The sequence below is a fragment of the Vidua macroura genome, chromosome 4, assembly GCF_024509145.1.
Source record: "Vidua macroura isolate BioBank_ID:100142 chromosome 4, ASM2450914v1, whole genome shotgun sequence".
NCBI lineage: Eukaryota > Metazoa > Chordata > Aves > Passeriformes > Viduidae > Vidua > Vidua macroura.
The window spans coordinates 41,595,178-41,734,025 of NC_071574.1; the positions used below are offsets into that span (position 1 = coordinate 41,595,178).

General features: G+C 41.7%; 2 protein-coding genes across 13 annotated transcripts; one reads left to right on the top strand and one right to left on the bottom strand.

The window, feature by feature from the left end:
* Positions 1-38,279: 38,279 nt before the first annotated feature.
* Positions 38,280-78,918, top strand: STOX2 (storkhead box 2). Of its 12 annotated transcripts, XM_053975489.1 has the most exons (9): positions 38,280-38,334; positions 44,084-44,164; positions 48,082-48,153; positions 48,477-48,610; positions 54,981-55,133; positions 61,820-64,085; positions 68,639-68,799; positions 69,455-69,561; positions 70,006-74,314. In XM_053975489.1, exons 4-8 carry the CDS (start codon positions 48,538-48,540, stop codon positions 69,535-69,537), a joined length of 2,736 nt encoding a protein of 911 aa, XP_053831464.1. In that variant the 5' UTR covers positions 38,280-38,334; positions 44,084-44,164; positions 48,082-48,153; positions 48,477-48,537; the 3' UTR covers positions 69,538-69,561; positions 70,006-74,314. The 12 variants fall into 12 exon arrangements, 10 of the variants coding, with proteins under 10 accessions (XP_053831464.1, XP_053831470.1, XP_053831463.1 ...); XR_008436723.1 differs by lacking the exons at positions 44,084-44,164; positions 69,455-69,561; positions 70,006-74,314 and adding exons at positions 77,915-78,053; positions 78,311-78,918 and having other exon boundaries at positions 38,286-38,466; XM_053975488.1 differs by lacking the exon at positions 44,084-44,164 and having other exon boundaries at positions 38,286-38,466.
* A 7,080-nt stretch (positions 78,919-85,998) lies between these two features.
* On the bottom strand, positions 85,999-118,093 carry ENPP6 (ectonucleotide pyrophosphatase/phosphodiesterase 6). Its single transcript, XM_053975498.1, has 8 exons — positions 117,838-118,093; positions 107,611-107,790; positions 101,432-101,543; positions 97,092-97,233; positions 96,026-96,205; positions 93,616-93,753; positions 89,523-89,646; positions 85,999-88,732 (listed from the first exon to the last, which is right to left on the bottom strand). The coding sequence occupies exons 1-8, from the start codon at positions 118,091-118,093 to the stop codon at positions 88,509-88,511; spliced, it is 1,356 nt and encodes a 451-aa protein (XP_053831473.1). The 3' UTR covers positions 85,999-88,508.
* Positions 118,094-138,848: the final 20,755 nt, after the last annotated feature.

A 138,848-nucleotide genomic window follows, 5' to 3' on the forward strand; every position in this document is an offset into this window, starting at 1 on the left:
ATAAGTGGATGATACCGTGTGTTAATTATATGTACTGTATTACTCTCATGACAATTCATGGAAGTGTACAAATTAAGTCAATTAAAGCCACTTGCAAGACTTCTGTGCACTGTCACCAGTTCATTAGTGCACAGCAAATTGCTTGAAAAGAATTGGGATATGTGCAGTTGCAGAGCCATCCCATCTTTTTTTATTTGATACTTGTTAGAATATTTTAGTTGGGAATAATTATGCAGAAAGCCAGTGTAAAGATCACTGTGGCCTTGTTTGTTGTTGTGTTTGTGTGTTTGTCCTGCTTTGTTCTGTCTTTCTACTTCTTGACCTCATTTTTCCTCCTCATTGCTGATTCCTATTTGTCTCTTGTCGTCTTTTAATGTAACAGATTGATATCTAGGGCTGTGTCTAGACTAGGAGAAAAGTTGAGTTTAGTTCAGCAATAAGTTGAAGTTAGCTGGCCAGCTATATTCAACCACTTCTTGACTACTGGAAAGGCAAAGCCATCATTCATTCAATGTTCAGGTAGTGCAAGGTAAATTTATGCTCCTACATAGAATTTAATTTGCATCTATATCTGGTAAAATAGGTACATTTTTTAGGTTTGACTTAGCTAGGTAATGCGAACCAATCTACTCCAACCTCAGCCTTCAAGGAGAAAAATGGAATGGTTCTAAAAGTTCTTATGGTTTTTCTGGTCTGAGGGTGAAAACATGCTCTATTATAAGCTTTGCGTAGGTTGATGAGTAAATTGCTAGATGAGTAAGTTTCATGATGGAAAATCTTATGTTTTTATTAGAGGAGCTCTAGGCCATCTTTTTTCTCATCTTAACTTTTTCCTGTTGCTACCAGTATACAAAGCATCAGTGGAAACGTGTCTTTCCTGATAGCTTTTCACAGTTGGACAAAGATGAGGCTGAATGAAAAAGAACCCCATAGCATTTAGCTTTCAACTTTCTTGCTGAGTTTCGTTAACATATATTCTCCTCATATGAAAGGGAATGCCTGAATAATTATGTGGTGTGTGTGCTGCCCGCAGTAGCGCAGCCAGATGGGCTGAGGTGGCTGCTGAGGTGACTAACCCATAGCCATGCAGCAAGGCAGCTAAGGGATAATATCTCCTGGTCCACTGGCTTTGGTGTTCAGTCATTCACTGATGGTCATCCTTTTTCTGGTTCACGACTATGGAAAATTGCCAGGTAGAAAATTACAGTCCTGTATTTCCATGCTCTTAGAAATGTGACACAAACCACTGTAAGAAGGATTAATTATAAAAATGTAAATATATAAGTAATTTAACAAAGCTGCAAAAGCAACATTTTCTCATCCCTGCATTGCAGTTGTCCCCGTTGATAACGGTGGCAGCACCTGACTCCGAGCGTGCTCAGAGCTGTCTTGCAGAAGAGGAACCGAGTCCCTTTGCACAGTTCTGCTTAACTGGAGTTCATAAAATGCCCGGGTGGCCAGGCCCCACTCAAGAGGGTGCCCTGGGAGCAGATGTGTGAACCACTGTGAGAGGGTGGGCAACCCACTTCCCGCCAGTGAGGGGGGCAGCCCGGGTGTCCTGGATACCCTTGTGGACTGTGGTGGGTTTTAAATGTGGCGATGTGGCTGACTGGGCCCTCCTGGGGAGAGCCGCTTCTTCAGACGCCGATGGGGAAAGGCGGCGGAGGATGCGTGGGTGAACCCCGCAGGCTCTGCGCAGGGGTGCCCCGGGGATTCACATCTGTCCCGGCGCCCTTCCCTCGCTTGTGTCCATTCGCCCGCGGCTGGCCCGGGGCGGCAGCGGCGCCCGAAGGGGCCGATGGCCAGGCCCGGCCCGCAAGGCCGCCCTGCCCGTTTCTCTCCCTGCCCGCAGCCCGGCGGTGCGGGGTGCCCAGCGCTGCGCACCCGGCCCCGGCGCTCCGCCGTCACTGCCACCGCCAGGCAGGAAGGAAGGACGGACGGACGGACAGAAAGGAGGCGGAGCGGGAGGGGGCCGGGTCCCTGCCGTGCACGGGGTTTTGTACGCGGACGCCTGCGAGCCCGGTGCCGCGCGGGGGAGCGCGGAGCCCGGCGGGACTAGCACGGGTCCGGCGGGAGTGGCATGAGCCCGGGCGGCGGCGTGGCGCCCGGCGCTCCGGCAGCGGCTGCCCTTTGCGCGGCGGGGCGGAGGGCAGGAGGCGGGCGGGCCGGGCAGGCGGGCGGAGCGGCCGGCGGTCTCCCCGGTGGCCTCCCCCCCCGCGCCGGCTCTCCCTAGCGCGGAGCCGGCGGGGATCCAGCCCCGGGGACAGGCGGGCGGGAGTCGGCGCCAACCATGGCGAGGCGCGGCGCTGCCGGGGGCCGTGGGCCGCTGCCGGCCGCCCGGGCGCCGCGGGCCTGAGGAGAAGGGAGGCGGCGGTGGCGGCGGGTGGGGGAGTCGCGGCTGCATCCGCTCGTCCCGCGGCCCAGAGAGGCGTTTGTGGGCCCTCCCTCCTCTCCTCCTCCTCCTCCCGCCGCTCCTCCCGCCGCGCCAGGAGCTGCCGCCTCCTCCCCAGCACCGGGCGCGCCGCGGTCGGGGTCGCAGCCGGCGGCCGCGGGATTTTCGTCGTTTGTTTGGGCCTTTTGTGTCGGGGCTCACAGTTGGCTAAGCACGGCCGGGCTGAATTGGGCCATTGTTCGGGACCCCCGAGCTCCCACGCTGCACATCTCTCGTCCCCAGCCCCCCTCCAGCTCCCCCTCCCCCCCATTCCTTTTTTTGCCTGAGAAGCCACATAACGTGCCTTTCCTCCACGCAAATCTGGGAGCTGTAAGCCGGACCGATTGCAAATGAAGTGTAATGCATTGTGGGACGTGTGTAAAATTGGATCATTCGAGGGAGAAAAAAAAAAAAAAGGAAGGGACCTGCGGCTGGCGCCCTAGAAGAGGGAGCGGCGAGATGCGCGCAGGTTGCGCCCCGGCGGTGGCCGCACTAGGCTGATGCCCGGCAGCGCGCACCCCTGACCCATGCTGCGGCGGGAGGAGTAGGCTCGGGCATCCTCAGGATGAAGAAGACGCGGAGTACGACCTTGCGGCGGGCCTGGCCTAGCTCCGACTTCTCCGACCGGGCCTCGGATCGCATGAGGTCCCGCAGCGAGAAGGACTACCGACTGCACAAGCACTTCCCCCCAGCTTTTATTTCCCAGGCATCACGGGGCTACATGACATCAGGTTTGTAACATAATTTGTGTATGCGAGAGAGCTTTATTGCGAGGCTGCTTCGGGATGTGTGTCTGGCCGGGAAGGCTGTGTTGGTGGGTACGGAGGGGAGCCTGCGATCGGGAGGCTGAGTTGTTAGGAATAATGCAAAAAAAAAAAAAAAAAATAGCATACATCCACCATTTTGTACGTCTGCAAGATTCACAGCGGTGTCCTCGCAATATGGTGTTTAAAATCTATTAGTCTAGTGAAATAAAATGTACGAGAAAAACGGTTGCATCTCTGTTGTGGAAGAGCAGACAAAAAATGACTGGATGTGCAGAGCATGGAGCCCTTTGCGCCTTTTATGCGTAAAAGCATGTGCTGGATATTTACTGCTCTCCCACACATTCTTCTTTAAATGCAGTTAACTCTAGTTAACTCATCAGGTTTTCGTGTTTTTCCATTTTGGAAAGGAAAGGGGTTACTTGTGGTTGCAAACGCAGTTGTCTTGTTACAGACTCTCAGGCTTTCAGCTGCATGTTTCTGCAATGGCAAGGCATGTGTTGGTGAAAATGACTGTAAACACATTTGCATTTGTTTTTTGAGGTGTAGAAGGAGACCAGACCTGTGTATGTGATGGAACACACACGTGCATGTATATTCATTTGTCAGTGGCTTTCAAGGAAGGCCGTAGGGAAATAATGGACATGGCACCAACATGTTTGTGCATGGGAAAGAGAAAGCACAAACAAAACAAAAAACAGCACAGGGAAAGGCAGGCATCAGGGAGAGGCTTGGCCTCCGATGGAGTGCTGGTGAGATTTTGGAAAGCCTCAGTACTGTTAGTAGAACCTGCTCCATCCAGAAATACATCTTAATGGCCTTGGAATTAAGGCATTTCATAAACACCCAAAAGAAGACTTGGGAAAATGCTGATGGGGAGGGGGCCGGGGGCAGAAAATCCTGGAAACCTCCTTTGTTGTTCTGCTGCCTGTTTATTGTGATGATAGGACATAATGTTTCATTATTATGATGGCAATTTATCACAAAGGCACGCTTCTCCCTCTGAGGCACAATTTAGGTTGAGTTGGCAGATTCCTTTAAAGGAGAAAACTAAGGTATTTATAATGCATTACTGAAAACGTCTCCAGCCCTGTATACTGCTGTCCCCTCCCGCCCCATTTCTGCTGCAAAGGTTGAGCCAAACATTGTGGTTTTCAGTTATATATTCACTTTCCTGTCTCTGGCCCTAATAAACATATCTCTTTAGTCAGGATTGGTTTTCATGTTTAAAAAATGCCTCGTGACTGGTTTTTTTTTAATGACCAAGTACAAGAGAAATAATATGAATTTTCAATTTTATTGAAAAATCTTCTTGTATAAATTGAAAATTCATATTATTTCATATGAATATGTGCCATTTTGGCAATTGGTGCTCTGGTTCCTGGGAAGTCACATAGTGAGTGGAAACAACAAGGATAATTTATGCTTGAACAGCTGAAGAAGAAGAGAATGGTTGTGTTGGTGGAGTGGTTGACATGTTCCATTGGTGCTGCAGGACCTGAAAGTGTCTGGAAAGTTGAATCTGACAATGCTGCAAAGATTTTTCTTGTTCTGGGTGAATGTCCTGATATTCCCAGTGTAAGATACCCTGTGTCAGGTCTGTTGAAGTCAGTACTTTTTAGGCCTTTCTTTCACTGTGAAAGCCTATATTTAAAAGAGAAGGAGCTCATGTGAGCATTTTGTGCCAAGTGGTATGGTTCTTGCTTGTTTTTAATTCCTCAGCAAAGTGCTCTGGCTCTGTGAAAGCATTATGTTGGCAAGATTGGTACAAGCCAACCAGACAGTTGAACACCAGCAATCTGCAGAATCAGATATGTCACCCTGCATTTGTTGGCAGATACCTGTGTCCTTGAAAGGTAGGAGGGGGCACAGAATTTTAATCTGCTATAGATTTTTAAAAGTAATCTCCAGACCAAGAATACTTGTTTATGAATATAGAGGGTACTGATTTCAATTGCAACAACTGAAGATGAAGAACAAATGTCAAGTTTTACTAATTTGCTGAAGTTTTTGGAGGGAGAACACAATCAAAATTAAAATCAGCAAATATTTGTTGGTTTTGTTGGGTTTTTTGTTGTTGGTGGTGGTTTTTTTAACCCTAACAACAGCTTATTAGGGTTTTATCTGGAAATGTAATTGTTCTCTCCTAACGGATAGTTGCCACATTCATTTATTCCTAAAGGATCCTTGTCCACTGCCTTTCCAAATACTAGTTTTGGGAGGAATAGCTACTGTGTCTAAGCACTTCTCACTATTTGAAGGAAACTCTCTTCCTTGCAGGAAATTTGTAGGAAGTCCACTGGTGTAAAAATCGTGGGGATCAGGAATACAAATACTTTCTTTGTCACCCAGAGTGTTGTAGGGGAGAAAGTGTCCTGAAACACATGGGCTTTTCAGGGGGCTGCATTCTGTTTATCCAACCATTTAACCTCATCAGCATTTACATTGTTGTGGTTATCTTTTAATTAAATGCCTCACTGTTTGGAATGGGGGTGGAGGGTGGGAAAGAAACCTTGGGGTTTTGCCTCAATTACTATGCTTGGGGAAATACGGAAATGCATGCAATCAAACAACCTTCAGTAAGATGCTAAAAAGCTCAAAATGTTAATATTCAAGTATGCCTGAATTGAGCATGGAGAAGCTATATATATTTCTTTCAGCACAGAGAAATACTGAGTAATGGTGCTGCAGTCAATGCCGTGGTGTTTTGTATGAGGAAAATACAGTCTCTAAGCAGAAGCACATTTATAATGGAAGTGCAAACCTCATGCTACAATGGTGAAGCACATCTGATTTTAAGCAGCCTTTTCAGTAAAACTGAGTAAGGAGCAGTTTGATATTTGCTTGATTTGAAGCAGCATTGGTGGCTGGCCAGTCACATTTTCAATACTTGGGGAACAAACTGCCCATAATTATAGAAAATTGATGCAGATGCAATTCATATGAAATCTAAAGATTGTTTGACAGATGAATGGAGATGGAAGTAAGGAGGGAAAAAAGCAGACAATTTAGAAAATCACACATTTTTGCTTCTGAATAATCTCTTGATACGTGCTATTAAATAGGCTGTACTCCAGGGTTTCTTTAGGCCTCCTAGCAACCACTAGGTTCAAAGGCCATGCAAGGAGTTCATTGTTCATGCAGAATATTAATTTCCCAATGGAGGACTGTCTTGGAGAAAAAAAACACTGAAAAAGAAAATTATAACAATGTAGAGCTTTGACCTTGTGTGAGAAGAGAGGCTGAAAGTTTGAATCCAATACAATTCATCTACATGTATATAGTACCTCTTACTGAAAAGGGGGAAATATACTTGAAGTTTGCGATATATTTCTGCTTCATTCAAAAGAAAATAAAGAAATCATATGCAACTGCCAAGCAGGATAAAATGTAATGCAACTTAGGAGATCTCCAAGCAGTTAAATGAAATAGTATTTTATATATATATATTTATACTTTTCAAATATTGGAAGCTTCTTGCCTTTTTTCCCCCCCTTTTTCCTTCTAAATACGAAAGCAAGTCCTGGATTTTGTTTTAGCAGAGAGGAGCTGCACCCTGTGATTGACCCAGCCATTAAATATTACCAGAACTGAGTAACGCTCTTGAAAGAAATAACTTTTCCTGCAGCCTGCTTAATTTACTTTAATTGACAATTTTGGTGTTGGAGGTAACATGTCAGTTTGTGATGGAGGTGGTCTAGGGTGACAGTCACAGCATGAAGGAATGTCTGGAGAGCTTTCTGCAATGGTAAAAACTAATTCCAGAGCATGGTTGTTTGGAGGTTACCTTTGAAAAGTGTGCAGTTACTTTACTGCTCTTTGTTTTACATTTTCCTTGCAGGGGTTTCAGTCCTTCAAAGTTGAAGAGTAAAATTCAGTCTCAGTATTGCCTGCTGTTACTGGAGTTTGATTACCAAGTTCAAGTAGAAGGGAAAGGAGAGAAGTATGTAACCCTGCTACCCAACTGATGGTATCTGTATGCAAATTAAAATTTGTAGGAGGAAAAGGTAACCTCATTCTCTCTTTCAGGAATGTTTGATGAAAGGTCTATGACAAACTCTTCAAGCTCTTTGAACAGTAAGAAGGATCTTGGGAATCATCTGAGCAAATTTAAAAAGTCCTAAGTATTTTTTTTTTTTTAAGCTTGAACCTCTAAGTCTAAAGATTAGTATTTGGAGATAATTACACATGAACTGAAGAACTCAGTTTAACGTAATTGAGAAGTGCCAGATACACACAAAACTCATTCAGTTCTCCTGTCCCTTAATTCAGTTATCTAAAAGAAGATGTTGTAGCTTGAAAACAGCTGTATTGTAATTAATATTTAATGGAATAATCAGTATTGCATCACCTTTTTTTAAAATGTGGTATTAAGAAACACCTTCCCATATATCTTCTTAACAGTAATGTGATCTCTTTGCTTCCCGGACTTCTGAGTAGTTTTGTGTTGTTTTAGGCTCAGACCCATTGCTGGGACAATAAAAACTGAGAGTGTATGGGTGTCAATGGCTAGTAGAACCAGCTTTACCTCCTGGATCCTGCTCTGTCTCTTTTGCTTCAGTCTGTGGTGAATTCATGAACCCCAAGAGGGTCACTCTGTTCAGTTAGTTCAGGGGCTGTGCCTGCTTTATTGCTTGGGAGGTTACTACTGGGCTCACTGTGTCTTTCCAGTCCCTTTTGGTCTCTGTGGCATCCACTTACCTTGACAGAGAATTAGGAACTTTCACTGCATCCTGATATGGAGGAAGGATCTAAGTGTGCTATGTCTTCAGACCACAAACTTGGTTCAAGTTCATGGACCAGTCATTTTTGCACAGTTTCTACTTCATTTTGTTTTCTCCCTGGTTTCTTGCCTAAAAGAATACAAAAGACAAACTCTTCTCTCCTGTAGAGCCCTGGTTTTCATTCCTGCAATTGTATGTGTGGTATCAGCTCACATACAGTGCTGTGCCCATGCCTGTGTTTTATGTCACATGTATGCCTGGTCGTTGCCCACCAGGTACCAAGACATTTTCTGCATACCCATGAGTTCACTGTTAGAGCGAGCTGGGGGCAGTGTCCTGAGCACTGCTTGTGCGTTCAGCTGACCAAACTGCAGTTGAGTACTTGTTGCTCTTCCTGGCTGTTGTGACCTATGAATGTGGGGATCCAGAGTGTTTCTTTTCTTCATGGCTTTAGGAGTAAAATCAAAGAGGAGTGAATATAACAAAGAAAGAGAAGTCTGTGTGTGTGCCTATCTTACCTAGACTTGTTCATGTTTCCATCTCAGTTCAAAGCACTCATCTCTGCAAGGCTAAGTTCCAGGTTATTTTTCCTTTCTAGCCCCTTGTTCTGCTTGCATTCAAAGTCTCCTTGTTCTGTCTGCTGGTTTTCTTGGATCTTTGGCCAGGTTGAGGAGCACAGAGGTGCTCCAGGATCAAGTCACCAAAGGCTGTCATTGACATTTGTATTGGAGTGTCTGTCTGCATCTGAATAAATTTCTAGTTGTGTTTTCTGGTAGTGCAGTGACTGAAGTAATTTTTCTATATGCACACTAGGTATCATGATAGACTATTGAAGATACAGGAAGCTCCTCTTTCAAGGGTAGACAAGGGTTCAGAACACAGTACTGATTCATCATGAATAGCTTCCAGTCTTTCACAGGTGTAGAGGTTATACCCTGTTAGTAACACTTGATGAACCTGAAGGGTGTTGAATATCTTGCCATTTTGGAATTGAATAGCAGCCACATCTTTGCAAAATGCATTATTTGTTGGAGGGGGCTGAAATGTGAGGATTCTGCAGATCACCTTGGGTTAGCTCGATGACCTGCTCAGTTATGAGCAACAATAGGCCTTCATTTGTATGCTGGAGGGTTCATCCCAGAGTAAACTACTATCTTTGCAACATTCTTTGCACAGTTTAAAGACATTTAAGTACAATCAGAAGACCAGAAAGATTCTATTCTACCAAGTGTTGTAGAAATCCTCCAAAAATTGAGGGTTTCTTTTCAGTTTTCTGGAAGGTTCTATAGCATGACTCTGCTTTATATCCTGTAGCAGGTTGTTGAATATCTCTGTGAACAGCATAAAAACAGAATCTATCATGATTCATATATAATCATCATGATATCATATAACAGAATCTATCTATCATGGCCCAAATTCTGGGCCATGACTCAAGTAAAGCAGTGCTGAAAAAATCTCAGGTACAGTTACTCTTGGATCCCCCTAAGCATGCTTTTACATGCTTTTATGCATGCTTTTTTTTAGTTAGAAGTGGCCAGACAGCATCAGTCATGACCAAAAATTGTCAGCTAAGTTAGAGCTTGTGCAAGACTTGCTAAATAACACAGTATTAATAGTATTTTTTTTTCCTTGAAAAACATTATACTTTCCATTAGTTTAAATGACAAAACTACCATTAAATTACCTAAACTGGATATCTGATGGGTTTGGTGGTGTAGATGTAAATCTTAGCTTAGAAATATAGATTGCCTCTTTTAAGAAGTAACTAATTAATACTTCATGCAATTCTGTCCAACCATTGGGTATAATTTTTACAAGAAGAGGGAAAAAGGATAATGACCATTGAAACTGAGACCTGAGTCCCTGAACTTAAACTGAACACTTTCATTTATAGGTCTTTTTTTTCTAGATGAATTAGATAGATCAGGAAGCAGAAACAAGGGTTAAAAGCTTTTCTAAGAGTTTCAGAAAATTGTGCTTCTGTACTTGTTCTTGCAGAATTTTTGGTATCAAGGCTAGTAGCAACCAGAGTAGTCCTAGGGAAAATGCCTGAATATTGAACTTGCAAAAATTTCCCAAACCAGAATTTGTTTCTCATGAGTGACGCCTGTAGCTATGAAAGGGTATGAAAGTTGTTTATAGCTACTGGCTTCCTTTTTTCAGCATATTTTATTGGGTTGGCTGCTCTACTGATGCTGTTTTGTATCTCACTCTTGGATGACACATAGGTGCTGGAATTATCTTGCTCAAATTGCCTGTGGAGGGGGGTGGGGAAATAGAAGACCTGGCTTTACAGCGAGTATATTTGGGTGTGCAGCATGATGGAGTGGGTAGAACAGTCTAGTTTAGACAGAATCCTGATCTGTATTGGCAGCTTTTAAACAGGCTGCAAAAGGTAACCAGAAGAAGAAAACTTGATTTTCAACAGGCTTGAATTCATTATAAAGAAGATAGCAACTTTCCCTTTTCCTTCCCTCCAAGAGAGATTAAAATCACTGGGTTTGAAAGTTAATAGGCAAGAGAGGTATTCCCAGTTGTATCAGTCACTGACTTTGTTTTCCTGGGTACTTTTAACTGTTTCTGCAGTTCTCTGCACTTCTGTTTTAATCGGTTCAGTAGGAGAATCTTCTCCATTGTTTTATACTGTAATATTGCCCATTACAAAAAAAGGATCCTTTCTCAACCCAGGCTTTGATTTGGTAATGGTGGGTAAGAACAGACATCCAGTAATAGGTGTGTTTAGTGTGAGCATAGCAGTCCTCGTTCTGCAAGTGAAATCCTGTGTTCGGATCAACACTGTGTTCTTAGAATTTTCCATCTCACTTCCTGCAAGCCAGAAAAGAGAGCCTGTTTACCAGCAGTAAACGATGTGGCGTGTTATTCAGTACTGCTGTCACTACTATTACCTTGTCAGCCAACTCCTCACAACCCAAAAACAGTTCTGTTTTTCATCAAATTGTAGATTATGTGATTCCTATAATTTTTGAAGTATATGAGTGTTTCTTGTTGCTTCAGTGGGAAATACTATCTGCAGAAGATGGCTACAAATGTACAATTCACTAGAAGTTTCAAGCTGTGATATTGCAAAAACACATCTCAGTGTTTTAATTGAATTTCATAAGGTGTAAAAGCACCAGAGTAAGAATGAACTGGAACTGCTTTTATTTTGTGGACCTTATGTGGGTATTTGGGTATTGTAAAAAAGAATGAAGGAAGAGTTGATCACATTTATACTAGGTCTTTTTATTTAGGAGGAGTAAGAAGAGAGACAGCTTAGGTGTTTTGCCAGTCTTTCATTTTGTATTTGTCTTGCAAAGTTACTCCTAACTTTTGTTTCTATGTGATACATTAAAGGTATAGGCAGTACAGTGCATTTGGCTTTCAGCTCTAAACAATTAAGCAGTAACTGCTTCTGTTCAGCAGTTTTTCTTTTCAACAGTTGTCCAGATAACCTAGATGAACTGTAACACTCTCTGTTCCTAGGCCTTACTGACCAGGGGTTTTATTTTGAAAAGCATGTCTAATGTGAGAGTAGAACAGGTACACAGATACTACTTGTCATCTTCTCAAACATGATCAAGAGTGCAGGTGCAGTTTGGCTGGGATGCTGGAACTGAAGAAATATGAGAATGTCTTCTTGTGTTTGGGTGGTATCTGTCCTCACTGTCAATGAAGGATCTTAGACACCCATTGTTGAGGTGTCAGTAGTGATAAATCTGCATTTAATGATCTCAAAACACATTTTCTAGTTACTATTTCCTTTCCCAGCTATATTGTTTAAAGAAAAAAATCCAGAATGGCTCTTTTTAGTGAATCTGACCTCCACATTTTGAGGCTTAGAGAGTATAATAGACAGTTCAGAAATACTTACCTAATGTGGCCTGGAAAAGGCAAAGTTCGGTATGAAAGCTGAGTTCATCATAACACAGGAAGCTGTGCTGGGAGAACCTAGATTGTATAAATTAGTTTCTTTGCCCATTTGTGTTCTTTTAATTTCCTCCATAATTTCCTATGAATTTCCTGTTGGTGACCTATGCCCTAGTTTGTAGATGAACTTCTGACCATATGTGATAATGTTGCAAATGCTGTAAATTGGACTGTTTATCCTGTAAGCCAGTTAAGATGATGTGCAAAATTTCATTGTGATACTTAACTTTGCCTCTTAAATTTTCACAGCATTTTAGAGTGAAGTACCATTCTTCATTTTCATAGGACATTCTAAATTCTGCTCTTGTGAGAATTTGCATTCTTGGACCATACTGTGGCCTGTTTCACAACATGTGAGCCTTAAACTAAATATTTTTTTAAACAGAGTGAAGCGGAAATATTTTTTTTACAAGCTTTTCTTCAGATTTGTGTGCATTTAGGTGTAATTACTTATTGCTGGCTGGGTGAGTAGAGTGACGAGAAACTTGAGAGCAGAAGTTTATTGCCTATAACATGAAGTTTGGAACAGCTGCAACCTCCACTTGTAAATTGGGCGTGTCTGCAGTACATCTCTTTTGAGGGATGGAGGACAAATACCAGTGGCCATGGAAAGTTCACCCAAGGCCCGAGCAATCCCTCAGCCTCTGGTTTCAGGGCAGTTTCATGGATGAGGAGGTGGGAGCAGATTGGCTGGCTGTTTGTCTGTGCACTGACCTCCTCCCCTTGCACTAGTCCAGTCAAAGACTATCTTTCTCTTTAGATACAAATGTTCCATAAGCATTGAATTTCAAGAGTGAAATCTTAAAATTGTATTTGCATGGGATGTCTGCATAGGAATGGATTTGACTGAAATGTTTTCACAGAACAGAGAAGCAAGAAATGGTTTTCTGCGTTTTTCTCCTTCCAGCTTTAATGAAATCTCAGTTTCTGAACAACTTCTTCCAGTTTTGTTGGAAAAATACATAGCCATCTCTAAATGAAACATTTTGCAGTTTTTGTTTTTTGCTAGAATCATGAGGCATCTTTCTCTAAATCAATCTTTGGTTCAGTCTGTGTAATTATTTTAATTGCAGAAATATTCTTCAGCAACCATAGGTGTGAAATTCAGGCATGTTTTAGAAACCTTGCTTTAAAAATCAGGTTCTTAACTACCTCTTTTCACAAGAGGCTGGAGTAGTTATGTGAAGTATTGTTTATATTAGAGCTACATACAGTAAGTTTTCACCAGATGTGGCCAGCCATATTGCCTGTTGTGCAGCACAGTCAAATATGATTTATGTAAGTGTATTTAATTGGATATGTGGCAAACCTGTGCTCTGTGTGCGTGTGCTAATGGTTCTTCTACATGAGAATGTACCTTAAGGCCCAAGGATCCTTTAATGGGAAAAGTGCACAAAGTTTTGGTTGACTGTTTAGATAGGAAACCTTAACACACAGCAGTGCTCCTTCCATAAACAGTGCATGTACCCATCTCTCTTGCACGTATTCTTTACCTTCATAGGAGAATTGGAAAAGCTGACGAGGATGTAGCTGTAACTGCTGAGTAATGCTACCTTTTAATTGGGGTCTGCCTTTGAATTAGGGCCACAGATTGGACAGCTAGAGAAACTGGGGCAGGTTTACCAGTAACAAGGGTGAGTATGATGGCAGAGCACAAAAAGAGGAGTCATGGGCAGAGTTGCTGTTCTGCCAGAGAAGGCTGATGTTGTGTTCTGGTCACGAGAAGTATGCTTCACTTTTACCAGCTCACCCTTAGATTTCAATTTAAGTCATTAAATTGGCTGTATTTAAATCAGGACTATTAGTCCTTCATTTGCATGTCTCTGAGCTCATTTCAGAATTGATAAAACATTTTTTCTGCCTACCAGAAGATAATCTTATTCAGTTTTCAAGGCAGTGCTGATTGTTCCAAACAGACTAACAGGTTCTACAATACAGTACACTTGGCTTTTCATGGTTATTTTTTTTTTATCCTAACAGTGATCCGTTTTTCACACCCACAGCAGTGTACTTAGGTACAGTGAAGTGTTTTACTGTAGATTGCATTTAGAATTAAATAATGAAAAGGTCAGTTAAAAGAGTTGAGGTAAAAAGCTCAACATGCCTGTGTCATCATAATTCATTCACTAATTAATGTTGCAGTTGAGTAGTAGGACAGTGTGGATCAAGTGGTGAGAAAGCATATAAAAAGGTGGTGATACTGAATTTTACTAGTGTGTTGGTGTCAAACCAAGCTTTGTCAGTATTAGGCGTGTCAAAACAGCACAGTTACCCATGGGAAATGTCATTTTATCTCTAATAGCAAACTAGCTCCAAACCTGCTTTTCAGATCAGAGCATTTAACCTCTTATGTACTCCTGAATGGATGGATGCATGCATGTGATTGCTGTACATAACTTTGGGAGAGCTATTTTGCTGTGGGGGACCAGAAAGGAGAAAAAAAAAAAAATCTAAAACCTGCTCTGGTATATGTTGCCATGCAATAGCAGTTTTGGATTATGTTTTTCCAGCAACAAGTAAGAACCTGAGAGTGGCTGTGCCAGTTAAGACCCAGGTCTGTCTTGCCCACTCTGCTGTGTCCAACTATAACCACAAACAGGTATCTAAGGAAGTGGAAGGAGAAAGCAAGTGTGTGTGGTGCTCCCCCCAGTATGCTTCCCATCCTTTGCTGGTTGGTTCAGGCAGTACAGTTGGTTTAGCAGTCCTCATGATGTTTTGCTTGCAGGTACACTCTGTGATACCAGACAGTGTTAGGGGAGTGACAACTGCTTTGCTTGCATGAGGGGAGTTGCACTGGCATCCCTGAGTTGTGTGCATTGTCAATACTAAACTAGCATTAGGTTTCATCCTGTCCTCTTTTGCTGCTTTTCCTGATAATGAGGAATATATGCACATGTGAAGGAGGTTTTGAGGTTCTTGGTATTTTTGGTGGTAGAAAATGAGCAGATCAGCTGTTAGGTCAAGAGGCAACATTAATCCCACCACTCCAAACAACACAGACGTTGCAGATTCCTGTAACTGGGATATTAATAGGATTCATGTCATCGCACATTCTTTTCTGAAGTTATGAAATAAGCATTTGTTAATTATTTCTGTAATTCCATTTACTCCTTTCACGTAGTTTTCTTCTCTTAGTTCCTTCCTTTCCTTTCCCTGTGAATTCTGGGCCTTATGAACCATCTCATCTTGAAGGTGACATGCCTAGATGAAAGGCTTGCATTAAGCAGGAATTTCTTGTTGTATCAACTCTTGACATTCCAAAAATATCAGCTCCTGATTCAAATTGCAAGCAGGATCTAGTGCCAAGGCATGAGTTGTTTCCAAGTCTTCTGCTTATTGGTAAAGCAGAACTGCTGTTTCAAGACAGCTGTTGACCTGAGAAAAGGATGCAGAAGTGGGTCCTAATGTTTCATGTCTCCATGGTATCCCTTTTCCTTATTTTGGAGGCATTGGATGGCTCACAACATTAATCTTGGTTCAGCTAATAGCTAAAGGCCATAACTTTACAGCATGGCTTCCTGAGCTTATGACACATTGTGTGTCACCGTAAAAGTGGTGTTTTTTGCAGAAGGCAAATGTTCAACATCTCTGAAGGCTGATGTACTGCATGGATTTCAAAATTCACATACCTGGATCTTCATATGGGCCTGAACTAACTCTATCCGTGTGCTCAGTGGGTTGCCTTTGAAAACACTGGTGGAGTGTAGAGCTGAATACAGTCACCATTCTCTCTGCAGAGCTGCCTAAGTACCCATTAAAATTATGTCCCCAGCATAACAGAAATAATGCCTTCTGAAATAAATTTCAGGTGTGTTGTGTAGAAGTGGATGGAGACAACTGTGTGTGGTGATTCTTCCAGAGATTGTCTGTGTATGTAGTGCACGTGGTCCAGCCCTCCCCAGAGATCCACTATGCACAGTCAGTGATGCTCACTGGAATCATCTTTTTGCTGTGTATGTTCAAAATAACTTTGCTGCATGTGCTGAGTGCCATAATATATTCATACATGTTTATATCATTTTACTTTATGCATATATATTTATATGTATGTTCTTTTTAAGACTGCTCTTTTTATTGTCCACCCTTCCTCTGAGGGTTCTATATATTACTTCTTAATATAACATCAGAGCACATCCATTTAATACGTTTTACTTGAGGAGGCTGGATTTTATACTAATATGAGTGTATTTTGTTTATGCTTTGTGTACATCTGCAGGTGTTTATTTAGATATGCATGCTGTTAGTAATTGTAATTGATGTTGGAGATGTGTTTTCTAGCAAGAGTGAAATATAAACATTGAAAAAACAATGCAAATGGTACAAAATATAGGATATAAAACAGTAAATATGATAAAAAGTGATGAAATTTTCATAATAGACTTAATTTTTTAAAAAATTGAAGAATTTCCTCTCAGCAGTCTTTGAATTTGTCACTTATTGTTTTATTTGCATAAGTGTTCTTAAACACCATTGTCGCACTGAGATTCTCACAGGACGTTGACTTTTGTCTGCTCCAGTCCAGGATCCAATCTGTCTAGTGGGTGCTTAATCAGAATACCTCCAAAATCCATGATTTTAGAGTCTGAAGCTGCTATTCCACATTAAAAAAATAGAATTTTAAACTTTAGTGCACAATGAAAACATATCAAATGCCCTTTGCAGGATTTGAAATCTTCTTTTGTGAATTCTTGAAAAAAGTATGTGCTTTTAATTTCTATTAGCTAATTTAGAAGCAGCAGCAGCAAAGGTCAAATGTTAGATGTTTAATTTAGCTGCTCTAATTGTTGGATGATTAAAAATCACCTAATAGACCATGGGGTCAGATTCTTTTTTGTATACCAGTACAATTCTATTGATTTTTACTTGAGTTATTGCTAGTTTATTGTAGCATGAGAGCAAAAGCAAGGCTGTTGAGTCCATTGCTGGCAACTGTAGAATGGTTTCTGTAGGCAGAGTCAGGTGACAATACTGAACTTCACTTGATGATGCTCAGGGAAGACCAACGATCATTTGCAGTATGAAAACCATCAGGCTTTAGTCCTGCATTTATTAGTGGTGTTGTTTTATTCCTAATTGTCTGATTTAAAGGAAGATTGTCACGCTGCCATGGAGTAATACCATACCTATCTTTGCAGTAGCTATCATTGAAACGAGTGCTGTCACTACTGTAGCAGTGGTGCCCTCAGTGTGGTCTCCCATGTGCATGTAGGCTGGCAGTCCCCTGCTTGCACAATGGTGAAAGGAAGGATCTACAGCTCTTGGTGCTCAGGTAGAGGGGAGGACCCTGAGGCACTTATGTCAAAAGCATGTAGGTGACAGAAGGGGAAGACCTGGAGCCAGAAGTGGTCACTGCTGAGTATTACTTGTGGACTGGGCACGATACCTGGTTTTGTGGTGAGATGTCATGCCTTGCTGAAATGTGCGCTGGTGTGACGTCACAAAGTTTGCCTTTCCTTCCCATGATTCTGTGTTTCCTTCCCATGATCTGTGCCTTGCTGTCATTGCAATATAGCAGTCACTCCCCTTGATTTTACAGAAGAAAAGCAGGCAGAAAACGGAAGTATTCAAAGGGAGATTTCTTTGAGTGGAGGCTGCAGGACTTTTCCCTGGTAGTTACAAGCTATTAAAGTGGAAAACAGGAAGTCTTTGTGAGCTGAGTTTTCCATCCCTTTCTCTCATCTCTCCCTTCTAGGTACTTTAATGTCTCTTTGTATGTTGGCTTTAGCTTCAGTCTTACCTCAGTACACCTTGTGGTGGGTCACCAGGACTTGTGGGAACAGAAGACCTTTGAGGCTACTCCCATCTCTGTCAAGTTTGCTTGAGGCTGTCCAAGAGCTATTATGTGGAAGAACAGTGCTAAGAGAGGGAGCAGTGTCACACCACACATTCCATTATGAAACCAAACTGTCCAAGAAGTCTACAAACATGTCTCCTCTGTGGGGATCTTAATTTCAGATACTATAATTTACTTAATAGTTAGGTTATAGAAAAATTATGGTTAAACCCAAAGCATTTTACTAAATACAAAAGCTATCTTTAATCCCAATTTCATGTTCTCTTGACAAATTAACACATTGTTTTCCAATTTTCCCCTTTCCTCTTTCAGCAGTGGAGAGAAATAAGCTAGGTAACTGCTAGAAACCTGTAGGCTATGCCCTCTGTTGTAAAGTATAAGTGTTCCTTTCTACTTTGAAGCTAGGATAGTGTATTTAATTCGGCATCAGGGGGAACATTGGATGTGTAAATATTACAGGAGCAGACCATAAATAAAGTTGGAACATTCAGCAGCACTTCACAACACTGAAATTAAATATATGAAGCGCAGTGTTAGCAAATGTTTATATAAAACATGCTACAGTATTACACTGAACAATTAAACCTCTCTTATCTCAGGCATTTATCTCTAGCTAAAGCCAAGTGGCTTGCAGGTTTAAGTTGCTCAGTATTTTTGAAGTCAGTGTGGTAATGACATATGCTAAGCAGCTACATTTTATGTGTGAGCACTTTTGGGTATTTTTCTTGGCCTGACTACTTTTATCTTTGAAGACACAAATGTAGTCAGAAGGAAAAGGCCAAAGTCTAATGAGTTTAATTGCAAGAACTGATGTTGGTAGTTGCATTTAAATATTCTCCTTAGTACTTGCATCTCAGCTTTGCCATTCTTGGAAGTCTTTTGTATAGAAATACTAATATGAGTGTAAATCCTCTGCCAGCCCTCTTGTCACCTCTTTCACAGCCAAAAAGGATTTGGATGATATAGTCATGGTGGTGGGACTCTGAGATCCCTTGAACAAGTAGTGGATGGCCTGCCACCAAGTCTGTCTGACCAAGCATTTGTGAAAGGATGAGTTTGGTGCTAGTTAATTTGTTGAATATATCATGCTGTGTTGAAAAATTGCAAAACCTGCCTGAAACCAGTTCAGAGCAGCAGAGAGAGTATACAAAGAGTATATATATGGCTTGTTTAAAGTGATGTAGAAATCATAGTTATGCTCAGATATTTAAAGTGATCTAGAAATCATAGTTATGCTCAGCTATTTCTTGGTATGGGTGGCTTTGTTGTATTGGTTTTGTTCTTTGAAAATGAAAAGACAACCTGCTTTTGTAGATAAGAAATTCACGTTTGCTGCATAATTTTTTCTTTTAGTGTGTGAATCACAAAAGTTGGAATCCTATGTTGCTTGTAATGCATTCATGATTATAGAAGATGACCTCATTGTATTTGCAGCTATAATTTACATGAAAGAATAGCATTAAGGATCAAATGAATATTGAATTGAGAGCTTTTCTTAGGATAGTTCATCAAACAAGACCAGCCAGCTCTTCTTGTGACATTAACAAATTTCTGTGCCTTGCCAGTAGTGCAAAGCTAGAAATACTGTGATCTGGCTTTGGAGGTCAAGGGTGGGGTGTGCTTTCTGGTGATTCTCAGAGCATCAGCAGTAAGGAACAAGTGAAGCCAAAAGTACTGATGTGTGAAGGGATTTATAAGCTGTTTTTGGCAGGATTTATAGCCATTTTTTCTCAAAAGGTCACTGACAAATCTTTCTCACACCAAGGAAACAAGTTGTATTTCAAAGACTGTGTCACCAAGAGAAAGAGACCATTTTTATTTGTTTCCTTTGCTGTTATCTTGTGGTGTCTGCTTAAACACCTTCATACATCTTAGGACTTGGTGATCTGACAGTGTCTCTATTCTGAATTCTTTTCAAACTAAAATAAAACTTTTACCTCTTCATATGCACTTTACCAGCAACTTTCAGATAGTTTCCTGTTGCATTTGTAGACAGTACTTGACCTGTAAAATGTCAGCAAGTATGAGGAGAATTTCAGAAAACCGTATCAAACCACTAATTTTGAGCTACTGGTATGTCTGCTTTGCTTCTGGTTCTCGGAGATGAGAGTCCATCTGTGCAACAGCAATACATTTTTGCTCCTGGCCTTTACCTTGAACCCTCCTGCTTTTATCTCACCTTCCCCTCTTTTGGGTGCTTGGTCCCACCCAATGACCCTGCTTTCAGAAAAGCTTCCTTCCCACAACTTTGCTTTCTACTTTTGTGAAACACAGGCAGAGCTAGAAGTACAAAGCAAGACCTGGTTTACTTTTACAGGGGAATCAAAATAGAACTCTGACTAATTACCATAAGTAGGATATCAAGATCTATTGGATTTGGGAGTACAATCAATTTCTTTTCAAGTTGAAGAGAATAATACTGTGAATTATAAAATACTGTGTTTGGAGAGAGAATATTTATGATTTTTTTATTATTAGGTGGTGTACATTTATGTATTGTCTTTATATGGATTCATTTACTTATGCCCAAAAGCAGTAGTGCTTTCCTTACATGTAGTCCGGATGTTTTTTTACTGGGATGCAATGCAGTGCAAAACAGTGTCTTCTCAGTAGAGATCAACAAGAAGTCATAGCAAGTTCAATCTATTTTGAGGTTTTCTTGCTATCTTTTTATTAAAAACCAGCTTGATTTAAAAATCAAAAACAAATGTTGTGCACTGATCATCAGCATGACTTGTTTTGTGATTTGTGGGTAAGTTGTTTTATTGACTTTGCTGATTTGAATCTTTATGGTTTGGGGGAGAGATAAGGTGTATTTATTGTTTGCACAAGTAGTGTGATATTTTGTCTGGAGATGACAGAGGTCTGTTCAATTAACAGTTTGAAACTACTTAAGTAACAGTTTAAAATGACAAAATACCTGTTAGGTATTTTGTTAAGAAAAGTCACTAGCCAAAAGCTATAGCAAAATGATTTTGAATTTTTTAACCTAACTTTATGTAGCAGGATACAATGAAACTTAATCCCAGAAATACAAATTCAGATGTAGCATCTGGGATGCTATTGTTCCCCCATTTTTAGGCCATTCATTAGAAAGAAAGAAAATAAAAAAGAAACCAGGAGTGAAAGCCAAAATACTCTGACTTTCAATCTAGTCATTCTTCTGTGCAAAAATATTTTTTTTAGATCACGTGGCTCACTTAGGTTGCACTTAAGTTCTAGTGGCAAGAGTAATTGTTCAGGATTTAGTGCATTCAGGATTTTAAAGTAGTTGACCCAGACTTTTATATTTGGACTAAAATAAATAGGCATATGGCAAGTGGAAGAGCATATAACCACTCTGCTGCTTCAAAATTCTTTTGAGGTCAAGAATTTGAAAACAGGAACCTATAGTGTGGTTTGTGAATACAATAGGAACAGCTGGTGCTCAGCACTTTTGAAAATGAGGTCACTTTATTCTTGGTTGAAATGTGCAAAATGGGTCATCTGGGCATAGGCTTAAGACAAAGGCTGAGCACGTGGCCATTTATAACCAAGTTGTCCATGTTTCCAGAACTAGTTGGTTAAAAGGATTCAGTAAAACAAGGAAACACTGGGATAGGTCTGCACTTACCCAACTTTTGGAAACGTAACTCCTTATCGTCTACCAGGGCAATAAATCACTGCCATATATTTTCAAAGATCTGCTAATGCTGAGGATGACATCATCCATATTTTCCAGTCACCCCTCCCTCTGATGCCTTTCTGCTCGTCCTTCACATAACCTACTTTAGGAAACACTGCTCTATTGTACAGTCCTTGGGAACACTGCCTCTCCACCAGTCTCAGCCCTGGGACTTCCCTGGTCCTGCCAGCAAAACAAAGGAGAAAATCCCAAACATGCACAAACTCTGTAGCATCACTAGCAAAATCTAACAATGCATTAAGAAAGATAACAAGAACACTACTTAGATCTGACTTTTGATTTTTCATTATAAATATTCTATTCAAAATATACATAGGTTAATGGCATTAAGACCACATTTTACACTTTTGTTACTTGAATAGCTGTTGCTAACACATCCAAGATGATAGCATAATTCATAGGGTACGCGATATCTGAATTAGCAAATTTGAGACTGATACTGATTGCTGTTGAGTGTTGTATGACATGCATAAGAAGTTTGCCATGAGAACTTATATTATATTCAATAAGAATGTGCAGGCTTTTCCAGACCCTGCCTCCAGTCATCCCAATAGCCTGTACAGACTGGCATCTGACTTAACACCTTGAGTATCAAGATCATGGGAAAAATTCAGATTGGAAAGGATATCAGGTGATTGTAGTCCACCCGTGTGAGGCCACACCATTCCTCTCAAGAGGAGTTGAATCTTTGTGCTCAAACAATGCTTTTTAAATCAAAGCAAATTCTATTAATTTACTTGGGGAGTACTACATGCAAATCACACTGGCTTCAAGCGAAAGTTTGAAGCCCATGCTAAAGTAAATTGCATTCTTAATTCAAGGACTACTCATTTTGTCATTAATGACCTTACCTAGTAGAATCTTTTGTTAAACGTAGCCATTTATTGCTTTAGTTGCAAAGAATAATGATTTTATTAGTTGCATAACACTTCTGTGTCTTTGTTCTCATTTTTCATGCAATTTTGTGACTTGTTGATGTTCCTTGACCCGAGAAAGTATATAGTTACATTGGCAAGAAGAAACAAAGCAGGAGGGGAAAGCACCATCCTGTTCTTAAATCCTGTGTATTTTGTCTCTGAAGGTGAACTTGTGCTGGAATTATTCAGGACTGCATCTCATAGCTAGCACCACATTTCAGATGAGCCCATGGGAATGCTTCTCATTATTTTCTTATAACTGTAAGTTTAATTTACTGAGGCAAGCTTGAAGATTGCCTTTGTATGAGTGAGGTGATTTGCTTGTCTAAACCAGGCTTACATTTTGGCTAGTCTTTAACAAGAGCTGTCAAAACGAGCATGGAGGTACACAAAAAAGTGGTGATAGCAGCAGTACAAGGAGTTCTGGATTGGAAAAGCAGAATGCAATTAGACATTTCCATGGCTGGCAAAGTGCAGTGAGTACTAAGCTGGGATATCAGCACACATTGCTGCAGAACAGAACAGTGTTGCTTCTTCAGTGGAAGGAAAACACTTTTCAAATCCAAACCTGTAACACACATGTTGGATTTGGAAAGTGTTTCCCTTCCATCAAAGAAACTTTCATTGAACATTGATGTGATAAATGACAACTAACTACTTAATATGAAGATGCATAACAGGTTGGGGTTTTTTCTCTGTACCACAAGGCAGTCAAAAATACAGAAATACTACCTTCTGTTACCATGTAACTTTATTACTTTCAGTTTTACCACTGGAGGGAAGTGCTTAAAAAGCAAAGCAGAAGATTCCCACGGTATCTTTCTGTTTCAAAGGTCTGACTTGGATGAATTGCTGCACTGAAGTGTAATTAATCACTAGCGAGATGGAACAAGGGTGGCTGGCATAGCAGATAGAAGAAAAATTGTCTGCAGGATGCACAGAGTAATGGGCCATGTCCGGAGGAGCACTGGTGTTCTCTGTCTTGTTTTCATGACATGAATTGTGTCTCTCTTCTGACTTCATCCCAAGTTTGAGTAGTTTTCAGGTAATGAGGGAGGCTGTTCCAGCTTTTGCAATCACTGTAATTGATTCTGGCTTTGCAGAAGAGGTATTTAAAGAGTAATGGTAGTATTTAGTAGCCATTTGTATTTCATTTTGTCCTCAGTTGAAACTGTTATTGAATTAATAAATATAACGCTCTCTAAGTTAATTCTCTAGCATATCTGGTGTAGTCTTTTAATTCCTTGCAGAAGTTGCATGCTAAAGAAGTTGCATTTAATGTGGATTCCATTAAAAAAGTACAGTTTCTGGCATCACTGCAATACCTTTCTATGTGACCATATTTTCTTTATTAATCAGAGCTGAAAGGTTTGTGCATTTGTTACGTGGTTAAAACTCTGTGTCCACAAAAATAGAGCAGTGATTTAGAAACTTGGTATTTCCCTTGAAGTGGGACATTTTCTTTTAAACTTTCTGTGCAGCCAAGACTTGAAAGTAGCCCTTCAGAAAAGTGTAAATATCAATACAGGTAGGCTGCAAGCCAGTTCTAGTTCTGCTGTAAATATTGTCATTGAAAACCTTTGAACTGCATGTGTCCACTTAGTGTGGAACAAGAGGAATAGGGCTGCATCTCAAAGCCTGTGATCTGCTTGAAAATAAACTGTCCTCAGCGCAGAGGCCATAAAGCAGTTTTAGGCATGCCTTTAGAGGACAGTGCACAAGCTCTGAGTTAGGTGACTATTAGGGAAAAAAAAAAGGTGTTTTCTGGGACAAGACTTCTGCATGCATTTTCAGGGAGACAGTTGTAATCAAACCTTTCTGAGACCACAGAGCAGGGCAAGGGGAGAGGCCCAGAGGTGATCCAAAGTTGACTCCACCAATCTCAACATTCTCTGGTAAGCAGCAACAAAAGGAGACTAGAACATAACCTAGAGTGCTGGTGTCTGTGCTGCAACAAGAAAGACTGTAAAATCCATTGCCTTGGATTGTAAATTTAGGCATTTTAAACATAAACAACTCACTGCTTACCAACTGCTTAGGTCAAACTTAGGGCACTTTACTTCCTTAAGGTAATGACTGCATAACAGCACTGATGTATTTCCCTGTGAAATGCAGTGTTGCTGCTTGCCATACTCGGTGTTGATGATGTGTCAAACCCCTTGACTCAAACAATATTCAGGGTGTAATTAGCATTGTCTGCAATGTTCTAGTATTAACTGTCATAAGAAATATTACTGAACATCTTACCTGTGCTAAAATCTTATTCACATGCTTCAAACCTCCCTTCCAACACTTACGTTGACTGTAGAAGAAAAGTTTATTTAACAAGTAATGCATGTTTGCATGTATGTGTACATATCACAAGTACACAGACATGTTTGATGCTGCACTTTTTAACTTCTCTGTGCATTTTTTGTACATTCTCTACTGTTTAGTTTGTTTCAATGCAACTTGCTGGGAAACTGAACACTGGATCTCCTTTGTTGGGTTTTTATAGTATTTTCACATTTTTATTTGAAAGCTGTGGGGGCCTATGTAGATTCTTTGTCATGCATATGAGCACATTATGCAGGCTTACTTTATTCTATCTCCATGAGTCTTGTTTTAAGTGTTTTCTGTCTTCTGCTTTTTATGCTAAATGCATGATGCTTTTGTTTTGATTTTGTGGATAGATGACTCCCAAATTCTTGAGACCCTTCCTGATTCCCCTTGTCATTATGAATACTTATATCAATGTGCATTTTTAGAAGCATTTACTATGCTATCAGCATATCAGATATCAGATACATCACTATGTATCAGCACAAAATTTGCTCGAAATACTCTTGGAGAGCATGTACAATGTTTTGTTTATGTTGCTACAGTGGATTTTCATTATTATTTAATCAATCAATTTTATCCCAACAATAATACTGTGTTCTTCAAATGTTTGGTGTCAGATGCTTTTTGTCTTACTCTTTTTCAAGGGTATATTGTCCAACAAACTTAAATCTTTGCTGTTTTAAATTGATTTTCAGAGTAATTCTTAGGTATCTGTCATATTGTAAAAATACTTATTGTTTGATTCTGAGGGGAAACAGTGGGAATGACCTAAGAGACAATTTCTTAAGACCCATAATGACAGTGAAGTTTTGGTTTAGCCTGACCTCTGCTGGGTAAGTCTTGGACTTGGCTCTTCCTCACTATCCCAACACAACACTGCTCTCCTTTTGTATTGTCAGTGACCTGTCCATGACGAGCAATTCAAGTCTTGACTCTATAAGCACAGAGACTTCACCTAAATTCAGGTGCCTGATGTGTAGCTGAGGAGAAAATGCCCTTCTATTCTTATTGTAATTATTTATTTTTTATTGCACTTGTCAAACCACGACAGCACTTTGGTACCTGTTGTGTTGGGCACATAAAATAAGGGATTGTAAATGCTGCGAAGCCTTAAACTGTATGTACTGAAAGAGAAATAAGATGCAAAAAAGATGGAGGTGCAAAATATATGCAGAATAAAATATTCTCCTACATTTTATACTGCCAGTAAAATAGTAGTGCAGCAAAGAAGAATCCAGATTATTAACTATTATGTGCAAGAGAAACCTCACTTCGGAATTCGGGTAGTGTGGAATAAATCATCCTTTGGGAGCCTGGGAGCTTTTATTCACTCTTTTTGCAGCAGAGCCATTACCTTCCCAATCCCTGTGTGGAACAGCTGAATTTAAAACAATTTCTGTAAATGATACATACATTGAATTGATTTTTGTTTTAAAACTATTAACAAGGCAAAAAGAGGAGTAATTCTTAACCTTCGATCATTCAACCATTGTCTGATAATGAGAACCTGTGTGTGCATGTATGTGTGTTAGGGAGTATGTATGTATGTATGTATGTATGTATGTGTGTGTGTATATAAAAGGAAAAAAACGTTGGTAAAATAGAGCCTGCCCACTCTGAAATGAATGGTCCTGTCAGCAGCGAGGATGTAGGATGTTGTTTACTATCTAGGTCACCTCTTTCTAGTGATTTGGTGTTAATCCCTGTTTTCCCAAGACATTGGGAGAGCAATGGGCATTGCCTAATTGCCTCCCAGTCATTGTGGCTACCAGAATTGCCAGAATGGTCCTACCACAGTGGCAGGTGAAGTCCCTCATGACGTCTGCAAGGCAAGACTCAGTAATGTTTGCCTGAGGGTTGTTCAAGACAAAGCTGGTTTACAGACCTGATACCTGTCATCACTAAGGATGGGAAAAGGGAAAAAATGGAAATGTGGGGTACCATATTCTCACATGTCAGTTTGACTTGACTGAACAGTGCTGTAAGGGAAGTGGTGTGCATTTGCTGTTGTGGCACATGTTCAATATGGATCACTGTGCTGGGTGGTGGGGATGTAAGTGATACTTGTTTTATGAGGTATTATGGAACTTTGAGAACTTGTTAAAAGCTATGACTATAACTTGCTAATCTTTTTTTTCCTGAGAACTAACACCTCGAGACTGTGAAACAAACTTGATTTGTTAACAAGTTGAAACACTGGAAGGGGAAAAAAACCCCCAAAACATTTTGAGGTTAATTCTAGCTGCTTGTACTCAGTTGTATTTTTTTTTAAATATAAAGTAAAGTAAGGGATGTCTTAGTGCATGGGGAAATAGGGCTTCTCATTTCTAACTAAGCTTATATTCCTCATCTGGAAGTATAAGCTCTGCTATGAAGAGAATTGGGTTCATCGAAGTAAAGTAAAGTTGTGTATTCTCAGGAGACATTATGCCTGTGTAACTAAATGTATAACAAGCAATAGAGATTGGTAACCCATGGAGGCAACCACTGGAAAATTAATTTACCTCTCAGGTAGATTACATGCCTAGACTGGGAGAGATTATGGGTAGATATTAACAGGATGTTGAGCTGATTGGTGACACAGAGCTGGTTCCCTTTCTTTCTTGACTTTGAAACTTAATTGCCCCCTGATAGAGGACCAAGAAAGAAAAATAAAATATAAAAACACCATCAAAACAATCCTACAGCCCCCAAACCTCACCCACCCCCTCCAAACCAACAAACAAAAACCTGAAAATGACCAAACCTCCAACCCCCACAAAAGTTTTTGAGAATCAGCTTTGGATAGCGGGTTGTGGGAATGAAGTGAAGGTGCTGCTGCCTGGGAGGGATTGTGACTTCTGCCGTAAACTGAGCAGAAATTCTTCCTCTCCACACCACCAGGTTATCCCGTGATTAGAACTGCTGAGCAGCATTTGGAGTCTGTGGTTTCCACCCTGCTTCCAGTCCTGCCATTTTCCAGGCCAGCAGCAGAGGCCTGTATCCAAACAGATGCTTAGAAAATGTGTTCAGGATGCCTATTTAGCAGTGGTTTACATGTGCCATCCACAAAGGGCCATCCCTTCATTCCCATAGCCAGCTGAAGAGCTTGTTAATTCTGTCTCTTTGGGCTGGGTAGCCAAGGGTGCTGATGCTTGTTTGCTTGTAGGTCTGCCCTGGTCATAGACTGGGTTTGCTTTGAAGGAAAATAATTTTCCAGACACCTTCCCCTTAAAAATCCAGGGCTTCATAATGCACTGTGTCAGCATGTACTGGAAACCTGCTCAGGATAGGTCTCTCTCTCACCTTTTACTTTAAATATTTTGTTTATTTGTCTTTTAGCTTAAATTTTAAAAATTTCATCCATTTCCATAAAGCTGTAGATGTTTTTTCTCTCATGAGTTTAAAAACTGTCTCTATTTTTTTCTTCATAACTGTTTAGAGCCCTTCTTGCACCCTCTCCACTCCTGCTTCCTTCATTTTCCATCTCATTCTGGAAGAGCATTTCCCTTTATTATATCATGTGTGCTCTTGTGTGCTCTTTTGCTGTTCCCTATCACTATCAGCCCTCCCCCCATCCTTTCAGGCAGGATAGAGCACAGTTCTAGTTACCTGTACTTTTTATCTTCTTTCTGAATCTTAAGCACAGCTTTTCTGATCTCTCTGTGTGTTCTGGAGCAGAACATGCCAGGATCGGGATGGGGTGAGGCTAAAAGTAAAATCATGGAAGCAATGATTGAGAGTCATCTTGAAAGTAAAAAGTTAACTTTGTGATTCATTATCTTCTTTACAAGAGCTGGAAGGTTCTTTCCATGTTTGTACATTTAAAGTGCTTGCATTTTGAATGAGCTCAGGAGATGATTTGAAGATGCAAGGTGCTGGGATGAGAGTTTCAAATGCATTGTTCGAGCACATTTATGAACTTTGGAGTCTGGCATTTGTCACATCAAAACATTTAAATTGTTTTCTGTTTTTTTGATTTTGTTGGGTTTTGCTTTGTTTTTGTTTTTTTTTCTCTTTTGAAAGGGGTGCAGGGGGGTTAGTCAAAGAATAGGGATAATGGCTTTAACAAACGGAAATTGTTTGTGTGAATAATTCCAGAAGCAGGTCCTTATTCAAGCATTATTAGAAACACATTTTAAATCACTTTCACCCATATATTTTTGTGTACCTCCTTTGAGTTTATAATAGAAGGTGGCAAAAAATCAACTCTCAGTATAATTAATTCTCTTTCTGAAGAGGTTGCATGGCAGCATCCGGGGTATTCCTGAAAGATCATAATCTTATTTTTCTTTTTTTTTCCTCTTTTTTTTCTTTTCACATGCTCAGAATTTACTGGGATTGTTGCGGCAGCTTTCTACAAAAGTACAAAATCCAGTTAGATAAAACAAAGGTTCAGGATGAAGTTGCTAGCTAAAATCCTTTTCTGCTTCTGAAAGTTTACCTGTGTCTCAGTTTACTGCACTTTCAGAAAGTTGGTGCTACTTTTTAATGGACATTTTATGTTTTTCAGCTAATAGCTGGTTAATGAATAGCCCTGACTGTTGCAAAGTTACAAGAATGATGCATCCAATACAAGAGAGGCATTTGGAACATGGGGACATTTCCAGTGGTATGTCTGCCTTGTTTTGTGAGACACTATTTATCATTAAATTGACATTTAAAACAGCTGGTGTTAGGTGCTTCACTTTGTGAGAGGCAGGGATTATGTCACAGGACTTGTCTCTTTTACATCTTGCTAATAGATAATGCATATCAAATTATGCTATTAAGGATCTGGGCTCCAGTAAGAGGCAATAGAAAGACTTGCAGATAATCTACTCTTGACAGCAGACCTCAGGCATAAGATCACAGAAATGACAGAAAAATGTCTGAATGTTGTGTCCAAGTTTCAAGAACCTGTCCACCAGTTGGATCCTCTTTTCACAATGCTTGTTTATAATTGCTATTTGGTATGTTCACAAGCAGTGAGAAAATGACAGCTTTTCATGGGCTTTGAGCATTGATAAGCTTTAAGACAAAACCACAGCAGATCTTTAAAACCATTTGGGAACTTTGGCCATGCAGCAACCAAAACTTGTTTTTCCAGGATATTTTTGTATACTTTAGAAATGGGTGATACAGAATGCTTTGCTTACTATGATTTGTTCACTACCAGAAAGGTTACCCTCTCAGATCCTTTGAACATCAAAGTAGGAACAAACTGAGAGATGGCAGTCCCTTCTGACCTAAATGCTTGGTTAGGTGCTCCGAATCTTAATCCCAGGAACAAATTGTCTGCTCCTGAGACTCCCACCTCATTCACTGAAGTTGCTTAATCTGCAGCATTGTACTAGGTCCAGCCTGACCTGAAAAACCCTGCTAACTTCACATTCTTCCAGCAGCAAGCCTGTGCTGCTAAGCTTGTCAGTGTCCCTCTGAGCCGATAAGCAACTTGAAAGGTGGGGAGGATGAAATCATGCTCTACACAACATTGCCATTCTGGTTCCTTTGCTTGTGGCATGATGTTATCAGTTCAGAATCAAGATGGAAATTAAAAAAAAAAAACATTTTCAAAGCAGTCCTGCTGCCCTGCAGGGGTTTGTCTCAATGCTTGCTCCTTTGTAGCCTGTTTTCCAAGTGTTCAGATGCTTTTCCAGGTAACATCCTTCCCACAGCTGCCTTCTGGTAGGGGCCTCATTCTGAAGGTAGATGCACTTGGGGTCTTTGAGTCCCACCACTTGCAACTGCTGCAAGTGACCATTAAACCTTTCCATAAGTGGTCAATTTTTAAACCAGATTTTGTCCCCACTGTTCCTCTTAAAAGACTCTGCCATTACTCACTGCTGTCATGGCTAGCAGTCTTGGTCTCAGTTCCAGTCTGGATTTCCTGTTTGCTGAAACAGCTGTTTTCTGGGTGACGTACGGTGAGTGTCTCCACCAGTGCTGGCTGACTTGGATCCTTACCTTTTGTTCTGCCTAAATGCATATCTCAGCTTAAAGAGTAGTAAACTTCTGTGATGCAAAATTAGGTATTTTTTAAGGTTTACATTTTAGCTTAGAAGAAGGATTGTTGAGATGGTCACATTAGATGCTGAGTAAGTTTTTGGAGAGAATCTGTTCTATAGTATATCAGCTGTTTCCTTTTGGTTTCTTTTCAGTTTGTTTTCTCTGTGAGTGTGATGAACAAGATCTTTGTGTCAGACTTAAAATATTCCTGCTTTCTTCTTGTAACATTTCTTAAAGCTTTGTTTTCCTTACTGCATGCATGAAGTACTTAATGCCCTCCATCTGCATGAAAATGTTTTGTATATAATTCTAAAAGTTCCCTTAGGACTGTAGACTTTTTTAAATGAAGCAATTTAAACATTTTCCACACAAATGGGCACTTGGGGCAAATGTCATTATAAAAATCGTAAGAATATTTGTTAGATATTTTCACAGTTTATTATTATTGGGGTTTTGGTTGGGGTTTTTTTGGGTTTTTTTGTTCTTTTGGTGGTTTGTTTTTTTTTTGTTTTTTTTTTTTTTTTCTTTCAAGACCTGCCTCTCCAGTCACAGTGGAAATTGCAAGTCAGAGAGAGTCAGCATGATTTATGTTACTGGCAGAGCAGTAAGGCGTTTGTAAGGCTGGGAAGGCAGACATTAATAAGGAGGAGAAACAATAGACAGTCTTCTCTGCTTCAGTCAACATGGTGCAGGTGTTGAGGCTGATGTAATGCTGTTGCTGCTTTCCTACTCTGAGTTGTACATACATATTTATAAACACATGCAAGTCAATCAAGGCTTGTGTTCACAAGATAAATTAATAAAACACAGATTGAGATACAGAACAAGGCAAAAACGCTTCAATCCGGCTCAGACTAAATGAGAGTTTTCATTTTAAACTAATGTGTTAAGATTCTCAAGTTTCACATGAGGAAATAAATGATACTCGATATTCTTGTAAGGACCTATGTTGAAACTTGTTTTGTAAAATTTGAAGCTTGCATACAGTTGACTAGTAGACAGAGGCTCTATTTTGTGGAGGTTTTGGGATTCTAAGGAAATTATTTTCTGATTTGAAACAGACCTCAAAAGTAGATGGATTTCATGTGGAAGAAAATCCAAAACCCAGTATTTTTAGATCACATAGAACACTTAATTCCAGCAGGATCAGACTGGTTTGTTTTAAATTTGACTGTTTAAATGTTTTAAATATTGCTCTACCTAATGCAGTCTTTTAGAACAACCTAATTTGAAGGGAGAGAAACAGTTCTTGCAGGAATGCCGTAACAGGAAGTTCTGACATTTGTCAAAATATTTCTCTCTCTTTTTAAAATTAGTATGTAAAAAAGTATGGTTTTCTAATACATTTTAATATCAGTGGAATTGTATTCTACACAGTAGGACATCTGCCATTCTTTGAGACTATGTCATCTGTGTTTTGGGGAGCTATTGCAGCAGTGCATGGAGAAATGCAGGATCCTTCCTGTCTTCTGCATGTTATTTTCCACTAGAATGCTCACTATCTGATGTCTAATAGACCATATTCCTTGGGAAGCTCAGTTATTGCAAGTGATGGTTTTTACCAGATCTTTGGAACTACTGATGAAAATGGGTACATGTTGTCTCTGTAAGAACAGCACTATTTTTAAACATATTCTTGGAATGTGTGCTTGCTACTTATATCCTTGTTTATTCCAGCTGCATGTCTTTACTTCGTTTAAGTCTTGATGGTCTGTCAGATATGACAAACAAAGCTTGATTTTGCAAAACTTGCCCTTTGTAGTTGAAACCAGTGCTGATAGACCTGAATCTGGATACCATGAAAAATGAATGGAATTTAGTAAGCCTTTTTAAAGCTCTTTGAAAATTCAGCTGTCACATGGACCTGCTGTCAGGGTGGTGACTGTGTCAGTCATTTTAGTGGTGAGTGGCCATATTACTGTGCAGTTTTGTGATAACTGAGCAGTTCTTACCTAAAACTGCCACCTCCCAGAGCAGGAGGCCCTGCTTCTCCACTGCCTGTGGCAGACTGCCTCCTACTTTTTCATGAGACAGGATCTCCTCTGTCTTAACAGGGCACCAGCCTTTCCTTTTTTTTTTGGAAGGAGTAGCCTTCTGCTAGGTTAGCTCCCTAAACTAACTCATGAGAGCAGATCAAGCATAAATGTGGGCTGTCTTGCTGGCCTGGATGAGAACAGCAATGGATAGCCTTTAGGTTGGGTAGATGTGTTGTGCAATTAGGCATCTATGATGAATGCTTTGACAAATTATGACTTATCTGTGCAAGGACTTTCATTTTCCTGTGAACAAAGGAGAAGTACCACAGAATACCACCAGCATGGTGATGAATTCCTCAGGCCATCTGAAGTAGCAATTATGATATCCAACAGTATTTTCCAGATTTTCTTGTCAGGTTTTAGCACAGATGAGTACATAATTTCCATCATACATCTGATGCAAGTGTTTAAAGGATGAGTATGTTTGGTTTTTTTATTTCCTGTTTAACCCTATTACTCTCTTACAAATGAAAGATTTCTGGCATGGGAGATACCATTTTGCATAAACTATTCAATGAGGTTTTCTAGACACTTAAATTTCAAAATAAAGGAAGTCTGAACGGGCCAAACATATCTAGGATATGGCATATACTAGGAGCTGTATAGGCAGGCCAGAGCTCTCTGGCCTGGTCAGCTCTGTTAATGTGAGCCAAGTAACTGCTGAACCACAGTGTTCAACACAGACCACAAAAACTATGTGAATGGTCAGTGAGCTTTCCCACATGGGCAGCATGAATCTGATACAGATACATTTCTATTAGTTCCTGTCACAGCACTGAATGCAGCACAGATGTCTTGAGTAGCTTTCCAACATCTGGACCATCCCTTGCTTTTGAATCAAAGCTGTTTTCCTGGTGCTACTAACTCCTGCAGGAGTAGAGTGTGCTAGATCTGTCCTGGAGCTTTTTCTTGGTGGTTGGAAGAATCCAAGTCTGCTGTTTGAGAAGCTCCTGGAGTTCTTACTAGTAAGTGTGGGGTCTCAAATTTGGTTGTTGCTGTAACTAATTTGCTTGATGATCATTGGTTCAGTTCAGGTTGACATTTTTAAACCAGCATCTGAGAGTGGTAAGATGTTGGAACAAATGGAGTGCCTAGTCTAGTTAATCTTTGCCATAATCTTTCCTATTTAGCAGTGAAGGAGAAGAGAGCAAAACCACCTCTACGCTTACAGCTTCAGCATTTTAGTATCTGGGCAAATCCTATAAATGGAGGTAGTAATTAGATAATTCCAGGGTTTCAGTTAACAGAAACTATGTGGAGAAAGCTAAGGGATTCTTTGCTTTCAGATACTGCAGAAATAAGTGAGCATCAGATTATTTTTTATTTTCTTGAAATGCAAACAAGATATGCCAATAAAAATCATGGCTATTGATTATAGCTAATATTCATGGCACACCTTCTATGGATGGTACAATTTGGTTGAGCAGTTGCTAGTTCAGCTGTAACCTATTGTCAGGCAGCTTGTCTTCCCTAGTTGATTGCCTCCTGTACTTGAGGGATAAAGGAATCATAAATGTTTAATAACTGAAGGTAGGTGATTGGTCCCAAAGTCATACACCAAAACTAATAAAATAATCTTGAGCCTTTTTTTTTCTTTTTCCAAAGGAACTTTAAAAATAGCAGTAATTGATGAGTATGTTAAGCTGAAGCTTGCAAGGAGGAAGTGATCTTATTGCTTCCATGGCCTCACAGATAACCATTGTATCTGAAATATGTTGGCTCTGTCTGAGCTTGGCTGTGAAGTCCTTCAGGCAGTGCCAGTCTTCTAGATATTATAAAATGCCAGCCAGAGCTGTTGTCATCCACTAAAGAAGCATTTCCTCATGTTTGACTTGTAAAGAAAGCAATGGATGTCAGTGGCATTAGTGAAGGAAATACAATTGCCAGCATGTAAAGGTCTTGAAGCTTATTGGCAAACAGAGAAGCCAAAGCAATACTATGTGAAATTGATGTATAGGCAAGAAAAAGTTTCAGACACAATACGATCATATGGCTTTAGAAAACAACTTTGCACTGTCTTCGCTTGTAGTTTCTATGCTGAGTGTTGGCCTGGGATTTCCTTTATGCCAGAGGTTACATGATCATAGGAATCACCTGCTCTTGCTCTTTTATACTGCCTGGCATGGGGAAATTTGATTTTCAGAGGAGTTGGTTGGTTAGGTTTTTTTTCCCCACTCAGCTCTTCATTTATTATGAAAGGGCAGTGCCAGTCATCCTGTGGATATTGTTTGTGCATTTCCAGCGTGTATTTGCAGAGTGAGGGAGATCCTAGCACTTGTGCTGCCATCAAGTAGTTCTCAGTCTTGCTTGGAGGGGTTGGCCTTTCAAAATTGGTATTACTCTGCTGAGTTACCTTCTTGATCTTTTTAAACCATTGTTCAAGTGGAAAGTTTCTATTTAGTTCCCCTTATCTCCAGTAATGGTTTGTATGTCAAAGTTTAGAATTAAAGTATTTGTGCTTTAATGTGTGCATTAAAGCACAAATTGTGCATCTTCCTTAAGTAATTAAAACAACAGATGAGTTTATAAAGAGAGAAATATTGAAATTCAGGCTGAATGGGTGGTTAATTGGCTGCTAGTCCGATCCCAGGTCCCTCTGTGCGTGAGCGCTGGAGGAGGATGAGGTCATGGTGCTGATTCTTGACCACAGCACACTGCAAACGCCTCCTGTGTTTTAACAGTGTTTGCCCAGCTGTGTCCCAAACACCGAATTACTGTGACTGTAATACTGCTTTAGCTTTCTTCTAAATATCCACCAGCTAGGTGTGGTTAGGCTGTGCATGTTGCTGATGCCTGAGGACCATGAGATGGTAAATGAGATAAAAATCAAGATGCACATTTACACTTGTGAAGAAAGCCCTCAGCCCAGGTTCAGAGCAAAGTTCAAATTCATCCTCAGGATCCACAGCAGGCACCTATTATTACCCTGTGATTTGCCTTCATAAACTAATTCTCCTGCTTGCTTTTGGTGGAACCAAGGGAGATGGACAATGTGGTTTGATTTAGCTTTCAATTTGCTCTAGCTGTGGTTTTCAGCATGTATGCTGATCACTGTTTTGACAAAGCATATTTTGGTCATAGAACCTTCTGCATCCATTAAAAATAGAGGCAGTGGGTCTTTCTAGACTTCTTGTGCAAAAACATTTCCATTATGCTTGCCCTTTTTAGACAATAACTTCTTTCTAAATATAGGTGGCTAATCAGATGAAGTTTTTGCACAAGTTCAGATTCTACTCAATAGCAGCCAGAGAGGAGCATTTTAGTGTTGGTCCTTTGACTCCCTTAAACGTTAAAAACAGAACAGCAAAAACCTTGGATCAATCATGAAGTCATGTTGAACGAAAAAGTTGCATAAAATACTTGATGAGTGTTTTGAAGTACTTTTGAAGTGGGAGGTGGATTTAGTCTGTTCAGATTTATTTCTGGCATCAGCAGCACACATCCCATTGCACCACTGCCCTCAGGGAGGCAAAGGGGTTTTCGTGCCTGTACTGCTTTTTTGGAGTAACAGCCCTGGGGTTTCTTGTGACACAGAGCATTCCGACAGAGCATTCGTAGATTAATGGGATGGAAATCTGCTTTACCATCATGTAAAATCAAAAACCTCGAACAAAACCACAAAGCCCCCCGACCTCCAGGCCAAATAAACCAATCAACAAAACCCCCCTTCTTTTATTTTTGTTCCTGAGTTCTCCCTCTCTGGGATTTTGGGCATTCCTGAAGCAGCAGCAGCACACAGGGGTGCATGTCCTGTGGGAGTTGCTCAAGCATCCAAAATGGCTGGGGCGTGGGTGGCCTTTGCTAGAAGAGAACACTGTGCTGGGTTTTGGTTGAAAATGTCGTGCAAAGGTGGGAGTAACGTCCCATCTTCCGACTAGGCGCATATAGCTTTTTCTCCCTGATTCGGGGGCCCTAAAGCGTTGGCAGCTTTCCGTGATGGGTTCGGGATGGGAGGTGTAGGGACCGGGCCCCGCCTTGCCATGGCGGAGGGCGGGCTGTGGCGCCTCGGCGCTGCCGAAGGTGCCGCTCGGTAGGTGCCGCCGGGCCGGGCCGGGCTAGGTTGGGCGGTCCTTCCCCATTTGGCTCGGTTGCCCGCCTTGCTGCGCGATAAAAGCTTCGCCAGCAGCGCGGGGCGGCGGGAGGCTGCGCTGCACTCCAGCCTTGCCGGCGGGCGGGCTGTACCGGCGGGGCAGCGCTTCCCCCGGGAGGCGCGGATGGTGCCTTGCCCTGGGTACTCGGCATCAGCTTGGGCTGGCTGGGCTGCAGCGGGCCGCTAGAAAGTGACGGTGCTGGTAGAGGCCGAGCGTCTCTGCAGCGTTTCGGGTGCACGGAGGCGGCCGGGGCGCCCCTGGCGCTGGCGCGGCTGGGCGCGGTGGTTCGTGTCTCACGGCACGGCTCAGCCCGGCCGCTCCTGACAGCCCTAGAAAGCTGCAGAGCTTAGTGGCAAAGCGAGTAAGTCTAGTCTATCTAAGCACTTCCTTTGAGGTTCTTTATTGCTAGTGCTGAAGGGCAAAAGAAACAACGTTTTTAAATAGGTTGCAAAATTTCAAAGCCTATTTAAAACATTGTGAAACATCTCATCAGTCCATCTGTGTTCTTTCTTCTCAACGTTTTAAATAGTTGTCCTACTGCAAAATAGAAATAAAAATTTTCCAGACTGGTGGGTGAGACTCCAGGTGAAGCCTTGATCAGCTACTGCAAATCTGTCCAATATTTTCTTCCAGATCTAGAATGGAAACTGGTATTAGTGCCTACACTCACAGTGCTGGAAGTATCTCCTTCCACCTCCTGCAGGGCCTTAGTAAAGAATCTTCCTGAAGTTACAAGATACTCTCACACTGTACAATTACTTGTACTTGTTGCATCACAGGTCAGACTGAAAATTACAAACCACTCTGTTTTAGGCTTTTTAGATCTTAATTTTAAAATCTGGGACGGTCCCTGAGGGATAAATTATGCATACATAGTACACCTGATGTGTTGGACCTGCTGCATATGTGAGATAGGACTATATGCATAGAGTAGCTAGTTTCCAGACATCAGGCAGCCTGAGTTTCCAGGCATCTAGAAAAGTGGGTAATTACTTCAAAAATATGGGAAAAGTCTGCATCTGTAAGCATGCATTGGCCATAGGATTTCTGTGAATAATGTAGTAAGTCTGTTGTGATCTGGTATCATTCTTCCTTTTATCCCTCCTTCCCCCAGCAGATATTTCCAGACTTCCTTTTGTATTTTTTTTTCTAGTCACTTTCTGAAACTTATTACTAGCTTTGAACACTTGTGAATAAACTAACCAGCAGACCCTTGAGGAGAGTGGTCTGACTGATGTCTACACTTACAAAATCAAATGACTAAGGAGTCCAAAGGTATGAAAGTTGTTTCAGAATTCATCTCCCATGTAATAGCTCAGGAGGTAGCCTGCAGTTCATTCCGTTACTTAAGAGCTGTTAATGAAAGCAATACCTTATTTTACAGTATTATTGAAAAAAGGGTGCATGCCAGACAAAGACAATTTACAACCCATTTATTTTCAGCATTCTCTTAATGCCCATTATTTGGAGTAAAACCCACCTCCTGACAGACCAGCTTCTTAGTTCCCTTAATCCTGCAACAACGTGATAATCCTTTATTTGTGACCTCATAGGCTGTTGCTGCAGAGAATGCTGTGATAGCAGAAAGCCAACGCTGTGACTTCACTAATGGTGGAAGCCACAGTTGAAGATGACCCACTCTGGAGGCTTGGGGGGCAGTTAATATCCTTTTGGTATTCTACAAGTGCTTCCTAAGGAGCAGTATCTGGCAAGCAGAATTGCATAATGTCTGTCTAGCTAGGTGATGAATGAGACAATCAGAGGCTGTGTGTGAGGGGAAAATATGTGGTGATTATCTTTTCAAGGTAATTTTTGCCCTTGAAGGAAGTTATAATATAAGGAAGAAAACTGTCACTGGGAAGTTACACTAGGCTTTGGTGCCCTCAGTCTCCAAAGATGCGAAGAATACCAGAATGATACTCTCTAAAAGCAAGAACTCTGCATACCTCTTAAGAATATGATTTTGTAACCCCCAAACTTTTCTTGGAAACACTAACTACATCAAAACTTCTATCAAAAAATGTTTGTCAGGAGCAAGGCAAAAGATGTGTAAATCACATCCAAACCTCTATGCCCTAAAGTAGACTTTTAAGCTCTTGTTTGTAAACTGAAGTATGAAGGAGATGGGTCTAAGACTTCCAGGTATTTCCAGATATCTTACATGCCTGGATTCTTTTTACATTTGAGTGTGAGCTTCTGTGCCATGTTCCAGAAATGAGTGCCTAAAATTAGGCTTCTCAGTAAGTCTTGATTTTAAGAAGTACTGATAGTACAGCAGCACTCGATGGAGATAAAGGGAAATGAAAATACACATCAGGTTTGAAACTCAAGCTGCAACTATTAGAAACAACATATGACAATAGAAGCCACATTCGGCTCCTTTACTATCTCTGCCTTTTTCCATAGCAGGAAGATTTTACAGAAATAGTACTTGCAACTCTTAATGTCAAGGGTTATGTAGTCTTGACAACTGAAGCTATCAGAACCCAGGAAAAAAAATACTAGTAGAAAGTTAAATCCTTTGTTTAAACATTTGGTTTTTGAATGCATCATGATCATATGATTGAACAACAGGAAGACATATGCTTGCCTGTAACAAAATTAGTATTTTATTTTTACTATTGTTTATTCCATTTTTAACTTTCACCTTTTTATGCATGATACAAAAGGTCATGCAGATGAATTTAGCAGGATTGTGCATGTACTACCAACCCCATTGATAAAACTTCTGGAAGTTGTGCAAGCTAAATCAGGTTAAACAAAACACTCTTACTCCAGAATAAATGGCTACTTACATAGGTAAATGACAGTTTACCTATAATAAACCAAGATAGTTCTGACAGTAAATTAGTCTTTTAGAGTAAAGCCCTGAGGTGAGATTCCATCTTATCCCTGTTACACAGATGTTCTCCAGATTATGTTCCGAGCATGTATCAAACTGGATACTGCATAACAAATCCATGTTAGAATAACTCAGTTAAATGCAGTACCAGAAATGAAATACCACCGTTTAAAGCAAAAATTCACACGCATTATGCATAGGCTTTGCAGACCATGCATGGCACCCTTTGAGTAGCCTCACATTTTCAAGTTCTTGTGGATTACACCATCTTTGTACGAAACTACATGTGTGTGTGTGTTTTTAAGAGCTGCTCATAAAGCAGCAGAACACTTCTAAGGACAGTATTGGTGATGACATGCTGAACTGCTTTCACGTGTTTCTGTTCAAACTGCCCAAACCATTAACAGACTCCCTTAGTGGTTGTATGTGTGTCTTATTAGCATGCACACTACTAATTTACTCTCAACTTTCTTGACTGTCCTGTAAGCTCCCACCCTTCCCCTAGCTTTGATCTTTCATCATAAAAGCTTAGAAGCAGCCTTTTGGATATAAAGCTAAATGTTCCTCTTTAGCTATTCTGCCTGTTCCAGACACTGGGAAGGGAGGAGGGTTCTTTCCAAGGCAGTGTAGTAATAATATGTAGGTACTCTTGGCAGGAGCTTGGTGCTCTGCTGGGGATGCTGCTTTTGCTGGGTCGTTGGCACCTGAGCTCAGGCTTGGGTCTGCAGCACAAGATACATTTGTTCTTTCGGGCTTTTAATTGAGACTTTGAGTGGAGGCTTTCACTGAATCCTTTGTGTGGAGGGGGTGGAGGTCAGCCCAGAAAACAAAACAAAGGCAAGCACCAAGTAGATGCAAAGCACATGCAGATCAGCTGTCACAAAACAACTGTCCTTTGTTCACTTATTTCTTCACTGATACACGCGGCCATTCCCACTTATTCCCACTTTGCTTATTCCAGCAATTCTGTAGATCCTTATTTTTTCCCCAGCTGGAGGTACTAATTTTATTTCTTACCATTTGGTTATTATTCTTGCTTCCATTTAGCCCTGCTAAGCATTTAGATTGTTTTAACAAGTCTTCTTTCAGAAGTCACGTCTCAGATTCTGCATTGTTTCCTTTTAGAATCAAACAAAAATCAACTCTTTCCTCACATTTCCTTTTAAGCTTTCCTGTGTTCTCTCTTTCTTATATTGTTTTTCTCTCCTTTCTTCTTCTGCAATCTTTATAGCCTAGGGTTTTTTTTTAGGTAGCCTCTATATCAACTCTTTAAAGCTTGTAGCTAGTCAGATAGGAAGAGCAGCAGGGGTTTCAAAAAGTGCATTCAGAATTACTTGCATCCCCTGTAGAAGTTTCTGAGAGCTGGTCTGTGCCGCAGTTCCAGCCTCACAAAGCAGGTGGCCAGGTGAGAGAGGGGCATGTACCATCCCCTTCACCATGTGCAGTGCCATGTTTACTGATTATCAGAAATGCTTTTACAGCAGAGAGCCTTCTCAAGCTCTGGTTCTGACCAAGACATTTTTTACCTAAGTAGGAGGTGCCCTCAGGCCCGTAAGATCTGGGTGAGTTAAAGTACTGCCTGTGGAGATTGCTTGTTGAAAGAATATGATGGTAACTATAACGCCTTTTTTCTTCTGAGCAGGAGTAAGGAATTACTTTGTTGTTTTAATGTGTGTTAGAAAATTACTATCGTGCTACAGCATAAAATGTAGTAATTCAGAGTTTGAGTTAATATATCCTCTATGCTTTGATCTCAACATTCTTTGATACATTATTTTTTCCCACTGTGTCCTGTGGCTACTTGTGAAATCTATTGAAGAAGTTATCTTGATTCCCCTTGTGCTAGCCTTTTGGATTAGTTCAGTTGAAGGTGAGATCATCAGCTCCTGAGATCATCTCAGGAATCTAGCCTTGATATCCTAGTTTAGGTCTCTCTATACTGAATAAGAGGGCAAAGAGACAACTATTTTTATGTGTTCTCATCTTTCAGAAAAATGGGTCATAGCGACACTCAGGGAGCACAAGAACTCCACGCTCTAGTGCTTTATAAATGCTTGGTGAAAGTCCAAAAGAAAAGTCTTGTCAAGTATAGAGAGGAGAAAAAAGAAGGATGGCCACTTCTGGACCCTGTAAATGGTTAATGGTGCTTTGTGCAGCACGGATCAATACCAAATGTTTGGTGTTTAATAGCTATATAAAAAATCTGAAGGATGGAATGGATAATGAATGGTAACCCTGTCTGTCAGATCACAGTTGTTCAGGTTCATTAAGGCTGCTGAGGAGGATTTCAGAAGGGACTAGCGACAGCTGAGTGAAACAGCTGAGCAATTCTGCAGAGTAGTGACATCAGCACTGTAGTATAAAGCAGTGCAGTGGGCACTAACAAAATAGTGCTTAAATTTGTTAAGTTTTGTGCTTTTTTAGGAGCATGGTCTCTGCGTGTTGCTGGAGTCAGTGGTGAATGCGTTAGATGAGTCAGGAGTGGTAATTAAAAGTCTAAACTTACGACTATAAATGAGGAGGTACGTAAGAAGTCATGCAAGAGAGGTTGCTCTGTGAAATTGGTAATTTTATCCTTTTGGATACTGTGTTTGGTTTTATGGCTCATGTACAAGGCAATTTTCAGATTTCTGAAATTTCATTTAAAAATAGAGCAGCAGGTAGAGAGGTATTACTGTTTTGACAGTAGTAAAACATCTGTTGTAGGTTTTAGTTTACTGCTTCCTATAAATAAGTGCTCAGTAAGATTCAAAAGTAAAAGATTTGTGAAATGGACAGGAGGAAATATTTCATCCAGAGAGTTGTTTAATTGTGGGAACCCCTGGTTCCAGGTACTGTCATTTATTTGGGGAGGTAGGTTTTGGTTGCTGCATTTGCTGATAGTTATACTCATTGGGATAAAAAGTCAAAATATGCCAGTCCCTGAGGATCTCAAAAGAACTGTTTTTGTCTGGAATGAGGGCATTTCCCTTTAAGGTGCAGTATACACTGGTGGTAATGTGTGCAGTTGGATTTCTAATGCTTCCTCTGTGAGATGATTGATGAGCATGAGGGAGGCAGCAGATTTGGTGAGTTGCTGAACTGTTGTGCCATGGCATTTCCTTTGTTCCCATCCTCACAGCTAATCCCCACACAGGTGAGACCAAAGGACAGAATTTGAAAGAATTTTGAACCACTGTGGGAAGCAAGGGTCATTGCATCTACCTCATGCAGGTAGAGCATAGGGACAGAATATACTAATACAGCTTCTTCATGTATTGAGGGGTAAAATATTTCAATTTCACTTTGAAGTACATCTTCTTAAAGGTACTCCAGCCATATTGAAAACTCTGCTCTCGACCACAGGGAAAAAATTGACCCAGTAAACTCTCAACTGCTAAGTCTTTGGAGCATATAACCTTTTCTTTTTAAAAGCACTTTGGCACTAATTTAATTGATTCCATGCCTGGCCTTTTCATCAGTTCTCTCCTAGCCAGGAAAACCTGAACTGTTAAAGGCTGCTGCAGTACCATGGGACTTGTGTTCAGTGTTGCAGGTTCTTATTTTAACCTGATGTTATCTGCCAGTCATCACTATTGGTTTGAAAAGCTGTAACCACTGCAGTACTGTCTTTGGGCTGAAAATCTTTTAATGGTTACAGCAGTCAATATAAATGAGAGAGAGTGCACTATGTCTTCGAGCCGTGTTGCTAATTATCTCTTCACCTTTCAAGAATTTTTTCTGCTGACTAGATTCTTGCTGAATGTTTGCTGCAGCATCTCCAGCCACACTGCATGTGTACTGGCTAAACCGAAGAGGATAGTGAACAACATGTTGTTAAGACCTTCAACAGCCGTGTTTTGTGCTTTCAGCAATGTTTGGAAAGGAGTATTTTTATCTGTGTTTTTAAAATTTCTATAAGAAAACATCTAGGTTTATCTTTGTTTGTTGGGTTTTGTTTCTTTTGTTTCTCATTTGCTTACTCTCTCTTGCCAAACCTCCTCTAGTGTCAGATTTTTTAAATGCTTCTATCTTTCCTTGCATTTGCTGTTTGCTGCCAGAGAACAGGCAGGCTTTGTTTTTGAGGGGGTGGGGTGTTGGTGTGGTTGATTACAATATAGCATTAACATGAGTCAAATTAATTTGATAGTAGCAGATTTCTATGAAAAAGCCCCAAACCCTCCTCCCTTCTCATTTTGTCCTAGCGACAAAATATGTTACAGAATTCTTCTGTGTGGATTAAAATATCACATACTTTCCAGTGAGCTATAATTTAAAGAAGCCTCATTTAGTAGTTGAATTCTTAAAAGACACAATCATTTTACCTAGTGGGCTTTATGAGGGAGGGAGTTGTGTTAGTTGCCTTGGTTCTCCCTTTAAGACTTGATGTTTTCATTCAAATGCTGTTTCCTGGGTGGTTGTATTAGCAAATGTCACACTGGATAATGATTCTGTCCTGCATTAGGTAACACTTAAAGCATTGTTTGTTTTTGATCTTAGGTTTTGAGATTCTTTTTTAGAATGTGGTAAGCAGAGATGCTTAGAAATGGATAACAGCTGAAAAGAATTGGATGATCAAAGATCCTTAATCATATCCACAGAGTGAGCTGTTGAAGATCATGGTCTTGGGAGTCAAACCTAGGAATATTTGCTTCAAACTCACTTGCAGTCAGCATAAAAAGGTTAACTGGAACTGCTTGCTCAGTTGTAGGATGACAGCGAGCCACCAATAAAATACAGCTGTGGGGAAAAAAGCAGGGTATTTCTACTAAAAGTAAGGACATTCCAATTTCCGATGCAGGTGGGAGGTTAGCTGGAACACTAGAATATGGTGCAGAATTCTGGTTGTTGCCTTTAAAGGAAAGTTATGTAAGTTAGAGTAAATGTAGATGAGTCCTCTAACAGGATTAAAGGGACAGGAAGGGCAGACATACAAAAGAACACTAGAAGAGGGTGATTTTTAAAAGCCTGTGGACTGAGATCTGAAGGAGGGGAGATGTGTTCTCTACTAATAAACTGAGGTGTAAGCAGCAGGAGTAAGAAAAAAAAAAAAGAAGGATATTTAGCTCCTAGACAACATTAGCACAGAAACAGATGGGCATTACTTGTTGAGATTTTAGTGAACTTAATAACCTGATCGTGTTTCCTCTTGTGATTTCTTAAAGAACCAGGAGATTTGTTCAGGTAAGTCAAGCGGAACTTATTAGCATACTGCAAGTAAGTTGTTAGTGGAGCACTGATATGTCAACATTTCTAGTATTAAGAGATTTCCTAAAGAAATGGAAGTGTAAGTTGGTATCTTTCTGATGTTCCTTAATCTGGTTTCTTCTGAGGCCACAGGGTTCCTGGGCTGTGTTCCTAGTGTCATGTCTGGGTTGTTCCTGATTTGTGAAGTTCATTTTTGTAGAGGTGGTCATGATGACCAACACTGAAATTAGCTCAGTTGGTTGGAACTTGGTTCTAATAACACTAAGGTTGCAGGTTTGGTCTCTTTATGAGCTATTTACTGGTGTTGGACTTGATGATCCTTGTGGGTCCCTTCCAACTCTATGATCCTGTGGAATATTCTATGATCCTGTGGTAGATGACTATGGTCTCTGCAGCTGCAATTGCTGAGCACTGATGGCTGATTTTAGCGTCTGAAATTTGGGTAACTGGTACAGGCGAGACGGACTTGCACTCTTCATAACTTTCTTGGCTTATTTTGACCATGTTCTTTTTTAAGCTTTTTTGTTTTCTCTTATGTGTTATCACATGTGTGGGTCTGTGTGTGTGTCCCCATTTTAGCATATTCCTTTCCTTCTCTTGAGTTTCCCTCTAATGATCAGGAAAAGGCTGTGGCAAAGCAGGGGAATCCCAGGCCCTAACTTGGGAGGACTGAAGGATATATGCAAGCTAATGTAGAGTTTGACAAAGGAGTGTGTGCAAAAAAAGAAGTTTGGATTTTTACATCATCTGCTTCCTCAGTGTGTGATGAAGATTGATGTTAGGCTATACTGTATTTCGTACTGGTATATTTGGATGCACATGCATGCATGGAGTTATACAGAGAGAAGTACGTGGTGTGTTTGTACTGTGCACTCTCAATAAGGCAGCTTTTGTTTTAGTAGCAACCTCTGTCATGCTGCGGGGGAGATGTGGAATGGAGGAACAGAGTATCTGCCCTGGTTGGGGAGTGCCTGTGGTATTTTGGCTATGCCTTCCTCCTGTGAGGCCACACTGCTGAAACGTCACTGATGATGGCAGCACTGGTTTATCCATCAACTTCAGCTCTTCTAAACCTTCTAATTTATATTTTCCCTACTGCTGGTCTCTCACTTTTGCTCTCCACTATGCTTGAGGTATTGGATACTTTTTGCTGTTAATACTGCTTAAATGGCTATGTAATGGTGCTGTAAACCAATGAATTTGAGTAAAGGAATGCCCAGGTGCATGCACACAGGATGTCTGTGCATGCTTGATGCATTCCAGGTGTCCATAGGCATCACACATACAACACACACATACACACATACTGACAAAGTAGTCAGTTCAGAATACTTGAATTGCTCCTGAGCATATAATATGGGTTCAAGTGCTAGAGACATTTGCTAGAGAGAAAAGATATTTAGGCTGCAGTATTACCTTTAGCTTTCTTCTGCCAATGTTTTAACTTTGGTGTTAGTTGCAAGACTGCTGCAGCAAGAACTTGTACATGTCTTTGAAAACAGTGCTGCATGGATGAGCCCATTTAGCTTTGCATGACGGTTGCCGAGTACAAAAGGGGAAGAAGATTGGAACTGTTGTTTTTGCTTTCAATAAGTGCTTGTTCTAATTCACTTTTAAATTTTTCTTCGTGGAGGGGTTTTGTTGCTCTAAAGTGGGTGTGTACTTAGTAGACAACTAGAGTTTCTGAAGGACAATCCTAGGGGACCCAAAATGTTGTACATGTCAAGTTAGATTCATTAGAGGTGTTGTGGCTGATGCTGTAGTTCCAGGGAAGGCAAAAATTCTGAAAAGCTGAAGGAAGATTTCCTGGAAGGAAGCTTTTCAGGGAACACAAAAAATGTTGACTGTGTGTATAGCAAGCCCCCAGCTTTTAATGCTGAGACTATGGCTACTGGTGTAACTACCAGTGTGGCAAAGCATGCTGTTAACCTTACACTTGTAAATCAATCTGCTATATGGCTTTGCTGCATAACAGCAACCACAGACCTGTAACCAAAAGTGATGTTTATTAGTATAACAAACTGTAGCTGTATAACCAAGCTATTTAGTTGTCCTCTTCAAACATACAGACCTGTTTTAGGCTTGGTTGGACACTTTCATTGCCAGGGTTGTTGTAGGGCCAGGGAGGTAGTGACCTTTGTATTTCATTCAGTCCTAAGCACCTGGTGTGTTCATTTGGTGAAACACATAGGAGAACTGCCTGTTCCAGCATAGCACAGGTGAGTCCTGAAGTGCTGTGTTTCAAAATTTTATGGATTATGTGCCTTTTGTGCTTCAAACCATTTCAGAATGCATGGAATGTAGGAGCCTTTAATGAAGTGCTTTGTGGCAAAACTTCCTTTTTCCTTTTGCACCTCCATTTTGGCACAGTGGTCTGATTTTGATGATTAGGTCATGACTAGAAATAGTTCTTTTTCAGTAAAGGCAATTTTAAGTGTTTCCTTCTTTTAAAAGAAAATCTCACAACAACTAAAAATGTTCCTCTGAAACAACAGCATCTGTCTCTCATCTCATACACTATTCCTATTTCTTCTGTGTCTTCCTGATACTTTACCTTAGCATATCCTCACCAAGTAAAGGAAAACCTAGCACTGGTAATGAGATCCTGACACAGTGACCTCGTTCTGAGCATTACCTTCTTTGTCAGTGGTACCAGAAGCTGAAGCAGCTCTGCTGGCCCTCGGCACTTGGAACAGTTTGACATTTTCTGTCTGGCATGGTTTCAGGGATGACTTTTTTTTAAGCCCAAATGGTGAATGAGATAATGAAAAATAAGCTTACAAGAACTTGTCCACTGCTTCTAATTTTTTGATTAACAGTTCACAGCAGCACAACTTTGATCTAGTGTACAGCAAAGCTGCTTGTTACATTTAAATCTGCAGCATTCTTCAGGACTGACAAAAGAGAGTAAATCTTTCTTTTTAATGAATAGACCTGAAAGTGGTAAGTGTCATGAAAAATAGTGAATAGTTAAAGAAAATACTGCTCTGTGTAAGTATCTGAATGCCCACATATGCCTGTGCATTTATGTTTCTGTGTATAGGGGGAGTTGTGCATTACAAGAAGAAGATATGTTAGGGGTGATTTTTTTTTTATCTTGACTAGAGGGTTAAAGCTTTAACTTGTCTGTGCAAATGCATGTAAATAGCTTTCTTGTCCACTTAATGAGAAGGCTGGCTTGTTATCCTGTACAATGCAGCTGGGCACTGTTCCAGAAGCATAGGCACTTCATTTCAAAGACAAAGAAGCCAGCACAGACACAGGGAGAAACCTGGAACATTGCGCTGTGGATTTTTTTCAGAGCGATGACTCATTTCAGTTCACAAAGGATTCTGGGCAGGGTAGTGAGAAGTCAGGTTGGCTGATCCATTCCTATGACTTCACTTTGCAGAGAGCCAGGGAGAAGAGGAGTGACACTGCAGAATCCTGAGGCACTGCAGTGGAGAGGTGCTTTGCAAAGACTGTGAGTGCCTTCGGAACAGGGGGTGGTATCAGAACGTGATTTCAGCCATTCCATGGAAACAGGGCAAAGAGAGAGAGATGTTTTCAAAACACTGTGTGGGAGTTATATTTGTAGTCCCTTTTAGATTCTTCTCCACCTCCTTTGTAATTTCTTAACCATTTATTTCTCATGCTTATGTGAGAATTGTGTGAAATAGTGTTCCTTTCAGTGGACCTGCATAGATAACTGCATTTTTTTCTTCAGTATGCCCCTATTTCCTGCTTTAAGAGGTGGGTGTTCAGCATATTAATGCCTAAAAGCATGTTTTGTTTTTCTTTTTTCAGGTCCTGTGGCACTGAACTATGCTGCATTCAGCCAGCTTCCACAGTGATATAAAGCCCCAATATGCACATTGTTGTTACATCACAGCTTCTCTGGATACTGTACTGGAGCATGGAACCAGACCATAGGGGTTCAGGTAAGTCCCCCTTTTTTAACATATTGTGTGCCAGGAATACAGACATGGACATTTTTTAAAAAATGCATTTGAAAAATATTGTTTGGGGAAACACATTCTAAAGCACACAATATATTAAAAAAACACAGTCCCCCCCCATACCTCTTTCCCAGGATAAGCAACGCTACAGAAATCTCCTCAGCTGAATCCTCTGGGAAAGTTCCGTGCTCCAGCAGAAACTTTTTATGATCATAGTTGTAACATGTGCTGGGATATCACTTCGGATCAGGAGGCAGCTGGCCACAGGACATGAACAAAGAAAAGGAAAATTAAATCACAGGAAATACACAGGATGAATGCATGTAAGACGAGTCTGCTGACTCTGGGTAATTTAGCACCTGTTTCTGAAAGTTGGTGCCACTTGGTGAAACTGGAGATGATGATTTTAGCTGGGTCTGAATGATTAAAAAGATCAATTTACACAGTTGAAGTTAATAACTAGTGAGGAACTAGAACTCTGTTTAGGTCTGTTATATTGGTTATAGTAAGTTTGATGTGTTTTCTTCAGGCTGTGTAGTTTTGGAGTGGTCGCATTCTTGGAAGTGTTCATTATTTATTTTGGTGGGTGTGCATTTCGGAGATGCAAAAGGAACTTGCTGGTTAGTGAATGAATGTACTACTGCATTTGTTAAGCCTTTGTTTAAGCTGCTCTTAAACAGGAATAAATGGAAAAATCTTTAATGTATTTTTTGTTGTTATTATCAGTCCTCTTAATATGTGTGTCTGTCCAGTAAAAACAACCTGCAGCTTTTTTCATAAAATACTCCAGGAAATGTAGCTTAAAAGGAAGGTTTAGGCTATGTCTGGAAACAGCACAAGCAACATTTCTTCTAATTGTATTTGTTTCTGATTTTGTCAGTGAAAAGTCATCTTTTCTGAGTAAGCATGCTAGTGCAGATTCAAGGTACTTCACAGTAATCTGGTTAATACCAAAGAAATCTGTATATTCTTCCTTTTCCCTCCTTTTGTTCAGTCAAATGGGAATGTCTAACTTAAAATGGCAATTATATATCCTTGTTGTGAATTCACATCAGAATAGGTTTGCTACATCTACTTACAAAGTATTCTTTAATTAGCATAATTCAGTCAAGTTGGGATTTGGGGCAAAAAGGGGTAATTGTGGGGTAACCCAGGCCAGACATGTAACTTCTTCAGCATCTGTCCCTTCATTAAGTAAATCTGAAAGTGTACTTTTCCTAGAAGAGACTTTTTACTTTCAGTATTATTGGGAAAACATGATAATATTCTAGGCCCTCCGTTGCCCATTACAAGTAGTTCTGTTAGAAAATTACCTTTCTGTAGTTCTTCCCAGGGTAAAATCGTAAGCAAGTGTTGATGAGAACAGGCTGTTGGCAAGAAAATTTTTGTAGGGGGTTTCTGTTGCAACCACCACTATAATCATGAGATGTCATGAAGTTACTGTGCTCTAGCTTAATGTTTTCTGATTAATAATGTAGATCTGTAAGCAGCAAAAGCAGTGAAGTCAGATTTCCCTTGTCAAGTGTTTTTTGACTGGATTCTGTCCTATCTAGTGGGAGGTTGCTATGCCTGAAGCTCTGTGTAGATATAATGTGTAGCAAACACTTGTTTTAGAATCATTACTCTTGTCTAATGAGGCTCAATCTCCCTGACACATACAAGTGCACAGATTGTGGTTGTGCAAGCCTCATTTTCTGTGGAAACCAGGCTAAAAATTATGTTTAAAGGTTGTCTTGAGCCATAAGAAACAAAATATTAAAAAGGTGTTGAGAATCTGAAGAAGTGAAACTGGGCTTTGACTTCCTGTACTTTACAGGATGCAGAGTGTAAATCAGAGGGTCTCCTCCCTATTTCAGAGAAATAGGGTGTATAAATTCTAATATAGTATGCTTTTGCACTGTAATTTCTTTAATTCATTTACAATGGTTGTACTGAATTGGTTTCATTTGTAAATCAAGAGGTGATTTTTCAAGTAATCTTTATGCAAAGTTCATGAGACAAAGAGTTTGACTTCCAGGTCACTTCTTTCCAGCAGTAGAATCACTAATTAAAAGTCTGTGATGGGTATGTAGCTGATAGTTAATTGCTGATACATGGTACAGAATGTAGTCTGCCTCATTTTCTCTCAAAATGGAGTTACCCAGACTTGCAGAGATCAGACACACTAGATAAACTAGCACAGGAAAAGTTCTGGCTCATATGGGTTCAGGATGTGGGAATTTTTATTCCCAGCTCTGTTAGAGCATCAATTTCTCATCTGTATGTTAAGGATAGTTATTGTTCCCAGTTTTTCATAGTGTTTGAAAACCACTGAAGAAAAGTGCTATGTAAGAGCTAAGTGTTTATTTTATGTGCTACATTATCTTCTGTTCTAAGTAATAAAAATAATTTTTCCCCCAGGCTAGCAATACAAATCCCCAAGGCATAAATGAGTACAATTCCCATTCACTGTTTCTTATGTGCTTAGACATTCTTTAAAATTGAATGTCACTTAATACAAGAAGTCTAGAAAACTTTTTTTTTTAATTATTTTGAGAGAGGTTTGGAAAGACATTGCAGAAACAGAGCTGGAACTATATATGCACGTATATTTCTTATATTTAAACAAAACATGCAGTCAGCTGGTGAAAACTGCTCTCTGAGCTCCAGTTTTCATTTAATTGGGAACACAAACATATGTAAGTTGAGGCTAGTAATTTGATTTCAAAAGAAAGCTGCTTGAGACAAGCATCAGTCAGAGCTAACAGGAGCCATATGCTACATGTTTTATGTAAGTGATGTGGTCTTCAAAAAAATTAGGAAAAGCATATTTGCTTTTTTTTTTTTTGAGCAGATCTTTCCTAAAGAAGTCATAATAAACCTTATGTTCAACAGCCTAATAGTATTTATGTGTGTAATTGATGTTAATGTATTATATTGTCTCGTAGATCAAGATATTTGCTGTTACTGTGCATCAAAGAAGTTCGTTGACTTAACTATAACCACAAAGTTCGTGTGATTTCCCAGAGCCACAGGACAGACAAGATAAAATCTGGCAAATTAGAGCTTCCCTGAGTGAGGGGAGTTTGGCTTTCTATCACTAGGTCTGCTCAAAATATGTGCTAGCCTTTTTAAACAAGAGCTAGTAACTATCTCCAGCAGTCAGTTATGAACAACAAGCTATGGAGATCATTCTATCATGACAGGAGTGAAATAGTTTCCTTGTCATAATGAAGAGGGCTGAAGAGTATTCAGTGGAAAAGAATAAGGCTTAACTCAATATTCCCTTACAAACCAGAAAGGCCCTCACATAAACTGGTATTTTTTAAACATCTCTATTTCATTTAAAGCCACTTAAGTTATTATTTTATGGGCAATTATAGTAATCTTTGTAGTTAATTAAATGGTTGTCAAGCTCCCAAATATTTGCAAGCAGGATGTGTGCAACCCTGGTATGCTAACTATAACATGCTATCCTAGAAATTGTGTTAACATTAAGAAATCAATACTAAATGTTTCATAGTGAGGAGTTACGTGAAGTATAGTTAATATTTCAGTGGAAATTCCTGGCTTGTTCCTGGTGACGAGTCCTACTGGCAGAGGGTCAAATTCAGCACAGACTGAATGTTTTCTGCTCACTAACCTAGAAAGCAATTCCATGCTGAAGGCCTACTTTAAAAGGAAGAACTGTGCAAAGTTACTAAAATCAGGCAAATTTTATTATTTCTTAGCTTGTACTTAGCCAGTTTTAAGTTAACAAGTCCTGACTGGAAGTGATCTCAGAGGTGGATTTCTGCAGGCTCTTGGCAGTCATGGGAGAGGGATGGGCTGCTCCTGGGCATGAGCAGAGCAATTGGTTTCTGAGTTCTCGTCCAAGCATCCCTCTGGGGGCAGCTACAAGGCTGCAGAGCAAAGGTTCAGGTATAAAACTCCTTGAGTCCCTTTCCCACTTCAGGGAGCTGGTTATGGTATTATGGCCCCTTCTCTACATCCAGTATCATTCTGGTTACCTGTGAATGGATCATTCCCATGCAAGGGAAAGAAAGAGGCCTTCTTCCTGCTTTCCCATCCTGGCACCTGTGTAGGTGAGTGAGAGGCAGTGAGAGTGCATGGCTGGGAGCAGGCACAGGGATACTCCTGCCAGGCTGCTTAGGTTTGAGATATTGCCAGGTCTTTGATGATACAGATAGAACAATTAAGGAGTTGCTGCCTTTTACCTGGACTCCCTTAAAGCTGCTCTATCCCAGGTAAAACCAGGACACCAGAGAGCCCATTTCAGTGCCCTGTGAACTTGGTAAGATTAAACCTCAGCTGTGGCCAATATATGCCAATCTGTCTGACACTGCACTGAACTTAATTTAGTAGTTCTCACAAGGATATCCATGACACATAACCTTTGTGTTAAAGACAGTAGTTTCTTAAATGAGTTAGCTAAATCTGTATAATTCTTACCTTAATTCTGATGCTTCTTAGATGTGAAACTAATCATTAAAGAAACTGATCCTCTATACAAAGTGTATGGTGACTGGTGATCAAAGTTGGTGAACTTATGTGTCTGGCTGATTACAAAGATTTGTCTATGAACAAGTTTAAACTGACAGCAGAACATAATTATTAGTAAATAGCAATATAATAACTGTGAGGTTCTTTATCTGTTCTCAAATGATGAGGGAATAAATGGTGTTCCTCCCAAGTCATATGGAAGCATATCTCTCATGTTTTCCTGTAAGCTGTGTGTCATCTTCTTTGCCGTTGTCTGTAACACATGTGGCAGGAACTCTTAGGTGCATTTGAGTAAAAATGTCCAGAGAATGTTATATTTTAAGGTTATAATTCTATGATGAGCTAAGAATGAGTAGGATCTTGGGCTTCACTGTGTTGAAGGGGGAAGAATGCTGCTGTGCTGGGAAGGGAATGCAGCATTGATCTGGTCAGGCCTGATTAAGCAAAAGCAATCAGGAGATAGCATAGCACACATGTGTTGTTTTAAATCATGCTTGTGTCTTGGGTAACATGTATCATTGCTGTAGAGCAGATTGTAGAGCTTGTGATTGAAAAATACTGCTCATAAGTCTTGCTGAGACAGCTATGCAGTTGACTACTCTCACCAATTTTTTCCCACCATAATGCCTGAGTAAATGCATTTTGATAATCAATTTTAGAAGCTGCTGCTCTTGTTTAGTAGCCCTAATAGGAATATTGGGGGGATATAGGAATAGAATTAATGGGGCAAATATTAGATCTTCTGAATTGAGAATGAAAATTTGAATTAATTTCTAGTAATTTGATTCATTATTTATTCACAAGGTGTTGCTCTGTGACAGCAGAAATAGGATGATTTTTTGTGGCATTTCAAAGCCATTTAGGTAGAACTAAATCCCTGACTATTGACTGACCTGTAGCCAGAATAGGATTCATACTTAAGTGCCCTTTGTTCTGTCTGTTACTCTTTATGACTCCTTTTCCACTGGCAAGGAAAATATTTTAGCCTGTTGATTTCCTCTCTTTGAGATCACTGGGGAGCTGTTACCATTTCAAGAAGAGTTACAGAGCAGAATCAAAGATTTATGTACTTGGATAAAGTATGTTAAAATGGGCTTGTACATGTGTAGTCATGCTAGTATTGTCAAATTGTAATTCCTCCCATAACTTTAAGATCTTTTAATGATTTTTTTTTAACTGTAGGTTAATGAATAGTTTGTAAGGCAACATGAGAAAAGTAACAACAAACATAATATTCAGGCCATCGTGAAACCATTAAAACTTCTCTTCTAAAAATACATAGTTTGTACAAAGACATTTGACATGTAGATCCAGGAGAGGTTTATTCAGGGTATCGTTCTTAAGGTGTTTTGATGCTTTTGGGCCTCTAGAGAGTGTTCTGTGCTTTGTCAGCTGAGTTAAAGTGTTATTCATTAACTTAGCAACTTCTTTTTATCTTTGTTGCTATTAATAAAATATACTATATCAAATGGAAATGGTGGTTGATCTGTACTTTGAAAGGGGAGTGAAATTTCCCCTTTTATGTCCAGAGAAATATTTGCAACAATTTTGTTTGTGCAGTTACCTAGTAGAATGTTAAGAGGAGGTTTTGAACCATGAGTGCTAATTTATTGGTGTTTTTCTGAGTCTGTCAATTGTACCCTTTGAGAAACTATGTCTGCATAGTGTACGTCTCCCATTTTCCAAACTTCTCTGTGTCTTAAGTTTTGAAATAAGCTGATGGATGGTTCTCCATTGTAAGGGTTTTATCCCCAGCTCAGTACAAAAACCAGAGATCTCTGAATTTTCACCAGCTGTATCTCTACCTCTTTGTCCTATGAGCAGATTTTTAAACAAAATGCTTCATTGCACATCTTTTATCTTTTTACAGGTGATGTATCACCCATCAGCATGTCTCCCATCACTCAGTCACAGTTTATTCCACTTGGGGAAATCCTTTGCCTGGCCATCTCAGCAATGAACTCTGCCCGAAAACAAGTCACACAAGAAGCACTAATGGAGCACCTAACCACCTGCTTCCCAGGTAACCAGTCATTAATAAATCATCGGTCAGATGAGCACATGTCTGTAAAAAGGCAGTTAAAGAAGTCTCAGTACCTTCTGGATGGGAATATTGACTAATCCTGACATTCTAACCAAAAGTAAAAGGAGACATTAGGGTTTTAATCTTGGAACTTTTTCTTTACCCTTAAAGATATAGAGAAGTGAGTTGTCTTTGATAAGACCATTCAAGTGAAATGCATTTTGCAGAGCAAATTCCTGACTTTATATAAGTAATAAAAATTACCTGGAGTACTAAACAACAAAATATTGGCTTGTTTCTTTTTTTCAGACAGTATCAGAATAAGCTTGTTTGTGATTTTTCTCACAAAATAGCCTTTTTTATCATCATAGCCAAGGGAATGCAGGGCTTCTTTAGTAACTATGGAGAACAAGGCATGATGTGTCATAGCCAGAGCAAACTCATTTCACCTTGTGGCTTTCAAGCTAGTGTAGCTAACTCATAAGGGTTCTGTTGGTATCATTCAACCAGTTCAAGTGTCACTGTCCAACCTTCAAAGAGGTAACCTCATGGAGGTCTCTGTAGAGACCTCTATTCTAAAGACCAGGTTTCCCACACAGCTGCATGTCTTCCTTCACCTAGAGCAGGTTCTCAGTGTGTGGCCTGATGCAAGTAGTATAGTCCAGTAACAATGATGTGCCTGTTTCGGGGGGAGATTGTATTTAAAGTGAAAGGACTGTGTCAGCCTGCTTTCCAGGAGTTCTCAGATCCTTCTTGGACACAGTTCTGGCTTTTGCTTCTTGCTTGAAAAACAGCAAAAAAAGGACATCTCTCTCCATGACTAAACTAAAAGTTTTGGAGAGCTATAGGTACACTTGCTGTACTCACAAATGCTGGTGTACTGTTCAGAAGGTATTCTTGTCAGCATTTGATATTTATCAAATGGTACATGGAAATTGTCTTGGATTAAAGATACTGTAACAACACAAAAAGGGAATCCTGTAACAAGAATGTACTCTTGAACATGGTGCTTCTCTACTGGCTGTTTGTATCCGGAGTGGGTGAATCATGCAAAGTGCATCTTGTAGAGACATTTTTGCATTGAGGTGCTAAGGCGCTGGGCAGAGGTTTACTGAGCAAGACAGCAGAACTTTTCCATTTGTGCTTTGTATGATCCTGGGCAAGATATCTATCTATTCTGTGTCTGAGTTTACAGTTCTCTAAAGTGGTTGAGAAACTCCTACATTGTACCTATTTATACCTGCAAAAAGTAGCTAATTAAAAATGCCTCAGTAGGAAAACTACTGATGCATCAGTCTCATCTAGGCAGCCTAACCATAGCCATGTTTTGATGTCTGGAATTTTTTTGCTTACATTTTAGAGCAAGAGTTACTTGAAGCCTTGAAATTTACATGTGTTTAGCTGTAACTAATACTGAGTTCTGAGAATTTAAAATATAATTCTCAATTGAGTGCTATGTTTGGAATAAACAATTGTCTGACATTTAATAGTTGTACTTTGAAAAAATACTGCAAGCATATTTTGTAAATACTGGCTTTCTCTCCCTATTTGTAATTTTGTTTATCAGGCTGATTTTGAAAATAGTGTAAAAAATTGTAAGGGTTAGAATGCGAAGAAGGCAAAGTTCACAATTGTAATTCTCTTAATTCATTTTGATGATTTTTTCCCAAGTTATCCCAAGTTATCTTTTCTATGTATGCCATGTACTAGAAGAATTTCATAGATTGCAAGTATTTTTTCAATTATTCTATCAATATTTTTATATAAACATTGTTGCATTGTGGAAATGATAATTTATTGGTAACATCCCTTGAGTTTCCTGAGAGCATGATTATCAATTCACTTGGTGTGTTGTGCTATTCTTGTTAAACAGAGCCAAACATGAAAAAAAAAAAAATTCAGCTGGCTGGATTATTTTTTAGACGTTGCTCAGACGAAGCCTGAGGCAAGTTAGCACATAGTCTCTTGCTGCCTTTTTTTTTCCACTAGCCATTAACATGTGAATTTCTCAAGTCTGTGATTTAAAAAAAAGAAAAAAAAAGAGAGCCTTACTTCCCAAAATGTAGAGAAAATTATTTGCAGAAAAAAACATCCACCCTTTGTTGACCAGTTTTTCCCCTTCACTAGAGAAATGCCTTTCTCTCCCAGCCACGACATATTTAATATAGCAATCATACATGTTCTCTCAGTGTATGAGGATTATCCAAAAATTTTCTCCTTTCCAGTAAAAAGAACTTGTTGTGCTGACACTTTTCACTTTTCTGCCCAAACCCCTGTAATAAATCAGCTGTAGCTTTTTGAGTCTTTATATTCTTTGTGGCTATTGTAAAATATCTGATGTCCTCTCATATTCTGATAGTTTATTTTTCCTAACTAGGGGTTGATGCTCTGAGGGAGAGGAGAGCATTACCACTGTAGACATGTCTGTTATTATCACATACCCTCTCCGTATCTCTTCCTGTAGCAGCACTTGTCTGCCTGTGTTGTTTGTGCTTTAATGAACAGATGCTTCACTGCATTTCATGATGAATATAAATTTCCTAGGACCCCGGATGCTATTCTCAAAAGTGCCTAAGAATAATAAACCTTTTTCCTCAGTGCAGGGTCTTACAGTTGCTGTCTAGCCCTCTAGTTTGCTGAGCCATTGTGCAGGCATAAATCTGGGCCATGGCTCTATCTGAAATAAGGTATGCTAATTATTTATAACATCACATAGCAACCACTCCACATCTTTAACTAGTATTTCATGAGCCAATCAGAGTATTTCTTTTATCCCTTGTTAAGCCTTAGCATCAGCTCAGGAGAAAATCATTTTAGCAGATTTAACACCATTAAGTACTACTTCAGATGTATTTTTCATGAATTTATTTTATCCAAAAAGTTTGTATTGATAATGCACATCTTATTTGTAGTTTTTGGTATTTGTTGTGTTTTTAAAAAAGCAAGAGGGCTGCTCCTGCACATGCTTCCATTATTCTAACTTAGAATTAAACAATGAGATGTTTGTACAGCCCTGCTTTGTATTTTATTGACCATGGTTTAAATCCCATACATTAAATGTAAATCTTTGAAATCCAGTATAAGGAGCTAAGAATGTAACCCCTGTTCTGTGTTTCGCAACCAGACCCTCTTATCTGTATGAACGTGGATGAAGACAACACCAAACCTTAGTCTGTGCTGCCTTTAGTAAGGATATTTGTCTTTTTTTTTTCCTCACCAGTTCTGTCCACATATATGTTTAAATAATTTTAAGACTCTCAAAATTTCAGTGTAGAAAATACTTGTGTATTGGCCTAGGTTACTTTTGAAGCAAGCAGTTTTCTGAAAGCTGGCAAATTCCTCTGACAATCACCTTTATAACTTCACTCTCTTTAAATATATGAATTATATGTGTAGCACTTAAAAGAAGTGTCTTACATTAACTGAGTTCACTCTAGGTCAGTGTTCTTTGTGAGTAGCAAACAAGACATAATCTTCTGTCTGGAAGCTCTGTGGATGGCCTGGTAGACTCTCTTGAGATACAGAAAATGTACATGTCTGATGATTCAGTGTCCAGACAGTTTCTGCTTTTGAATTATTAAACCACTACATAATCTTAAATAACACCACTGCTGTCATGCAATATTTTATGGGCTAGAATCTGTAAGCCACTGGGGTTTTTTCCCTTATTCCTATTTAATGGAGGAAGGGAGATCATAAGGAGACCTTTGAATACAGGGGGGTAGGTTGTATACAGACAGTATGTGGGCTTTAAAGAGGAAACTCTTGAGAAAGCCAAGAAATCTGTATTCACTCTGTATCCCATTGCCTTTTTTTTTAATGTCATTGCTCCTGTCTGCCATGCAGGAAAGCCTAAGCTGAGTTTGGGTCTGTTTTTGCTTTTGTAAATACCTAAAAGAGCTTGGAATAAAACCCATAGCTACCCTTAGCTGACAGTGCTGAGCTTCCAAGATCTGCATCTGCTGTCATCCCTGCTGGCTTAGTGAACCACAGCATGGACTGTGTGCTGGGAGTCATAAAAGTGATAGGCTTCACCTCCAGAGAGAAGGCTGACACAATTAACTTTACAGCATCATTGACTGCCAGGCATGCTGATCTTTTTTCCTTGGTGTTTATCTGCACATTCTCCATTCACAGGAGTTACTCAGTGTAACTACTGTGCATCCAGTGTTTAGAGACTCACCCAACACATTGTAGCCCTTATGGTTTACTGGGTGAAAAATACATATTATTTTTACCATGTGTTTGCAGTGCATTTTTGCCTAAACTGCTGTAAAACATCAATACATCCTTTCCAATCTCTTTCCCTAACTTTTCTCTAAGCTCCCAGGAGAAATACTTTAATCTCTTTTATTTGTGTTGTGATGTTTTTGAAACAGTATGTTAAGAAAAGTCTTTTTAGTAAAAGGTAAGTACATGCTGAAGTCTTTACTTGTAAGCTTCTGAAAAGTGCAATGGATGGGGTAGGTTGTTCATGTAGGGGAAGGAAGAGAGGTTGGCTGCTGCAGAACAGGTGCACCTGAGGTGGACCATGGTTGGACCCTGCAGTGCATGTTCAGCATGGGATGGAGAAACAAATGAGCTTGAGTTTTGTGGTCATCCATGTCTTGTCATGATGCACATCATAATGTCAAAGGGGTGGCATTGCCCAAGCAGACACAGCAGCTCCACTGCAGGAATGAAGAGTTAGGTGACCATTGGTTGTTACAGGGATTGAAATCATTCTTCATGTTTCCTGTGTGCTATCAAAAGCCCATGCAGAGGACAGCCTGCTTTGCCTCATAATCCACAGGAAGCCCACAGATTGTTTACTTAGTCCAGAGAGATTCAGAATTCTGGGCTAGGGACAAGTAATCCTTTTTTTCCCCCAGCTCTCTGGATTTTAGCTTTTCCCACCTGTTGCTGTTTCTGTCATGTTAACTCATCTAAAGGTTCTGGGGATCTTTGTTACTCTCACTCAGATTATTACAGAAATTGTGGACACCTGCATGAAAAGGGAAGAAAACACAAGCTCCTGATTCTCCATATTTTTTTCCCCAATTTTCAATTTAATTTATGCTCTCAAATTATAACGTATCTTGGCCTCTCACTTCCTGTGTCCACAGTGACCCCAATATTTCAGCCCTACGGACTGTGGATGAACCATATTAACTCTACCCAGTCAAAACCAACACATGTCCCTGTATACTTCTCTCTGGTGCCTTTTGTGTTGTAACTACTTTTGCTCATGTCCATAGTGTTCCTAACCCTTTGCTGTTTCCATTTTAAGATTTTAGTTATGGATATGAGTAGTATGGTCATGTCTCTATCAAACAACACTCAAAGTCAGACATAAGAACGTGTTGCCTCCAACACAGTTACAAGAAACAGGATGAGTTAAGGAATTAGTCCAAATTCTCTTTTTCTTGTTGCTTTTAATGGGTGTTACTGTCACAAGGAGATCAGTGAGCTTACAGGCTCCAACCTTTGATGTGTTGGAGAAGAGTTGGTGACCAGACACTGTGTGCTCCTGGAGATACTGTGTTTGGGGCAGGTACCCCAGCTGAGATATCTCCTTTAAGTATTTTTGTAAAAAGCATATTCTTCACTGAAATGTTTTTGCATGCATTGAAATTCTATTCTTCAACCAGACTAGTACTCAGAATTAAAATGCATTTTAGTTAAACAAAATGTATTGATTGAAGATAGATTTTTCCACTTACAACATGGAAGCATTTTAATTTTTTATTCAGCATAAACAAATGTTTTAAAACTAGTTTGTGAAAAAGTTCTTTTTTCCTTAGCTCTAGATGAAACTTACTCCTCTACACAACATGCAGCTTAGTTTTTTAGCTAATGAAGTATTGAAGACTTGGTCAAGCACCACTGAATCCAGCAGGTGCACTGGTAATGGGAAGGATCTGGCTCACAGTGCCAAGTCTACCATGTGCCATTGATGTGGGGTAGTCATACTTGCCTCTTTCAGTATGCAATACATGCACTTAGTGTCCCTCACATCTCACCTGAAAGACAAGGAACTCTGAGAAGCAAATTTTTGGGAGCTAAATCTGTAACTTCCAGCCTAATGGAAAAGACATTCTGGGTAAGATAGACTGTGTCATTCAGGATGTCTCTGTTTTGAAGCAGCTGATGTAGTTAAAACATATTTTAATAGGGGAGCCTATCTGTTAAATCAAGTTTGTGCTAAAGGGACAGTTTGAGGAACTGCTTGTTTTTTTCTGTGTAGTATTCTGTGGGAAAAGCAGCTTAGGCATCCAAAATAACAAATAACTACTGCTTTATATGTGACAAGTCATAATAAGAATAGTTCTGGTAAATTTGGATATAAATGCTTTTTTGGAAGAAAAATAAAAGTAGAATATTTTTCTTGACACTGATTTTCAGTGATTCCATCTTGTAGCTTAAGGTCACCTGCACATTGGAAGTGACTAGAAGTTCTCTTGGGGGTTTTTTTAGCACTTTATTAATGGCCTACTATTTAATTAATAATTGATATGTCTGAAGTGTAGGAGATAAGTGGAGAAATAAACAGAGAAGAGAATGCTAACAAAATGCTTTACTGGAGTTGTTTGTTCAGCATATTCCAGCTTGCACATTGGGATAACTAGCTTTTTGCTGGGGAGGGGGAAATCAGAGTCCTACACAGTTTTATGCACTTCCTGATATGTGTTTACTGTTATTTCTAGGAGTTCCAACACCCAGTCCAGAAATCCTTCGACATACTTTGAATATGCTTGTACGGGAGAGGAAAATATACCCAACTCCGGATGGTTATTTCATTGTAACCCCACAGACTTACTTTATAACACCATCTCTCATAAGAACTAACAGTAAATGGTACCATTTGGATGAGAGGATACCTGACAGGTCTCAATGTACCTCTCCACAACAAGGAACTATAACTCCCTCCACCTCGGGATGTGTCAGGGACCGAACACTACCCAAAAACCACTGCGACTCCTGCCACTGTTGCAGAGAAGACATGCACAGCATGCATGCATCTACCCTACAGAGGAAATCAGCAAAAGACTGTAAAGACTCATACTGTCCTCCTTCATTATGTCAGGTCCCACCTACTGAGAAAAGTAAAAGTACTGTCAATTTTTCATATAAATCAGAGACGCTCACAAAGCCTAAGGATGTAGAAAAGCAGTCTAAGAAATTTGGACTCAAATTATTCCGATTAAGTTTTAAGAAGGATAAGACCAAACAGCTGGCAAATTTCTCTGCCCAGTTTCCTCCAGAAGAGTGGCCGCTAAGGGATGAGGACACCCCTACCACTATACCTAGAGAGGTAGAAATGGAGATTATTAGGCGCATTAATCCAGACTTGACTGTGGAAAATGTCATGAGACACACTGCACTAATGAAGAAACTTGAAGAAGAAAAAGCTCAACGAAGCAAAGCAGGGTCTTCAGCTCACCACAGTGGACGAAGTAAAAAGAGCAGGAATCACAGAAAGTCTCATGGGAAATCGAGGTCGCACAGCAAGACCCGTGTGTCCAAAGGAGACCCATCAGATGGCTCTCATTTGGATATACCTGCTGAAAGGGAGTATGAGTTCTACGATCCCTTGACTCGATCCCCACGGGAAGGCTGTTTTATAATAGAACACAAGGGAGACAATTATATAATGCACAGCAATCCTAACATGATTGAATCTCACTTTCCTATGACACCAGAGTGGGATGTATCTGGTGAACTGGCTAAAAGAAGAACTGAAATGCCTTTCCCTGAACCTTCCAGGGGAAGCTCCCATTCCAAGGTCCATCGGAGCCACAGCCATACACAGGATAGAAGATCAAGGAATGAGCGGTCCAGTAAGGCTAAAGAAAGGTCTAGATCCATGGATAACTCCAAGGGACCTCTGGGCTCAGCTACTTTAGGCACACCTGAAGATATAGGTGAAGGCTGTAGCCCAGATGACCAAACAACTAGCCAAACCTACATTGATGATAGTACCTTAAGACCATCTCAGTCGCTCAGTCATCAAAGGGCTCTGATTTCATCTGCAAGCTACAAAGAGACTTGCATCCCTGAAATAGCCGGTGGCAGTGTAGAAACCCCCAGTTCTTGTAGCCTATTGGAACAAGGGAAGCCTACAGAGAATTTGCCATCATATAGTGAACTCAACTCCTGCACAACAAAATCTGCAGTTGATGACTATTTTCAGTGCAACACATCCAGTGAAACTGTGCTTACTGCTCCATCACCCCTGGGAAAGAATAAAGAGGATCATGATACACTAACAGGGACAGATGGGCTAAAAAAAATTACTCCTACAGAAAGACAATCTCAACATATTGCTAGGGAGCCTGGGGTGCACAAGGAGGAGTCCCCAAAGGGCCCAAGCAGTGGTTCAGTGATTGCTGGCCAAACTCCAGAGGTGATTGCTAACGGGCGGCTGGTTCAACACCATAGCACTGAATCAAGCAGCCTTGATAAAAGGAAAGAAATATTTAGCAAGGATACACTCTTTAAGCCTCTGCACAACACTCTTTCTGTGAATAGTTATCATAAGTCTAACACACCTCTGCTAAAGCCCCATCAAAAGACCCCCTCTGACACATTGCCCGGCAGATGTGAGAAACTTGAACAAGCGATGGTAACCTCAGTCACACAAGTCATGCCTGTTTCTCAGAGACAGCAAGAGACAACTGGGAACCAGGAGGCCTCCTTTGACTACTACAACGTATCTGATGATGATGACTCAGAGGAAGGAACCAACAAAAATGCCGAGGAAGAAAAGAACAGGGATGACGTTGGTACGATGCAATGGCTCCTAGAGAGAGAAAAGGAAAGGGATCTGCAGCGAAAGTTTGAAAAGAATCTTACTCTTCTCACCCCAAAGGAAACAGAAAATAGCAACAACCAGAGAGCCACCCACTCAGCCCGCCTCGACAGCATGGACAGCAGCAGCATTACTGTGGACAGCGGGTTCAACTCTCCACGGTAGGATTGTCACATTCATTGCAGCTTTACAGACTAGGAAGTTGCATTTATGGTTTTATGGGTGTGTGATATTGGTGACAGAATGTAGGGCTGTATTTAAAAATTTCACACGTTTTCAGACAGTGTTTTTTCTACAGCTCTGGAATCCTCTATTCAGATGTGTGGGTTTCCCACCATACAGTAAGAAACCAATGACCATTTGCAGCACTGACTCTGTATTAGTTCATTTTCTGTTTGCTGAAAACCTCCCTGTATGCTTTTTTTTTCTGTATTAAACTTGTATTTGCTTTTAGAATAAAAGGGATGAGCTCCTGCATACTCTTCCCTTCCCTTTTCCTCTAAGATAACATCAACATGACTAATGGAAAGACTAGGCATGACCAGGTGGCATAATCTTTGGCTCAGACAAAAAGAAAAACAAATTATATTGGTTTGTGTTTGGGCTTCCTTGTTTGTTTCTTCAAAAATTTTGGAAGTGTATCTGGTCACCATTTCAAACTGGTGAGACTGGAATAGCCACTCCCACAAATTAAAAGTGCTCAGTGTATTTGAACTTCAGATGTGACTTAGCACTGCTGAGAGTGAGGTGCCTTGTCTAAGATACTTGGAAAGAGAGTGTAGACGTTTGCGTGTGGTGGTGCTGGTTAGTAATTACAGTTCCAGGGATTTCAGGCATCATGGGAGTCTCAGTGTGCATGAAGTCTTACAAATGTAGGGAGGAGAGAGTTGTTGGTGAATTCCCTGCCCTGGAGATTTCAAAAGTTCATTTCCAGGTTAAGAATCCTTTATGCTAGCCTTCTTCCTTGTCTGTCTGACCTTTGGCAGTCCTAGGTCCTTGATGGAATGGAGCATGACCTGTTTTGTTTGGCCTGCATAGCAACTCATCAGAGTTCAGAACAGTGACTCTAAGAACACAGAAATAATTTACAGTAGTAGTTCTCTTAGAGTGGCTTACTTAAGCTTAAATTATTTATTGCCTGTGTTTAAAAATAAAACCTTCAAGAGTGATTTTGTATTATGTGAAAAAATAGGGTGGGGTTTTTTTGTCACTTTTTTTATTTTCCCCTGTAAATGGTTTTCTTGTTCCTCAAAAGTATATATATTTTTTACATCAATAGCAAAGGCTCTCAGAAAGGCATTTGAAGGATTTCCTGTTTCTACACAGGACTAAATTTCATTTTCAATTGAAGTCCTGTCACTCTGAAAGAAATTCCTTTGGATTTGATGGTTGCTCCCACTTATGTTAATGACAAGACAGAAATTAGAGAGCCTGATGCAGCTTGCAGTGATGTCTCAAACTAGAGCAAGATTCTAGCTAAACTGAGCAAAAAACCTGAAAAATTGTTTTAGTAAATCATACCACTAACACTGAGTCCATTCTAAAAAAGAAGCTTCAGAAGGCTTTGAAATTTATGATATTGGTTGTTCTGCAGATGCCTGACATCTTTCTCACATAGAGCTGTTGTATGAAACTGTTTGCACTTTTCTTTTTTAAATGTGATGTCTTCCAGTAGTTGAAGTGCTATACTTGCAGTCAGTTTTTGTGGGGGAGTATGTTGTGGTGTTTGCTTCTTGCTCAGCCTGTCTCACTCCACAGAGTATGAGAGTCACCTCCAGGATAGGGTATCAAGTGGATTAAAAATCAGTTCTTGGGCTACTGTTTTGTGTGCTAGCTGAATATCAAACTTGTGTTTCTGATTAATGCAATGGTAGACATTTTCTTCCCTAATTATTTACACAAAAGCTAAAATATCTGTTTATGTTAAACTTAGCTAGCAAGAGAACAGGATGTGGTGAACATACTGTATTCAGTGCTGCTATACCACCTTGTTTAAATCATAAGGGAAACAGATGAGCACCTTTCAATTATGTTTGTGTTCCACACATCTTTTTTTTTTTATTTTATTGTTTATTTATTAACAAATACCATTTTTTGGCAAAGTCACATAAAGTAAGCTTAAAAAAAAGACAAACCAAAACATTCTGTAGCATGTTTTGTTTTGGGAGATTGGCATATAGTTAGGATAGAATAGGATAATATTTCAAAGCTTTTTCATAAGCTTTGCATCAAAATGATTAAATTTGGTGATTTTGCTGAGTTTGGGTCACTTCTTTGTATAAGTCTCCAAAAATAAATTTAGCTCAGGGTGAATTCAGCCCTTTGGCTAAAAGTACCACGTTGTTATTATTATCCTACCTTATATTAAAAAATGTACTCCACGGTCTTTTTCCCGGAAATACAAAGTAGCCATCCAGCATCCACCTGGTAAGATTCAGCTAGGTGTGACACTGTCCTTTAGCAGATGCCATGGGAAGAATATAAGAACAGGTTGTGCATATAGTGATGTTCCTCAGGTATGTTCTTCTAGCTTCCACTGGTGATGTAACTCTGCTTCCTGAGGTGGGGTGGTATCTTCTCATTCAAACTGAAGTATGCAACATTGTTTGGGGAATCAAAATTACCAATTTCACACTATAAAGGAAAAAAAAATATTTCTAAAGCCTGATAAATTGAAAAAAGGACAGTAACAAAAATTTAGAAAGAAATGGCTGCAGTTTAAGAGATTTGAAATGGTCAATTGACTTGCAAAGTATTTGTGTGCAAAATGTGTGAAGATGTTAATCACCACTGGGGGAAAAAAAAAGCCTCGCAATGTTTCGTGCATTGCTTTTATTCAAGTTATATATAGTAAATGTTAGCTGTCAAGATTAAATCTATTCCTTTATTTTTAGGGTTTATATAGTACTGTTGCTCCTTAGTCACCTAAAGAAAGCTAATTTTGGCATTACTCTTCATGCAAAATTTTCAATGCAGTTTTTGTGTATACATGTTGTAATGGTTGGTTTCTAATATCAGAGTTGAGCATGTCTGAAGATCTGGAATTGGTGATCCCAAAAAGAATTATACAATACTAAATCATCTCTGAAAAACTAAGATTTGCATCTATTTTCATTAAAAAGCAGAGGGAGAGGAATAAAAAAATGAGCAAGAGAAGTGCACCATACATCATTGCAGCTCACAGGAATCATTTACTCTTTGTGTCACCCATCATAGCTCTTTGGAACTATGGACAATAAAACAATCATTGGCAGAAGAATATCAGTACCATCCATTGTGACCAGTTTAAAAGATCTGTGAGAGTTTTCCTAAAAGCCTCATTGATTTTCCAGATTCAGTCAGTTTAAGATTATTTAAATCTGCCCTGTTAACTAGGAGAAGTTTTTTTTCCTTCCCTTATGCCATGCACTGACACATTTCTCCCCTGCCACATCTAAAGCTGTGCATTCCTACTTTTCCCTTGATGCTAGCACTAATGTTGGGTTTTTTTTCTTAGGGCTAGTATTTAACTGAGAGCGGTTCCTGATCTGTCTGGCTGCCTGCAAGGCTTAGTCAGGGAAGCAGCAGAAACATGTGGCAGGGTCAGGTCCACACAAGGCAGGCAAGAGCTACCCCTTTCAGTAGCAGGTAAATTTAGGTTGACTTGAAACTGACTATGAAATTTTTGTCATTAGTATCCTTGTTTCTAGTGCTTATTTAATAACTGCATTCAGTCCTCTAAATGTATTCTGCAAACATCTCCATAGCAAGTGGTGATGTAATTTTACAAAGAAGTAGGGGTAGAGGTGGACGACCAGGGGGCCACATGGATATTTGAAAGCAAATTTGCTTCTGAACAGGCACACATTATTTAGAGATCAAATATTATTCAATAGTGTAAAGACAACAGAAACAGTAGTACTGATAAAAGTACGCTTAGCATGTCATGGCTGAGATTTTTAAAACCTGTAGACTAAAATACAAGCTTCTCTGCATTCGTAAGTAGATGTATCATTAAAAGGCCTAATCTTTAAAAGTGTTAAGTGTCCGGTCACTCTTGTAGTTAAACGATACGTTAGAACTAAAAGAACATTGTCCATTTTCTGAATGAAATAGCAGCAGTAGTTGGGGTCCAGGGCAAGATCACAGACCAGGCAGTTAAGATTTCTCATTGTCTTGGGTTAGTTGCAATCATCTCAGCTGCAAAGCAAAATTGAAGTGGTGCATGTAGAAGCATTGTGGGTTTAATGTAAGGTAAAACTTTTATTTAATATTTTGTATACAAAAACATAGGTAGGAGACAACAGAGGATGCTGTGTTACATGATTGCTGTCCTAACTCTACATAGACACAGAGCTCATTTGATGAAGCTACTTTGTGCAAAACTGCACCAGTCAGGAAAGAAAACTAGCACATTCCAAGTGCAAGATGGAAGCTATTTCCTTGAGTGAAAAATCCAGATGCTTGATACTGGTTCAGCTTACAGTTTGTGTGACAGTTTCAGCTGTGCTTAGTGCTATACCTGTGTTATGGTATGATGACTGCTGAGCACCTCTGGGACCCATTTTGGGAGTAACATATGTGTACTGTCAAAATGAGATGTTTCATTGATGTGGCATTGCATACAAACACAGGAAACCTATTATAAAACACTCTGTTCTCCTTTCCTGTCTGGTCAATAGATATATAGACATGTCATATATGAGTGTGTATATATATTTCTTTTCCATTCCAGTACTCGTGAGAGCCTGGCATCCAACACTTCAAGTATTGTTGAAAGCAACAGACGTCAGAACCCCGCTCTGAGCCCTGCACACGGTGGCGCCGGCCCAACATTCAACTTCCGAGCCACTGCAGACCCACCCACGAGTGAAGCTGAGAAACTGCAGAAACCTGGTAACTGCCTGCAAGCTTCTGTCACTAGTGTCTGATAGTCAGCCTGCCTCAGATCCTCTGTCTCGTCCTATACAGCAAAGTTTACGACACTGGGACTGATGTTTACATCTTTGGGGAAAAATAACACAAGCATCTCAACCACAGTTTTAGTGTTCACTTAAACTGTGCTATGTAGACTAGGGGCAACAAAGAAGTCTTTATTTCAAGGTATTGCTTTTCACATTTGCGGCTCTGTAGCAAAGAATAGCAGTAGGGATAATATGTACACTTTTTGCTTCACTTAATTGTAACTGAGCACATATATGAAAGTCTAGACACTGTAAGTGTAATCTGCATTTTCAATGTCCATGCAGTTGCCAACTTCATTTAAAAAAATGCCACAGATGTGTGATGCCCCTGGTCAGAGGCTAAACTCTGCTACAGAGTTCATAATTTTATTCTTCAAAAACTGAGCCACTGCTGAAAGTAACCAGCCAGGATCACCATGAGGAAAAACGATGCCAAACATGAAAAGTCATGACTTCAGCTCTATATGTGAATTATTAATACTAATCAGTCATTTTCACTGTGCATTTTTGTGACACAATTTTACAAATACCTAGTTAAGCAAGTAAAAGGAGGTTTGGGGTTTGTTTCAATTTGCTTTTTTTTCTAGGTATGGAGGGTGGGAAGGGAGGCAGCTCCTCCTTTTATTTCAAAAATACAAGAGATGTTTACTTACTGAGACTTGCTACTTGACCTTCCATAGTCATCTGTGAGGAGGTGGGCCTTTGCAGAGAGGGGGGAGTGGGGAGGGAAGGGAAAGATGTAACTGTCATGGAGCCACAATGTGGAGTGACACAAAATATATGAAAGGACTTCAGTATAATTCACTTATTTTAAAAAGATTATCTAATTCTTGTGTCACTTCTGGTATTGCAACTTGCCATTAATATAGAAATCAGGATAACTAATTTCTTGGAACAAAAATATCCTTTATGATATAAATGACAAGTATGGCCTGAAGAATTGATTTCTTTCTAGTGGAAGGACATAAATCTATTTTATGTAGCTTATTAAATAGAGTGCCTAAATTAGGCTATTAAAAATAGCATACAGTGTAATGATTATCAGAGAACAAATTTTAGAGAATTATAAACTTCTGGCCTTTTTATTCAGTGGATGTTATTTGCAAATTACCATTTTATGGACATGTCTGGTTTCTAGAAATTCAATGTGTCCACTTGGTTTGCAGTAGAAATCTGAGTCCTGCAGGTACGGTACATCCTAATTGCTCTCCCTAAACTATTACTTCAATGTAATTAGTACTATGCTAATTACTGCAAAGTAAATTCTACAGATAGTTAAACTCCAAGAGTAATTTTAGGTATAGGGTCACATTCTGCTCTGGTACTCATGCAACCTGGTAGTGCAACAAACTGACTTTTTTTATCAGAACAGACAAATGGTGGAATAACAACAAAGATACTAAAACGTGCAACAGCCCAAATTGTTTCATAGAAAAGGGACATTTAATCTCTCTAGCCCTTGTAGTAAACAGGTATGACACCCAGCTGTACATATCAAACCCCAGTATTTTCATCAGGTTCTGGTGACATTTATTACTCTGTATACAAAGTCATTTGAGCTTCGCTTATGTTCTCTATTGTCATCGGAATTCTTTACTGACGATTCAGCCTTATGTTACACCATCGGATATAGATCATTTACTTATAAAACAGCTTTCTAACTCTGGACACAATCAGTTCTGTCAAGAATACACAGTCAATGCACAGGTCTGTTTTCATTGATTTCAGTGTATAATTTCCATTTCATAGGAGCAATAAGACCTTTCAGTGCACATAAAGGAAATTATTGTGCTTTTGGTTGGTTATCAAAGTCACTTGGCCTTTAGCCTTCTGCCTTATCATACCTTCCAAGATGTGCTCTAATTACCATATAATGCTTTGCATGATGCATCTTATTATTCAATATGTAACTCCAGCCGTACTTATTCCATGCGAACTGTAGAGTCAGAGTTCTTGTGGGGAATTGTCATATACTATACAGTGGCTGACTGTGATTTTATTTCTGAGATGAGCTCTGACATCAGTAGTATGTATCAATTCAGTAAATAAAAATGTCAAAATGGTAAAAAAATTTACAGTGATGATCTGAAATACTAATGGCAGTATTAAAATGTGAAGAGCAGAAACAGGTTTCACCTTTGGAGAAATAACTGTCATAAGCTAATCAGAATTTGTGCAGGCAGCTGGTTGTACAGAAGACATAATTCCAACAAAATGTGATAGTACATACCTATAAACTGTATAGTGTGTTATTTCTTAAAGTTCCCAGAGACCAGCAGACAACATAAATGTCATATTAATGTTGACATGGCATTGTACCAATATTAATGTGACTCTTGGAATATGGAATGTAAACAGAAGTTTCAGATAGAAACGTTCTAATCTTGATTTTTTTTTTTCCTTTTAAAATCAACAATGGAAAATAAGAAAATTCCATCTTGAGGTTCTGGTAACAAAACCACGAGAGTGGAGCTTGAGTGCTTTATGTCACCCTAATCCTTTGATGAAATCATAGCCTTGTATTATGTGGTTGCTTATCTATCATTCTTCTAATGTATCGATTTAAAGGTTTACAGAGTTAGATTAGGTTGAATCTGTGTTGTGTTCAACTGTAAAGGGTCAACACAAATCTGTCGGCATTTTGCACACTTAATATGTATTATTATAATACAACATGTTACTTTTATGGTAATTTTTTTTACACATATAACTACCTCCATGAATTTGATGAAATGCAGCAACAGGAAAAGTGTATTGTACAAAGCAAGGTTAGAAACTTTGAAGCATTAGGTCATGGCGTTCTCTTGTGTGTCAAAGCTTGCATATGAAGTCATCATGTTTCCATTGCCACAATTTCCTTCTACAATGTTAAAAAGATGGCTTTCAGATGAGTCACTTAAAGACTTTGACAAGGCTGCATAATTGGGATAAAAGTGAAAGGGAGGCTGAAACCTTGCATCCTCTCCCCAGTTACTGCTAAAATTTCTGCCTGGTAGAACTTGAAAATGTATTTGTAATTTAGCAAATTAGAAACATCTACAGTCTATGAAATATGATTGACAGTTTGGGGTTTAACAGAAGACACTCTGGGTATTTTCTTGGCAGCCTTCAGATACTTGGGGCCCTATTCTGCCTCCATCTTTGTCAACATTAGTACGTCATGGTTTCTCTGAACTGGCAAGGGTGTTAAAACAGCTCTTCCTTTAATGATATGCACTCTGGTCTCTAGATTGTGTGCATCTAAAGCATTTGCTCCTGTAGAAATTACCAACAGCCTTTAATTGACGTTGCTGGGAGCAGTATTAGGGTCCCTACTCGAGGTATGTGCCTATTGTTCAAAGAACATGGGCAAGTTTCCAAGAGAAATTAAGTTGGCTTTTGAAAAGTAGCCAGCTGCAACAAGCCACCTTTCAAGAGGGAAGAAAGAAAGATTTTTCCAAAAACCAAAGGAAGAAAGTGGCAGTTGAACCTAAGCAGATCACATTATATACAAATCCCGATTTATGAACACCTTTCAGCAAACCTAGTACCATTATCCTGATGCAAATTAATATACAATCATCAGTTGAGCTAATTTTGCCATTTTAAGTATTTCAGTTAAAATTTAGAAGAAATCATTAGCCATTTGACTCCCAGCACCACTGTAAAATGACTGTTACATGTGAAACAATGTTCACTCAACTTTAAAAATAAAAATGTATTGGAAAACAAATATTTTAATGAAAACCCTGGCCGATGTGCTTGCCAGCAGTAGTCATTGTTAGGAAAGAGAACAAGCAAACCTTTATTCAGAGGCCATCATGAACGCAGATAATACTTTGCACTTAAATCACACCTTTTTGCCTGAGGGTCTCGAAGCACTTGCCTGTGAGGTAGGCAGAGTTCACTGACCGTACTTTTTGTCTGGGCCCATTGGAAAAAGCAAAGGCTAAGAGTCTGCAGACTAACTTATTAACTAGTTGCTTTCTTAAAGTTACTGAAGTAAGTTTAACAGTTAACCAAAGTGTTTAATGTCTATATTCTGAAATTATTCTTTTGACACATTTAGTTTGTTTAAGTAAGAAACTACTTTATGGTCCTGTAGACACTCTTGGACTAGCAGTCCCAGAAAAAATTTTGCAGTCATACGAGTGCTGGCAGCAGTGGTTTTAGAAAGAGTCATGTTAATTAAAAATTTGTTTTTCAGATACATTTTGTAGTGCTTTTCCCAACACAATTGTTCAAATTTTTGTGCTGAGAAAGCAAATAGCACTCCTGATCTGGTGTCAAACCCCAGTTTACAATTCTCTTTGCTCTTCTGAAGAAAACTGTACAGTATTAGAGAGAAAAGTTCTATTTTTTACGAAATTCTTTTAAAAAAAGGCTATATATCTAAAATGTTCCCCCCAGCATAAGTAAAGTGCATCATTGCTGCATGGGACACATGCAGAGGACCCACCAAAAGCCAAGCTGGTGCTAGAAGAAAATGGGACTATCACACTTCTTTAATAGTGGCACTCTAAACATTGGTTCCAGTTATGCGAGTGTAAATCTGGCATAACTCCCCTGATCTCTGAGGATCTGAGAGAGATGGGAATGGGTCGTTAACTCCATTGAAGCTCAGTTCTGAGCTGAGGGTTTCCGTGTTCCTCCCCCCGCCCTGAGACACTAAACGCAGAGAAGGAGCAGAGGGCCACGCACCTGGCTTTGGAAGGGCAGCCTGGGCTGAATCCCCGCTGAAATGCACAGCCACCCAGCCGGGATCCGTGACAGCCGCCAGTGTGCCCCGCCTCGCAAGGGTGATTTTCCGTGTGGTGCACCGCCCTCATGTTGTGTATCGGTTAGAGCCACCCAAAGGATACCCACCCAGATGTATGAAAGGGCCCTTGGAGTAATTGGCACAGATGTTACTTTATGTGTGGAGGAGATTTTAAGTTTAAAGGGATCATAATTCTGCAGGTAATTTTCTGTGAGTGACTGAATGTGGCTGTTGCATTAGGTTTAAATGAGTTAATAAATGCAAGTGGGACTTACTGTATGTTAGAAGGGAGTTTTGCAGCCAAGACTGCCTTGTATAAATGTGTTTGCACTGAAAAAAAAAATTAAAAATTTACTTGGTCTCTGGTTGCTGTAAAGGTCATCCAAGATGGATGTTCTGTTTATATTGTATAGTATTTCATATGAAATAATTGCAGTTCATGAAATGTCTTCCCTAACGTTACTGATTTATAACAGCACATTTGTAACATGGTTTTTATTGTGTCAGTGTACCATATTGTAAATGATGATTACTTGTCATGCTTAGTATAATAATTTAAAGGAAAAAAAAGGACAGGGATTTTTGTAAGTCTATATTTGAAAGTCCCTCCATATGGTAATATTGTGTTCATGTTGTTTATGTAGTGTTGTGTGAAATATCCATTTTGGATTGTGTTACTTTTTAAGATATTAAATAACATTTGGTTATATGTTCTAAGTGTATTCTTTGCACTCATCAGTGATTTTTAGAGAGTATACTTATATTTCCATTTAACATGCTGTTTCTCTCCCTCACTTAAGAAACTTTGCACCACAAACCAGAAATCTCAGATAAACAAGCACTGTAACAACTTGATGGGTTCCCCTATGCTTTTTTGAGCCATAAAGCTCTTTGGGCCATTAAGAGTGCAACGGAGAAAATACACCTTTTTTTCTGGCTTGGACTGTTTGTGAAGTTGACAGCTGCAGGAGGAGTGTAATCTCCACTGAATGTGAGTGTCCAGCTGAGATGCACCCAAGCTCCAAGAAATGAGAAGTCCATTAGGACCTCCTGATGCCAAGGGCGACAGGTGTCACGTCCCTCTTTTCCTCTCCTCTCCATCGTCATGAGCTAAAGGAGGACCTGGTGCACCCAAGAGAGAGGGTTCTAGCAAGGAGTTTTTTTAACATTCTTCAAGAAAACTGATAGCTGCTGATTGGAAAGGCCCAAGTGGACAATGTAACATGCAAGTGCAATTTTCCAACCTTCTACCACCACCTGGAAGAAGGTTTGGGGGAAGTTTAGGGTCCAGGAGATTTGCCAGAGCTGTACCATGAGAACATTTACAACATTTGTAAGATAAAAAACAGAGCAGCATCTCTTGGAAATAGGTGTTGTCTTAAGCACTTTGGCTTGTCACCTGCTAGTGGCACATACTAATACCACACTGTTCCTAGTCTTAGCTCATTCCCCTTTATCCATCTGCTTACGCTTTAATCCATATTCATGAAATTGTGCATTTTGAATTACAGGGGTGAAAAATCCCAAAACCAGATAGGGTTTGGTTAGGGCTTTATGCCAGCACTAGTGCTTTGCACAGGCAAAGTCAGTTTTGGGTTTTAGTAGACTCAGACTGTCAAGGCCTTTTCAGTATTACTGGAGACGTCTGCAAGCACTATTTCCCCCTCGCAGAGCACTTTGTTTTTGTTTCTGTCCTTATGGTGTGCTTGTATTTTAGGTGCTAAATTAGGCTAATCATTAATTAGAAAGAAACTACTGTTGTCCAAAGCTACCACACCATGCACTTTAAAACTTGCTTTCAAGCCTGGCTTGAATTCTCTTTATACTTACTCTGCTGACAGGTAAACTGAAGATCTTTCTCAAGTGACATCTTTTGGGTCAAACATGGCCTGTAACAAACTAAAAATGGTTAGGGCCACTGCTTGGCTGAAGAACTACTCTCTTGCTGTTAGGTCACAGCTTTCTGCTGAGAGCACTGAGTAGATTTACATTCCTCAGTATCTACAGATATCTTACATCTGTAAGATAACTTTTAAAAAGATCTTCTCTCCAGATTTTTTCTCCATCAGCCTCTCAGCTGTTTCTTTAGTCTCTTGTTTTCCTCATAACTTACTTTCTATAATATCCTTCTTCTATTGAATCCCCTCATCTTCTGCTTCTTTTTGACATTTACTTTCCTTCAGGTTGGGGGAGTTTTTTCCCTACATGTTACTTAACATGACAGTTCTTCTGGCCCATTTCTCATCCTATCCGCTCAAAACATCATTCTAATCTTAAGAGTGTCTTTCTCCCACTTTTCCATTACTTTCCCTTTTTCACTTTCCCTGCTCATCAGAAAGACCTTAGGGAAGAAAAGGTGGTCAGCTGCTTCAGGAAAGGTGCAGTGCTCCTGTCAGCATCCCTTCAAGCCATGCTGTTGCAGTTTTTAATTTCAAAAATGTTTAGGAATGTAAATACAGCCCCATATTTTTGTCCTTTCTGTTCTCTTCCTCCTTTTGTCTGCTGCTCCTGGTTTTTTTTTTAAAGACTATGTGCTATTCTGTCCAGCATCTCTCTGATTTGAGGGCTCAAAGAAAAGACACAAAACCCCTAACTGTACTGGAACACCAGGTCACATCTGTCTTCCTCAGGGCATCAAGCAAGACCTCAGGTAAATGCTTAAAAAAGCAATTTATTCACCTGTGCTTTGCAGAATGGATATGAAGAGAATGGCCTCTACTTACTAGTCTTTCCTAAACTGCAGGGAAGGAGCCCATGGCTCTGACACTCCTGTTCACTGTAGCTGGTACTTGAAGAGAGAAGGGTTTTGAGCAGTCAGTGATGCTGGGGCTTTGATAACTGCCTGCAGTTTTGTGTGGAGATGGCTGAGCTTGCATTTATAAGCAACTTTCTTCTATGCCCATAGGTCCTCATGTTTAGCAAAGTATTTTTAGCCCATCTGTCACAGAAGCGTTGAATGAGGACAAGGAACGGGAAATCCCAAGTACTTTTATTTAACATCCTTTTTCTTCTCTCTCATCCTAATAAGCACATAAAGCCTAACCCTCTTCTGCCAGCTATGTGAAAGTAAGCAAAGACAGTAAATAAATTTACCAACATGGCTGTGCATGAAACACTGAAATAGTTATATCCTTTGGTTGCTTGCTTGCTTGCTTAGGGAAACCTGAAGCCTTTTGTCTTGAGTTCTCTCAATCTCTTTCCTCTTGTCCCTGTGTTTGTTGCTGGTAAAATCAGGCCAGTTGCCTTGTAAGTGCCAAAGAGGGTCACTCTGGCAGGAAACTGCAAAGTAGCAGCTTCCAGTGTGTTCAGTAGTGTACCAGTAGTGAGAGGACAAGCCAGAGCCAGGGGCCTCTCCTGTGGATATAGGCTTTCCTCATGCAGCAGTCAAAAGGTACACCAGCACTGGCACTTCAGATGCAAGCAGGGCTGTGTTCCAGCAAGGGCTGTCCTGGGTGCCCACACACACTGTGCTGTGGTTCCACTTGCTAGACCACTTGCTGATGAAACTTCTGTACCAGAGGATGCACATCTGGAGAAGAGCCACAGCACTACAGCCTTTTTGGATCCTATTAGCTGGGTTTTGGAAAATGAGGACCTAAGTAATTAACTTTACAGGCCACTTGTGCACTGGAAGGGGTTTGAATGCAAATCCCACCCATGACCCATGTACCTGGAGCCTGCTGTTGCTGTCTCCACCATGCGCACACTGAGCATGTACCACTGGGCAGTGACTGCCAGGAGTAGCCATCAAGACTGCAAACTTAAGGGCTCAGAAGTGCAAACCTTTGGGCTAGGTGTGCTTTAGGATTATGGGCAATGACAGGGACAAGGACAGCAGAGAGGGACATTTGACTTTCTGGTTATGGCAGATGGTAGATGTCCCTGCTTCCACAGTGAGGTCTTCCACTTCCCTCTGCACCACTGTTCCTTGCTCGGTAGCCTTGAACCTCAGTCTCAGCTTCCTCCCTGAAAAGCTGTGGGGCCCCAGCCCCTTGCTGCCACTCACCCCCATCATGGGCAGGCTGTGATGAGGGAGAGGTTCTTCTCTGTCCAGTTTAGTGCAAGCCTCTGGCTTGGGCCCAAGGTGAAGCTTTCAGAGAAGTCCTATTGTGCATCCTGCTGTAGTTTAATGTGCTTCTTTGTGGCACAAACTGATGATGACTTTAAGATACTTGTAACTGGTTCAGCTGTAAAACTCACCTATAGCATGACCCTGGCACAGCTCAGTAAAAAGGTAACTGCCTATTATTTTTTCCCTCTTCTTTTTTAACCTAGACAAAGCAGTGTGTTTTTTTCTTTTCTTCTAAAGGAGTGATGAAAATTCCCAGGGGACTTTGAAGTCTGTGGCAGAGGCATCAGGGCCGGCAGGAGGAGAGGGGCAGGAACCATTTTGTCCATCATGGTGCAAGTGCACAAGGCCACCCTGGTGACCAGCCTGAGGAACAGAGGTGCCAAGTCCACAGAGGAACCCCAACTGGAGCCCTCTCCACTTGCCTTGCCCCATGGAGGAGCAGGACACATAAACCTAAAATGCTCCTCAGCTCTGTTGTTCTGCTGTCCCATGGCTCCTGCGCCTGGCAGGCTGGCAGCTCCCCAGAGCCCTCCTGGCATCATGGGCTGTGTCCCATCTTCTCCTCCCCAATTACTTCTTACTTATGAAGAAAGTCATTCTATCTTGTAACCACAGTGCTTTATTTGTTAGTAGGTGCCAGTAGACCCTGGAGGTTTATTATGAATTAATGATGAAGAAACTCAGGAGTCCTCAGACCTAAGGCAGGCAATATATTTATTGCTCCTCCTAAAAGGTAGACCCCTTTGCCTTTATGGTTTTATTGTTATCTATAACCCAATATCAAGAGACAATTACCTCTCATGCTTTGCTGTTAGGCAGCAAACAAGTTTCACAAATCACAGTTAGTACAGGAAAACAAACAAAGCAAAAACCCACTCATTTTTGCACACAGGAGTAAGAAAAAAAACCTAGAAAGCTAAAGCTTTACAGAATGACAAACAGCTTTGAAAAGCTCTTTCACTGCATTTAAAACACTTGCCAGGAGATAGGTGGACCTTTTTTGATCCAGAAACTAATGAAAGATTATTGCCTTAAAATATTTAGACCATTGCAGTTTCAGAACTGTTTGTCTTTCTAAAAATTAGTTGCTTGGGATGTTGTGGAACAGGAAGCTGCCTTTTTTGACACTAGATTAGTAGAAGGTCATCAGGTCCAGTCAGTTGAGACCACCAGGTTCTCAAGACAGAGAAGAACAAGGGAGTTAGTCTCACCTGCTGGCTTTTTTTTTTTTTTTTTTTTTTTTTTTTTTTTTTTTTTTTTTTCTTTGTCTGTCTTTCTTTCTTGGTAAAAATAAAAAGAATAGTATAATCTCTAGACTATATTGGCACATACTGTTTATTCTTTATTCTGTGTCTCCTGACTGCTGCTTTGTGCCATGGATAATGCAGTCAGGGGTGCAACTCTGGCCTGGGTCTCCATGAATAGACAGGTTAGCAGGTAGAAGAAACCAGCTTCTGCCCAGATTTCTTCCAAATTGGGATCTCTGCAACTAAAGGGGAAGAGAAGGAGGGTGGATACCGTTCTCCATAAGGAAAATGAGGCTATTGGAATATCAGGGCTTAAAATCCTGAGAGAGTCCACCAAAATAAAGAGGAAAACTCGAGGACAGAGGAATGTGAGTATGTACTTCTGTAGCAGGGGATTCACAGTTAGGACCAGCAGCTGGAGAAGGAATATCAGTTCAAGACAGCAGAAAAAATTCTTTGCATTATTGGAAGGCTGGAGGATCCCGAACTCCCAAAACCAGCTGAGGTGGGAAACTACATTTGCCTGCCTTCATGGTTTATACAGACTTAAAATAAATAGCAACTGATACTGGAATATTCTGATGTGTCTGTGGTTGTACTGTAAGCATGTGGTGTCCCTGAGCAATGCCCAGCCGGGGTCAGGAGATGGTGCAGCCACTGAGGGCAGTCGCGAGACACCACAGATTACAGGAGGAAGATGAATGAGCACCAAACAATTTCTTCTTCTCTTGTCCCTTCTTGGAGGCAGGCAAGTTTTGCTGTTGGCTCTGTTGGCCATGCTGGTACATGAAACCTTTTAAACATCACTTGAAAGCTTCTCCATTTCTAGCTGTGATTGTCAGGGGAACTGGAAGGGGGGATGCAGAACAGGTTCAGATCATTCTGTAAGATTCATCATATTTCTTCTCTTTGTTTACCTATTGCCAGTTCCAAATTAGCCCATTACCATCCCTTTGAACAGAGGAGAAGTGCTGGCAGAGATCATCTTCACCCTGTGGCTGCTGCTGGTGTGCTCAGTCCAGCCTCAGGCTGTGTTCATGGCTCTCTTTGGTTGCATCCTTTCTTCCACCCTTGCAGGATTTTTGGCAAAGAATTCCTGCTTTTTGCAGCTGGGTTTGTTCCTGGCCAGCTGGGGCCCTTGTCCCTGGCTGAGACCCTAGATGATGAGCTTGTTATAAAATAATTTATTCAGTCTTAGGGTGTGTTTATCACACAAAGCTGTTAGATAGAAGAAGGTCTCTGTGCTGCAATGACTATCTGTGCCCAGGTACTGAGGTACTGTGAATGGTACTTTCATACAGTGAAGCTGCCCACCTGCCTTATTATTTGGCATTCTGGCTAGAATGACACTGTTAGGAGTTGTTAGGACTATCATGACCCACACTGGTCACAAGCAGCAAGTGTTGGAGGGGAACACAGAAAGAGAGCTCCTTTTACACAGAAAATTTCCTATGCTTCAACACTGTACTGGAAATAGGGAAAACAAAACAAGACATTTTTTTTCAAGAGAGAAGAGAATACTCAGCTTCACAGAGTCAGGCAAGTGGCCGAGCAGCTCTTCACTAGAGAGATCTTTTTATTTAGAGGTTGAAACTGGTAAAGAACTTGTCCATTCTGCCCTTTTATCAGCAGTCTCAAATGTAATGCTGTTTTGCTCAGCTTCCTGGAAGGATGCCAAAGATTAACATTAACAGGAGTACACCTTTCCTATGAACAAGGGGGGGAAAGACCAACAGAAAAAGTAATCTATAATGATCTGTGTTGACAACTTTTTCTGAGAAATAGTCCATATAATTCACAACAGGAAAGAGATTTTTATCAACAAACTACTTTAGAAGAACAGACTGATGGGAACAGTCCCCCAGCTTGCATTTTGGTAGAAGGTAAATTCTGTCCCAGTGATGCCTCATACACACTAGATATGTGGAGAAAGGCAGGGTAGGAGTAGATGTGTGAGGAACAGCACTGAGAAATTGTGATGAAAATCATGGAGACATCATTTTCCAAATGGGATGAGGAGCTCTGGCTTGTACTGATACATAGTTTGTTTGCATTGAACTATTTATAATTTTGTTCACACTTCCTAAATAGTACCCCTAATGGAAAACAACAAATTTCTTCTAATCTGTCATGTATCTGAATTATTTGTTGTATTTTCAGTGGGACAAACTACCATTTTCTTGGCTGATTCAGAACAGTGAACACTGGAGACAATGAACTGACCAGGAACAATGAAGCACTGTATGTGAAACCTGTCTGGATATTACCTGTTGGATTGGAGCTCATTGAAACTGATTTGGGAAGATCCACCCTTGACCTCATCCCTTGCCTTTTCCATCACAGGGTACCACAGACAATTTCAGATGTGCCCAAGCCATCTGCTTCAGACATCCTTGAATGCAGCCTTCCCCTGGGCATCAGGGGAAACTGTGTGACACACAAAGCAGCAGCTCCTCTGGTTTTTGGGGTCCTTCAGTGAGAGATTCATTTGAAGCCTGTCTGTGGCAGCTCTCCAGGGCAATGGGGATATGTGGCTGTCACCACTTTGCACATCCCACACTTCACCTGCTGTGGAGCAACCCCCTGTGGAGAGCTGGTCCTGTTTCTATTGCCTCAACTCCTACACCATTTATTCCTCCATCCTTCTCCTTTGTATTAATTTCCTGAGCTGCCCTAGCTGTCACATCTGCACAGTTACCAGCTGGTTTCCCATTTTTAATTGCCCTCAGAGGGCTTCTTCAAGAGTCACACCTGCTTTTGTGGGGGCCTTAATTTGTCACTGTCCAAACTGGAGCAGCAAGCATTTAAAATTCAGCCTCTATGAGCGTGTTGTATTTCTTCAAGTGCGTGATTAATTGCTAGGCCTTTACAGGCTGCACTCAGCTATTTCTGCATAAAAGAGTTTCTTCTGCTGGAAAGCTCCTCACATGATGGATATGAAATATCTTCTTCTCTACACAGAGGACCTGGGTTTGTTCATCCCATTTGTTCTTTATAAAAGAAGCTGTATGAAATGCTAAGAAAGCTCAGTGCCCTCACAATTTTATTCTGTTTAGAGAGGGAAAAATAGTTATTTTTCTTTGTCAGAATTGTTCTTGCAAGGAACCACATGAGATTAAGGCAGGAGGGGATGTTTCAGGATGTTTCACCCAGCCCCTGCAGCAGTGTAAGCAAGCAGTTTGTATAATCCAGCTCATAAACTGCTTGAATTCCACCTTAAAAACATTCAGCTTTTTTTTTTTTTTGCTTTTTTTTTTGTCTTCTTTCACAGCTGCTATTTGAAGACTACTACAAAATCTTAGTTTTTAAGCCCAAAATTATTTCCTTGTTATAGCTGTGATTGGAGAATCCCTTCATGGATGGGCAAGGGCTGCTTTTGCTCTCTCTTACAGAATCTACTCAGTTGGGATGTAGTCAGCAGGGTTACCTCTCTCTCAGCCTTTGCATTCTCATGGACAATGAATGAGCTGAAAGATGAGAACCACATTGCTGCCTACTCTGGAAAGCAAGGACACAAAGTCTTGCACTCTAAAGCTCCACCAGTAGGGAATATATGGAAAAAGTATCAAGGGAGAGTGCAATTTACAGATGGATGGATGGATGGATGGATGGATGGATGGATGGATGGATGGATACATTGGGAGGCAAATAAGCCCTTCCAAAAAATTAATTTTTAGTTTGTCAGAGCCTTCTTCTGCCCAGAGATCATGTGGAGGGTGTGAGGCACCTCTTGGAAATCAGAAGCAGACTCCTGCTGAGTCACTTGGCATGGTCATGTCCTTGCAGGGTTAAAACTAACCTGAACAGGGGGTACAGTGAATGCCAATGCACTGGTTGTTTTAGTGATGTAGGATGAGCAGCACATGGGACCGCTGAAGAAAGGTTAAAACTGCCCCTAATGGACACATGGCCCAGTTAAATACATTTATGTGGCCAGGAGCCTTTGCACAGAGGCAGCCCATGAGAGCAAGCAGGCGGAGTGAGTGTTCAGTAGGGATTGTGGATGATCCTCTGCAAGCCTGACCTGCATTCCAAAGATTTTGCAACAGCTGATGCCACCTCAGCCTCCCTTTTTCTATCTGGCAAGGAAGCAAAGACAGGGTCTCCATCCAATTTTGAGGCTTAATTAATATTCATCGAACAAAGTACCTAAGTGATGAGTAATGTTTTAGTGTATTATTAATTTCTTGGGAAAAACAGAAGGCTGATCAAGAGCTGTCAATGCCCACTCTGGCAGCCACAGAAAATTGGTGGGTTATGTGTTCCCAGCAGAGAATGCTGACATTTTGGGGCTGGCTGCCTGCAACCCCTTGCTGAGGGACGGAAGAACATCTTCTATGCATGCACTGGTGTCCCTTGCTCCTGAAGTCAGACACAATCCTAATACTACAATGCCTCAGTTGCTGCGACCAAGGGAGGATCAAAATCAACTCCCTGGAGCTCAGCTAAGCCCTGATCTGTGCTGGTGTGGAAAGTGGGCACTGAATTTCCCCTTCCTCAGCCCACTCTTCATATCCCTCCTCACCATTTCTTTGCTACCTGTGACTGTTTTAGTCTGAGTTCTCCTGTGCTGACAAAAGCTCAGAGTTCCCAGTGTGGTGCTGCTGGGACATCTGACCCAAGGATTCTGCTTTCAACCTCGAGCCAAGCTTCAAGTGGACACAAGTAGAAGAGCCACAGGTGCGTCACTCCCCTCCCCTCCCCTCCCCTCCCCTGCCCTCCCTGCTTTTGTGTACTTTGTTCCCCACCAGTGGGATCTGACTATAAGGACAACAAAGACAGCTTGAGATGCAGCCCAAGTGCTGAGAGTGGGGATTACATCCAGCTGGTTCCTCTCTTGGATCATTTAGGGCCACAAACACACGAAGGTCTTGCTCTCTCCACTCGTCCTCCAGTGGAAACAGGAGCAGGAGCAGCTGGGAAGCTTGCTCAGAGTGCTACGTGGAAGCAGCAGGTTTGGGGTGAGGAGCGCAAAGGGTACCGGGAGAGTTAAAGGGGAGAAAGAGGAAAAGCTGCGATGAGAGGCGCAGAAGGAAGGAGAAGTCCCAGTCCCTCCTCTCCTCACTGAAGGCAAGGATCCCGTTTGTCCCACGGCGCGCTTTGCGGGCAGGCCGGCAGGGGGCGCGGCCGGGCCGGGCTCCACCCGCCCGCCCTCAGGGCCGCGGCCTCCCCGCTCCGCCTGGCGGGCGGAAAATGGGCGAGCGAGGGGGAGAGGCGGCGTGTGGGGAAATCTGTGTCCCGTTCTGGGCTCCTCAGTCCAAGAGAGACGTGGAGCTCCTGGAGCGGGTCCAGCGGAGGGCAACAGACCCGCAGCAGCCTTGGTACGGTGGTGCGGCTGCTCAAGGCGTTCCGCATCTCGGGCAGACCTGGCTGGGCTAGAGCCAGACCAGGGCAGGCTGCCTGGCAGCTCAGAGTGGTTTCCTGATGAAACTGGGCTGGCAGCGCTGAAGTGGTGTATGTAATTGATACACATTTGGGATAACGTCATACTGGTTTTTAAGTCCATAGCAATTTCCATGTGTTTGAAATATCAGACTAATCCATACAGTCCATGCAATCCATGCAGTCCATCTCTATGATGCTTGAGAATTACCGTGTCCAGCCAACTGCAATCCTGTTTTATTTTTTAACTTTCCCTTAACTTAGATGTGTTTTGATACTTACACAAAAAATGTTTTTCTGTGTATGTGAAAGTTGTCTTTTAAAACAACTGTTAAATACTTATTGTTCTAAAATACAGGGTTTCTAACCTTCCTCATCATCAGGCCATGTTTTCTTAAAAAATTCCAGTTGGATTTGCTGCGACCTGCCCTGTCTGCTACAGCCCTACAGGGAAAAGAAGGTGAGGAAATGTTACACGGAGCTTTTCCAATGCCTTTCACTTTCCAGCGGCCAGAGCTCATTTGGTCTGCACCTCCCCGTGAGGTGTATGGGTTAACATCTGACAGATGCCACAACACCAAGCCTGACAGAATTCAAGAAGCATTTGGACAATACTCTTGGGCACATGGTGTGATTCTTGAGGATGGTCCTGTGAAGGGTCAGGAGTTGGACTTGATGATCCTTGCAGGTTCCTTCCAACTCAGAATACTCTGTGATTTTGTGATGTATTGTGATGTATTAGTTAGGAGACAAGGAAGATGACCAGCACCACAAAACGTTCTCATTCACCCCTTATTTGCAAAGTCTCTGTACTTGTGAAGGGTGCAGGCTGGTGTCTGGGCCAATGAGAAAGTGTCTCCACGGGGCTGCAGTCTGTTCAGGCAATGCAGGCTGCATCTGGAGGGATGCTGGAGGGCTCACCCGCTGAGCCTGAGCTAGCCATGCCACTTGCATGGCCACCAAGGTCATTGGTAAAAAGGGCTCATCTCATTTAGCTGTGAAATTGCCATTTTTGGCACTGTTATGGGGAGCTGACACTGTTATTCCTGTGCAGGTAGTCCCTCAGCACCTCTCTTTTCTGAGGACCCATGTTCATGGAACATGAGGGGAGCATCTCTGGCAGACCTTGGCAGTGCTACTGGTTCAGAGGGAGTCTGGCTGGAAATTAAAGGACTCGTTGGCGTACCTGCACTTGTCCTCCTCCATCATCCACTCCCTGCTCTGTGGTCAGTTAATATAAGGAAAAGGAGATAAATTCTACTGAGTAGGCTTGGAGACTTCTATTAAATTAGTCTCTTCCATGGACATTGTTGGTTTGTGGAGCTTAGAGTGGAGTAGGGCCCCATTATCCTTGAGGCCTGTAGTACTGGTTTTCAAGGTCTTGTTGACATTTGCACCATCTCCCACTGGGAAAGGGGGGCTCTGGACAGCCTGAGCCTAATACACTCTCATACCAGGGAAAATGTTCTTAATTTCTGTGCAAACAGCCGATGTGATGGTGACACAGTAGGCTTAGAGAAGTGAGTTTGGAGAGAGCATCCAGGGCTCACCTCTCTTCTTAGAAGTGCAAAATGTTTTGTCATGTCCATTGCCTAGTGGGAATGACATGTTCAAAAGGATGAATAGGATGGATGTTCAAAACATTAAATAACGAAATACATGTGGAAAAAAGGACTGCATATACAAGCTACATCATCTTGTGTGATGCATTTAATGTCCTTAATTTACATGCTGACAACTTTTAACTTTTAACTTTTAAACTCTAAACAATGTTATCATTCGTCTTTCTGATAATTAATCAGCACAAGCTTCAAACACTGTTTATCACACTTTGATGCAGCAATTAGACAAGAAAGGCAAAGTGTTGAGGGGAAGGTTTTGGGCTATTTTTTTCTTCAAAAATCTTACAGTATTTACAAAGAAGTGCTTTTTCTAACACCATTTTTAGAATTACTCACTCATTCACAATCAGTCATTGTATAAAAACATCATTCAGAAATAGGTTTTAAAATACACCCACCTCCATTGCATAGTATACAGAAAAATAGGCAAGAGTTAAGACACTTGATTTTTGAATGAGAAGGTGAATTGATTCAGAGGTATGACATTTCTGAGGACGAAAGATGCACTTTCCAAAAAATAATGAGCTGTAGTTCGCCTGAAGCCAGTGAGCTTCTTGAAGGTCTGCCATCAAATTTTGCTTTTACAGACCAAGTACCTTTTACCATAAACACAATGCTTGCATTAAAGTCAAACAAATCATACTGCAATTGGATTTACCCTTCAGTATTTGCACATGAACACTGACAAAAATGAGTTACACAAAGTACTCACAAGGATCAGTTTTGATTTCATGTGTCATAGCCCATCGCGGAACAATCAAGGGACCAAATTTGTTATTTTCAATTTCTGTTTGTATAACTGAGGAGCTGAATATACCCTTATACCTTTAGAAACATTTCTTCTGTAAGAAGACCTTGGCTTCTGCTTGCTGGTAAGACTTAAAATGGCATGTTGTGGAGGGGTTAGCAGGCACTGATGGCATCTATCCTGATGATTTTCAGACAAAACTTGGTAATTTAGTTATCTTGTATACTGACTTTTTTTTTTTTTTTTCCTTTAAAAATGTGCTCCAGTGATTTCATTGAGCCTGGTCCATTAAAGAGCAACAGGGAACTCTGAACAATAGGTGCTTGTTTTACAGCTACTGCAAATGCTTCGAAAGCATTAAATTGCCTTTTATACTCAACAGTCTAATAACAAAGCCTGATTTTTTTCCATTTTTCTCCCAATTGATTTGATGGTTCACTTGAGCTTTAATAACACATTACATAAATCTTTACAGCTATTACAGAAGTCTTTTGTCAAGTTCAATTTGGTGTTTGTTTTTTTTTTCCCCACAGTGTAGTCATTCACCCTTAAATGCACTGTAGCACACATACCAGGATCGTGCTTGTCTCTGGATCCAGAGGAGTAGTAAGTCCTGGAGGTTTGTTTTACATGGGGAGGGACCTCAGTCCTTCCAAAGGCAGTTTGTTGCTGAAAGCTCCTGGTTCAGAGGTATATCAGATAAAGTGCTGTGCACTCCTGAAGGCACCTCTGGCAACAGCTCTATCCTCTCCTGCTGTTTAATTTAACTTTGCTGTTACACCTTTGCTTGTGCTTGATAGCCCATGGTAGAAAAAATCACCACGATTAGCTGGGAGGGTGGGAGATGTATCAGTGTACATCTCCCTGCTGCAGAATAAAAGGAAATGTGCTGATCACCAGGCAGAGGTATAGAAAGCAAAATCTGATAGAAGAGCAGTAAATGTTGAAAAAACCTGTAGAAATGCAAATGGGTATAAAACATCAAAACATGATCAGATGATATTATCTTCACCAGGAAAAGCAGAGAGGCTGTTAAAAGCCAGGCTTCCTCATCCTATGTTCTCCTGACCTTTGTGTGTCCAGATGTCTGTTCATTTTCCCATTGGATTTGAAGTGGAGGATTTGTGTCACTTTCTTCTTTCCCATCATTTCCTTCTGCTGTGGTCTGTGAGGAAAGCCTGGCCCTGGAAATGGGCAGAGCCAGTACTCATGCTGGTGCAAATTAAGAAGGAAAGGCTGAGAGAACTATGATGCTCTCACTGCTCTCCTGCTGACCCACCTCTCTCAGCATTATAGTCCCTCAGCAAAGCTCTTGGCTCTTTAAATGTGTGTCTGTATAGATAGGGATTGGCTGATGCTGTAAGGAGAAGATGGGGCTCTGCTGGAGCTGGAGATGTAGGGGTGAACCGGGATGAACCCAGCTAAATGCAGAGAGGTTGGTCTCCACTCCTGAACTTCTCAGTATGGTGAACCAGAGTGAGCTCCTCAGTGAAAGATGCTGGGGTGAGATGTGTTTGATGCTCAGAGATCCTCATGTGCACCCACCAGAAAACTTTGTGGATACCCAGCCAGGATTCTGCCCTCACTGGCAGTGCTGTAAATGTAGGTAAGTGACACCACTGTCCCTAACTGTGTTTGGAGCAGCAGAAAACCTGGCTTCATGTTAATACCATTGTAAATGCAGGATGGGTCAGATTCATGCCTGGTGGAGCACAATGGAGGAGTGGGGGACAGCACTCTATTAATGAAGCTATTATTCAAATGAAGAACTTTAAAAAAACAAACAGAGAAGGATGGAGTTGCTGGTGACACTGACTGACATTGTTCAGGAATCACAGTAAGGAGATCTGCCTGGTGAACAGGGAGAGCAGAGCTAGTGCCAGGACACAGCTGCTGCATGGTGGGAGTGGTGCCAAGGGGGCTGTGTTTCGGAGCATGCACTCCACCCTGGACCAGGAGCCATTGTTGGGCAGTGGCTGTACTCCTGCCAGGCTGCACATGATGTTGTAAACATCCACAGATCTGATGGGAGGCGCTCGGTAGTTGGATCGGAAATCTGCAGGCAAAAGAGAGGAGTTGGCATCATGCAACCCTGGAATGTGGGGTGCTGTGGGGCAAGGGCTCCTTTGCCTTTCTTGGGACTTACCCACCAAGCTGGGATGTGGCATGCTATACAATTTAGAGCATAGCTCATCAAAAACATTAATTTAAACAATTTTATTAATTATTTTTACTTCTAGACCAAATTTATTCTAAAAAATTTTTAAAAACCCTGAATTTTTAAGTACAGGAGCTACTTTACTGCATGTGCTTGACAGATGTAGTAGCCTGACGTAATTGTATTGTACATTCTGCTTTCACTGGTGCAATATAATTAGCCTGGTGCTCTACCTGGTGCCCTGCCCTGTTTAAAGGGCCTGATGAAGTAGAAACCAGGAGTTTTGTGTCTGCCCATCAGACAGGTGGGTGAGGTAGACTTGCCAAAGAAAGTGCCCTGCTGTAGCGAGTCTGAATTCCCCAACAAAAGCAGGATTCATGTGTTTCAAATAAAATTGAAAATTTAGGCCAAAATTTAGGAAAACAGGGCAAAGAGTTAGTAACTGCACTGGGACATCAGAGAAAGGCTGACCAAATCCCTTCACATCTCTCTACCCTGTTTCTTCAGCTATAAAATAGATGCAGTGCAACAAACCCTCCATAGTGAGGAAATCCTGCCATCTATTTGTATTTTTGGGTGTCACAGAGTGCTACATCAGGGTCCTGATATGCCAGGGGCTGCAGGGATGCAGGAGTGAGGACTGTGGGGCTGCAGGGGAAGTAGAACACCAGGGATGGTGTCACTGTACCTGGTCCATATGCGAGGAAGAAGCCTCTCATGTCCATGAGCTCATTGTCGTAGCCATGCCAGCCATTCTGCCAGGCCTCCTTCCTCCCCGTCCCGTTCTCCCAGTAGGGCAGCTTGTCCCTGCTCTGGGTGACAACAGCAGAGCATGGTTAGTGCCTGCCTGCTGGGCTGTGCTGGGGCACTGTGGGGTGCCGTGTTGTGTCTCCATGTGCTGTACCACCCCTTCAGGCCCCACACTGCTGTGACCTGCACAGGAGCTCATGCCCAGGAGGGGTGACCCCTTCCTGACAGCCTTTGCTGTCTCAGTGAGTAACCACCTCCCAGCTGGGAGGCAAGGACAACTCATGTAGATTTCTGCCACAAGCACAAAGTACCACAGTCATTTGTGATGTGTAAGGAAGGTGCTGTCCCTCTCCCCATACCTGCAGCACTGCTCTCCCACCCAGCGCCATGCACTTCCGTGGGTTTACTGGAGTGTTGTTCTGCCCCACATGCCATTGATACCTTAGAAAAATAAGTAATTTTTTGCTCCATTTGAGTAGTCAGCCTAACAATACAAATATCACCTCTACTAGATATTTTCTAATTATTATTTCTTCTCCCTACTTGTTTTTGTATTAAAGCAATGAGGTTTGTTCCAGGGAACACTGGCTCTGACCTGAGACAGTCCCACTCTCTGTGGCCTATACTCTGTTTTATTTCCTTGCTCAATGGATCTATGCTTTATTAATTTATCATTATAAATCTTGTTCTTCCTAGCCCATATTGCACTTAAGAGGTACTTTTAAATTCCTTCCTTACTTTCTCCTGCTTTGTATTAACAGCTTTTACCTACAACCGTGCCATATCTGTCAGAGCAGCAGTCCCTAGGAGCTGATCAAAAAGCTGGAGCAACCTGTCCATGAGTTTCTCCTGTCCCATGCTCCTTAGGGATAGCAGCAGACAGATGTGGCAATCCACATTACCCCAAAACTATGGCAGGAATTTCACTTAAACAAAGAACATCAACTGACAGTTCATCAGACCCATGACATTCATTTCTCTGATAATTACAGAGAAGGAGCTGCACAGTCCTCTAGAGTGTCCAGGTCTAGCCTTCACACTCGGGCACAGAAGGACAGAAGATGCCCCAAAAGAGTTTCCCACATCGCCACTTCGGGCAAGTGCTGCAGCTCCTGCAGGTGGTGAAGCAGAATAAGTGAGGATCCCTTTCCTTTTATAAACATTTATTTTGTCTGATTTTTATCTTCTTCCTTAAGAAAGAAAATGTAATACTCAGCAGATGTACCAGATAATTCCAGAATACTACAGAAAGGGTCAGGTTAGAAGAGATCACAGTAGATCATCTGGTCCAACCTCCCTGCTCAAGCAGGGTTTTCCTATATCACATTGCACAGGATTGCATCCAGACAGTTCTTGAACATCTCCAGTGTGAGTGACTCCACAGTTTCTCTGGGTAATCTGTTCGAGATTAAATGAAACTATTTTAGCTAACAAATTTATTTTCCTGTCCCCATATATTTTCCTGCTCAGACCAAGCGAAGGAGCAAAACAGCTCCTTCTCCTCTTCCTGCCATAGCTCCTCCTTATGCTGTAGCTTCCCATGATTCCTGGGGATTAAGTGTGCTGCTTGCCATCAGGCAATATGCACAGCATTTTCTAGCATCAGCTTCAGACAAGTGAAGTCACATTTAAATTTCTGGTGGTTCTCTGGCAGCATCATGACATTGCCATACCTACACCCCTCCACGGTCTTAGCAGATGTCCTGGACACAGTTGCTTCCCCAGAAATATCAAATGCAGGAGGAGATGGTGTGCTTTCCATAACCCACCCAGACATCAGGAGACACCTACTCACAACAGAATGTGCAGTCAAAGGCACAGTAATTACCATCCTTTTTGGTGCCAGTTGAGTCAGAAAACACACTACTAATTTTATAACTGCAGCTGAAGTGAGAGCTCATGAAATGGAACCACTAATGGCAGTAGCTTGAGGGACAGGGCTGTACAAGAATCGCAGCACTGTCCTTCTGGAGCATCAGGCTCTGCCTTACAGCAAACCCCAAAAACTCCTGCGGCTTCTCTGGGGCCAGGACACTGGCAGCACACTAGTGTGCCTGCCTGGCAAGTCCAAATAGGATGGAGAACTTGTCCGAGATGTAATTTTTCATACTCAGACTAAGCCTGGGCTAGCAATCCTTGTCAAAGATGAAACAGGCGTATCTGAGACTGTGGACCATGGACTTTTCCCTGCATGTGCATGTTTAGAAAATGTGCTGCAATTGATCTCTAAATGTTGGGAAAGTACATGGGATGGGTAGAGAGTGAGCATGCAGCCCTGAGGGCTAACACCATTGTTGCACACAGGAGAGCAGCTGGGGGATCTTAGGCCCAAAGGATGGGGACCACTCACTCGTGTGAAGGGAACAAGGTCATATGAGCAGATCAGCTTTGATACAGCACAAAATCCCTCCTCATCCTGCTTTAACCAAAACATAGATGGACTTCAGTTCCTATGCTCTGTGATGAGGAAAACAACTTTCCAGATACACCTCCTTTGTCTCTTTCAAAAACCACCACCAACAACAAAATCCCCTTTTTCAAACAGCTTTTAGCTATCCACTAGCTAACAGAGACTTTAAAAACCCTGGGAGCATGACAGGGAAGAGCTGCACATCCTCTCTTCAGTGGTTTGGGCAGGAAGTATAATAGAAGGCTCAATAATTTCTTTAAAAATATGACAGGAAACTTTCATTTTCATATCCCATTCACAGATAATGAAAATGTACTGAAGAGAAGGAAAATCTGACAGCATTAATGAGAGGACATTCTTGAAAATCAGAAACAATGGGAAGGAATGGGCAGAGAGACAGAAATAATTATCATAGCAGCAGTGTTTGCTGCACTGTTATTAAGGTTTGTCAGACTTTCAAAGATTTTTAAGTGCTTTTTCATTTCCTACAGAACATATAAAAATGTTCTATTTTGAACTTTTGTAAGAGAGAGTTTAGTTGTATTTTTTAAAAATAATTTTGCAGAAAATGTTTCATATTCCTAGTTTATCTGTCTAAATCTTAACTCTGGCTTTTTATGCTTTTTTTTCTTTTTTAATCAGAAATGTGGTACTCACCCAGCTGTATTCAAAAGCCATCAGTTTTTTTTAGAGGTGCATTTTTATTCAACTGTAGAAACTATTATGCTAAATTCATGTTGGCTAGTGAGAAATGTGGTAGTGTGGACTGAGAAAAGCTTGGTGAGCAGTAGCTCTGAAGGCCATGAAAGTTGCTCAGCTGAGTTACAAAAACCTACAAGGCAACAAAGTGCACTGACTATGCTGGGACACAAAAGAAATCCAGGACTCCGTGGTTCTGTTGCCAGCTTACTGACTTCATGTATGGCCTTGGGCAAATAACTTAACACCACTGCTCAGTTTATCTCCTTAGAAGATACACAGTTGTCTCACGCTCTGAGCTGTGCTGAGCTGCAATTAGTATCTATAATGTAGAGGTGCCCGGTAGTGACACAAGGACAAAATAACAACAACAATTCAAAGTAAGAAAATAAGTTAGTATGAAAAATCTCTTCATGTCTGGGTTCTCTGCTTAACAAGTTCCCAGGTATTCAGTGTGTGCACTGGGAATCTCTGAGGAGTAAATCTCCAGTCTGACCCTTTTCAGACTGGTAGGCTTGGGAGAAATGGGGCGTTTTTAGGACAGTCTGATGGAAGGAAAGCTAGGCAGAAGGAAAAATTGCCACAAGGTATTGCTGAATGGAGGGAATAATAAGGACTTGAAATGGAAACACTCTTTTTGTGCCTGAAATGAAGGTAGATGGCAAGGGGGGAAGAAGAGTAGGGCAACAAAACTGGAATGTGAAATACAAGAACTACTGCTTTATGACAACAAAGAAAAAAGAGGCATCTTGACTATTTAACTGTCTGCGTTTAGGATAGCTGCAATACTGTTAAGTTCTTTTAAGCACACAGCAGAATTTGACATTAGTTTTGTCGTCAGCCCATTGACTTTAACTCAATGATCAGCAATATATTGCACCTTTTCACGTTCCTGTCTAAGTATTTTGCTTCTATATTTTACCTCTACTATGAACCATCCTTCTTCAGCCACGAGAGTTAGTGGAGACACAAATTTTCCTTTTTTGTAGAAAAACCTGTTTGGAATATCCTGTATGTTATAAACATCCATGTGTTCCACAGCTTTCAATTTTTGATATATCTGCAAAACAAATGAATGTTAGGACACCATATGTCTGTAAAGATCATATGGGTACATAGAAACACCTGGATTTGCAAAATGGCTAATCCCCTGTAATGGCTAATCATCGGCACATTCACACCAGGACTTTGCCTGTCCAAAGATCATGGCTGGATAAAACCTGCTTATGTGGTTTAGGAGATTCTAAAAACTCAGATCATAAACACATAAGAATTCATATATTATTTGTATTTATAATACACAAGTTCACAACTGTATACATGTGAGTGCACCAGCCTACAGAAACGGACCAGGGGAAACCACACTTTCCCAGGAGGCAGCAAGTGAAGTGGTGAGACACTCAAAAGGCACCATGTGGAACTGTGTACAGCTGTGGAAAAGCGATATTGTCTTCAGTGTCTGCCACTCATTCCCTCTTTTTGCTCATGAGTAGAGAATGAATGTCACCTCACCTGTGTTTCTTGCACTTACCCAGTCAATGACTATCAAGGGATTGATAGTGCTCAGTTATCTGCTTCGTTAGTTATCTGATGTGAGATTAATTAGCCAAAGCCTGCAGCTTTGAATCTGCACAATGCCATGCAAGGGGTTTATTAATATTAATCATGCTGTCTGAAATATAATCACACAAATGTCATTACATCCCAAATTATTCAGAAAATAGATTTTAAATGCCTGGAAAAGATGTTCATATGCCAAAGAGAAGGCAGCTATTGGAGTCCCCAGACTTTATAATGTTCTTTAACAAGTTAAATATTAATAATCTTCAGGAATAAATCGCTCAGTTCTTCAAAGAATGAAAGGTTCTTCACTAGCCTTTCAGCTAAGTCACCCTTGTGTGTATGTGTGTCAGATATGTGCACTGATGTGCAGTGACCATAAGGACAGCATCAGAGTGTGATGGCACAATTCCTCCCACCATGACCGGGGCTAGACAGTGGTCACCAGTACTTCTGGTGCTTTGAAATGGGGTAATTCTTAGAGATGATAACCACTATGTTATAATACACTCCAACTCATAAACATAGCTCTTTAAAAATCATTAGAAATAAGAGAATCTAGCTATTGGGAAACTGAAAATCAACTTTATTTTGCTTAAAAAACAGCCCTCCAGTAAGAAATCCTAAAAAGAAATGAAGAAAGGAAACAAAACCATAGTATAAGGCATTGTACTTTATTATCCTTAGGAATATTAGGCTGTTTAACGAGAGAGAAGCATGTGCTGAAGAGCTTTGTCAGATGAAACCCCATGGTTGTGTGAAGTTGCAACTTGCCCTTGTTTGAAAGTCTGGCCTACAAAACCAGGGAGCTCTGGGTTAAGCATATCTATGCTGTGATCCCCTGTGGTGCACTTGCAAGTGAATTGCTCATGCATGCCTCTAAGACAACTTTCAGTTCTGGCACTAATTCGAAATGTTCACAATATCACAGACACACAATTCCTGAAGAGACCATTTGGGTGCAGAGATCAGCAAATATTCTCTTTAAAAAAATTGCACAGGCTACAATATACTGTAACTGGATAAAATATAATGTAGAAACCAAAACTATTTGCCTGGGGAACAGTTTGCCCATTTTCTACATCCACTCATATATATTCTGAGGACAGCAATAATGACTTCTCCTGCATTAGTTTCAGGTTAAACTATAATGTACTTGTCTATTAGTCAGAGAAACTACATTTTCATTATTTTCAAGTGATTTTCAAATCTTTTCTCTATTGTTTTAAATTATCCCTCAAAACCCTGAAGTTCTAGCATTGAGCTTTTATGGTTGACTCAATCCAACATGCTTCATCAAAAATCCCTCCAAGGACAATACTGTAAAAAATATTTTTTGTAATTCTGGTCTAATGGAGTTGGTTCTTCAGTGGGAGTTTACTGGAATATGAATGCCTGGACCTGCTTCAGATGATTTGAACATCCTAGCTAGAGTATCAATAAATTGACTAATATATATAAAATCCTAAAAGTGCATTTTGAACTAAAATATTTTAGCTATTTATCAGAAGCTAATAGGGGTGGGGTTTAAAAGCATGTGTCCTTGCTATGTAACAACTAAAGTTCATGCTTTTTAATTTGCCTGGTGTGACTTTCCTTTAGAAGCCAGCATCACAAGGGTGTTACAGGATCAAAGTCTGACTCCTGATAAAAGCTGATTTTTGCACACATCTCTGAGAGCAGTATTTGGATGTTAAGAGAAAACAGAAGACAAAAATGGCATAAAAAATAAGAAAACACAGAACTGAGGGGTACAACTATGCTGCACTTACCTCTGCCTGCTTCTCTGGAGCTGGCCAGAGGCTCACAACAGGACCTCGGTCTTTCATTTGTATGGTATCACTCATATTGATATAATTTTTCAGCTCAATCACTTTATGTGCCCAAGAGATGTCTGTCATCCCATGATCAGAGAAGAGGAGGACGTTGATATCATTCTGAAGGCCTTTGCTCTGTGAAGAAAGTGCATGACAAGTTTTAGGATCTGTAAGAGCTTTGCACTGTCTGTGCCTGCTGGAAAATTTATATCACCTTTTGACCTCCAGTGATTCTGTGGAAGTTAACCAGAAGGATCATGTCCATAAATATCCTGCAATGTGCTTTGCCACCACCCATAATGGTGGACATCCACTTTTACTTGCTGCTCTGGAAAAGTCTGAGAGGTTAGCACCAGAGTTTTTCCAAAAAAGTCCATGCAGCAATTTTGCCATGATACCACTTGTGGAAGGGGTGTTTCTCTCTTTCTCTCCCAGACATGAGCACTTAGCATTAGAGCTTTTAATATTTAGTGAAATTGAAGATACATATTCCTCTCTTCACTGAAACACATAAAAACTTCAACATGCATTTATCATTATCAGAAATATTCACAGAATTGTTTTTTACCCAAAAGATTTTCTCACTGCAAAATCATCTCAATAATGCTTTTTTAAAACCAAGTTTAAATTACAGAGTTCTGTCATAAAAACCACTATAAAAGTTAATTGTCTGATTCCACAAACTTTAGGAAACACACAGTTTTGATTCCTTCGCCTACAATGAAGTTCAGCTAGCAACACAAGTAATAAACAGAGCAACGCATATATTGGTTTGTGGCTTCCTGGAGCTACTGGTATAAATCTACCAGGAGGGTTATAATATCATCAATGAAAATAATAATCAGGGTAAAGGTGCCTTGACTTTCACATGAACTCAGTGGCCTGTTTCTCAAGAAATAAAAATTTACAGCCATTGTATTCAGTTACACGTGTTAAATGGGCTCTTGGCAGTGCCACAAAGAACAGTTTTAAAAGCCTTTTCCAAAGGCACCCAGGAGCTGGGTTTATGGATGCCACTCACCTTGATGAGTGAGATCATGTTGCTCAAGGCTTTGTCCACTTCCTTCAACGCGTTCTTCCGCTGCTGGGACGAAGGGCCGTAGTGGTGGCCTTCCACATCAATGCGCTCATAGTACACTGCAGCCATCTCGGCGCTGTTGTTGCTGGGTGTGGGAGAGAGGGCAAGGAGTGAAAGGCTGACACACATGGAGACCTCCTGGCTGCTGGCATTGCTGTCTTCACAAGCATGTAGAGCCACAAAACCCTGTTTTCTGCTTCCAACCTGTGCCGTCCTACCACCTATTGCACTGCTGGGCTCATTATTCACACCCAGAGTCTCCTGAGTTTGCCTGAGACTCCCATCAGAGGCAGCAGGTGGAAAATGCCACATGCGAGGACAGGCTGGCCCGGCCGTCCTCTACTAACCCCTTTGAATTAGGAAGGCAGCTTTCCCTTTAATAACAAAGAAAATCTGATTTCTATGCTGAATGCCCCTATTAAAAGGATTATGGGAATTACCAGTCAAATGTGCTTTAATTAAAGTTTGGCACTTCTGGCTTTCTCCTGTGTGAGGTCTTCCAAACCACAGAGGTCAACTCGGGATGTGCTCTGCCTTACAAAATACCAAGCAGTATGAACGGGGATGGGATTTTAGAAGGGGGTTTTATTCAGGAACATGAGCAATGGAAACTAAAGTAATCCCAGAATTGCACAAGTTTAGCTGATTGCACTTTTTTGCATTGATTGCTCTCAGCCTAATTAGTGGGGATAGCATGCACATTAGTGCTCAATTTCATTTTCATGATCACTTTACTGTTCACTGCAAATCTCCCTGAGAGAAGTTGTGTGGATAAAATCACAAACCTAGACTCCTGAAGTTCAAACCCAGTCTTTTTGTGCTGTACTTAATATATGGCAGAGCATGCCATCCATATTACATGCTCTCACCCATATGAAGATCCCTACAAAAAGACTTGTTAATTCAGCATCTCTGATTAAAGACACTTGGGTAGTCTGGTGTAATGAGTGGGACAGAGGAGGCAAAATCAAAGGTGAGGGACTGAGTGAATGAATTAGTGTCTGTCATTTGCATTTCTCAGTTTGTAGAAGGCCTCAGAGGAGCAGTCCTGTGAGAAGCTGAAGATGTCTGCTGGGGTGGGAATTTCTCCACTGCTAGCCCTGCAGAACAATGCTGTTTCTCACTCCTCAAGATTTTAAAATAATTTAAATGAAGTGGCCCTCCCCTCTCCTCAGTTTCATTTTAAGCATTACTTTCCATCTGTATCAGGCATAAATTACTTTCTAAAATTTAACCCTGTAATTTCTCTATTGCATACACAGTCATTGAATCTACTGAAATAGTTCTCTTCTGCTGCAGTGCCTGTATTACAAACTACTTAAACTAATTTGTCTTCTCACCTGTAAGAAAATTATCATTTTGATCAAGATAGAGAGAAAGATAGATAAGAAAGAGATTTATTGCATAAAACAAGTGATCTCATTTAGGCTGTGGTGAGATTTCTCCATGAGGGCTCAATACTTTAAGGAAGAATATTTAATTACTTAAATGGGAGAAGCTCCAGCAATGCAGCATGCTTAGGAGTTTGCAGGATTTGGTACAGCATGTCTGGAGTTTCACTTTGTTTCCAATTTTTGCCTGTTTTTCTATGAAAAAAAAAGGTTTTTCTAAGAAAACCCTTATCATTGCTTGCATGGGAGAGGTATTCTGTCTTCAGACGAGGTATTCTGCTAGTCCTGTCTTCTTCCATCACCAGTAACTTTCCAAATAAATTACTTAGAAATGATTGCTGAAGAAAGTTGGACAGCACTGATGGCAACACCAAAAAGTATTTTATATTCTACCAGCACACTTTGCAAGTACAATTGCAGACTTGATGACACCTCCAGGAAAGTATGTAGATTACAACAGCCCATAAGTTACTGAAAAGATTCAAGGGAGGTTTCAGCTTTACTTGCCAAAAATAGATGCTTGACTTTGTTGTGAATAGTCTTAGTCCAAATAGTGGTCTTGAAGCACCAGTTTGAAAAGACTGGAGAACGTTGCTGAAGGATGATTTCCTTTGGTTGCAAAAGAAGCTCAGTGGCTCCCTGATGAGTTAGGTACTTCTCTACCCTGGAGTCCCTGCAAGGTTTGCTAATGCTGGGAGCCCAAGTGCAGTTCTTTAACTACTAACACCTGCCATTAGGGCTACTGAGCAAGGCACTGCTCCAGGCAACAGACTGCCCTTGACACAGGCCATTTTCTCATGTATAGCTAAGAACAGTCTCAGCCTAATGGGCTTTTCTATTTACCTAGGGTGTGAAAAGGAAACACACTGCATTTGCCAGCCTTTGAACAGCTTCAAAAGTCAAAAGGACTTGTGAAAGATATAGATGAGAAGCTCAAGACTCTTCTACTTGGAGATGCTAAATCCCGCTAAATGAATATGTCTACAATAAAAGCATTTCAGAGGCTTTACTTCTTATGGGCTGGCACAGCAGCATGAAACTTCTAAATCTTAAAGAAATAAACAAAGAGGATGGATGAGAGAAAGAATAAGGAAAACCTACCAGATTTTTATCTGTTTGTTCTCTACCCTCCCTTCTTACTTTAAGTCCCTGCAGTATTTACACCCAAACCTGGTTATTAATTTTATCTAAGATCATTCATTTTTCTTCTTTCCCACCTTGTTGGAGGCAGGGCACTTAGTTTAAAGGAAAAGAACTCAGGAAGAAATTCACCAGGGATGGTGTGTAAACAGACACCAGCGACAGGAGCTCCTGCTTCACTGGGATGATCTGTAGGATTTGGGCACTTCAGAAGACTGTAGCTGTTATGTGTGACATCTTGGTAGCAGGGATTTACACTTTTCTTGAAATCATCAACTTTCACCTCTTGCAAGTTGTTCTACCAACACTGTTGTTGTGTCCCTTGCCTTTTCCACTGCAGACAGCAACAGGCAGCCTTGTGGCTTGGGCAGAATTAGCTACTGAAACTCTCCAGCTACCCAAAATAACAGCTTGAAGGGCTGGCACTTTTAACAGTTTGTGCCTTATTTTTAACCATGTTCACAATTACAGAGCCGAAAAACAGCACTGAGCACCCTTATACACTGTGCTTCACAGAAACCAGGCAAGAAGCTTCAAGTATATCTTCACCCATCCCAAAATGATAGGAGACCAAAAATCTTTCTACAGTAATTCTGGGTTTCCATCAGAAGTCAGAGCCGATTTCTGTATTACATCTTCCATTCCCTTTTTTATTCACTGAGTTAAAAGCATTGCAAAAGCTCCAGAAAGCCTCCTATGGCACATATGGCTTCATGTTACATGCAGGTAACTTTCTTTAAATCTAAGCTAAATAATTTCAGGATAAACCTCTCACATGGTCTCAGAAACCTTCTGTCTAAGCCCATCCTGCAAATAATACTTATTTGTGAGCATCTGTGCAGCAGGGCTCAGTGTGCAACTGCAAGCAACTTTTCCAACAGCACTCTCATCATTTTGGAGACTGTAGTTCAAGAAAAATCAACATTCAGCACCTGAACACAAAACTTTTTGGATACAAATTGCTATGGCAGTTGCAAGTATTAAAGTAGAAGGGTTTCCTAGGATTCGATTAATTATGGAACTAGCAAGGCTTTAAAAGGAGGAACTTAGTTATGGCCAAAGTAAGGCATTGGTGCTGCATGTGGTGGTGCAGTCTTCCCTGATTTTACACCCTGTGTGGATTTGTCTCTTGTAAACGTTTGGATGAGAGATGATGGAACTTGAAAGCTGGGTCTGGAGAATCCATTTTTCCAGGAGTTATCTGAGATATATATTCCCATCAGTTGGACTATATGGTTGTTGTAGGTCCCTTCCAACTGAACTCTTCTACTCTATTCTATACCCATATTTGCACAAAATCAATGCCCTCTCCAAAAATATTTTGCTTGAGGTGTTCTTAAATGAAGAAAAAGCCAAAGCATCAGTCTCATAAACAAGTGACTGGAGCTGAATTTCAGTATTTCCAAACTCCCTCTCTAAATACAAGCATTTCAAAGCCTTTTCTTGCAGGTCAGTGAATAGACATGCACAGACTCATCCTGAAGTTGTTTGAAAGAGCAAATTAAAACCAGTTAAGTCAGGATGTCTCCTCCTTGTTGCAGCCTACAGAGAAACAGAGGAGCACATCTTTCCCTCCACTCTTAATGTAAGGGCCTATTTCTGTTACGGTGTTGTTCCTATGATGATACTATAAAGCAGTCTCAGCCCTCATCTTCCTACCTGGAAGCCCATCCTGAAAATCTCCCTGATAGTAAATCCAAATACTTGTCCTAGGGAGAGGAAACCCCACACAGCAAAAATCTAGTGACATACCACAGAGACTCGAGGGCATCGCTGATGGCGTCTGCAAAGTTTTTGTCTGTTGGGACACTGAAGTACTCGCGGCAGTAACTTGGTCTGACTCCAAGGATTTCGACCTCGCAACCTACAAGCAAAAAATGTGATAAGCTCTGCTATTTCACCTTGATCACAGACCTCACACCTTGGTGTCCAAGTTGAGGTCTATAAACCCCCTGTGATATTACTTACCTTATGCCTTCCCTGCCAGAAACCATGTGGTTGGCAAGGGAAAGGAGCAAAGAGGTTGGTTGGACAAGTGCTTGTAGCAAACTGTACATTGGACCCTTTTATTTTCCTCTCTAAAAGGAAGGTTTCTGTGTGACCTTCCCACAATAAAATGCTTATTCCCTCATGGCAGACCATTTCCACCTAAATCACCACCTGGTTTATATTTTAACTTCTATGGCCATATAGCCTCATTTCCCAGCTTCCAACATAATAGATTTAGATATTGTTCTCTGAAACTTCAGCAAATACTTTCCAGTTAGACACGCTGTGTCTTACACTGCAATATCCTCTATAAACTGTATTTTATTATGTGATACTGGCTCTCCACTATTGTATCTGTTTCCCAGGAGGTCTTATTAAAACAGTGTAAACCAATTTACTCTCTTGGTAACTTGCGGCCTTTCTTGCAAAATAAAGTCTGTTTTGTGGCCTAAAAATTTATGGCAACAAATCCTACAGGAGAACATGGCCCTGAACATAGAAAAACATGTTTTTGTGAGGTTTCTTTGCCCTTTTGCTCTCCAGTTACTATGCTGCTGAATAATATTAATATTTAAAAGAAGTATGCTTCCAGAAAAACACTGGATTAATGCAAATTATCATTCCAGAACCCCAGAGTCCTCCCATCACAGTTAGGCATTTTCTGATGTATTCAGAAATACATCAGAAAACAAGGGGCACAAGGAGGAATCAAAACCAAAAAAAACCCCACCTTTTGCAAAATGGCCTCTGTATACAGCAACACAGTCTGGTCAAAAAGGCATCTCTAAGCCAAAGCCTGAATCTGTACATCTGGGTCCCTCTGCTTCTCCTTTGGGAGGAAAGTGAAATGCATTAAGGACTGTCGTAAGTTGACTGATTGCTTGGGGCATAAGAAAGAGGTGTAAGTACAAAGAGGGCTCTACAGCAAGCAGAGCTACTACCAGAGGTGATTTACAGTGGTTTGCTTACTGGGACACTCAATAAAGAGAGTCTGTCTGTCTTGCTTCTCAGCTCCCATGAGCTCACATCACTCAGGTGCAGTACTGGTGCGCAGGGAAAAGCACACCGCTTGCGGGCCAAGCTGGCTAGGAGTCTTCTGATGTGATGGTTCAGGAGTACCATGAAAAAATAGAAAAACTTAAATGTTTAAGCTTAGGAAATTTTTAAAACCTTCAATGATTTGCAGAAAGCCAGATAAGTCAGATGGAAATTATCCTTTCCAAAAGTTAAAGGGCAGTAGCACACATGACAGATTCAGTCTCTTTGCCTGTGGTAGCAACTCCCAGGTCTCCACATGCTTTGTGTGTTTCAAGTAATCTGTTGTGATTAATTAATTATTTGCAACAATAAACATCAAATATAGTCAACTGATTTCTTTTCCTGTAAAAACACATTTGCCTACTCTTGAAACTATATCTAATTTTTATTTCTATTAAAATTGTGGGATGGTGCTTACTTTTCATTCTTTCCCTGTTGCCCCAAACATATGATTTAATATTCCACTTTCTGCATGAAAATACCTCAATGTTCATGTCTCCACCATGATCCAGCATGAGTTGTCTGCAGCCTGGATAAACAGCCAGCAGATTACTTTTCAAGAACTGACTGTCTAGATCACCCCACAATAAAACTCCTATACATCTGCACACAGCATCCTCAAGAAATTATACTATGCAGCAGAGATGGGTCCAAGATGATACTTAACCAAATAATCAGAAAAATGTATTCCATTAAAGGCCTGAAGTCATACCCACAAGACCCCTTCCCTGAGGGCACAGAGCTCCAGTCTTTTCTAGGATGTTCTGGGTGCTACCAGCAGCAAAACAAGGGCTTTCAGCTACCTCAGATGCTAGAAGTGATGCAGTTGTCCTCTGTGGGCTTTGCTAGTATTTCAGGACTGATTTGGAACTTTGGAGTAAATTTCTCCTTTCATAGTTGAGTCTGGCGCAAGATTGTCTCCAAAACCAGGCAAGAAGTTAAGAATGCATTTGAAAGTAGTTAGAAATACCTTGTGTTTAACTTCAGGTGGATAACTGCTCAGAGCCAGTGACTAATAGGATCATTTTGCATTTTGCCACTTTTTTTCTTCAGATACTGACATCAGGTTGTAATTTTCTCAAATAACATTCCTCAGAATTACTCATGAGATAATTTTAACTGGGATATTTTAGTTTCTGAGATATCTTTGCTATTTCTAGATTGTCAAGTGATGACCATGACGTAAAAGACTACAGGGTAGCAAGAATTAGAAATCATTTAATCATTTTGGCCAGTGGTCTTCAAGTGTGCAGTTCATTGACAGTACCATTGGAAATTTAAGACATTTAGACAGCAAGAGCTTCCTTTTCCTTTTTCTGTTTATCTTTTTTTTTTTTTTTAGCCTCTATGATGAATAGAACTTAAATTAGGTTTTTTTAATGTTAAGGCTTGTTACAAGTCCAAAATACTGGCCATGAAGAAATGAAGGCTCTTTAATATTTAAATTTCATTTTGGTAGAGGCTAGGACAGATGGTAAATTTTCTCTTTTATATATTACAGGAAAGAAAATCTAAACAGATTTAGAGCCAGACAAAGGGAATGCTAAGTTTTTCTTGGTTAAACTACAAATAGTTAAGCTGTATTTGCTAAGATGTAATGCTAGATATCTTTGCATAGTTTTGTATGATGCTAAACCTTTATTTAAAAACCTGAACTACTGGAGCAGGAATAAGGACTTCTTTCAGAGTGATAAACCCCTCTTTATCTATCTGACATGGAGACCTGAATCTCTGCCAGCTTTAAATTGCATTTCTAAACATTTATTTAACAGTTGGACACTTCATGTCATAACAGAAGATTTTGAAAACTTTCCAGACTAGCTGGATGGTCTGGTAAATATTATGTTTAAATGGCAGAAATTGAGTTTAGAGTCTTTTTTCTTCCCCCCTCTGTCTCTCATTTCAGTGTTTAGAGAAGTTGTCACTGCACTTCAGCTAAAGTAGTTACAAAGGCTGCTGGAAAATGAAGGAGCTTGAGCATCTGGGATGATGCCACTTACTGGGCTGAGGGTGAGGACCACTCCAAGGTTTTGACCTCAGTGGTACTGCCAGGAGGCTCTTGCACTCCTCTGAGCATTCTCCACCTGCTGGAGCAGCAGTGCTTCGGACAGGCAACCTGGGTGTGAGGCTGTGCCTTTCACCCCATGCACAGCATGAAGAAAGGAAAAAAACCATCCCTACAAGGCAAGGCCTTATGTTTTGGCAGAAGTGGTGTTTGGGACCCCCAGCATGGCAATAGTTTGGCTCCTCTGCTTCTAGAATCAAGAGATCTCAGATGCATTCTGCCCATGAGTTGTCTTTGTTGGGTTTATGTTGGGCTCACAGATAAAGCTGTGTGATTATTCACATCTGAGAGCTCTCCTGTTCTATGTTCCTGTGTGCCGGGGTCTGGATTTTTTTCCTTTAGGCAGTGATTACACATGAGAGAGGAACATAGCAGAGAAAATGAAGCAGCAGATTTTGGGTTCAGACTTTGCAAAGCTTGGAATTGGCACTGAGGAGGAAATTACACTGGTAAAAGCTAATCCTTGGAATCAGCATTCTGGTATTTCCAATGCATTCCTCCTATGGTTCATTGATCTTGTTTATCTTTATTGCTGGCTAAAGAGAAAATAGCGTCCTCCAGAGCAAAGTGTGATGATTTGGCTATATATTGCAGTACCTATTAAGAGTTTCCCAAACTTTTCCTGTTTGGATCTTTATCATAATTGCAAGATTCATTACTAAGCAGCAGTGTGTCTTTAGGCTGGAAAGCTAATCACTAATAGCAGATCATATGCAGTGCAAATGTCTGTGGGACCTCTACTCACCTTGGTTATTAAATCTCAGGGTTTTATTTTCATTTTGTTTGGTATTGCTCCCCATTCAAATGGCTTGTTAAGAATTTCAGCTTTAACATTATAGATCTAGAATTTTTAGAAAGGATTTTGTCCTTGCTATGGAACAAGAAAATGGTTGGCAAAAAATCATATAGGGAAAACATAACAAATTTTTTTAAAAAAATTTTAAAAAACTCATTTGGAGTGACTTCTGTTCACTCCAGTTATACCTGGAGTCCTACTGCAGCCCAACAGCCTTGTATTTTAGTTCAGTCACTCCATACTTCACTCTGCCTCCTGTGTCTGATCCTGTATAGCCAATATGTCCTTTGAGACCACGAGTACCCTTAAAATAAACATGTGCTTCAGCTTTTGCTGAACTGAAGCACTGACAGCTTTGCCAAAGGTCAGCCATCACAGATAAATAATTAAGGACAGACAGAGGTATATCTCACAGTCCACAGCTGGAATGCCAGATCCATGCAAAAATTCCCCCTCTGTATCATAAGAGAGTTCAATGCATACACTTGGGAGTGTAAGCACTGGGGATAGGGTATCTCTTTTGTTCCTTGCAATTTTCAGCCAGAAATTGCAGGCAGAGTGAAGAGGATATATATATATATATATATATATATATATATATATATGTTTTCTCCCTGGGAAACAATGGTCAAAGGGCAACATGAAGGAGCTAGGTAAAGTCCAAAGGCACTTAATGGGAAGTGATACTGGTTTTTTGGATTTCAGCAGCTCTCTGTAGGCTGTTACATCTATTCAGTACATAATTATACCTATTGAGAGCAATTACAATAGTAGTTAAAAATGAATAGTCTACAGAAACAGATATTTTTGTAAATTTTTAGAAGAATTCCTACATTCTTGTATAATTTCTATATCCTACTATTTGCCTTGCTGTTAGATCACTTAGACATCTTCAGTAGGAAGCAGACTTTTTTCAGGGTTGATGTAAACTCTGACTGCCTCTGAGTCCATAAGGCAATATTGTCACCCTCAGATCTTTTTGCCTTTCAGTACCGTAGAAACACTTTGGATGGCTTTTCAATGTTTTTCATCTCGGTTCACTCTTTCTTCCCATTCCTTAGAATTGTGGGCTTTTTGCCAGGACACCCTTAGCCACATTGCATGGAAAGGCTGTGGCCAGGCACATGTGCACTGGGGTACAGAGACAAGCTGGCCAGGAGCCCATGGCATGAGTCAGCTGCCACTGCCCTGCTGGCACTGGCTATATTCAGTACAGCTCTTCTACCAGCCCTCTGGTCCTCCAGCCTGCGCTTGCACATTGAGGATACCTGCACACTGCTTAGGGTAGGTAGCAGTTAGATGGTAAAACAGTTGAGAATCTGGGTGCTTTGAAAGGGATTTGGTCTGGTTGCTCAGCTGGAACATCTATTTCCATGTGAGTCCCTAAATGTATAGCCTAAGGGGATACAATACTTCTGTTTGATGAAAAGGACTCATTATTATACATCCCTACTCATTCCACTGGTCCAGTATCTAACAAATGAGGAAGAGAAAGGCCAAGTCCCTCCAAATGAATGGTTCACACTCAGAGCATCTGGGTCTACAGATGAATTAACAGTGAAGGAGGACTGGAGGACAAGGATGCTTTGCTTTCAGCTGGATTTTCTTGTCCTCACAGAGCAGATCATCTTGAGCTCTCAGCTACTAATTTCCAGATTAAAACCAAAGAAGCACTGGGGGAGAGTGGTTACTGTTTAACTTTCATTGGACCGTGAACCATTAGTGGAGCAATGACTCAGCATAGTAGAAGTTACATGTAGGCAAGAAGAAAAAGCAGTTGATGGAGGAGGGGATATTCTTCAAGCCAGCACCCTCCTGAAGCTAGCATTTAGTGGAATGCTGCCTCTAGTGACACTTCACTCTTCTCCTTTCCAAGCATATGCAAATTATTGTGACCAAAGAAAAGCTAATTCATTTCTATGCTGGTTAGTAAAGCACAGAAAGTTCCTATCTGTATTTCAGAACTGTACTAGAGAGCCATTCCTACAGCATATGGAGTGCTCAGATGTCAAGGTGCATTGTAGCAATTTTTCACATACTAACCTGGCCAGTAGTACATGGAAACGTTCTTTTTAGCTTTCATCATTGTGACCCACAAAGGCTCTGATCCATTCCACCAGAGAGGCAGCAGGCTTTCTTTATTCACACCAATATCAAACGATACATTTGCCTTCTGGTCCCACATGTAGTTTCCAGTCATCTGATGGACCTCACAGTGGCGACCTTCGAGAGTGGAGAAAAAAGCAGCACAATCAGACTGGTGTTCTTAAGTAGAAGGATGCTGGTAGCACCACCACTGCTACTACTGGATCATCCAGCAAATCAGCTGAAAAGTCCTGTCTTGAATTCCAGGATCTCTTACCTTGCAACCATTCATAAAATCTCCCTCTTACCTTTCACTGAGGTGCTCCAGTTTGATTACTAAATCCCCCAGTTCAGACACCCAAAAGGTAGTTGCTGAAGTTTGTCAGCCCCCTGTATTCCCTTCACAATCAACAGATAAGAAGAGTCATGTCTAGAAAGCAATTCATGCCACCCTACGATAGGCATCTCAGGTATCTGGAAGTGCATATGCTCTCAATTATTGGTAGACACAGAACACAGCCTTTTCTCAGCTTCAGGCAGCCAAATTTTAGACAGCTGAGGCCAGAAGAAACAAACCTTGCACCCTGTGACCTGCTCAACATTTCAAACCCAGCCCCACACAGAAACTGTGTCAGCAGCAGCCCAGGAGTGCCACATGTTTGGCTGACACCTGGCTCCTTCTACACACCTAACACCTGCCAAGTCTGAGGCCATTTTAAGGTACCCATCAGCACTCACAACCAGAGGGCTGTGGGAAGCAAGCTGTGAACGGGAGGTGATAAGAGCACAATCTCGAAACATAGAACAAAGATTGAGAAATTTGCATTTCCCCTTCCTTGATCCATAGCACATTTATATGTTAGTTATTTCCCATTATTGTTAGGTGGTTTGTTTGTTTGTTTGTGTTTGTTTTTTTTTTTTTTTTTTTGTAATGATCATGCTTTGTTCTTGCTTGTGGGCACAGCACTAACCATCAGACACGTTGTTCAGGCCTCTTACTGTACTGAGGGACCCTTGGGCAACTTCATATTACAAGAAACTAGTATGTAATAACTGATATAATAATATAACTAATATAACTAATATAACTAATTAACTAAGATGATAACTAATATAATCTTCTACTTCTTGTAATTGTCAGAAGAGAAGATGCTATATTTTAATAATTATTCTGAAGATGAATTAACAGAAATGGGAAAAGAAATGTTGAAGAATAAGTTGTACTGGAAGTTCCTTATTTACATATCTTAAAAAGCAACGACTGAAGCATGTGATAGACACTGTCCTCATTAGCTGGTGAGTCATGTTATTGCGGGGATCCAGATAATAGGATTTTATTATTTTGAGCCTGAGCATGGTGATCAGAACTGAAATAACCTTGGTATTCTTGTTCTGAAAAGATGTCATTTCAAGCAGAGGACTCTATATACTTTGGGGGCATGTAATCTTGAAATGGATTTTGAACTCTCCTTCCTTACTAAAAAGTATTTCAATTATGCAGAACATCTCCTCCTTCCCAGAGGAGATGTAAACTTCCTTCCCAGAGGTAAAAGGTGATCTCAGTTTGTGGCAGTCAATACTTATCATACTAACCCAAACAGTTTTAATATAGGAGAACTGGTGGATTGGATAGGCAGTAATTGCTTCTCTTCAGGCTGCCAAGTGCTCTCTTTTCTGTAAGACTCAAAAGAGATAGAAGGGAAGTCTCAATAATGCATCAAAAGCACAACTGTACAATTTACAGGACAACCTCAGCTTCCTAAAGTCCACAAATTCCTCAGCATCTATCAACCTGATAAACTGTAGCAGGCAATTTGTGCCAGCCTGGGAAACTTACAGGTCAGTGCTGAAGCTCTATCAGTGTGAAAGCTACATATTAGGGATCTGTATGATGTATAGGGTAGTCTTCATATAGACTTAATGAGCTCTAGCTGCTACTGATCCTAGAGGACTTAAGGTCTACTGTTTGTCCACTTTTTTAAGGAAGAGGTTGGAGACTGTTCTTTGTAGTATTGTTGGGAAATTTAATTAACTGTTTGAACTAATACAGAGGAGAGTGTTCAGTTCTCCACATTAGATTAGTTCGATTTTCTATGGACTCCAAATCCTTTTTTTACTGTGGAAAAACTGGCCTAGAAGATGCTAAGGCATCAGTTTTCATTGCAGACATCCCTGGTTCACAGGGTCAGAAAAGAAGATCAGGTGAGCAACACATCAAAAGACATGACCATTTAATGTCATTCATGTCTGCCTACCCGAGGCCTGTGTCTCAAAAAGACTCTAGACCTCCTTGGAAGACATCAGTAATCAAGAAATTAACCTCTTCCTTCAGTTGCTCCTCCCAAGATTTGTCATCAGTTAACAATGTTCAAAAGTATACATGATGTCTAATTTTATTTTTGACCTTTGTTAATCTTCAACCATGGCTATTCTGATCCTTGCTAACTAGACTGAAAAGCCCTGGAATAACTGGAATTCCTGCCCCTGCCCCCTCCCCCCAGGATTCTCGTACACAGAATTAAGGCCATTTCTCAAGTTTCTTTTGGGTCCAACCCTTTTTCTTTATATCCCGTTTTCACTTGTTTTCTCCAGCCTAAGAAAATTACCTTTAGTGTACTTCTTTTGAATCATTATCAAAATAGCAACATGGTGTTAGATAGTCACCATAACATTCAGAATTTATTATTTCTTCCATTACTGCAGCTTTCCTCTGTAATCAAACATTATCTTAAGAGTTTCAAAAATAGAAACAGGACAGAAAGCAATTTCAGCATACAGATGTCACTATTTAAACTCACTGTAATTGTAGTAAAAATTACTCCTTCTTCAAGCAACAGAGGAAAACAAAGAGAGTATAGTTCCCAAGAATATGATAACTGCTGTATCCTTCTGGAGGAGAGCCAGCAAAAGCATTTGCAAGTCTGCATGCTACAGCTTACTTGGACACTACACTTCATACAGCATTTGTCTAAAGCACATTCCCATGTCTCCAGGCACTTTCGTCAGCCTTCAAATGAATCTCTGCAAAACAAAGACGAAATTTAAAAGGCCAGCAGAACCCACAGCCACTGGGCCACCCACAGCAGCAGCACAGTAACGCTGAGTGCTGAGCACCCTGCCCTGGCTGCGTGTGAGATCCGAAAACCAGTGTGTGTGCTCCTGGGGCATTTGCCATCTCTGCACTGAGCAAATCAGATTTATCAGAGAACCCACAGTGTGTGTATTAGCCAATGCAGCAAAGGTACCATAATCTGATGGTGAATATCAGTACATGCATTTAGCTTAAAGCACTATGCAAAATTATACACATGCCTTGCCACTATCGTGAGACCTTTCCTCTCATGTCCCACCACAATGTCCCCACTCTCTGGAAAGTGACAAGAGTCAGGGGGGCAGATGCAAGCACGGGCTGCCACAGGTCTATACAGTCTTGGGAATAGTTAAGTTCCTCCATGTAAACAGCAAGACAACTTGCCTTGGGAAATGCTCTGCTCATGCTCCCTCCCATAACAATGAAGAAAGCAGGACTTAAAAGTCACCAGCACCATATTCCTGTTCTGGAGCAGATATAGTGGTTACTGTCCCCAGGAACTAAGCTTGATATATGCACTGCTCTACTGTTTGCCTGATGGGTCTCACCTGCTCTGCTCTGATGAGAAAGACCACAGGGTAAAAACAAAACCCATGTGCTAAACCCTAAGCAGCCTGGAGAAGGCCAGAGTTCATGAGAAGTCTCAGGGGAATGCTGGCCTGGCAAAGTGGCCCTGCCATCTGCAGACCCCCAAGTAAAACCAATACTTGCATGATGTGCATGGACAATTCATATTCCAAAGGAGTTTGCCGGCAAAGTCTTTCCAAATTTTTATGACCTCTAATATTAGACAAAGCCAAAGCATGAACACCTTAGTCTGTGTCAGGCAAGACTTTGCAATTCAAGTAGGATCACATCAAAAAACACAGAAAAAATCTCTGCTATACACAGCATTATTTTTTTTCCCTAAAGGGAATTCATTTAGTAACAGCTTGAAACTCTTAATTCAATGCTTTCATCATGGGGCTGGGTTTGGGTGCACAAAAATTGCTAATAAATCACCCAGCTGAGGCTTTGCAGATGCTTTCTTGTGTGGAAAGTCAGGTCTTGTGTCCCTGGAGATCCAGGACTCTGAGCTGTTGTTTGTTCTCCTGAATTGTGGCAGGCTCAGGGACCACTCTGGGACCCCTGAACCCCCAGAGCTGGGTGTGGCTTGAGGGCACTGAAGCTCCAAGCACTGGGCAGAACAACAGACAAAGCTGCTGCCTGCATTATTAGATAGAGTATGAGTCTCTGGCAGTGACTTCAGCTCTGGGCTAAGAAATACCTTGATACGTGAATGTCTATTTACCTAACAGCTGGTAGTAGGTACACTAGTTGTGAGCTGTGAGATTGTAGCTAATAAGGAGGAAAAAAACTCTGTATTTTAATTTGTAGTGTTGTGAACTTTGTGTTAGAAAAAACTTTCTGTTCTTAGAAAGTTTTAGAAGTTTTTCCAATTTTTTAACTGGTAGAAAGCAAACACAGATTTTTGCAATATTTTGTGTGTGAAAGAGAAAAATCTTGATGCTTGGCTTTGCAGCCTTTCTGCAGGTGGTGAGTAAACAAAGTGAGAGGAAGAATGTGAAAAAGAAAATCCTTCTGGTTCCCACTACCTTTTCCAGCGTGTTCTTGCTGGGATAGTACCCTTTCTCTGCCACTTAACAGTGTTACCACAGCTCATGCTCCTTTGCTTCCCAACACAGAGTTTTAGAAGTGGAAAGCTAATGAATTCAAGAAAAGGAAGAGGCTTGATTTCAGAGCCTTATGTCACAAACAGAATCTTTTAAATCTCTGCTGCTCCTGGCATCTGTAGCTGTTTGAGAGGACCAACTAGAAAAAGTCGTTTTCCCTTGTGTGCTTTGGGCCCTTCAGGATTTTTTTTAAGCTTGTAGAGAGATATAGTTTGTGTGTATGTAATAAACTTCCCTGTTGTACTCCTATCCTTCCACTTTTTATGCCTCAGAATACATGCAGGTATCGCTTAAAGAGTTAAGAACTTGCTTAACTGCTGAACAGAAATTGTCCGCATCCTTTTCTGGACCAGGCTGGAGTCAGGATGCCACTAACTGTGCAGCAGAAAAGAGGCATCCACCAGAACCATCACCAGGCTGGGCTTCCTTCAGGTACTGAGTGGAAGGAGCCTGGAGCTGCTGTGCTTTTAATCAAGAAACCTCTCACAGTAAACAGTAAATATACAAGTACGTGTGCACATCAGCCAGACTCCAGGAGATTCCAGGGTTGGGAGCCCAGAAGGTATTTTCTCCTAGAAAACATGGAATAAATGGGGTGCAGTGTATGTTGATTTGCTGTGCTCAGGGGGGAACAGATGTAGACTGTTTGCTGGACTTTGGCATCATCCACCAAACCCCCTCAGCAGTTAAGTATGCCAAAATCAAGAGTGAGGAGTGACGGCAAGATTGTTGAAACATAGAAGATGGGTGAAATCTTCAGTCTGGCAGAGTGGACCTTGATGTCACCGATCTGGACATCGGTGCTCTGTCATGTCACCCCAACTCCCTACTGCTATGCAGAGGAAGAGGTGATGGCATCTGTAGGGATGAGCTGCAGTGGCTGAGAAACCACCACTCACCACGACACCGTTGTTTAGACAACGCCCAAATGTGTCATCACTGTGTTACAGTGAGTCTGGGCACCCCTGCAAAGGCCACAGCCCTCACTCTGGGTGCAGGAGACTGCAACGTCCTCCTGTCTACCTTTTCCTCCACTCCTCAAGCTTCAGGGGACCTCACAGCCCCTCTGCCACTTATTTAAGATCAGAGTCCTCCAAAGAGGCGCATGGAGGCTCCTTGCTGGCTCCTCTCCAAGCAGTTCCCCACCCATCTCTGCAATCAAGGGGTCCCTTTGCTTCCCATGGAGGCCAAGTCAAATATGACTCTTGGATGTGGGGCTGCACAGCTGACCAGGCAGCTGGCACATCCACAAGGAAGACCTGCCAGAAAGACTTCATTTCTAGTTACGATCTTGGAAAAGAAATCCTTTCTGGATTTCTATCTCAGATATGATAGTCTCTGTTCATGTTTCTGCTGGCTGGAAATGTGAGGTGCCCCTGAGTGCTCTCAGCTGGGGGAGACTTCAGGAGAGCTGGGCTGCAGGGAGTCCTTCATCACCCCTCCAACACCTGCAGGTTGTCAGGTAAGGGAGACCCAACCAGAGCATGAGCAGCTTTTCTTGACAGATGGCACGAAGTGCTCTGAAGCAGTAACTCCTGCTTGCAGTGCTTACAGGGGAGACCTGAGACTTTCCACTGAACTTGGCATGAGAGCTCCCTGCAGAGCTCTCTCAGCAGGGAAAGGGAAAAATTAAAAACTCCCCACAGGATAACAACCCAAGATAGCTTGTGGTCTTAATTCCTTCCTTTCCAAAACAAACAGCACATGGTATGATTAAGGGAGCCTTTTAGAATAGACATATTTGGACTCCTCCTCACCTCCCTTGCCAAGCCCACAAAGAGTCCTGCAAAAGCTGTGTCACAGCTGCAACATCTCCTTTTACCTAATTCTCCATTTCATTTTTTTCAGGTCAACAATTGCAATATTGTAACTGCACCATGGAGAGCCAGGACACCAGGTAGGATTCATTCTAGCAGCTCAGGAAGAAACCCAACCACCTAAAAACGAGTCTTGCTGCCACAGTAGAAGCCAATGCTAAGAAACAAGGCATAATGGAAGTTGCTAGAGAAGACTGCTTTTCAAAGAGTTGGATTTTAAGCTAGCACATCCTTGAGCTACCTTGCACAGCACCAGATTTTTGTAACAAAAACAAAAGCTTCTCCGGTTGCTTGTCAGTGATATCCCTTTGCACCAGCCCTGATTCGGCTTTTGTTTGATGCTTCTTCAAGCAAATAGCAGGTCCTGATGCCACGCCCTGGCTTGCAGGAAGACTGGAGCTTTATCCCAAACTCTGAATTACTTAGTGATTTTACATTTTTCTATGCCCTGGTTTTCTTTCTCATAGTTGGGACAGGAAAGGAAAAGACCTCTAAGCAGGCTCTGGGCTTTGGGGCTGAGGCTTTCTGTGTGTCTTGGGGAAGCTCCAACAACTATCTTTTCACAGATTAACAGCTGCAGGAGGGGGATCCATGAAGATCTCTGCCATAGCCCTGCAGCACTGCATGACCACAAGCAAATTCACCTCCCTCCCATGTTTTCCTTCCAAAATTTCACCAGGCTGGACCCTGTTCATCCTGCTGTGTCAGTGCTTGACCCAGCACCCGTCTCAGCAGAAAGGGGTGTGGTTCTCATTAGCGTATGTTAGTTAGCTGCTGTTAGATCTGTGGCTTTTGGTCAACATTACGGTTGCACTACTTGGCACCTGCACTGAGAAGCACTGGGGCCGATGCTGCTGATCTCCACAACCTCTGCCGGCAGGTCTGGGCAGGAGGAGGAGGTGAGTTCATGTCTGAGGAGACTGACCTGTCCCAACGGTGATGGTATCTGTGGGGCAGAGTCCACTGTCCTCCTCCAAAGCCACAAAAACGAGAGAGAACCTCTCTCATTTGGTAACAACTCAACCACTGTGGAGTCATGAAAGTTGCATGGATGTGAGGTGAAAGGCAGTAGGCAGAAAGGAAAGGCTTTGCTCACAAGAATGGAGGCAATTCAGACACACACAAACTACAACACTTTTATGCACATGTTGTCCAAGACCTGGCAGCCATGAATGCTCCTGAATGGACATAGAGCCATAAGGCCTTGTGAATGAGCAGAGAAAGAAGGGACAGGAGTATTTATCAAAACAAACAAAAAAACCAAAGTGGGATATCATGAACAAGCCAGGGGTGGAAATGTGCAGTTTCTTAAACTGATGTAGCTGAAAGACTTCAATATACTACAAAGACAAATACAATGTTTTCAAAGTTAAAATGTGACTTTCTTAGCAGCTCCTGAAACAGCAGTGTAGGACAAGACATGAAGAATAATTTATTCCTGATTTCTCAGAAGAAATTATGGCAGCATTTAACTACCAGACATCCCAGTCACAAACAGAAATGAAAGCAGTTACAGTTGTGTCTGCCTGCAGCAGAGGGGCTGCATGGCTGGTGAGATGTGATGAAAGCTTCCCCATGACCATACAGCAGCAGGGAAACAGTAGCTTCCCACTCCCTGAGCAGGTCACTATGCTTGTGTCACCCTGCCATGCTGAATTTTCTCCAAAACCTGTCCCAGCTTTGCAAATCTAATGGATGCAGACCGAACACTGCTTAACACTACATCTGCCGCATGCTCTGCACTCCTAACCCCAATACCCCATAAAACCTCCTTTCAGTGGAAATGGCACCATGGCCCCAAAGGGTAAGAACAGTGCAGCTATGGGATTTACCCTGCTGTCAGGCCAAGACACAGTCATGGGGCTCACTAACACCCCAAGGGCTCAAGGACAGTCTTGGATATTCCTCTGGGCAATGTTCATCACCTAAACTTAGTCCTCAATTGGTTCCTGACCTACTTAACACTACTGTGACTCATGTGTTAGGGAGGTGAATTGCTATTTGCAATTAAACTGTATTTGCATTGATATCCTTACCATAAAGTCTGGGAGGCTTGCAAGAAGATTGAGTTTGGTCTCACAGACTATCTATTGCTTCAGACTGAGGTGCAGGTCTCTACTAAAAATATGGAAAGTCCAGTAGTGGTTTTTTCATCTCTTAAAAAAAACCCCTTCTTTGTGAGTACAAAGTAGGAGGTTTTCAAAACTCTTCAAAAGGCTGATAATAGACTTCACTTCATGCATACACACTTAATAGAAATGATGACTAAATGTGGTTAGGAGTGAAATGTCACTCACTTTTCTTCTCTCCTTAACAGCTCCATCCAAAGATTTTTTTGCACCTATGAAGTGTTAGGTCAGTTTGCCTATGTACACCTAAAGAACATGGCCTGGAGTAGAACACCTCTGTTTTCTGTCATGACATTTATTCTGTATTCATATATTTGCACCAAATAATGAAAAAGAATGGAAACTAACCCTGTGATGGTTTTATACTCTTTGATCGGAGATGAGCAAGAAAAAAGTGTTTCCCTTGAGAGACAGGGAAGAAGGGGTTAAGCAGTTTCAAAACAAGCTAGGCACAACTGATGTCAGATTTTTGTCTTACAATGGCATCTATTTGCTTTCCCAGCAAGCAGTATATGAATCACTGGGCACTGCATTGTTCCAAGAATAGTGGAAGATGCCACATATCTTAGGAGAGGATAGATTTTCTTACTCCTCCTCATTGGTTGGAAACTCCTGCTTATTGAATAACTCCAGAAAGAAATCCAACTAGAAACTCCAGGAAAAAAAACCCAAAACTGTTTTGTTGTTTTTCTTTTAATTTAACTTTTGTTTCCTTAATGTCTGTCTCTGAAAGAATTGGCGCAGCTCTACTCTCTGCACCTTTCTAGTGTCACGGTAATCAAGTGTCCTCCTCAGAAGATTAAAAGCAAATCAGCATCATGAAATCTATGACTTTCCTCTCAATTTTCTGAAAGCGTTCCCTGGACATTCTGAAAAACTGCAGGGGAGGAAAAACAAAAATCCTGACTGTTTTTCCATTTGGCTATTTTGAATTATTACAGATATGAAGATTTGTAGCAAAGTTAAGAAAACAGAAAATCTACTAAGTTTAAAAAGAAATTTAATGTGGAACTTGCCAAAACAGACCTGCTGACTGAAAATAAGTTCTTAGTTTAGCCACGCTCAGTTGACATGCATTTTTGTTAAAGCCCCTGAGCAGTCTCTGTATTCATTTTCCATGCAGTCCCAGTTGTTTCTATGTTCTAGATGTATGCAGTAGCCCCATTGGTGCTTGCACCAGGCAAGCTGGCCATGATGCTGAGGTGGCAGCAGGTAGGGACCCAGCTACACCTTGGATAAGCAAAATGGAACTGAAAAAATTAGCTGCAGGTGGCATTTCCAAATTTGGAGCACAATTCAGAGAAACAACTCTGGGCTGTTATACCACAGTGCTTTTAAACTTCCAGCTAAAAGCACGACTTGGGTTATTTTTATATCTTCTTTGGAAGAAAAAGTCACAGGGAGCTGCCTTCCACCTTGGCACGGGGAGCTGGCAGCTCTGAGGAGCATCACAGCACAGAAACACAAGTACTCACCCGTCATCAGTGTGTAGTAATTTGGGTAAGAGAGGCTGGGGAAGTCTGGGGTCATGTAATCCACCTTCACCCCCATGTTCACAATGTCCCGAAAGCCCGGCAGACCCTCCAGCTCGCTGTCATCAATGTAATCGAAGCGAAAGCCGTCGAGCAGGAACACCAGGAGCTTGCGGTGGGCCGAGGAGGCGGCGGGAAGCGGCAGGAGGGCGGTGAGCACAGCAGCCAGGAGGGCGGCGAGGAGGCTGCGGCTCTCCATGGCAGGCGGCGGCGAGGGATCTGCGGCAGCTCCGGGACCTGGCACTGCCGTCCCCCTCCCGCTTCCAGCGCCCGCGTTAAAGCTACAGCGCTGCCCCGCGCCGCGGGCGTGGCAGGTCACAGGTTAATTGCAAGCAGATGATTAACCTCGAGCTGAGGGATGAGCTTGGTCCTTCCCAGCTGCCGGAGAAATGCTTCGCAGCGATGGGGAACACCCAGTATAAAAGTAACTGGAGCCTCTCAGGACGCTCCGCAGACGCTCCCGAGGCAGTGCGGGCACGCTGCCCGCTGGCCCCGGCGAGGAGGGGCCGCGGCGCCCGGCGCGCTCCCACCGCCGCACGGAGCGGAGCCCGCTGGCCGCCCAGCCCAGCTCCGCGCCGGGACTGCGACTCGCAGGGGTCTCGCAGAGAGGGGCTGCAGCCTTTGAAACACAGCCTCACATCTCCAGCAGCGAGAACGCGGGCTTGCTTTGCATCTCTCCGGCAGCGGCTTCTGATCGAACTCAGAGTGAGATTAAGACAAAGCATCTCCCCAGCTGGGAAGTGCGGTATGTGTGAGTTGAGGTCCAGCATTTCGATGGCATGGTGGTACCGCAGAGCTCCAGCTGAGCAGGCTCTCCTCTCTCTACCTTGATGCGAGCCCCTGCAAAGGTCCCTGTCCTCTCGGTTTCCTCTGTGCTGCCCTGGGACTAATCTAGCTCCTGATGCACCAGCAGAAAAAATCTAGCTTCAGCTAGATAACGATATATTTATTTTCTGGCTGTTGATATTATTTAGATATTCAGTGCTGGATAGTGCCTAATTTCATATTAAAAAACAAAAAAAGTGTTCACATTTTAGTTACCACCAGGTTCTTCTTCTTCAAAAAAACCTAACTATACCTCTAATGCAATGCCAGCACCTGTTGCACACCATAACTGCACTTTACTTTCTTTTTTTTTTTTTCCAAATAGAAGAATTTCATAGCATTCATAACATTGTCTGTGGGAAATGCCCTTTGCTTTTGTTCCCACCTGGGGAAGGTTGCAATAGCTGGCCACCATTCCAGTGTGGGCATCTGAACTTCTCCTTGCTCCTTACAAAGCTCCCCATTGCACATCCAGCACACCAGTTACCTCTTAGCAAATACTGGGCTGGTGCAGGCTCAGCAAGACAGCTTTCAGCCCCATTTACCCCAAACACTTATTTAGCCCCTTGCAAACCCCCCTCATGTCCTGGCTTGCCTTCTGCACAATGTTGCACTGGGTGGTGGTGCCTATGAGCCAAAGCTGCTGCCTGCAGGTCACCGCTCCCAGGATATGGCTGGAGACATTCTGTCCATGCCCTTCTAACCACAGGTCTTCCAGCTCAAGAAAGAAGATGCCCTGTCAGAGAAGGGGTGCTGGGACTTTCTGTAGGAGGTAGTCATTCCAAGAAGGTGGAAGAGGATGGAGTAGGAGTGCAGCCAAGCAGAACTGCACAGGCCCTTCAGCTGCCTGTGCTTTTTTTACCTTCTCAGTAAAATTCCTCACACATCCTCCCTATCAGTGGACTAAATGCACTCTTCATGGACATCTCCCTCTCTGTCATGTGCCCAGCCACTTTTTTGCCCCTTTTTCCCCCCTTTATTTTCATATGCCCCTTGGAGTCCAGCACTTGGGACATACCCTCACATCAGTTAAACCTGAGGCAAGAAGTTGAAGCATTTCTAAGTCCAGCTCAGGGATCTTTAAAGCAACATAGGGACCTAGCCATTCAGGGCTTTATCCCTCTCCACAAACATTTACTTTGGAAGCCTTGCATTGCTAGCTATCATCATCTTGACAACTTCAATTCCATGTTTTGACTTTCCTTATCTTGCTTGGCTGTAGTTAATTTATTTTCTCACAGTGCAGTAGCAGTTTTCTCAGCAAAAACCAACCCGGGGTCACACAGCTGTGCCGCACCTTGTGTCAGAGACAGCTGAGCCCGGGGGCCATCCATAAAGCTTCCTGCCCACGAGAGGGAAATCAGGACCGTGGTCCCCTGGGATGATAAAAGGTCTTGGTCCTCTGAGCAGACATTTCCTGGGAGAGCCAGGCAGTACTGGCATGCTCTAGCTGAACATTGAAGGGAAACACACAAATCCTGCCGTGCGAGGGAGAGCCACGGGGCTGCGTGACCCGGGCAGTTGCTCTGTGCTCTGAGAGCGTCCCAGCCCGTGCAAGGCTGCCACTGCCCTGCCCGCAGGGACGAGCTGCAGCTGCACACCAGCCTGCTGGGGACGTGACAGCCTGGGCAGTGCTGTGGGCAGCTGCCTGCCTGAGGGATGGCACGTGCTGCGTGTCACACCTATGCAGAGCCACCACTCTTCTCAGCCATCTCCAGACTCCACAGGGTCTCAGCCCGTGGGTCTGCCACTTCATCTGCCTCCTGAGGTGAATATGCACATCCTGCTTCTGCTGCCCCGCGCTGGACTTCCAGGATGAGAGGTAGCCCTGCAGAACTTGTGTTGAGACAGCATTTCTACTAGTGCTCACTGTGGATTTTCACTATAGCAAAAACCATGTTATGGGCTTGGAGCCACCTGTAATGTCACATCTTGGCCAAGCCACTGTGGTAATTTATTATGTCCATACTTAAGTTGAATGAACTCAGAAACATGTTCAGAAATGGAGAGGGAAATATTATTATGCACCTCTTGGCAGACCCATGAGGTCACTGACATTGATGCCTTGGCTTGTCCTCTAATGTATGGCCTCTGGGCTTACCAGCGGGGCTCAGCAGCAACAGCAGCTGCTGCCCATGAAGGAATGGGATAATAAAGGAGAGACAGTAAAGTGTCTGAGATGGACTCTCACCTTGAAAGGATGACCAGGTTTTTGAGGTGGTTAGACCAAGAAGCCAGGCTTCCATCATGAGATGGTACAAAATATGTCTTCTTAACATTTTAAGGCATTATGAAATAACACCTTCCTTTCAAAAGGGTTGCAACCTTTTATTTAACAGCCCCTTAAGAGAAAGCTCTGTCTGAGCTGACAGTGGCATGAACGACAATTGGTGCAAGGTACCAGAGCTTGAAGTCTGCCTTAAGAATTGGAATTTACAGGTTTCCACTCAACAGATAAGAGTAAGGCCTGAGAGGGGTTAAAGGACTAGTGAGCCATGTAACCACGATGCTGTATAATACCAACTTGTGTTTTGACAGACAATCCCCCTGAAGAGTGGGACTGGAGCCAAACAGTCTCTAGCTTGGCAGAGACAGATCCTAGCAATACATTTCATTCATGCCAAGCAATGTTGATTTGCTTTGGTTCACATTCATTTGTAAGCACCCTGTCTGCACAAAGCCCCAGATGGCCGTGGAGACTCCAGCACAACAATATTTTGATACAAATGCTCTTACAAAAGCTAACAGAGCCTGAGCTGGTGTCTAGGGACAACAGTCCTCACTAGTTAGCTGTGAGACAGGGTTTAGGAAGAAGCATGCATAAAGAAAATTCCTCAACTCAAATTGAACATTGATCCAAAATTGTTTGAGAAAAGATCCTCAACCACTTAGATTGTTCAAGAAATCCACTTGGCAAAAACTGCCTTCAGTGTCCTTGAATTTTTTTTTTTCCACTCCTACAGAAATCACAAACTTAACAATAGAAATGAAAGAAAATTCTCTGGGCTCACACCAATAGCTCAATCTGTCTTGTCAGATACACCAGCCTTCCTGGCAGTGCAACTCTATCTGTGCTCTTAGGTCCATGAGCACATGCAATAACAACAGCTGCTAAAATAAAACATAATTTCTCTTTTCCCCAGTGAACTAGAAAATCTAAGAGGAAAACTTGTCCTTTGTCTTCTGAAAGAAAGAAAAGAAATCATAACATGACTCATTGACAGCTTGTAATTCCTTTTCAGTTCCTGTTCTCCTTCACACAAAGTAGTAGTTGAACACTTTGGCCAATACAGCCTGACTAGTTTAGTTGTTTCTTTTCTGTCATTAGAGAAGAATGCAGGCCACATCCAGACATAAAATCCTTGAGCTGCTTGCAGTTCTTTAAAGAAGAGGGTTTGTGCCAGTCTGTAGTTTTAATTCTGCAGGTCTAAGGTTCTTCTTCTTCTTCTGCCCACCAAACCCAAGATAAAAAAGTCACAGGTTGTGCTATGCCCACTGCTGACTTCCACAGAAAACCTCTGGCAACCTATCAGCCTTCTGAGCTGACAGGTTTTACCTTGGTAGAAGTCCTTGGCTGCAGGAGTTTATTATCAGTTTCTTTGTGCATTCTCACAAATGCTTCTGCAAGGAGGTGTGCATTAGGCAAGGCATCTGCTGCTCCTTCAGACCTTCCTGGATGATACTTTATGTCAAGTCAGTTATTTCTGTGACCTTGTGGTATGCAGTGGTTCATCCACGAGGAATTCAAGACATAAGAAGTAGATTGCTCTTGCTGTCAGCCATGCACAGATGTATATAATAAAGTCACACACTTGTTAGCTACAGAGCATGTCAAAGCCAGAAACTCCAGCTTTCCTGGAGAAAATCAGGGATCTTTCACTGTTTCTTGAGACAAAGTTTTCCTCTAACCTAACTATCTGGTATGAGACTTGCCTTACTGAAAATATTCACGTGCTGATAAGGAGTACATCAAAGTGGGACAGTGGCCATCCTGATTGACACCCAGGGGCTGTTTAATGTTCTTTGAAGTGCCTCAAGTCAGGCAACTATGACATTTATAGAACACCTCTCCATTATCTCTTACTCTGTCCTTCACTACAGCAGTCACAGGTCATATCAATAACTTTTCTATTTGAAGAATATCTCTTGGAGAAGAAGAAATTTAATGGAACTAGTGGAGATCCCTCAGTGGCTCCCAGTTTCCTTGCAAGGAGCTGCATGGGCTTGGTACATAATTGTCAGCACTGCTCTGTGAATGCTCCCTGACAGTGGTGTCCTTGGGGAACAGGCTGTGCTTTCATGAAGTGTAACTAGAGTGAACAAAGAGGGTGGCTCTTTGCACCATAGCACTGTTCGGGTGTGCAAGGCCTTTTCCCTGGAGACCCTGACTGCTAAAAGCATAGGTGGGACAAATTCACAGGAAGGAAGTGCACCCAGACTGGAAAACACAAACAGCACACACTCCAGCCATCTTAGAACTTTATGTTCTTACAGAGGGTGAACAGGAGTATTTAATCACTGGGAGAACCTTTCAAGTGTTTTGCTTAGCACCTCTCTTAACCCAGTGTTATATGATCACTACCCAGACCTCCAAGAGCACCTTCTCTTAATGGTTTCTCTTGGGCAGTAATTGCAGCTCTCTCTTGCCCACTTTACACAGATACCTGAACTGCTGCAGTGGACGTTCATAGCTGAGAAGAGAAGAAAAGGGCTGGGGGGGCAGCAGCAGGGGGGATATGTCTCCAACAGGACTGAATCCAGTCAGCACTGCCTGATGTCAGCCCCCTATATCAGCCAGGTGCTGCCCAGCAGGAGAGGCTGCACTACTGCACACCTGAGGTGGGAAGGAGAGGATGCAAATTCCACTTCAAATAAGCTCCCAAAAGAGGCCCCTAAGGAAAAGAATGCTTCATATAGCTAGTGTGGGTTGGAATAACAATTTTGACCTGAACCCTGCAGAGCCACAGAGGGTTATGAGTTACTTCCTAGCGGTCATAAAGGCAATTAAGAAAAAATAAACAGTTCACCAGTGGGCTTAAACTCACTCCACAGGGAACCTCTGTCACTGAAAGATACGTAGGAGCTCAGGTCAAGAAACACTGGGAAGCCTGCACCAGCCAATGGCTGCATGTGACACAAGATCACCTCCTCCCTCACCCCATGATGTGTCAGCCTGAGCACAGGACTGTCCAGTTCAAGGGGAGGGTGTCATTTTCTTGGACTGAAACTAGTCTTCAACCCTTCCAAAGACTATGAGTTTTGCTTGGATATCAACCCATCTCCACCACCGCTATTTCCCCAACATTTATAACTCACATCTCTGCAACATTACTACTTAATTAGCCCAAGACTGCTTGTCTGAACATCGGTGTTCTGTAACACAGGAATTTTTATCTCATTGAGGAGACCTTGTGCAATGCATTTCTCTGTTGAAATCAGAGAAGTTAAGTTTGCTAGACAGCAAAACCAGATAGTCACTCCTAAGCACCTGGATTCTGTATATTCTACTTCATCTATAATGTGTGGTCATTTCTCATATGGTGGGGGACTGTGGTGAAGGTTACTGCTGTTCAAGAAACTGGTGTTAACATGTAATGGTGTGAGTGGGGATGAAAACTTGGCAAGCTAAGCAGGCTGATCAAGATTATTTTGTTTATTTAGTATAAAAATACAAAACTACAATCAGCCAAATAAAATAATCCTGCTGTGTTGTGACACTAACATGTTCCTCAGCACTTGAACTCAACACATCCATTCATATGCCAGTGGCTCCTCCAAGAAAACAACTTGGTATTCTGCATGTCCACCAGTGCCTTGCACAGCAGTTCCTGCTGGTTTATGATCTTGCTTGAGCATCAACCTTAAAAGATGAAAGTATGAGATTAAAGTCTAACAATCTTGCACAATCTTACAGCCATCTAGTGCTAGTCAAATGTAGACTATTCAGCAAAGTATTTGGGTTTCAGATTTTCCCATTAAATGAGGGGTAATTTGAGAGGTTAAAATATCTGGCAAATAAATATTCCAGTGCCTACTTTCCAAGAACAAACAAATATTTTATGTTTGATCTTTCTGCTAGAGTTCTACATGCAGCACAAAGAGACTTAAAACATTAGCTTGAACTTAGTATACCTACAAAGTAAACTATCCAGGTCTAGCATAAAATATAATTTTAAAACTAAAAAACATTTGGCATTTGGCATCCTTTATAGCCCAGAGGTTACAGGGAGTTCAGCTTTAACTTTTGACATTAGTGCTTAAGAACTGAGGGAGTTGGGCTTGTATCATGATCTAACAAAGAAACAGGTCTTTATTCTGACAGTAGTTATTTAAGCTAACTTGAGAATATTTATAATTAGGTGCCAAAGTCTGGCCTCTGACAGGCTGCCTGCAGCAAGCATGCCCTGTGCTGCAGACAGTTTGCTGCCTACAGTTGCCCTTACTTTTTTTGTTGTGCCACTGCAAATTGTCCATCTTGGCTTTCATACTTTTGATCTCATGAGTCCTGGCTTTTCATTACTGTATCTTATTCATTAGTAAGGCTATGCTGGAGGTTGAAATCCTTACCTGGAAGACACAAATTAAAGTCTCAATTTTGCCCATTGTTCAGAAACTACGAGTGTCTGGTTCTCATCTTGCTGACTCCTGAGTCACCCCTGGGGAGTTTGCTCCCACAGAGAAGCTGTTTTACAACCCAACCACTGCTCTGGGTAAAGAAATATTCTCATGATGTCTGTTTCCCAGCTTTGGGTGTTTCTCCATCAACAAGCTACAACTTCTCAAGCAAAGCCTTATCTACATCAGATTTTCTTACAGGTAGGGTCCCATCCCTGTCTAAGCACCATGGATGACGTCCTTCCCTATAGGAAGGCACGGTCATATCTGGACATCAGGATTAGCATTACATTCTCTCACCAGCTATGTGCTCAAGTTGGGAAATCCTAACATATTGCTTATGGCTGGAGCTGGTCTCTTTTATCTGAGGACAGGAGCTAGAACAGCCCTCAGTCCTGGGGTATCTGATCTGATTTTTCCATCTGAATACTCAGAGGTCTCTGAGACAAATTCCCTTGATTTCTGTCCTTGTTATCTCTTACTGCAAGTCAAAGCAGACTTCAGTAGGATTTCAGTGGGATCTGGATGTTGCAGATAGGATGTTTATCCTGCTTTTAATTCACTATGCCACATCTGCATCCTATTTCTCTTACCTTGACTTTGTGGCTTTACTGCTCTTCTCCACAGTACTGAGATTTATAATCACATCTTTCAATTCCAGTATTGAAGACAGTCTGTCATTTGACATTCTTCTGCTCTCTGTCAAGGCCCTGATCATAGACTTGAGTGAAATACCTTTCTTTTCCCTGAAATATGCCCCAGTGTGGAGGCTCCTATTTAGTGCTCTGTAAAAATGCTTTTATCTTTCTATGGACATCCTGAAGTCAATATGTTTTTAATCAATATCACCAGTTCTAGAAAGCAACAGTTCATGCTGCCAGGAGAAGCTGAAAACCTCAAGAGCCCTCACTTTCCTTTTCTCCTTCTTTTGTAAATGACTCTGGACTCCAGGGGCCATCTCCTGCCTGTGGAGAGACCTCCCTGCCTCCAGCCAAGGGGATCCTGCTTGTCCTGCTGTTTTACACATCCTCTGATGGCACAGCTTTTCCTCTAGCCCAGATAAGCCCATCTGGACTCTGGCAAACAAGCAAAGGGGGAGTATGTGTGAAGTATGTCTGTATGAGCACACTGTCATCCCTTTTGTCTGAGTGACTGGCCACTGCACTGGACTGCTCTTGAGTACTCCCTTCAGCTGGAATGACTCAGAGAAGTTAAAGCTGTAGGTAGTTTTGTGGTTTTCTTGGAGAAGAAGCTAAACAAAGCTCTTGATTACCTGAAGTGAAGAGAAATAAACAGTAGGAAGGCTTACTTCTTGGGCAACCATCATCCCAGGGGATCCCAGAAGTCACAGTGCTTTGCATTCTTTCTGAGAGGTGCTTTTCTTCTGGTAGCCCTCCAACATCAGCTGCCTGATCTATCACCAGTGGGCAAGGAAGTTCAGGGGGCAAGGAAGGTTGTCATGAAGCCAAATCACTTCAGGCTCTGTTTCCCCATACTGTTCCCTGTAGCTGTACGTGAGGCTGACACTGGGCAGGGAGGAGTGGGATGGGCTGGAAGGCACCACATTGACCACCAACAGACAAGCAGGTGAAAATGTGCCCTTTCCCCTGCTCAGGATAACCAGTAAAAACTTTTATTTGTCATCCTTCCTCTTTTATCACCAAAACAAATAGCACACAAAAATGGCACAGGCATCTTGACAAAATGACCTGCTCTCACTGCCACTTTAAGTAGGCACCACAGAAAGTGGTGGCAAAGTAGTTCATGTTCCCAGAGTTCATTTTCACCTTGTTTCCAGGGTACCCTGTGCTGTGCCTGTCAGTGCTGGAGGCCACAACTGTTTCCTCTGATATACTGTGTCAGAAGTAGTCAGCCCCCCTGCCCCACCTGTTTTTTGAGTGAAAACCCATTTGAAAAAATGGCTTCTTGTTTGCCACAGCCCAGGGCAGACCGGGACTGTGATACTGGGCTCTGGGCTGCATCCTGTTAGGCATGTCCCTGGCCACCTCCCATGCAGAGGAGTGGAAAAGCATGGCTAAGGCCACATAGGCAGAGCAGAGGCAGCTGGTGCCCGAGGCGGAAAGCATGGGCGGTTCCTCCAGCACCAGTCTGCTGGGGCAGCCTGACGCCAACCAAGCTCTTTGCTCAGTCTGTTTTAATAGCACGTGGCTCATACTTTCTGTGTTTTTCCTCCTGACATTATGCTGATGTGTTAATCTATAGCATGGCAGCAAAAAAGGTCTGAGATTTCCTGCAGTGCTGTCAGCTGCTGGAACTGGACACCCTGTAATAACCTCCAGGGCCAATGGCCCGCTGCCTCCAATTCCCAATAAGGACTTATTTTCCTTGGCATGGCCAATACGTGCAAAACCTCATTCTGAGGGTTTTTTGAAAGAGAAAATAGGTGGCAAAGTGCTTAGCTCTTTCAAGGAAGTTTGGAAACGATGGAGAGCAACCATGTGAGCACTGAGAGTGGTTGTCCAGCTTCCAGCACAGAGTTGTAAATCATCTCCTGAATGGCTGTCACAAGCACACCAGATCACAACAAAGAAGCTATTTTTCTTTCATCAGGACTGCTCGTTCAGGATACAACACCACTGCTAATGCATTTAGCAGGTGCAAGAAACATTTGAAATGGATATCTTTTTTCCAAGAAATAAGGTTAAGAGCTTGTTTGCTCTGCTTGTTTGGAGTTTGACTTATTTTGGTATACTTCCCCACAGCTGCAGTTTTCTCCACAAGCTGGAAATGGTTGCACCAGAGGCAGTGGAGTCTCAGGAAAACCAGGAATATTTCCAGTACTGCAGGCAGAGATTTACAACATGCTTTAAGGGAGCATCTCAAACTGTGTCCACCCTGGCTGGACTGGAGAAGTACTGAGGTCCCCACACCTGGGTTTGAAGCTGAAATCCAGGAGATGGTCCTGTGGAAGCACAGCCTGTGCCAACATGCTGTCCATGCTTTGTGCACAGTACTGGAGTTATCCACTCCCTTTCCTGGGGGAAAGAGTCAGTGTCGCTGTGGCTGACACCAGCTTGAGTCTCTCTGATGTGGTTTCCTCTCATCTGAAGGCCAGCATCTCATGCTGCCCCTTGCCAGTCTCTGTGCCATTCCCCAGGCACTTCCTTGTGCCCAGCATCTCCAGCATCCTTCCTGGCTCTGGTAGGCTGGGAAGGTGATTTCCAATTTCTGTTCTCCTTTGGGAACTAGTATTGCACAGGGGTCAGGCACATCCCTGGGGAGTGCCATGGGTTACCACCCCCTGCTCATTCAGTCCTCATAGCATAGCACTGCTGCCATGCTGGAATATGCCACAGGAATCACCTACAAGTGGTAGATTGGACCAATACTTTCTAAACATTAATTACAAGCATGTTATTTTAAAATATGTGACATGAGCATCTATCAACAAGACTCTGGATGAATAGTAATTAAAGATACATTGTATGAGCCATTAAATGTTTTCCTACTGATGACGCTTGAAGCACATCTGAAGTCAAAGAAACTGAAAGGTAAATGCTGCTCGTACACCAGTGTGAGACATCTTCCTTAGAAAACTGTCTGTGGGTGGCACAGCATTGCTGCCACCAGCCAAAAGGCAAGACTCAAAAGTGCCCTGGAAGCAAGTCAGCACTTGCAAGCAGCCAAAACACTGGACTGAGCAACTTCATCTGTGGGATACTGATCAGAGGAGCTTGGAAAAGCTCTTCTGAAGAAGAGAAGAGAAGCACCAGTCTCTGAACCATGTTTCATTCTGGAGAGCCCATAGGCAGAAACTCATGATTACTCATGAGTCACTGTTTTTTATGTGGCCCTTTGTGCAGCTGCTAGTATGCCTTTCCTCAAAACAAGAGCATTACATGGTTTTATGAAATGTGAAACCACTAATGCTTTACAGCACTCACTCTAAAAGAATACATTATAAAAGACAAGTGGATTTTTTCTTCTTTTCAGCCAACACATCAGATTTAATAATTGAGGTGTGGCCTCAAAACAGCCCCTTCTGCTGTGGTTAGCCATGGCAGAGGCAGTGTTTGCCCAAGTGGGTACCTCCAGCAACAGCTGGCTCAGGAATAAGGCTTCTGGAAGAAAACTCTTATTCTTCCATTGCTATGATGGCCTTGGTATAGTAGCAGAGGGTTATGAAACCCCAAACCCTTGCTACTACCCTTGATGTATATTGTCTGTGCTATGTCAGACCATTTTCTCCCTAGAGGATCCACCATCCAAACCCCCTAACATTGTGGCTGAGCCAGGAGGAAACCTGTCACTAAAGGATGCTTTCAGTGACTGCAGGGGTTGGTGATAGGCTTGTTCCTCTCCAGAGGTTTGTTTTCAGTGGCTGTTTCTACATGTCAATATGAGAGATTATTTTGTCCTTAAATGGGGCAGAGTTTAATATAAGGTATCTCTGTGTACATTCAAGTTCAAGTGTGTGTACAGAGCAAACAGTTTATGGTTCCACAAGATTCCCTGCACCATCTGAACTTAAGTATGAATTCCCTGGTTGTCTGAAATGGGATATCTGATGGGAAATCTGACAAGAAAGACCACATATTTAAAGGTTAAACAGCAACAGGAAACTTCCTGGGGAAACTTCAATGGCAGGATGCCTGCTCTGTCAGGATGATAAGATCTGCTCCCTGACTCCATCTGACCCTTTTAGCAAAGCCAGGTCCTACATAAACACTGTGGACTTTGACCAGCAGGACCTAGGGTACCCTCTTGCACAAGAATCCATCCCAGTTTTCTGGGAAAAGTAGAGTACAAACACGTTCTCCTCTTCCTTCATGTATTTATAAGCCTGAAGTCTGTTTCTACAGCTTCAGATAAAATGCCTGCTACAACTTTTTTTTTCTAGCTGTACCATGTGGAAAGGTCAGAACAGATCTAAGTCAAAAACAGAAAAAACAGAGGTGAAGGGTGACGCTGTCCAGTGATAACTGTCCAGCCAATGAACAACTGGAAGACCCCACACCCAAAAATAACCATTAGAACAGGTATGTAGACTGCAAGGGTATAAAAGCCCAGGCATTCCTTTGTTTGTGGTCCCTTCCCGTATCCACCAGGCTGAGCTGTTCCTATTGCTGTACCACTCAGTTATCTAATGTTTCCCCCCTGCTGAAATCAGGCGCCTGACACTCTGCTGCAGGAAATCTGGGGTAGAGAAGTCACCTTAACAATATTTATTTCCACTTCTGAGCGCTCTGTGTTTATTTTCTTCGGTCTTTAATGGAGCAAAGATACTCGCGGGCTTATGGGTCAGGTCTCTAACCAGATTAAAAGTACTAATCCAAGAAAAATGCTCTTCATTTCACCGGAGACATGTGGGGAGGGAAGGCGCCGTCCATGCCGACACTAGATGTCAGCCCAAACACGGGAGAGCTTCTGCTCCGAGCCGCAAACGCCTTCCTGCAGCTGCATGGGGGAGCAGGAGCCTGGGAGCGCCTCGGGCCGCGGCAGCGCCTTCACCCCTGCAGGGAGCGGGGCGGGAGCATTGCCACGGCGAGGGGGAAAGGAAGGGTGCGCTCCCGCGTCCTTGCACCAAGTCCCTTTTTAAATAAACGTGCATTTTTACATTTTAAGGGGTGAAAACTTTGACCCGAAGTTCCTGCCCTTGTCCCAGGCGTGCCAGAAGGCGGCTAACATCTCCTGGAGACCATCGGCTGCACCTTCCCCGCTCCCCGCCGCCCGCAGGCTGGGGCTGACCTGGAGGATCAGCCGGGGCGGACTGACAGCTGCGAGGTTTCATGGCCATTGAGAGGGAAAGCAGCTGTGACTGCTACCTTGAGGAAACTACGAGCTGTGGGCTCTTCTGAGCTCAGACTGACATGGGGCACCTTGGGTTTTACAATGAGTGAAAGCAGTGGCAGGGAAACAGCAGTCACCAGGGTACTTTTTGCAAGTAGTTTAAAGCTCCATTAATGTTTTTTTTCTCCTCACGGCATTGTTGTCCCAGAGTGTTTAGCTCACAGACACCAGTTACCAAGGTTAGTGTTGATTGAAAACCCTGAGAGAAAAACAGAAATTGCCCAGTGAAAACGTAGCATTTTCTCATATTTCCACTCTGGGGACAGAGGCAATTTCCCTTTCCCTTGTTTAGAAAACAGCCTTCCTTCCCCATTTCCCTCATTCTCCCAACCTCACTCTGGCAGGCCAGCCTGGCAAGGGCTACAGGCTACAGAGGTGAGATGCCCTTGTGGAATCCAGGAATTAAAGGCTGGCAGTTAATACCTCTGTTCCTGCTTTTTCACCTTTTTTTTTTCTTTTTTTTTTTTTTTCTTTCTTTAAATGTGTGAGAGTTTCCCTGCCCTGTGCCTGTCTTTCCTTCTGTCCTGTTATGCAATGAGAAGCATTCAGAAATCACCCAGGCAAAACCCAGCTGAGTTGCAGCTCCATAGGGTGTAGAGTACTTCCCATATGCTTGTTTGGGACAGCCCTGGCCTGACAAGGGCTCACTGTAGCAGGGATGAGGTTCCTGCATCTGAACTGGCTGGCACAGAAAGGGCTCAGGCATCCCTGCACCCAGGCCTCCTGCTTCCTTGGTGAATTTGCCCCCCATTGAGACAAACCTAGAGAGAGAGACCTTCAAGCTCTCACACTTTTAAAAACACTTCTTCTTACAATGATGGGATTTTCAGCAAACAAATGCAAACAGCTCTGGATGAAAATAACAAGTATTTAAGCTGCTCCAGCCTGGTATCCTGCAGTAGGTAGCCTGTTCTGTTGCTTAGCTGCTCGGTAAGATGTGTCTGAACCACTTCCTTAAAGAACAACTAGATGAGTGGTTGATACAATTTGTTCTTGATTATTGCTGGGAGAGAAGAAACAACACAGTAGCACAAACGACCACATGCACTGGTTTGAGCAGTGACTCTCAGCTGCTGGTCCTTGGTTAGCCGTGGCAAGGCTGAATTGCAGGCAGCCAGCGTGGAAAAGTGCGTGTGACGCCAGGCAGAGGGGGTACTTGGATTTCATTGGTTCAGCATCGTGCCTTTCCATAGTTTGATTTTTTTTTTATTATTTTTCATTTCCTTTATGCAGCTCTGCTCCTGGCCTGGATCCTGGCAACACTTCATTACACAACAACAGTTGCCATGGCCACTGAAGTGGAGGCAGCAAACAGCACTGCTGCAGTGCTGGCAGGAGCTGCTGTGCCTCCCCGGGTACATGGATTCCTGGTGCATGGGTGTGCAGGTGAATGAATGCACTGCTGCATGAGTGCATGGGGGTGGGAGTGCATGGATGCAAGGACAGACACCCCACTGGGGGCACAGCACCACTCTGGTCACTTGCAAGCATGAGCATCCCACAAAGGGCCACCAGGTGGGAGCAAGCCATGTCTCACAGAAAAGGTCTGATGTGAATGGGCTGAAATATTTTGCATGGGCTCAGTACGGGCATCTGCAACTTCATGCCTGCTTTAGAAATAGGGATGAGTGCTGCAAAGGGAGGGGGTGGAGCTGCAAGGATGCTCGACACACTGTCAGCTCTCTGTGCATGTGCAAGTCATGAAGGTGATAAAACACAAGTAGGCACTCAGTAGTTCAAGAAGCGGGCTACTCTGAAGAGGCAGCCCACCCCTCCTGTTGGTCTGCTCTCCTGCTGTGCACAGGGCTTGTGAAGGAGTGGGAGAGATCCATCTGAAACTGCTGGGGCCCACTGGTCTGTTGATGCACTGCAGGTAATGCAGCCAAAGAGGAAAGCAGTGCCCAGCAGCTGCTGCTCAGGCAGCTGTAAGGAGCAAGTGAAGTCGTGTGCAGTGCACACTGGAGCTGGCAGTACTCAAAAGAGGGGTTCTGGTGTGCACCACCAGATCGAGGTGTTTGCTTTTATTACCTCACCTCCATACAGATTTTTGAAGACCCCCACAGAGAAGCTGCTGCTGGGGGTTACTCACAGCAACAAGAAGCTCTTGCTGGGGGAGCTGTGGAAATTGCCAACCACTGTTTCCTCTTCATCCCTGCACTACTGGAGATATTGGGGCAGGAGCAATGGCAGCAGACCTGCACCGGCCACCCAAGCTCACCAAGTTTGGCGTGCACTTCTAGCCTGGAAGAAGTGAGGATTTCAATCCACCATGCAGGGGGCTGCCAGTGGAGGGGAGGCTGCACTGCCTGTCTTGCTGCTGCTCCTGTTGTAGCTGAGATGCAAGAAAAAGGACTGGTAACTTAAATCAGTGCAGTGAGACCAGCTAGAGTTAATTTTGCAGAGCTCTTTGTTACTCATGGCACATTACTTTTGTTTATATTCTGTTCTATAAAACTAAATAGTTCCTCTCAGTTGTTTTATAGTCTCTAAAGAGCTCTAGCACATTTCTCATCCCATTTTACATTTGTTTGCTTGTTTCTCAAGCCAGTTCTTCCAGTGTCTCCTAAATCATGTCTACTGTTGTTTGAATCCCTTCCAGTTTCTTGCCATCTGCTCAGTGCCAAAATGAACAAAATATTCATGGTTCATAGCAATATTCACTATGACACAGAAACAGGAACCTTGTGCATCAGAATTTCTGGGCCTCCCCAGCCAAATAGCATAAAGATTAGTGCCTTTGTGGCTATAGTGACTGTACCTTTTTAAGCTATTAATTTACAACAAGTACGTAGGATTTCCTTGGGTCAGATTTTAAATCCTCCCCGCCCCTTCCCCTCCCACTTCCCCTCCCCTTCCTTCCCACCCATTCTTTTTCTGGAATCCAGGAGTTGCACTTGTTTTGAGTTAAGAACCCACAAAGGCAAAGCTTTAGACCTTAGCTCATTGCCTGTTATGCCACTCCTGGTCTCTGCAGCATGATCCCTTACTCGGGCAGTGGTATTGTGCTCTGCAGTCTCTTAAATGTAACACTTTTTCATGCCTTCAGCCATACAGTGCCCTGAAATCTATCTCTGACCTCTGTGGTTCAAAATTCCTTGTGGATCTTTCAGTTGTTCTGGAGTCACATGGGGTCCTGGTTTGTTACATTTCATATTTATTTTGTTGTCAGAGTCCCAAGAGAAGCTGTGCCCCTTACAAAACCCTGAGCAAGCCACTCTCTTGATGTGTTGTCAATCACATTTTGCTCTTCTCAGATGTCCTTAACATAATGTTCACAAAAATCAGCCTATCTGATCTTGCAATTCATCATTAATTCCTGGAAACTGTGAAAATCAGTTTTTCCTTTAATCCAAGAGTGAGAATTCTCCCCAGGCTTTCTGCCGATTCACATGTCCCATTGTGTTGTGAGAAACCTGCTTCAGAGCAAGACAGCCTGTTGGCAGGCTCCTGATCACCACAGCACCTCTCCTGGGAGGATGAAACACAAGCCTTCAGACATCACTGCTCTTACTTCAGTCAGCTAGGTCATATTCTGTAGATGAAGCTCCTCAGCCACACCAACCTTCACAATGCAGTGTCAGCTTTTGGCACACTTTGTGGCAGGGAAAGGCTGACCCATCAGACAGCAGCTTGGAGCAGTCCCGTCAAGACACCCTGAGCAAAAGCTCCAGATTTTGCTTTTCTGGTAGTCTTGAGTTTCATGTTGCAACACCAGGCAGAATTCTCTATAAATGCTACTGTTTGCTGTGTCTAATTTATTTCCCAGCAAATAAAAATTCACATGATAGTCATCCATTCCCTCAGAGAGTAGTGCCAATTCTTGAGCCTTTCCCTCACTTAGCTAAGGTTTTTCCCCTCTGCTGCTTTATGTGTGACATTTTTCTCTGAGGTAGGTGACTTTACAGCTCTGTTGGCTAACCTTGGTAAAAACCTTTTCCCAGAAGTTTGGTGATGATTCACTGGCATTATCCAGAGCACAGATTCTCCTGTTCAAGCAACTCACACAAGTTCTGTCAGCAGCATGTCTGAACACCAAAAATTGCCAAGTGATGACAAGCCCAAGAAGGGCTGGTGTTGGCAGAGCAAAGTTTTTTCCTGTCATGTTGAGGTTACAGATACTTTAGTGTGTCTGTTCTGGATGCACAGCAGTAGATCCCCTCAGGAAGCACTTTTTCTCCCCAGTAAGATCATATCAGAAAGAAGTATCGATCAGAATAACAGTGAAAAGATTAAAGCTGTATTGCAGAATGGGGTGTTGAAAGAAGCCTCAAGTGAACGTCTGCGATTGTATTCAGGTCCTGCAGTCTTCTGCTCTTGTTTCCTCCTGTCTTCAGCTCGGCAAGTGAAAGCGAGGTTCAATGCAAACATTAGACACTTTGTTCCACATATAGCTTCACATGTAGGTGGGGAAAGGGCCAAGGCTGAATTTGTTCTCTTCTAGTCTCTATAAACAACCTGAACATCTTGCAGCTGTCAGAGCACAGACCATCACATCTCATAAACCATCTGCAAACCTTTATGTGATATGGAAGATAGAAAGAACAGGCGGTGTCTGTGAGTTGTTCTCATTAAAACATCTAATTCAAGTCAGACTGATGCAAAGTTCCATTTTTCCAAAGTCTGTACTGGTTTTTGTGTATACCAGTGGATCATGGAGTAGTCTCACTCACACTCACATGGCAAAACAAGTACTCTGATAATCTTTCCATGGGAACATGCATTGCAAAAATGATCTTAACACTCTCAGCCTGCTAGGGAGTCACAAGTAAGACAGCCTTGGGCAGTAACTTGGTTTCTGCAAAGGTTTGAGCAGCATAGCCTGAAAACAGAAATGGTAAAAATGCTTTGGTGGAGAGGGGGATATAAATGCCCCCATCTCAGGGCAACCATACCTGATTCTTCCTTACACTTCATCTGAGGACTCCTGGAGAGGAGCTGCTGCTGCTGGGGCTGTCTCTGCTCATCAGTGTCACATTCATTTCTGCATACTCTGGTCCAGGATGTGGCACACCTACTTTGCATCTAAATCCACTTTGTCAAAGGGCTTGCAGTAGTGCAGATCTCAGTGTTTCTTCTTCCCTCTACCCTTTTGTTAAAGATAAATTTCAATTCCAGAATATAGGCGAAACAAATCCACAGCAGCAGCTTCACTGGCACCCCTCAATGTATCTGCAGAAGCTAGCTAGAAAAGGTTCCTCAGCTCATGTTCTACTGAACAAAGCTCTTGCCTCCATGACTGTCACAGCCAGACTCAGACACACATAAGGGAATGGGAAGCTTGGGCTGGCACCAAGAAACTCATTTTTAGGTTTCTCTGCTGCATAACGTAATATGAGATTAAACTGCATGATGCTTACTCCCTAATTGCTTAGAGTGATGCCACAGGAGGTCACAGGGGTGGGACTGGGGTGTTCTGCCACCCCTGCATCCACCCACTGCCTCCCAAGGGCTGCGGGAGCTCCATCGCCTCTGAGCTTTCGGGCACGGTGATAACAGTCAGACTTTCAGGCCCTGCCCAAGAGCAGGTTTTTCACTTTCTAAGGCATGCAGTGACTTTTCAGCAAGGTTTTCTGCATGGCTTGTACTTTCTAAGAAAGGAGCTGAAGCGAAGCCCAAGAGTCAAGAAGCAGCTCTGCTTACTTGCCCCAGGGACAGCAGGCGCTATGTACATGCCCAGGAAAAATCCCTGCAGATCAGACAGAGGTGTAAAACCCCATCAGACCACTTGAGAGAGGGAGTGAGTGGTTTTTTACATGAGCAACTTGGATGAGATCTCTTTTAAACTTAGCTGAAATGAAAGGAGGGTGGGGAGTTTTTTTATTGCTACTAGAAGCATTTTTCAGTGTGCCCTAAAAATGACATGAAACTCCAACTTCAAAGTAGTTCATTTACAGGCTTGGATTTAAAAAAATCTCTGTGTGAGGGGGAAGCTTATTCCTCAGCCAGCAGGCAGAACTGGAGCTGAGGGGATGGCTGATGGTTCTGGCTCCTTAGGTATGAATTAGGTGGGATTGCTGTTGGTAACTACAGCCAAGAGTAAATATTTGGGTGAGGGAGCTATAACTAGGCATGTTATCTAACCAATCACAAGCTGAATCTGGATATCAGAAAATAAGAGATTTGGTGTCTATCTTCCCATGAATACTAGGGGGATAAAACTGCTTTTTAAAATAAAGAGATTATATAACTGCTTTAAAAATTTATAAAAAGTCAATGTGGCAGCATGCTTGGAAAGCTAAAGATGGGGTAAGGCAGGGCCTTATGGTCATACCACCATGACCTTTCATAGAACTAAAAATAAAATTGGGGCTTTGGACTGACATACTCTACTGTCTATACCAACTAAGGGGAAAGAGTTCCAGACTAATATCTGGAACTCTGACCTGATGAAAACAAATCAGCAGAATTTTTCAATATCCTTTCATTTAGATGGAGGTAAAACTGTGTAAGAACAAGGCCCCGGTGCCCTCAGCTGAACACACTGGATGAAGCAGGTTGTATCCCATGAGGTGCTGCCCCAAAATTGTGGGCTTGGACTGACACTGTGCTCACAGAGGCACCATCATCCCTGCCATGCTTGGCTGCCTATATCTCTCTGTCTTCATGTGTTTACATTTCCATTTAAATTTACTTGCATTTCCGATTTTTCTAGAGTTTTAGCATACTTTGTTTTGATAGATAATTGCTACAGTCCTGTCATATATTTTACTTTTGGAGTTTATTAATCTGCTCCCAGCTATAATTCCATCTTAGCCTAGTTTTGTCTAAGAAATAGGAAATGTTTTCTTATTCCTAGAGCAACAGATGTGAATATCATCCTGAGGATGGGAAGCTTATCAAGTGCCCAGTACAGTACTTTTCAATGATATTTCAAGAAACTCTTTATCCTGAGTCTCTCTGAGAGGAGACATTACTTTTTGATCCCTGCATCACAATGAAGTTTTACTTCATGGAAGCTGTGGGGGAGCATGCCATAGTTTTCATTTATTTTCCCATGGAAGTTGTTAATCTGTGCATCTTTCATGGATTAGTCATATACACTACAGAACAATGCTTGTGCTAATCCCATTTTTTCCCCTTTTGTAATCTGAAAATAAAACAAGGTTACCTCTTTTGATCAAAATTGGTTTTGATCACATCTGGGCCATGCAATGATGAAACAAGAAGAAATATCATGGTCCTTTTCACACTGGAGCAGAGTTGGCAAGTGCCTGGCGATACCTGTGAGGTCACTGGTACCTGCAAACATGTTGTCTTCCTAGAGTTTAATAGGATTACAAACTAGATTTGCACTAGAGTTGATGCTAAAATCTTTCTGACTTGCCATTCAACCTTACCACCCACCCACTTTTGAAAGTCCTACTGCGTGTGAGTTCCCACTATGCTGCTCTCAGCCTTCACAACTGAAAATTCTATGAACCATTCATCTGAAGATCAGGCCCACATTTCTACTGTGCCAGAGTTTTTTGAGAGATGCAGGCACCGAAAAATAGTCAAGGTGCTGTTTCTTTTCTGGGCTAGGATAATATGTGATATGTCATACTAACCACAGTGGGTGTAGAAAGCTGCTCCTACTTTCATCTAATGCTTCCCTAGTAACTCAGAAACTGAGACTTGAATACTTTTTTGCTAAATTTCACTCTAGAGGTAGTCTGAGATTTCCCTCCGCATTAGAAGACACCAAGAGAATGTTTCATAAAATG

What these genes read in the sequence shown, in the direction of transcription:
- STOX2 (XM_053975489.1), top strand. Translation starts at nt 48,538, where the DNA reads ATGCACATTGTTGTTACATCACAGCTTCTCTGGATACTGTACTGGAGC. An exon ending in CCTAACCACCTGCTTCCCAG is followed by an intron (nt 55,134 to 61,819) that starts GTAACCAGTCAT and finishes TGTTATTTCTAG; the next exon opens with GAGTTCCAACACCCAGTCCA. An exon ending in TGAGAAACTGCAGAAACCTG is followed by an intron (nt 68,800 to 69,454) that starts GTAACTGCCTGC and finishes TTTTTTTTCTAG; the next exon opens with GTATGGAGGGTGGGAAGGGA.
- ENPP6 (XM_053975498.1), bottom strand. Translation starts at nt 118,093, where the DNA reads ATGGAGAGCCGCAGCCTCCTCGCCGCCCTCCTGGCTGCTGTGCTCACC. An exon ending in GATGCCCTCGAGTCTCTGTG is followed by an intron (nt 97,234 to 101,431) that starts GTATGTCACTAG and finishes TCCCACACCCAG; the next exon opens with CAACAACAGCGCCGAGATGG. An exon ending in CTTCCTCGCATATGGACCAG is followed by an intron (nt 88,733 to 89,522) that starts GTACAGTGACAC and finishes TTTTGCCTGCAG; the next exon opens with ATTTCCGATCCAACTACCGA.